At 40.3% G+C, this 114,916-nt stretch overlaps 4 protein-coding genes across 6 annotated transcripts; 1 reads left to right on the top strand and 3 right to left on the bottom strand.

Moving 5' to 3' along the window:
- Nucleotides 1-6,789: 6,789 nt before the first annotated feature.
- On the top strand, nt 6,790-96,169 carry KIF3A (kinesin family member 3A). Of its 3 annotated transcripts, XM_068535854.1 has the most exons (19): nt 6,790-6,921; nt 9,698-9,971; nt 27,749-27,893; nt 28,024-28,108; nt 46,254-46,359; nt 50,570-50,709; nt 51,354-51,551; nt 51,861-52,035; nt 56,997-57,095; nt 58,797-58,868; nt 60,983-60,991; nt 70,594-70,750; nt 70,996-71,176; nt 71,948-72,058; nt 72,689-72,814; nt 76,390-76,443; nt 76,807-76,875; nt 77,470-77,594; nt 79,552-80,654. In XM_068535854.1, the coding sequence occupies exons 1-19, from the start codon at nt 6,916-6,918 to the stop codon at nt 79,598-79,600; spliced, it is 2,181 nt and encodes a 726-aa protein (XP_068391955.1). In that variant the 5' UTR covers nt 6,790-6,915; the 3' UTR covers nt 79,601-80,654. The 3 variants fall into 3 exon arrangements, 2 of the variants coding, with proteins under 2 accessions (XP_068391955.1, XP_068391954.1); XR_011073107.1 differs by lacking the exons at nt 58,797-58,868; nt 60,983-60,991; nt 79,552-80,654 and adding exons at nt 94,181-94,293; nt 96,047-96,169; XM_068535853.1 differs by lacking the exons at nt 58,797-58,868; nt 60,983-60,991.
- LOC137758051 (14-3-3 protein beta/alpha-like) lies at nt 23,751-24,514 on the bottom strand. Its single transcript, XM_068534416.1, has one exon. The coding sequence runs from the start codon at nt 24,495-24,497 to the stop codon at nt 23,757-23,759; it is 741 nt and encodes a 246-aa protein (XP_068390517.1). The 5' UTR covers nt 24,498-24,514; the 3' UTR covers nt 23,751-23,756.
- On the bottom strand, nt 87,978-96,527 carry IL4 (interleukin 4). The gene is made up of 4 exons (XM_068535856.1): nt 96,393-96,527; nt 96,065-96,112; nt 90,784-90,909; nt 87,978-88,070 (listed from the first exon to the last, which is right to left on the bottom strand). The coding sequence occupies exons 1-4, from the start codon at nt 96,525-96,527 to the stop codon at nt 87,978-87,980; spliced, it is 402 nt and encodes a 133-aa protein (XP_068391957.1).
- An 11,700-nt stretch (nt 96,528-108,227) lies between these two features.
- On the bottom strand, nt 108,228-110,280 carry IL13 (interleukin 13). Its single transcript, XM_068534415.1, has 4 exons — nt 110,149-110,280; nt 109,022-109,075; nt 108,682-108,786; nt 108,228-108,335 (listed from the first exon to the last, which is right to left on the bottom strand). The coding sequence occupies exons 1-4, from the start codon at nt 110,278-110,280 to the stop codon at nt 108,228-108,230; spliced, it is 399 nt and encodes a 132-aa protein (XP_068390516.1).
- Nucleotides 110,281-114,916: the final 4,636 nt, after the last annotated feature.

The raw sequence follows: 114,916 nt of genomic DNA, 5'->3' as shown, positions 1-114,916 counted from the left end.
GGTTTTGTCAACACCATAGCTGCAAACACATTCCTTTCAGCCCTTATTGAAGGCAGTTCAGTTCTGGAAAAATTATGACTTTTCCCCAGAGAAACTAATAAGGCTTGTCTATGAGTAAACATGCAAGTACCAAGTGCACTGAAGACTTGGTCCTACTTTTTTAGATAAACAAAGTATTACTATATAAGTATGTAACTGTATAGTAGTATTACTACTATAACCTCTAGAAATATTTCTTTTAAGGGTTATTTACTTGATTTTTAGTTGGACAAAAGCATCTTTGGGGGCACAAATTATATTCTCATAAACAGAGTTAAAATAAATTTTATTGAAGGTTTGGAACTGGACACACAAGTGACTTTTTCTGCCCCCATGGACCCTGAGATCAGCCAAGGGAGACCCTGTAGAAATGGCAGTGGTTCCACTATTCCCAAAGGGGGAGAGGTTGAAGGGAGGGAGGAAGGAAGGGAGGTCCGGGAAGGATATTGGGAGAGGATCTTCTGAACAGAAGCCACAGTGAAACTGAGAAGTTCAAGCAAGCCTGAAGCACTTATGGGGGGCTTCTCTTCCACCCACTGCACATGGCCCTCCTGCCCCTCTTGGAGAAGGGTCCCAGAGTCCCTGAACACCAGTTTCTTTGACACAGCCAAGTCCTTAAGTCTCAAGCAGCTTTCTTAGATGTAGTTTCTGGGGGTGGTCATTAGGCCATATGGTTTGGGAGGCCTTTTTCTTCTGCTTAATGGGAGGTGGCATGTGGCATCAACCAATGAGGCAAGATATATCTGCTAGGAAGTCAGACCTCTGGGTTTGCTGGGCCAGGACAATTCTGCTGTTCTAAGTACCCATTTGTGGGGTCCCAAAGTCTGACAAGCCTAAGGAAGGGACAGCAGAAATCCTGGAAGGTATGACTTTTCCAAAATGCCCATTCCCAAGGCCACAGACCTTTCAGGAAACTTGAGTGTTTCCAGTGTTACACACCCCTATACCTCAAAAGCAGCCCTGAATGAGCTTCCAGGGATGCATACCTCCTCTTCTTCATTAACTTTTGCAGCAAGTCTCAAGGAAGTAATTGTAACACAATGGAGTGAACACTTTTTTATCTGCAGTATGGAAGAAACACATATGAGCAGAATATGAATGCCAGAAACTAACTGTAAAGCGTCTGTGGGTTTTTTTTTTTTTAAGAAATTAAGTTTTGCCTTTTTAACTTTTTTTAAAAGACGGATTGTATTTATCCACAAGGAAGTTACCCCCAATTTTAGATGTGACCCGTAAAAACCTCCTGGTTTCAGAACCACAGATGACTAGTCAATAGTCCTTTGTTAGAGGACTGACTGGAGGTGGGAAATATGGCACCATCTCAGGGAACACACAGTCCCATCCTGACCTCAGGCTGCATTGTACTGGTCCAGACAAGCACACCCCACCTCATCACAAAGGGAGTCCTTTCCCAGCTAGGTCCTCTCATGCTCCCCAAGTCGACCCCTGACGGCCACACAACACAGAGCCAGACAGGCACGATGGTAAGATGTTCCAATTCCAGTTCTACCACTTAGAGCCACTTACTGAATTGATGAGGCTCAGTTTGAGCACCTGGGATGGCTCACCTCTTAGGCAGCAATGGGAAATAGAGGTCAGTTTGCGCCCCCAACATCTGTCACCATCCCTCATAGACTTCCCTACCTTTACTGAAACTATGAGGCGTCTGAAGATAGTGAGAGCCAGGTTAAAAGTGGTCTGGGAGAAGTCAAAGATGTTCTCAACTCTCAGGAGCCCCAACACGACTTCCTGGAAAGCTTCGCAAATCTCCACCTGCTGGAAGGAGGAGGTGGGGCAGAGGAGGGAAGGTCGCTGGTGGCCAGTCTCGGTCCATCAGTGGCTGGACGGTCTGCTTAAGGTGACCAGAGGGGCTGTAAGAAGCCTCTTCACCTTAAATCGCTGTCGGATAAAGGGCCTCTCTTACTCAGCGCCTCCCCCATTCAGACCCTCTCCTTCCTGTGCCCGTTTTTCGGTCTTCAGCAGAGTTCCCCAACTCAAACAAGCCCTCCTCCAAAACACCTACTAGAGAAGCACCGTCTCAGTGAGAAGCTGGCGAATCTCGACTCTTGCCTCGTGCGGGGGACGCACCTGGGGAAGGTGCGTGCTCCAGGGTGCGGCTCACCTGATCGCGGGTGCAGGTGGAACCCGGCCGCGTCCCGTGCGCGCGTGAGGAAGAGGATGAACGTGCTCTCGGGAGGGGCCCCCGCGGGAACCGGTACCTGGAGTCGGCCCCCCAGCCACAGGCGCGCCTCGCGGCCCTGGGCCTGGGTCAGGTGGGCATCCAGCTGCAGCTCGTCCAGGACGCCTCCCCACTCGCTCGGCACCAGCCCGGGCCGGCTGGGAACTGGGGGCGGCGGGGGCGGTGGCCCCAGAGCGGCGCCGGGGGCGGGGTGCGCAGCTGGCCGAGGCCGCATTGCCCCCCGCATGGGTCTGGTCCACGACGGCTCCGGGAGACTGACCGCTCCGCGCAGGCAAGCCTCCGGGAAACTTCTCCGGATCGCCGCGGGGAGAGAGACGTTCCACGGAGGCGGCGGGAGAAGACAGCGAAGGACTGTTTCGCCCAGACTTTCGTCCGGACTCTCACCTGGACGCCGGATGGATCTTATCTCCGAGGCGGACGTCTCCGGCGCGGGCCGCCCGCCGGAAGCCATGGCAACGCCAGATCCCGGGTCTGGGTCCCGGCTTAGCCCGGCTTTTTCTAACCCAGCGCCCGGGACTTGCAGCTGGGGCTGCCACGGGACCGGGCGGGGCGGGGCGGGCTCTTACTCCACCCCCACGTCCCTCCACTGGGTGCCTCTTTCCCCACCCAAGGCCCGCGCCCCAGGCGCAGAGTCCCGAGCGGAGTCCCTAGCCCGGGATGAAGCAGCTGGTGACCACGCCACCCTGGAGAAGGGAATTTATTGAAGCCCTGCAATGCGTTAGGCGCTGGGACATAACAGTGAATAGAATAGACGTGGAACTTATATTCTAGTCAGGAAACAGACAATAAACACGAGTAGAATATATGGAAATCCCAGCAAATCCACTCCTAAGTAAATGTCCAACAGAAATGCATGTGTGTGCGCCAAAAGGCATGATGTTCACAGCAGCACTATTTGTAATAGCCCCAAACTGGATACAACCCAAATGTCCATCAACAGTTGAATGGGATAAACAAATTGTGGTATATTCACACAATGGGATACTACACCACACTGAAAAAGAATGAACTGCTATACCCGATAAGGAAGAATCTCACAAACAATATTGAGTGTAGGGAGACAGATACAAAGGATTCATACTGTATGATTCTATTTATACAAAGTATAAAGAAGGGAACTATAATGTTAGAGTCAAGGTAGTGGTTACCCTTGGGGGCATACTTCTATGTTGAAAACTACAGAACATCACGGAAAGAAATTAAAGAAGACTTAAATATAATACATGGAGAGACATTCCGTGTTTATGAATTGGAAGATTTAAATTGTTAAAATGGCAATACTTCCTGAATTGATCTATAAATTGAACATAATCCCTGTTAAGTTTCCAGCTGTCTTTTTTGCAGAAATTGGCAAGGTGTTTCTAAAATTTCTATGAACATGCAAAGAATTCAAAATGGCCAAAACTATCCTGAAAAAGCAGAATAAGATGGAGGCTTCACAGTATCTGATTTTAAAACTTACTACAAGCCTATAGTAATCAAGACAGTATAGAGACTTCCCTGGTGGTCCAGTGGCTAAATCTCCGGGCTCCCAATGCAGGGAGCCTGGGTTTGATCCCTGGTCAGGGAACTAGATCCCACATACCGCAACTAAGAGTTCACATGCTGCAACTAGGAGTTTGCATGTCACAACTAAAAGATCCGGCATGCTGCAACTAAGATCCGGTGCAGCCAAATAAATAAATAGATAAAATAAAATTAAAAATAAAAAAATAAAATGCCCAATCCTTAAAAAAAAAAAAAAGGACTGTATAGTATTGGATAGACATATAGACCAATGGAATTAAATTGAGAGTCTGGAAAACAGCCCTCATATTTATGACCAATTGATATTTGACAAGGTTGCCACAATAATTCAGTGGGGGGAAAAACAGTCTTTTCAGCAAATGGTGATGGGACAGATGAATATTCACATGTGGAAAAATGAAGCTGGATCCCTATACCATATCATATACAAAAATAACTCAAAATAGATCATAGATCTAAATGTAAGAGCACACAGAACAGCATCCAGAAATTAAAAAGACAACACACATAATAGAAAGCATGTGTATATCATATATCTGAAAAGAGACTTGTATTTAGAATATATAAAGAATTCTTAACAACTTAATAATGAAAAGACAGATGAAAAGGGCAAAGGGGGACTAGACATTTCTCTGAAGAAGATATTCAAATGGTCAATAGCACATGAAGTGATGTCCAACACCATTAGTCATCAAGGAAGTACAAATAGAAACCACAATGAGATGCTATTTTATACCAGTAGCATGGCTGTAATAAGAAAGGTAAGACAATAGCAAGTGTTGGTGAGGATGTGGAGAAATTATAAACCTCATACATTGCTGGTGGTACAGCCACTGTGGAAAACAACTTGGCAATTCCTCAAAATGTTATTTAGAGTTACCAAATGATCCATCAGTTCCACTTGTAGTATATACTCAAGGGAAATGAAACGTTCACACAAAAACTTGTAGCAGCATTATCCATAGTACCAAAAAGTGGAAACAACCCAAATGTCCATCAACTGACAAATAGATAAATATGTGGTATATCCATACAATGGAACATTATTTAGCCATAAAATGTAAAGGATTACTGATATGTGTTACAAAAGGGATGAAGCTTGAAAACATTATTCTAAGTGATAGACGTCATTTCACAGAAGGTCACATATTATATAATTCCATTTATATGAAATGTCCAAAATAGGCAAATCTATAGATACAGAAAGTAGATTGGTGGTTGCCTAGGGCTGGGATGTTGCCGGGGGGTGGGGGGTGGGGAAGGAGGAATGATGGCTATGAGTGTAGTGTTTCTTTTTGGGGGGATGAAAATGTTTAAAATTGATTGTGGTTTTGGTTGCACAACTCTGTATATAGTAAAAATCATTGAATTGTACAATTTAAATTGGTGAATTGTATGATGTATGATTATATCTCAATAAAGCTGATATCATATTTACAGTATATCAGAGAGTGATAAGTACTATGAAGAAATATAAAGTAGGGAGGGGAGATAAGAAGACTGGGGCTGAAGGTTGGAATTTTAAATAGAAAGATCATTGGTAGGGTTCACTGAGAAGGTGATGTGTGAACAAAGATATTCTGAAGGAGGTGAGGGAGTCAAGCAGATATCTACAGGGGGAGCTTTCCAGGGCCTGGATTTGGATCTGGGCTTTGTCATTGCCTGTAGGTATGACCTTGGACAAGTTACTTAATGGCTCTATGCTTCAGTTTTTTAGATCTGTGAAATAGTTACTCCTGTTTTCTATTAAAATGACTAATAGTACCTATTTCAAAAGGTTATAATGTAAATTAAATTAATAATTTAAAAAGGAATTAAAGCACTTAAAACAGTATGCTGACACTAAGTATTTTTATTAGCTCCTGCTGCAAGCATAAAAGCCTTTGTATTCTAACAGGAAACCATGCCTGCAATGTCAGATGAATCAAGGAGGCCAGGTGGAGCTGGTGCAAGGGGGATAGCTTGCAATAATGAGTAAGAGAGAAGATTGCAGGAAACCCGGAGAGGGCCTGTGACTTTTATTCTGTGAGATGAGAAATCATTGGCAGGTTTTGAACGGAGAAAAGACAGTATCGGATTCATGTTTTAACACCAGCCCTCTGGCTCCTGTGTTGAAAGTAGACTAGGATGGCAAGGATGAAGTGCAAGGAAACCAGTTCTGAGCTGTTTAGTAACACAGGTGAGAGATGGTGGTGGTAGAAGTGGTCGGATTCTGGTTCTATTCTGAAGATGGAGACAACTAATTCTATAGGAAGATTGGGTATTGAGTATGAGAGAAAAAGACTGTGGTTTTGACCTCATAAATTGTCAGAATTCAGCTTACATTTATTGCGATTAGCCTTTTAAATTACTTATTTATTTATTTTATGTTTGACAGGGGTGATGTGGGTACTGCCAGGGATGGGAAGCGGGAATCAACGTTTCAATTCTGGACACGGTAAACTTGAAATGTCTATTACACATCCAAGCAGAGTGGTGTTCAGAGACAGGTTCGGACAAGAAAGAGGATAGATCATTCTTTCTTTCACGAATATTTATTGAAAACTTACTCTGTGCCAGGTCGTATTCTAGGCTCTGGAGGTAATTGTGAGAATACCAACAAAGTCCCTCACGACCTCACCTAATGGTGAGACAGGTCATAAACAAGTTGGCAATCAAGCGCAATAATGTATGTAAAGTTTTTGGCTCTTCAGAGGGGACACAATGTAAAATTGCTATCGTTGTTTTTAATGTTCGGAGTATTGCAAGTGCTAGAAGATGAGCGTTGCCGGTCTAGGATTGCCTCCTCCTCCCCCTCCCCCCCGACCCCCGGTGGTAGGCAGGTCTCCCAGCCCCAAATCAGGCCAAATTTCCAACACAGTGGAATGGGGGCATTGCGCAGGCGCAGCCTCGTCTGGCGTCCTAGGAGACGGACTCGGAAAGTCTCGGCGCAGGCGCAATGCAAGAGACCGAAGACGCCTCGGGCAAGGGGATGGGGCGGGGCGAGCTCGGGGTGCGCCTGCGCACAGCGCGCTCTCGCCAGAGGAGCCGCAGTCTCGGGAGCGCCCAGGCAGTGTTTCGATAATCTCTGACTCGCCTCTCCTGCGAACCCGGCGTCATTGGACTGCACCCCGGGCGGGGACGTCCGCCGAGCACGGGAGGAAGCAACGATGCCGGTGAGTGGGGTCACTCAGCCGCTGGGGTTCCTCCTCATCCCTGCGGCCTGGCCGGGTGGCGCGGCCGTTACCATGGAGGCGCAGAGCAGGCGGGCGGCCGGGGTGGGGCGGGGCAGGGCAGGGCAGGGCAGGGCAGGGCAGTGCCGGGCGGGCCAAGCGGTTGGGGAGCCAGGCGGGTGGGCCCTGGACTGGGGGGGGGGGGGTCCAGCCGACCCGACCCTGGGAGGGGCCCGCGGCAGGCCTTGCGGTCTTCGTTGCTGCTGCATCCCGCAAGGCCTGGGCTGCTTGACATAAAGGCACTGTGCCAGAGGATGCGCTCTCGCTCCCAGCCCTGTCCGCTGGGTAGGGCCTCTAGGAGCAACCGCGGAGGGTCGGGTTTGGATGCCTCTCACCCTGTGGGGTCTCTACGCCGAGGAGCCAAGCTCTGGAAGGCAGTAAAGCACGGGCTGTCTGCCTCTACCCCAGGCTGCTGACTCGAGCTGTCATTCCTCTTCGTGGTGCTCTAGCTTACAGTGCAGAATGTAACCCGTAGGTGTCTTTGTGTGTGAGGGGAGTGAGTGGTGGGTGGCGGTATGTTTGTCTTGTAGGATTTCACAGACTGTTAACTTGCACTTAATAAGGGGCCGTCGTAAGTCCAGTATAGGGTCATGGAGAACACTTGAGCTGTGGCCGGCTATTTACGTGAGGGGGGTGAGTGGTTTGGTGGTGGTATGTTTGTCTTGTAGGATTTCACAGATTGTTATCGTGCACCTAATAAGGAGGCGTCCTAAGTCCATTATAGGGTAATGGAGAACACTTGAGCAGTGGCTGGCTATTTACTGGTTGCGAGGCCTTGGATAATTATTTAATCTTTCTGGGCCCTTCGTTCCTACGTAATTAAACTTTTCTTTCTGGGGTTATCAGGATGAGATAAGAATGCGCAGGAGACTTGAAGGACAGTGCTTGACTTTTAGCATTAAATGCTTAATATTTGTTACTTGTTGCTTGCTATTTATTTATCAATTCATTCAACAGTTATTGGGCACCAACCCCATGCTAGGACTGGAGATACAATATTGAGGAAAACCAGGCAGGTTCTTGAACTTGAGAAGAGAGACGCTTGCCTTCTAGGGCGGAGGTGAAAACCATACATACATACAGGGACAAAGACACTTAACATTAATGAGTGAAGTGGATGGGTGGCATACGATAGATAGAAATAGATTCTGGTGAATTAAGTGTTGCCGTGTAGGAATGCTGACCTACAGATGTCAGATCATCTATTTTTTTCCAGGAGAATCTAGAAATTGTTATTTTTGTGAAATTTCTCAATTTTTAATTTTTAGCAACTAATTCAAAAGATTTTAAAATAATATAAGCCAAGCAAAAGACATTTGTGGGCTGAATTCAGCCCCTTGACTGACTACCAGTTTGGAACTTCTGGGTTAAATAGAGACACAGACATTAATCAAATAAGGAGCCAAAAAAAAAAAAGTAAAATTGTAACCGATGGAGAAGGAGAGAGAAAGGTGCTATCAGGGCCTATACAAGGATTTGACCTAATCAGGGAAGTCTTCCCAGATGAAGGGGCTGTTGAGCTGAGGTCTGCAGGGTAAGTGAAGAGGAGGGTGGGGGATGTTCTAGGCATAAGGAACAGCACTTGGGAAGGAGTGTGGTGAGAGGGATCATGGTGACAAGAAAAGGCCTGAAAGAAAGCCAGTGTGGCTGTGGCTAAGAAAGCCAAGCTTGTGAAATAAAACTGGAGAAGTAGACATGGGCCAGAATCAGATCTTACACACCACCTGAAGGATTTCGATCTTCATCCCAGGATCTGTGGGAAACCATTGAAGAGTTTTAAGTAGGAGAGTGACATAATTAGATTTGTGTTGAAACTGACTGCCAAGTAGAGAACAGACTATAGGGGAACCTAATTAGATGCAGTAGTACAGGTAGGAGTCTCTTATAATTCGGGGCGAGATAATGGTGACCTAGAATAAGGTGGTGAAAGTAGAGATGGAAAGAAGTGTGTTGAATTGATATAATCTGTTCCTTGTCAATGACAGTGGCTCACGTTTGTTTCTCTAATGCTTAGAAGAGTATCTGAAACAGTAGGAATTTAATATCTGTTCAACCAAACTGTTGAACTTCTTCACTTTAATAATTGTATTTTAATATAGATTCTTAATCATAAAATTTCAAAATTTGAAACTTTACATATACAAATGTTCATAAGGTTAGAGTCAAGCTAAAACATTTTTCTGCCATCAGGCTTTCTTTTCTGTCTTTCACTTGTCTTCTATAGAAAAAGTAGACTATATGAGGATATATTATTTGATAAAAAATTTTTTTACTAATGCATTGTAGAAAATATCAATAAAACTAAAAGTCTCAGGGGGAGCAGAGGACCTATTACTAGATTCTTGATTAAAGTTATTAACCATATTCGCACGTGTTTTCCTACAGGCAGGAAACTCAGAGCAAGTCAGGGAGTTTGTGCAGAAAGACAAGTCTCTAATATACTCTCTCATTTTCTGCCTGAATAACATTAACTGTAAATGTAAATTAGATTTCCTCTCCCCTCATTTGTATTGTAAAAGAAACTATTTTCATATCTTTTTTAATAAGCTTTTTCTATATATCTGTAAGATCTTTAATTGCATTTAACAACTATTTATGGAGCGCTTAATGTGTGCAAGGCACTAGGATGCCAAAGTAGCCTTTTTCAAATTTTAAATTTAATCTGTTGAAGGTAAAAGTAAATGTTCTTTTCGTTGTTTGTAAATATTTTCTCCACCAGATCAGTAAATCAGAGAAGCCGGAAAGCTGTGATACTGTGAAGGTGGTGGTTAGGTGCCGGCCCCTCAATGACAGAGAGAAATCAATGTGCTACAGACAGGCTGTCGGTGTGGATGAGATGAGGGGAACTATCACTGTACATAAGACTGATTCTTCCAATGAACCTCCAAAGACGTTTACTTTTGATACTGTTTTTGGACCAGAGAGTAAACAACTAGATGTTTATAACTTAACTGCCAGACCTATTATTGATTCTGTTCTTGAAGGCTACAATGGTGAGTACTTTATATAGTTTACTCCTTTTTTAAATAGATCTTTATTGGAGTATAATTGCTTCACAGTACCGTGTTAGCTTCTGTTGCACAAGAAAGGGAATCTGCCATATGCATACACATGTCCCCGTATACCCTCCCTCTTGAGCCTCCCTCCCATCCTCCCTGCCTCACCCCTCTAGGTCATTGCCAAGCACAGAGCTGATCTCCCTGTGCTATGCTGCTACTTCCCACCAGCCAACTGTTTTACATTCGGTGGTGTATATACGTTGATGCCACTCTCACTTCGCCCCAGCTTCACCCTCCCACCCCACGTCATCAAGTCCATTCTCTACGTCTACCTCTTTATTCCTGCCTTTCAACTAGGTTCATCACTAACATTTTATTTATTTTTTTTAGATTCCATGTATATGCGTTAGTATACTGTATTTGTTTTTCTCTTTCTGACTTACTTCACTCTGTATGACAGACTCTAGGTCCATCCACCTCACTACAAATAACTAAGTTTCATTTCTTTTTATAGCTGAGCAATATTCCATTGTATATATGTGCCACATCATCTTTTTCCATTCATTGGTCGATGGACATTTAGGTTGATTCCATGTCCTGGATATTGTAAATAGTGCTGCACTGAACATTGTGGTCCATGTCTCTTTTTGAATTATGGTTCTCTCAGGGTATATGCCCAGTAGTGGGATTGCTGGGTCATATGGTAGTTCTATTTTTAGTTTTTTAAGGAACCTCCATACTGTTGTCCATAGTGGTTGTATCCATTTACATTCCCACCAACAGTGTAGGAGGGTTCCCTTTTCACCACACCCTTTCCAGCATTTATTGTTTCTAGCTTTTTTGATAATGGCCATTCTGACCAGCGTGAGGTGATACCTCATTGTAGTTTTGATTTGCATTTCTCTAATAATTAGTGATGTTGAGCATCTTTTAATGTGCCTCTTGGCCATCTGTATGTCTTCCTTGGTGAAATGTCTATTTGGTCTTCTGCCCATTTTTTAACTGGATTGTTTGTTTTCTTGATATTGAGCTCCATGAGTTGTTTGTATATTTTGGAGATTAATTTGTCGTTTCTTTTGTCGTTTGTCGTTTCATTTGCAAATATTTTCTCCCATTCTGAGGGTTGTCTTTTTGTCTTGTTTATGGTTTCCTTTGCTGTGCAAAAGCTTTTAAGTTTAATTAAGTTCCATTTGTTTATTTTTGTTTTTATTTGTTACTCTAGGAAGTGGGTCAAAAAAGATCTTGCTGTGGTTTATGTCAAAGAGTGGTTTTCCTATGTTTTCCTCTAAAAGTTTTATAGTGTCTGTTCTTACATTTAAGTCTTTAATCCATTTGGAGTTTATTTTTGTGTATGGTGTTACGTAGTGTTCTAATTTCATCCTGTTACACGTAGCTGTCCAGTTTTCCCAGCACCACTTATTGAAGCGGCTGTCTTTTCTCCGTTGTATGTTCTTGCCACCTTTGTCGTAAATTAGGTGACCATATGTGTGTGGGTTTAACTCTGGGCATTCTATCCTGTACCACTGATCTATATTTCTGTTTTTGTGCCAGTACCATACTGTCTTGATTACTGTAACTTTATGGTATAGTTTGAAGTCGGGGAGCCTGATTCCTCCAACTCCATTTTTCTTTCTCAAGATTGCTTTGGCTATTTGGGGTCTTTTGTGTTTCCATACAAATTGTAAGATTTTTTTGTTCTAATTCTGTGAAGAATGCCGTTGGTAGTTTGATAGGGATTGCACTGAATCTGTAGATTGCTTTGGGTAGTATAGTCATTTTGACAATATTGATTCTTCCAATCCAAGAACATGGTATATCTCTCCATCAGTTTGTGTCATCTTTGATTTCTTTCATCAGTATCTATAGTTTTCTGAGTACAGGTCTTTTGGCTCCTTAGGTAGGTTTATTCCTAGGTATTTTATTCTTTTTGATGTGATGGTAAATGGGATTGTTTCCTTAATTTCTCTTTCTGATCTTTCATTGTTAGTGTATAGAAATGCAACAGATTTCCGCGTATTAGTTTTGTATCCTGCAACTTTACCGAATTCATTGATGAGCTCTAGTAGTTTTCTGGTAGCATCTTTAGGATTTTGTATGTATAGTATCATGTCATCTGCAAACGGTGACAGTTTTACTTCTTCTTTTCCAATTTGTATTCCTTTTATTTCTTTTTCTTCTCTGATTGCTGTGGCTAGGACTTCCAAAACTGTGTTGGGTAAGAGTGGTGAGAGTGGACATCCTTGTCTTCTTCCTGATCCTAGTGGAAATGCTTTCAGTTTTTCACCATTGAGTATGATGCTTACTGTGGGTTTGTCATATATGGCCTTTATTATGTTGAGGTAGTTTCCCTCTATGCCCATTTTCTGGAGAGTTTTTATCATAAATGGGTGTTGAATTTTGTCAAAAGCTTTTTCTGCATCTATTGAGATGACCATATGGTTTTTATTCCTTAATGTGTTAACGTGGTGTATCACATTGATTGATTTGCATATATTGAAGAATCTTTACATCCCTGGGATAAATCCCACTTGATCATGGTGTATGATCCTTTTAATGTGCTGTTGGATTATATTTGCTAGTATTTTGTTCAGGATTTTTGCATCTATGTTCATCAGTGATACTGGTCTATAATTTTCTTTTTTTGTGATATCTTTTTCTGGTTTTGGTATCAGGGTGATGGTGGCTTTGTAGAATGAATTTGGGAGTGTTTCTCCCTCTGCAATTTTTTGGAAGAGTTTGAGAAGGATTGGTGTTAGCTCGTCTCTAAATGTTTGATAGAATTCGCCTGTGAAACCATCTGGTCCTGGACTTTTGTTTGTTGGAAGCTTTTTAATTACAGTTTCAGTTTCATAACTTGTGATACATCTGTTTATATTTTCTAATTCTTCCTGGTTCAGTCTTGGAAAATTGTACCTTTCCAAGAATTTGTTCATTTCTTCGTGGTTGTCCATTTTATTGGCATATAGTTGTTTGTAGTAGTCTCTTATAATCCTTTAGTATTTCTGCAGTGTCAGTTGTGATTTCTCCTTTTTCATTTCTAATTTTATTGACTTGCGTCCTCTCCCTTTTTTTCTTGACGAGTCTGGCTAAGGGTTTATCAATTTTGTTTATCTTCTCAAAGAACCAGCTTTTAGTTTTATTGATCTTTGCTATTGTTTTCTTCATTTCTGTTTCATTTATTTCTGCTCTGATCTTTATTTCTTTCTTTCTTTCTACTGACTTTGGGTTTTCTTTGTTCTTCTTTCTCTAGTTGATTTACATGTAGGGTTAGATTGTTTATTTGAGGTTTTTCTTGTTTCTTGAGGTGAGATTGAATTGCTATAAACTTCCCTCTTAGAGCTGCTTTTGCTGCGTCCCGTAGGTTTTGGGTTGTCATGTTTTCGTTGTTATTTGTTTCTATGTATTTTTTAATTTCTTCTTTGATTTCTTCAGTGATCTCTTGGTTATTTAGTAGTGCACTGTTTAGCCTGCATATATTTGTTTTTTTTACAGTTTTTTTCTTGTAATTGATTTCCAGTCTCATAGCATTGTGGTCAGAAAAGATGCTTGATACGATTTCAATTTTCTTAAATTTTCCAAGGCTTGATTTGTGACCCAAGATGTGATCTGTCCTGGAGAATATTCCATGTGCACTTGAGAAGAAAGTGTATTCAGCCACTTTTGGGTGGAATGTTCTATAAATATCAATTAAATCTATCTGGTCTACTGTGTCATTTAAAGCTTGTGTTTCCATATTTATTTTCTGTTTGGATGATCCGTCCATTGGTGTAAGTGAGGTGTTAAAGGCCCCTACAATATTGTGTTACTGTCGATTTCTCCTTTCATGGTTGTTAGCATTTGCCTTATGTATTGAGGTGCTCCTATGTTGGATGCATAAACATTTATAATTGTTATATCTTCTTCTTGAATTGATCCTTTGATCATTATGTAGCGTCCCTCCTTATCTCTTGTAACAGTCTTTATTTTAAAGTCTATTTTATCTGATATGAGTATTGCTACTCTAGCTTTCTTTTGATTTCCATTTGCATGGAATATCTTTTTCCATCCCTTCACTTTCAGTCTGTACGTGTCCCTAGGTCTGAAGTGGGTCTCTTGTAGACAGCGTATATATGGGTCTTGTTTTTGTATCCATTCAGCCAGTCTGTGTCTTTTGGTTGGGGCATTTAATCCATTTACATTCAAGATTATTATTGATATGTATGTTCCTATTACCATTTTCTTAACTGTTTTGGGTTTGTTTTTGTTGGTCTTTTTCTTCTCTTGTGTTTCCCACGTAGAGAATTTTTTTTAGCATTTGTTGTAAAGTTGGTTTGGTGGTGCTGAATTCTCTTAGCTTTTGTTTGTCTGAAAAGCTTTTGACTTCTGCATCAAATCTGAATGAGATCCTTGCTGGGTAGAGTAATCTTGGTTGTAGGTTTTTCTCTTTCATCACTTTAAGTATATCCTGCCACTCCCTTCTGGCCTGCAGAGTTTCTGCTGAAAAATCAGCTGATAACCTTTTGGGGATTCCTTTGTATGTTATTTTTTGTTTTTCCCTTGCTGCTTTTAATACTTTTTCTTTGAATTTAATTTTTATTAGTTTGATTAGTATGTGTCTTGGTGTGTTTCTCCTAGGGTTTATCCTGTGTGGGACTTTCTGTGCTTCCTGGACTTGGGTGACTATTTCCTTTCCCATGTTAGGGAAGTTTTCCACTATAATATCTTCAAATATTTTCTCAGACCGTTTCTTTTTCTCTTCTTCTTCTGGGACCCCTATAATTCGAATGTTGGTGTGTTTAGTGTTGTCCCAGAGGTCTCTGAGATTGTCTTCAATTCTTTTCATTCTTTTTTCTTTATTCTGCTCCTTGGCAGTTATTTCTTCCAGCTCCCTTATTCGTTCTTCTGCCTCCGTTATTCTGTTATTGATTCCTTCTAGTGTATTTTTCATTTCAGTTATTGTGTTGTTCATCTCTGTTTGTTTGTTCTTTAGTTCTTCTAGATCTTTGTTGAACATTTCTTGTATTTTCTCAATCTGTGCCTCCATTCTATTTCTGAGATCTGGATCATCTTTACTATCATTACTCTGAATTCTTTTTCAGGTAGATTGCCTATTTCCTTTTCATTTATTTGGTCTTGTAGGTTTTTACCTTGCTCCTTAATCTGTGACATATTTTTTGCCATCTCATTTTTTTTTTTTTTTTTAAAGAGTGGGATTGTGTTCCTGTTTTACCGGTTGTTTGGCCTGAGGCTTCCAACACTGTAGTTTGTAGGCTATTGGGTAGAGCTGGGTCTTGGTGCTGAGACGAGGAACTCTGTGAGACCTCACTCTGATGAATATTCCCTGGGGTCTGAGGTTCTCTGTTAGTCCATTGGTTCTGACTTGGAGCTCCTACCGCAGGAGCTTCCCCCTGACCCCAGGCTCGCAAATCAAGATCCTGCAAGCCACGTGGGTGGCAAAAAAAAATTTTTTTTAAAGAGAAAAATAACAAAGTAAAAAATAAAATTAGACTAGGAAATTAACAGGTATGTTAGACAGAATATAAAAATAAAAATATAGATGAATCAACAACCAGAAGGTAACTCAGTACCACAATAGTGAAAAAGGAGGAAGGAAAGAAAAAAAAAGGAGGAGGGGGAAGGCCTTGGCTGTGGAGAGTGGGGCCTATCAAGGGTGAGGTTTGGGTGGTGGGCAGGGCCAGTGCTCAGGACCTATGGGGCTGGAAAAGGCCCTGGGGGCTGTGTGGGGGTGGGGCTTAGGCTCAAGGAACAGAAGGGGCCCAGGCGTGCCCCCGACCCTGGTCTTAGAGGGCAGGGGACCTCACCTGGGAGCCTAGCAGGCTTCCTGGGCTCAAGTCGGCGGGGCAAACACCCTCCTCTCCTCTCCTGCTTCTCAGTGTGGGGTCTGGGAGGGCCCCACCCGCCTGCCTCTCCTGATCTCCCTGGCCTCCCTCCTATGCCACCAGGACCCACGCAGCCTGGAGGGGGCTTTGGATTGGAGGGGACTGGCCTGGGAGCTCAGCAGGCTCCCCATGCCCAATTGGGTGGGGCAGTTGACTTCTGCTCCTCTTCCGTTCCTCCCGGAGGGCGCCTCCCACTTGCCTCTCCTGATCTCCCTGGCCTCAGGGGTGCTGATGTTGTCTGGCCTCCACTTCTCCTCCCCCTTTGGTCCCCGTATGTCCTACCTGTTCACTTTGGGGTTCCTCCTGTCTCCTTGGGGGTCAGAGCCCTCCACCAGCGGCCCGCAGGCGCATTAGTTGTGGGGAGATGCTAACTCTATGTCTTCCCACACCGCCATCTTGACTCCTCCCCCCTGTAGTTTACTTTTAAACAACTTTTATCAAGCTATTAATAACACCCAGTGAATTCAACCATTGTAATTGTGCAATCGAATTGTACAGTTTAAGTTTTAGTAAATACATACAGTTGTGAAACCATCAGTTTTATCACCTCCATAAGTTCTTTCATGTCCATGTGCAGTCCCACCCCCAGGCAACCATGGACCTGCTTTCTGTCTACAGTTTTGCCTTTCCTCAAAATTTCGTATAAATCAAATCAGACACTATTTTGTCTTTATCTGTTTTCTTTGACTTAGTGTAATATTTTTGAGGGCCATCCATGTTGTTGCATTTATCAGTAGTTCCTTTTTATTGTTAAGTTGTATTCTGTGGTATGAATATACCACTTTTTATGGTCTTTGATGAGAATTTGAATGATTGCAGTTTTTTGACTATTAAGAATAATGCTGTTAGGAACATTCTTTTCTTTAAAATATTTATTTATTTTTTGGCTGTGTCGGGTCTTAGTTGCAGCACACGGGCTCTTTGTGGTGCATGGGCTTCTCTCTAGTTGTGGCGTGTGGGCTCCAGAGCGCATGGGCTCATTAGTTGTGGTGCACAGGCTCTCTGATTGTGGCACGTGGGCTCAGTAGTTGTGGCGCATTGGGCTTAGTTGCCCCGCAGCTTGAGGGATCTTACTTCTCTGACCAGGGATCGAACCAGCATCCCCTGCATTGCAAGACCAATTCTTAACCACTGGACCACCAGGGAAGTCCCAGGAACATTCTTTTGTAAGTCATTGTGCAGATACGTTTCAAAGTTTCTCTTGGGTAGATACCTAGGAGTGAAATTGCTGGGTCTTATGGTTAACGTATGTTTATCTTTTGAAGAAACTGCAAAACCGTTTTCCACAGTGGTGATTGTACTACTTTTTTCCCAGCAGTATGGTATGAGAGTTCCAGTTTCTTCACATCTTCACCAACATTTAGACTCTCGTTCTTTTTAATTATAGCTATTATAGAGGATCTATAGTGGTAGCTCATTGTTTTAACTTGTATTTCCCTAATGATTAACAACATTGAACATCTGTTTGTGTACTTATTGGACATTTGTATGTCTTCTTGGTAAAATATCTCTTAAAATATCTTACCCATTTTAAAAATTGGTTGCCTGTGTTCTTATTATTGAGTCATGCTCTTTATATATTCTGGATTCATATCTGTGATCAGATATGTGATTTGAAAATATTTTTCCCAGTCTGTGGCTTGTCTTTTCATTTTCTTAGTGATGTTTTTTTGAAGAGAAAAGTTTTGTATTTTACTTAAGTTCAGCTATTAAGTTTTCTTTTATCACATGCTTTTGGTGACATAGCTCAGAAATTTTTTCCAAACCCAAGACCACAAAGATTTTCTCTTATGTTTTTATCTAGAAGTTGTAAACATTTTAGGTCTTACATTTAAGTCTCTGGTCCATTTTGAGTTAATTTTTATATATGGTGTGAGGTGAGGGTCTGAGTTTTTTTCTTTCTTTCTCCCCCCTGCCCCCTTTTTTTCCCTTGTTGCCTATGGATATCCAGTTGTTACAGCACCATTTGTTGAGAAGACTATTCTTTCCCTATTGAATTAACTTGGTGCTTTTGTCAAAATTCAACTGACCACAAATGTGTGGGCTTATTTCTGGATTGTTTGTTCTATTCCATATTTGTTTGTTTGTTTATTTATTTGGCTGTGCTGTGCGGCACATGGGATATTAGTTCCCTGACCAGGGATCAAATCCGTGCCCCCTGCATTGGGAGCATGGGATCTTAACCACTGGACCACCAGGGAAGTCCCATAGAATTCTGTAATATAGAATGCAGTTTACTGTGCATTATTCAAATGTAGCTTAGCTGTAACTGTTTGGACTCTCAATAACAAGTACGTAATCCTTCTACCATTTAAAAAAGTTTTATATAATTAATAAACTATTTTTGGCGCAATTTTATGTTCACAGTAAAATTGAGCAAAGTACAGAGTTCCCGTATATCCCTAGTCCCCCAGAATGCACACCTCCTCCACTGTCAACATCCTGCACCGTAATGGTTACATTTGTTAAAATTGATGACCCTGTATTGACACATCATTATCATCCAGAGCCCATAGTTTACATTAGGGTTCACTCTAGGTTTTGTACATTCTGTGGGTTTGGACAAATATATAATGACGTGTATCCACCATTGTAGTATCATACAAAATTGTTTCACTCTATATAGTATGTTGCCTTTTCAGATTGGTAACTTTCACTTAGTAACATGCACTTAGGTTTCCTCCATGCCTTTTCGTGGCTTGTTAACTCATCTCTTTTTATCAGTGAATAATATTCCATTGTCCTTATGTACTGTTTATCTGTTAACCTGCCTACTGAAGGACATCTTGGTTGCTTCCAAGTTTTGGCAGTTATGAATAAAGCTGCTATAAATATGTAGGTTTTTTGGTGGACCTTCTGCCATTTTAAATATATAGTTTGGAAACGAGGAGACTGGGTAAAATCTCAGGTAATTTTTAGTTTTTAAAAACTAACATTTTAAGAAAAGTTCATATTGAACAAAATGATAGCATTAGATTTGTTAAGTTTGGCATTTAAAAATTAGAAATTTGGACTCTCATCTCTGAAAATAAGATGAGATTCTTTAATTTTAGGGGATTCCTGGTCCTCCTTTCTCAGCTCTAATATTGTAAATTAGTAACCTTTTTATTTAAAAAAATTTTTAATTTAATTTTTTTATTTTATTTGATTTATTTATTTATGGCTGTGTTGGGTCTTCGTTTCTGTGCGAGGGCTTTCTCTAGTTGCGGCAAGTGGGGGCCACTCTTCATCGCGGTGCGCAGGCCTCTCACTATCGTGGCCTCTCCCGTTGCGGAGCACAGGCTCCAGACGCGCAGGCTCAGCAATTGTGGCTCACGGGCTTAGTCGCTCCGCGGCATGTGGGATCCTCCCAGACCAGGGCTCGAACCCGTGTCCCCTGCATTGGCAGGCAGATTCTCAACCACTGTGCCACCAGGGAAGCCCTAATTTAATTTTTATTTTATATTGGAGTATAGTTGATTTACAATGTTGTGTTAGTTTCAGGTGTACAGCAAAGTGATTCAGTTATACGTATACATATATCCATTCTTTTTCAGATTCTTTTCCCATATAGATTATTACGGAATATTGCGTAGAGCTCCCTGTGCTATACAGTATGTCCTTGTTGATTATCTATTTTATATATATAGTATATGTATATGTTAATCCCAAACTCCTAATTTATCCCTCCTCACCACGTTTCCCCTCTGGTAACCATAAGTTTGTTTCTGAAGTCTGTGACTCTGTTCCTGTTTTGTAAATAAGTTCATTTGTATAATTTTTTTTTTTAGATTCCACATATAAGTGATATCATATGATATTTGTCTTTCTCTGGCTGACTTCACTTAGTATGATAATCTCTAGGTCCATCTATGTTGCTGCAAATGGCATTGTTTCATTCTTTTTTATGGCTGAGTAATATTCCATTGTGTATATGTACCCCATTTTTTTATCCATTCCTCTGTTGATGGACATTTAGGTTGCTTCCATGTCTTGACTATTGTAAATAGCGCTGCAGTTAACATTGGGGTGCATATATCTTTTCGAATGATGGTTTTCTCTGGATATATGCCCAGGAATGGGATCACTGGATTGTATGGTAGTTCTATTTTTAGGTTTTTTTTTTTTTTTTTTTTTGATGTGGACCCTTTTTAAAGTCTTTATTGAATTTGTTACAATATTGCTTCTGTTTTGGTTTTTTGGCCATGAGGCATGTGGGATCCCAGCTCCCTGACCAGGGATCGAACCCGCACCCCCTGCATTGGAAGGTGAAGTCCTAGCCACTGGACTGCCAGGAAAGTTCCTATTTTTAGTTTTTTAAGGAATCTCCATACTGTTTTCCATAGTGCCTGTACCAATTTACATTCCCACCAACAGTGAAGGAGGGTTCCTTTTTCTGCACACCCTCTCCAGCATCTACTGTTTGTAGACTTTCTGATGATAGCCATTCTGACCGGTGTGGGGTGATACTTCATTGTAGTTTTGATATCCAATTCTCTAATAATTAGCGATATTGAGTACCTTTTCATGTGCTTTTTGGCCATCTGTATGTCTTCTTTGGAGAACTGTCTATTTAGGTCTTCTGCCCATTTTTTGGTTGGGTTGTTTGTTTTTTTGATACAGAACTGCATGAACTGTTTGTATATTTTGGAGAGTAATCCCTTGTCAGTCACTTCATTTGCAAATATTTTCTCCCATTCTGTAAGTTGTCTTTTCATTTTGTTTATGGTTTCCTTTGCTGTGCAAAAGTTTTTAAGTTTCATTAGGTCCCACTTGTTTATTTTTGTTTTTATTTTCATTGGGAGGTGGATCCAAACAAATCTTGCTGCAATTTATGTCAAAGAGTGTTCTGCCTATGTTTTCCTCTAAGAGTTTTATAATATTCAGCTTTGTATTTAGGTCTTTAATCCATTTTGAGTTTATTTTTGTGTATGGTGTTGAAGAATGTTCTAATTTCATTCTTTTACATGTAGCTGTCCAGTTTTTCCCAGCACCACTTTTTGAAGAGACTGTCTTGTCTCCATTGTATAGTCTTGCCTCCTTTGTCATAGATTAATTGACCACAGGTGCATGGATTTATCTCTGGCCTTTGTATCCTGTTCCATTGATCTGTATTTCTGTTTTTGTGCCAGTACCATACTGTTTTGATGACTGTAGGTTTGTAGTATAGTCTGAAGTCAAGGAGCCCGATTCCTCCAGCTCATTTATTTTTCTCAGGATTGCTTTGTCTATTCGGGGTCTTTTGTGTTTCCATACAAATTAAAAAATATTTTGTTCTAGTTCTGTGAAAAATGCCATTGGTAATTTGATAGGGATTGCAATGAATCTGTAGATTGCTTTGGGTAGTATAGTCATTTTGACAATATTGATTCTTCCAATCCAAGAACATGGTATATCTCTCCATCAGTTTGTGTCATCTTTGATTTCTTTCATCAGTATCTATAGTTTTCTGAGTACAGGTCTTTTGGCTCCTTAGGTAGGTTTATTCCTAGGTATTTTATTCTTTTTGATGTGATGGTAAATGGGATTGTTTCCTTAATTTCTCTTTCTGATCTTTCATTGTTAGTGTATAGAAATGCAACAGATTTCCGCGTATTAGTTTTGTATCCTGCAACTTTACCGAATTCATTGATGAGCTCTAGTAGTTTTCTGGTAGCATCTTTAGGATTTTGTATGTATAGTATCATGTCATCTGCAAACAGTGACAGTTTTACTTCTTCTTTTCCAATTTGTATTCCTTTTATTTCTTTTTCTTCTCTGATTGCCGTGGCTAAGAATTCCAAAACTATGTTGAAAAAAGTGGTCACAGTGGACATCCTTGTCTTGTTCCTGATTTTAGAGGAAATTCTTTTAGCTTTTCACTGTTGAGAATGATGTTAGCTGTGGGTTTGTTATACATGGCCTTTATTATGTTGAGGTAAGTTCTCTCTGTGCCGACTTCTGGAGAGTTTTTATCATAAATGGGTGTTGAATTTTGTCAAAAGCTTTTTCTGCATCTATTGAGATGATCATATGTTTTTTTTTAACTGATAAAATTTTTTATTTCACTTTTGAGTTTTTACACTTTTCCTGATTATTCCATGTAAGGTGGAAACTAGAACTGTTTAAAAGACATACACAGATCGAGTACATCAATAACCAGGGTTTTTTCTTTTTTGCTATACTATTTTCACAACCACAGGTGTGCTTGCTAGGCAATATAACCATCACAGAAGCAAACGTGAGGCAGAATACTGGTGAGGAAAAACAAAGCGAGAGAGAGCTACCAGGTATACAGACAGGCTCGTTCTACATTCACTACTGCGTTTTCAAGTGTCAAGTATAACTGCACATTTTTGTTCAGCTAGAAAGAAGAGGGATTTTTTCTTTTTCTTTTTTTTCCCTTTTGGTTTGTTTGAAATCAGTGCATGAATGTTTCTCATTTCAGCAGATGGACAAACAGATGGACACTACGGCTACGGGGAATGTTCAGGGGAGGGAGGGGGAGACTGTGAGACTGCTAGGCCTGGCTATTCCCAACTCTCCCCATCACAGTGTTCATGCAACTTCCCTGCATTATAGGGTCTTGTTGAAATGTGTCTGTGAACTTGATGGGATGGGTACACTTGGGAGAGCTGGTGACAGGTGCTAACAAGCATTATCAGGGCTGGCTGCAATATAAGGAGAAACCATGGATATTTAAAAATACGTTTTTGAGTCAGATCTTGGTGTGACTGAAGAGCAATCACCGTTCTGAGAACTGGAAGAAGACAGAGCTGAGATGCAGGAAGCTCTTTTCAACTCTCTGAAACAAGGCTGGCTCACCGAAGTGCTCACCAACATCCCTCACCCCCTCCAGACCCCCTGTCCCTGCTCATCTAGTACTAAACCGTGAACAAAAGGCAAAGAGAATGCACAAAGAAGAAAATGTAAGGAAGAAGAAGGACAAATTTAGAGAGAGAAGAGAAAACCAAAATCAATTGTCAAAAAAGGACAGTGGGAAAGAATGTTTAGATTTCAAAATTTCAAAGCCCCAAGCTAGGAAGAACCCAAAGACTGAGTACTTGCTCCTCAAGTGAAAGTCAATCTCTGCAGAACATTATTCTTAGAGGTGTTACCCAGGAAACAGATAAGGCCATTCATTCATAAGATACATGGCTCTTTTTTTCCTTCTTGAGCTCGTGGTTACAGGGAAAACAGATTCCACTATGGAAGCGCAAGCTGCCAGTCAGTAACATGCTGCTGTAGGAAAGGGGTTGGAGTCACATGTGGTCTGTGAGCACTGGACCTTTGCATGGTGTCATAACCCAGTTATCTGCCACCAAGAATGTTAATTTCTTGCTTCGACTTTCCTCAGAGGAAGACACTGTGGCCATCCGCAGTCATGAACTTTTGAGTGGCAACAGCCCCAACAGGTCAAGTGTCTACAAGCCCTGAACAGAACAGGCAGAATCACTGTGAATTACCATGAAACTCGAATGCCAAACTAGAGGTGTCTCACTCCAAGTCCCAGTGTCACAATATAATCTCTATAACTTTCTGTACAACTTTACAATGGAACTGTATTTCAGTGACTGTTTTGTATTGAATTAAACTTTCCGAAAAGTTACACATAATTCAGGTCTATTTTGTTTTCTACCAGTAAGAGTTCTGCTAAATTACAAAACCCCATAATCACAGTGTTGTTTTTTAAAAAAATTAAACACACAGTACTCCTGTCAATGTTAATCAAAATCAAAACTTCAGAATGCTGTGGCATTTATGTGACCAATCTGAGTTTCAGATACAAATACCAGCTGCTTATCCCATGGACCATTTTTGCTAGACTGAGGCTGTGAAAAACTGAAAGTTGACGTACGATTCTTTTTTTTTTTAATTGCACAAAGGGATATACATGGAGGGTACAGAGTGACACTGAAGAGATCACAGGGCATGACAGACATTAGTTCTCTCCCTCCCCAGCATCTCCTTTGTCTCCCTGGTTTTCCAACGTCCACAGAGTGAGATTGTCCCTAAGCAACTGCATGATCAGGATGCTGTTTTTGTAAGACTCTTCATTCAGTGTGTCCAATTCAGCAATCGCTTCATCAAATGCCGTTTTTGCCAGGCTGCAAGCCTTTTCAGGAGAGTTTAGAATCTCATAGTAAAAGACGGAGAAATTAAATGCCAAGCCCAGTTGAATTGGGTGTGTAGGCTGCATTTCTTTCTTACTAATTCCAAATGCTTCCGGGTAAGACTGCTGGGAGTTTGACACAGTGGTTTGTTTATTATCTCTAGATGCCACCTCAGGAAGATATCTAAAATAATCGCCTTTCATTTTCAAGTAGAACACCTTACTTTCTGGTTGTGTAGCATTGGGAATAAGGTATTTGTCCAACAGGTCCAGAACATCGTTGCAGATGTCCTGCAGCTCTGCCTTGATCTTCTCACGGTACTCTTTGCCCATCTGCTGCTGCGTCTCGTTCCTCTCTGTTTTCTGTTTGATGCTGGCGATGACACGCCAGGAAGAACGGCGGGCACTGACCATGTTCTTGTAGACAACAGACAGCAGTTTTCTCTCCTCATTGGAGAGCTCGTGCCCCTGCTCCATGACTGCCTTCACGGCCGCAGCCATGTCATCGTAGCGCTCCACCTGCTCGGCGAGTTTGGCTTTCTGTACCAGCTCACTTTTATCCATGGTCATTCCCGTGGGAGGACTGCAGGGGGCAAAGACACTTACTAGCGGAGCTCCGGGCGTGGTGTCCGCTTCCTTCCCAAGCCCACTCCTCCAGCGGCGGCTGCAGTGGCGACCTTGGCTCCAGAATTGGCGGCTGATCATATGGTTTTTATTCTTCAGTTTGTTAATGTGTGTATCACGCTGATTTGTGGATGTTGAAAAATCCTTGCATCCCGGGGATAAATCCCACTTGATCGTGGCGTATGATCTTTTTAATGTATTGTTGGATTCAGTTTGCTAGTATTTTGTTGAGGATTTTTGCATCTATGTTCATCAGTGATATTGGCCTATTTCTTTTTTGTGTGGTATCTTTGCTTGGTTTTTGGTGTCAGGGTGATGGTGGCCTCATAGAATGAGTTTGGGAGTGTTCCTTCCTCTGCGATTTTTGGGAAGAGTTTCAGAAGGATAGGTGTTAACTTTTCTCTAAATGTTTGGTAGAATTCGCCTGTGAAGCCATCTGGTCCTGGACTTCTGTTTGTTGGCAGTTTTAAAATCAGTTTTGATTTCAGTACTTCTGATTGGTCTGTTCATATTTTCTGTTTCTTCCTGTTTCAGTCTTGGAAGGTTATATGTTTATCCATTTCTTCTAGATTGACCATTTATTGACATATAGTTGCTTATAGTAGTCTCTTATAATCCTTTATATTTTTGTGGTGTCCGTTGTAACTTCTTTTTTTTCATTTCTAATTTTATTGATTTGAGCCCTCTCCCTTTTTTTCTGTTGAGTCTGGCTACAGGTTTATCAATTTTGTTTATCTTTTCAGAGGAACCAGCTTTTAGTTTGATTGATCTTTTCTCTTGTTTTGTTCCTCTCTGTTTCATTTATATCTGCTTTGATCTTTATCATTTTTTCCTTCTACCAACTTTGGGTTTTGTTTGTTCTTCTTTCTCTAGTTACTTAATATCCTTTTTAAATTAGTAATCTTCATATATTTAATGCATTCATAGAAATTGCATTAGGTATTAATTTTGAGCCTAAATTTTTTTTTGGTCATTACATACTGGTAAAAAACATGGGCTGTGGAGCCAACTGGAGTGTGTTCAGATCTTGTTTCTACCACTTACTATGTCATTGAGCAAGTAACTCAACCTCTCTAAGCCTTTGTTTCCTCAACTAAACTGTGGGAATATAAACATTGCCTAGCCCTTAGGATTGGGGTGAAAATTAAATAGGAATGCATGTAAAGTACATGACATAGCACATAGCAAATGATCAGTAAATGGTAGCTGTGGTGTCTTTTCTAAAATGCAGTATATGAGTTCATGATATTTTCAGCTCCTTGGAATGCAGTAAGTTATATTCTTAACGCAAGAGTTTGAAATATTTAGTGAGTTAGAAAAAATTAAGACTTTTAAATTATTCCCATGTATAAAAATGGTTTCTGTTGTGATTAATTTATTTTCATAGAAAGTCCAAAAATGACAACAAGTTGCTGTTAACTGAATAGAGTGGTAGTAGTTGAGAAACCTTTTTCATTTATGCTGACACTTTCTAGGCTATCTTCTCATACTATACTGTCTCCTGAGGAAATCTCATCCACCTCCATGGCTTCAGTGGCAAATGAATCTCATCCATCCTCCTGCTTGCTTGACACATCCATTTTGGTGTATCGTAGACTTAAAGCTCAGTACCCACAAACTAAATTCATGATCTTCCCTTTCAAACTGTTATTTCTTCTAGTGTTGTTCACCATCTCAGTACATGGCATAGCCATACATCCCTTTGGTCAAGCCAGAAATTGAAAGTCACCCTCAATTCTTCCTTTTCCCTGGTCCCCTTACGACTAGTTATTTTCCAGGTCCTCTTGATTCTAACTGTTAAATATCTCTGACATCCGACTGTTAAATATCTCTGAAATCCTTCTACCTTTCTAGTCCCCTTCTATTTATTGTCAGCACCATCTCTCACCTGGCTAACTACTTCAGCCCTCTAACTTATTTCTTCACGTCTCCCCTTGTTTTCTTCCAATTCTTTGTATACAGTATAGCCAAAGTGACTATGATGTCACTCCTCTGATTGAAAAATCATTCTATGACTTCACTTTGTTTTTAGCATAAGCTCTAAAAGCCTTAAGATGTTCATCATCCTGTGTGATTAGGTCCCTGTCAATTTCTTTAGCTGTATCTGCATCCACTGTCCTTTTCCATCTCTGTTTCTTCCATTCTGGTCTCATTACATTTCTTCAAAATCTCCATTCTCTTTTTTGCCTCTTGCTGTCCACTGTGTTCCTATCTAACTCTTGCTCATATATCAGATTGTATCTTAAACCTTACCTCTTCTGGAAAGCCTTCCTTGACCTCTTCCCCTTTCCTCCTGCATCAGTTCTCCTGCCCAGATTATGTCCCTTACTCTCATCTAGAACTCCGTGTTTCTCATTTCCCAACACTCATCCTGCTTATGATTATTTGGCTAGTATGTCCTCCCCAAGATGACATATCATAAGATTAAAGATTGTGTTTGTCTTGTTTGTCATTGTGTCCCCGGTGCCTAGCACAATGCCAGACACAGGTGTGTAGTAAGTATTTGTTGAATGAATGAATTTGGGTATTTAGAAAATTTTAAGTTGTATCTGTAATTACTTGTAATAATTGTATTGTCACCTTTTTTTGTTAATTCCCCCTATTCCTTACAACTGTTACTTAAAACATTTTATTTCGAAATAATGTACTTATTTTAGGAATAAGAAGAAAAAAACTACCATTTGCCAGGCGTAATGTTGGTCACTTGAAGTAAATTGTTTCATTGGGTTCTTACTATCAATGTAGAGTATTCATTCTTATCCCCATTTTGCCATTGAGGAGATAATCTCTGGGTATATACTTTCTAAGGTCAAGTCTCTGAAAAATGGCAGATGTGTGGATTCACGTTGAGGTCTTTCTATTCTAGAACCTGTGTTCTCTTGCTGTAATTATACTACCTTCTCCAATTTAATGTCCACATTAAGTAATTAATATACACATTTTAAGAAATTTCTTATGATTAGCTAAAGTGTCAGATTTTGTATTTATTTCATTGACTCTAGTTCTTTAACAGTGCTGTGCTCATGTGGCATACAGTACATCTTGTGATTGCTGATAATAAAGGTGAAATTTGTACTAGAATGAACTTTAAATCCAGGCTAGAAATTGCATCACAGTGTCAAAGGAATTAATTTTAAGAGCTATTGGTCTGTAGCATTAGACTCTGCAAAGTGATTGATTCTCTTCATCATTTTCAGGGACTATTTTTGCATATGGACAAACTGGAACAGGTAAAACTTTTACCATGGAAGGTGTTCGAGCTGTTCCTGAACTTAGAGGAATCATTCCAAATTCATTTGCTCACATATTTGGTCATATTGCAAAAGCAGAGGGTGATACAAGGTAAAAGAGAATTAATATTTTCTAATATTGAGAAGTACAAGCATAAGAAAGATGTATAAATTTTATAAACACATTTAAAAAACTGTTCTAATATTTCACTGTTTTTTTTTAAATGCTGTTTTATTTACAGATTTTTGGTTCGAGTGTCTTATTTGGAAATATATAATGAAGAAGTTCGTGACCTTTTGGGCAAGGATCAGACGCAGAGGTTAGAGGTATGGATGATTGAAATTGGAGCATTTTCCAAAGCAATAGAATGTGTACTAAATTAAGCTCTTTTTTGAACAAAAGGTACTTTCAATATTTTACTTATTTTTTGACCAGGTAATATGATAACATAGTTCAAAAATAAAAGTATTTTAAACATTTATACATTGAAAAGTCTTGTTCCTACCTCATTTCTCCCCACCCTAAGATAACCACTTTCAGTATCCTTTCAGTGTTCTTTATGTAAATACAAACAAATACAATTTTATTTTTACTCCAAAAGTAGGACACTGTATACATTGATCTGCACCTTTTTTTAATTAAAATTTTTATTGAGACAAGTGTAAATTCATATGCAGTTGTAAGAAATAATACAGAGAGATTACCCTTCACACAGTTTTCCCCAGTGGTAACATTTTACAAAGCTATAATGCAATATCACAACCATGATATTGACCTTGATGCAATCCATAGATCTTATTCAAATGCCCCTAGTTTTTCCTGTAGTCATTTGTGTTGTATACTGTTTTATCATGTGTAGATTGGTATATCCACTACCACAGCAAGGTACTAAACATCTCAGATATGCCTTATGTTGCCCTTTTATAACCACGTCTACCTCTCCTGTGACCACTCCCCTCTGTCCCCATCCCTAACCCCTGACAACCCCTGATCTGCTTTCCATTTCTACAGTTTTGTCATTTCAAAATGTTATGTAAATATAAACATACAATATGTAACCTTTTGGAATTGTCTTTTTTCACTTGGCATAACTCCCTAGAGATTCATCCAAGTTGTTGCATGTATCGATCGTTCATTTTTTTTTAAAATTTATTTATTTATTTTTTTAGCTGTGTTGGGTCTTTGTTTCTGTGCAAGGGCTTTCTCTAGTTGCGGCGAGTGGGGGCCACTCTTCATCGCGGTGCGCAGGCCTATCACTGTCGCGGCCTCTCTCGTTGCGGAGCACAGGCTCCAGACGCGCAGGCTCAGTAGTTGTGGCTCACGGGCCTAGTTGCTCTGTGGCATGTGGGATCTTCCCAGACCAGGGCTCGAACCCGTGTCCCCTGCATTGGCAGGCAGATTCTCAACCACTGCGCCACCAGGGAAGCCCGTTCATTCATTTTTATTACTGAGTAATACTGCATGGCGTATTTAACCATTCACCTGTTGAAGGACATCTGGGCTGTGTACAGTTTTGGGCTATTATGAGTAAAGCCACTATGAACATCACACACAGATTTTTTTGCAAACGTAAGTTTTCATTCTCTGGTATGAATGCCCAAGGGTACTACGGAATTTATTTTAAGTCAGAAGTTTTAAAGTGTCAAAAATATAGTTATTAAGACTAATCATGAATGTAGTCATGAATACTTGTGTTTTCAGTCTTTCTTTTACCTGAAGGAAAAACCAAACTTTCTGATTGAGAAACTCTAGTTTGTATACTTTTGGGTAATAGATTGACACTAAAGACTACTTTCATCCAGCCTCTTAGAAAAGGCAACTGTGAGATTATATGCATAAATGTCAGATAATCACAAAATTTGTGAATTGGTACATTATGGTTTTAACTGACAAGTATAGCTGATTCACATTCATTATTTTTTAATTGAGATATAATTTACATAGCATAATATTCATCCTTTTAAAGTGTACAATTTAGTGATTCTTAGTATATTCAGAAAGTTATGCAACCATCACCACTATCTAATTCTAGAACATTTTCATTACTCCAGAAAGAAACTCCATGGCCATTAGGAGCCACTCACCATTCCCCCTCTCCCTCCTGGTAACCCATAGTTTACTTTTTGTCTCTATGGACTTGCCTATTCTGGACATTTCATTTAAATGGAATCATACAATTGTGGTCTTTTATGTCTGGCTTCTTTCACTTAGTATAATGTTTTCAAGATTCACCCATGTTGTAGTATGAATCAGTATTTCATGTTTTTGTTTTAACAGTCTGTACACGTTTTTATATGAATACACACATACCTCGTTTTATGGTGCTTCACTTTATTATGCTTTGCAGATACTGTGTTTTTTACAAAATGAAGGTTTGTGGCAACCTGCATCAAACAAGTCTGTTCAGCTCCATTTTCCAGCAGCATTTACTTACTTCATGTCTCTGTGCCACATTTTGGTAATTCTTGCAATATTTTAAACTCTCCACCAGCAAAAAAAATTATGACTCACTGAAGTCTCAGGTGATGTTAGCATTTTTTAGCAATAAAATATTTTGAAATTAAGGTACATACATTTTTAAAAACATAATGCTGTTGCACACTTAATAGACTACAGTATAGTGTAAACATAACTTTTATATGTAATGAGTAACCAAAAAATTCATGGTACTAAGTTTATTACGGTGGTCTGGAACTGAACCTGCAATATCTTTGAACTGTATATTTTTTCAGTTCTCTTGGTTATATATCAGTGAATGTAATTGTTAGATAATGTGGTAACTGTATTTTTAGGAACTGCCAGACTGTTTCCCACAGTGGCTGTACCATTTTACATTCCTATCAGCAATGTACGAGGAGTCCAGTTTCTCTACATCCTCATCAACACTCGTTATTATCTGTCTTTTTTATAGCCATTTTAGTGGGTGTAAAGTGGTATCTCATTTGCGGGCTTGATTTCCATTTCCCTGATGGCTAATGATGATGAATATCTTTTCACGCCATTTGTGTATCTTCGTTGGATAAATTTCAGTTCGAATCCATTGCTCGTTTTTAATTGGGTCTTTGTCTTTTTGTTATTGAGTTGTAATAATTCTTTATATATTCTAGATACAAGTTTGTTAACAGATATATGGATTTACAAAAATATTCTCCCATCTGTGGGATTGTCTTTTCACTATCTTGATGGTGTCCTTTGGAGCATAAAAATTTTTAATTTTCATCATGTCTGGTTTATCTATATTTAGTTTTGTTGCTTGTGCTTTTTGGTGTAGTATCTAAGAAATCATTGCTTCATCCAGGGTCATGAAGATTTATGCCTTTGTTTTCTTCTAAGAATTTTTTAGTTTTAGATCTTATATTTATGTCTTTGATTCATTTTGAGTTAATTTTTTATGTACCATGTGAGATAGAGGACCAACTTCACTTTTGCCTATGGATATCCAGTTGTCTCAGCACCATTTATTGAAAAGACTATTTTCCCCTCATTGCACTTTGCTTTTTTCACTGAACAATGGATTGTGGCAATTTTTCCACATCAGTACAGAGAAAGCTTCCTCATTCCTTTTTTTTTTTTTTTTTAAAGCTTCATAATATCCTTTGTATGCACATAATTTTAATTTATTTAGCCAGCCCTCTGTTGATGAACACTTGGTTTGTTTAAGATCTTTTGCTGTTACACACAATTCTGTGCTAAATAGCCTTGTACATACAACATTTCATACGTGTGCAGGCATATCTGAGGATAAATTCCTGAAGCAGTGTTGCTGAGTCACGTGGTAAATGATTAGTAACTATTGCCATATATATTAATATAGTGTATGAGACACTGGATTTAGTGTATGAGACAAAAGATTAGCCTTAAATATTAATATTGCAATTTTGATAGAAATTGCATTGTCAGTAAAATAATTAGAGAATAATGGTAACAGTAGTCACCCTTGAAGAATGGTGTAGAATACACTTGGAATAACAGCAGCTCCTATTACTAAGCTTTTATAATGTGGCAGTAGGCATTCAGTACAGTAAATTGTGGTAGTAGCACATACTTTATTTCATTTAATCTTTCAGCAGTTCAGTTTTGTTATTGTAAAAAAATGAAACCTAGAAGGGTTTCCTGACTTGCTCGTGTCGCAGGTAAGTGGATTAAGGATTAAAGGGTGATTTCTGAGGTTTTACCATCTTAGCTTGAACTCTGGCTCTGAGTTCTTAAGCAAGTTACTTACCCTGTATGAGCCTTAGCTTTGCCACATGAAAATGGAAATCATAAAAGTATCTACTTTATAGGATTATTGCCAACATTAACAAATTAATACGAAGTTTTAAAATCATTGATTGACACGTAATAAAGTATTCAATAAATTTTAGCTTTTTTTTCTTTTTAAGTTTACTATATAAGCTGAGCTTTTGGAGCAGTATATTACAGGCTTAGGTACTATTTGTGTTTGTTGGACCTTCATGAAGACTTAATCTATAATGATAATGTGTGGACAGCAAATATAGAGATAAGTTTCATTTTTGCTAGTTGTCATCTTTGGTTTTGATGGATACTTTAATTCTGTGCTTTTTACCTTTTAAAAGTTTGTTTTATTGCATAGATTATTAGAATAAAAATCATTTGGACAGATTTTCCATTTTTGTAACAGTAATTATAGATCAGATTTATTCTCAGGAACAGTCTTGTCAATGGTTCTCAACCACATTAGACCCAATGCCCCTTTTTTATAACATATATCTTGTAATGCCCCTTTGACTCTCCTGAAATAAATTTCATAGATTATGAAATCTATTTACACACATAATTTAAATATTATCAATATACTGCCCTATTATAATATAAAAGAGAATAAAATTAATTTAAAAATAAAGTGGTTGTATTTCAATATGTAAATGCTTAGATGTGATCATACTCAGTGACATAATGAAGGAGTCAGAAGCATATATAATCATTATGATTGTAGCAGCTACAAATGCAGACTATTATAAGTATGTTGTATTGGTGATTTAAACACCTTGATTGGTGTTACTGTCAATGACATGGTCTTTTAAAATAGTAACTAGCTCTTGGTAGAGTTCTGAGGAAAATAAAGTAGTTCTTTCCTCAGTTTTCCTGCATTCCTATATTATTATTATTACCATGGGAAAGCACTTTGTCTTCATATGTACAATAGAGTTAGGGTTTAGATTCAGGTAATTATAAATTGTTTTTTCACCCATGTTAATATCTGGTAGGACATTCAGAGTTGCATGGGACAATTCATTGACTGTGACCATCCCACCCATTTCAAGGTGTTTAGTATCCCAGGCCCCTGCCTATGAATACTAATAGCGTCCTCAAGTGAACCAGAAACTCCCCCACAAACTTCTAAAACATTCTGGGCAGGGGAGTAACTGCTGCCATGGAGATTCATTGTTTTGGCGTTATAAACTGTTTGTTATACAAATTAAATTTCTGTGTTTTTATGATAAAAATTCTTTGCTAGCATTACCATCCAATTTTTTAAAATTTTCATAAACAAATAACAGTAATAGACAGTAATACATACCACTCACTCACATTCACGTGCCTCATTTCTAGGTGAACTTGCTGGCGCTGACTCAGACTCATGACTGAATTTAAGCTATTAGTTTTTAGGAGTGTCTGGACCACATTTAAGTTACCAGGAGTCTCTAACAAAGGTAAACACCAGGGCCCTCTAATGGGAGTCAATGTCAGGGGTGTCTCTGAGAACGATTAATCCTTTGATTTCCTTTCTTTCCTCCTGGTGGGATCTCCTCCGAAACCAGGGCCAGAATCCCCTAATGAGGGTCAAAACCAGAGATAAAACAGGATTCAAACTCATGTACTAAGACACCCGAGATAAAAGTCAAACTAATTCCAGAAGGCTCACTTTGATACAATATCATAAAAGCCTATACTTAAGGAATTTTATCCCATGTTCTTTCCCTTTTAAAAAACAGTTCTAGTTGAATGTAGGTGTTATAGTCTAAAGACCACTGAGGGGCCATTGTTCATCAGAGCCTAAGGAATATTGGGGCCATGTGGTGTTACAGTAAAATATCATTCTCTTTCTTTTCATGGGAGCATAGCTGCAGTTCTTCCAGTTTTGCAAAATCCACCCTAGGGGACTACAAGATGGAACAGAGCTCTCTTTACCCATTATTCTTTCACACGGCTGCTGTTACCAGAAACAGACAGACTGGCAGATCAGTATCCAGAGTCTTCTCAGGGTCACAGTTTCCTAGCATGAGAATGGAAAGTTTCCTACCTACCATTCCAGACAGGGGTGCAGATGAGCCTTGGTCTAACAGGGAGTTTCTCAATTACTGCTCAGGCAGTGCTGGATGGCCAAGGGACTCCTTGACGCAGAAGGGAAAGTCCAATTAAAGTGGTACTCTGCTCAAAACAAGATGACCACATCATACACCTTCCCCCGCAAAAAAGTAAAATTCCAATCAAGGCAACCCAGTAGGAAAGAATGCCCTGGTGTTGTCATACACGAGGTTACACCACTTACCAGAGACGTCTTACACCAGGACCGGAGCCTTGTTTCCTTTACCAGGGAATCGAAAACACCATGGGCCAGTGCTGCCTGGTTAGTGGCAAGCACTTGGGGCTGTCCCTGAGACAAAAGCACTCAGGCACCTGCTGGACAAGAGCTGAGTGCCACTGTCAGCCCAGGGCTGATGTGCCATGAGTGAGATGCCACTCAAGGTGGCTGTCCCTTCATGGTCACCAAAACTGTTACTGAACCAAACTTGGGTCTGCTTGCCTGCCACACAGCAAGGCAAATTTACTGACACTGGGTTGTGTTGAAGGAAATACACTGTTTTATTGCAGGGCACAAGCAAGCTCATGCTCAGAAGGCTCAAACTCCCTAATGGCTTTTTTCAGGGATGGGTTTTTAAAGGCAACATTTGCGGTGAGGGTTGCAGGGTGCGTGACTTCTGATTGGTTGGTGGTGAGGTAACAGGGTGATATTTCGGGAATCTGAATCAGCAGCCTCCTGGTTTAGTCCAGTCTGAGGTCTGGTGCTTGTGGTCAGCATGTAGTCATCATCCTCAACCTGGATGGGGGTCTTGGTTTCTACAGAACAACTCCAAGATACACATCAGATTGTTTTACATACTCCTTGAGGAGGAACTAGGACTCTGTTTTATACCTGAACTATTGTTTCAGCTATAAAAAGCAGTTTTTTGACTGCTTTTCTTTTGTTTCTGCATTCCTTCACTTCCTTAGTAACTGCTTGCCTCTGCTTTTTGGAATTCAGGAAAAGCCTGGGAGACTAAATCCTTTTTCTACAAACAAGAAATGGGGGACATGGAGGGGCTTTTTTACCTGGGAGGGTCCCGCAAGGTCCTGCCTTTTTAAATTTTATTTTATTTTTATTGGAGTATAGTCGATTTACAATGTTGTATTAGTTTCAGGTGTACAGCAAAGTGATTCAGTTGTACATATATCTATTCTTTTTCAAATCCTTTTCCCATTTAGCTTATTACAGAATATTGAGTAGAGTTCCCTGTGCTATACAGTAGGTCCTGGTTGGTTATCTATTTTAAATATATTAGTGTGTATATGTCAATCCCAAACTCCCAATTTATCCTTCCCCCCAACCTTTACCCTTTGGTAACCATAAGTTTGATTTCTAAGTCTGTGAGACTGTTTCTATTTTGTAAATAAGTTAGTTTGTATCATATTTTATAGATTCTGCCTAGAAGCGATATATGATATTTGTCTTTCTCTGACTTACTTCACTTAGTATGATAATCTCTAGGTTCATCCGTGTTGCTGCTAGTGGCATTATTTCATTCTTTTTAATGGCTGAATCATATTCCATTGTATAAATGTACCACATCTTCTTTATCCATTCTTCTGTCGATGGACATTTTGGTTGCTTCCATGTCCTGGCTATTGTAAATAGTGCTCCAATGAACATTGGGGTGCGCATATCTTTTCAAATTATGGTTTTCTCTGGATATATACCCAGGAGTGGGATTGCTGGATCATATGGTAGTTATGTTTTAGTTTTTTAAGGAAGCTTCATACTGTTCTCCATAGTGGCTGTACCAATTTACATTCCCACCAACAGTGTAGGAGAGTTCCCTTTTCTCCACACCCTCTCCAGCATTAATTGGTTGTAGAATTTTTGATGATGGCCATTCTGACTGGTGTGAGGTGATACTGTGTAGCTCTGATTTGCATTTCTCTAATAATTAGTGTTTATCTAATAATTGGTGCTTTTTTTTTTTTTTAAACTTTTGGGTTTTACTTATTTATTTATTTATTTATGGCTGTGTTGGGTCTTCGTTTCTGTGCGAGGGCTTTCTCTAGTTGCAGCAAATGGGGGCCACTCTTCATCGCGGTGCGCAGGCCTCTCATTATTGCGGCCTCTCTTGTTGCGGAGCACAGGCTCCAGACGCGCAGGCTCAGTAATTGTGGCTCACGGGCCTAGTTGCTCCGCGGCATGTGGGATCTTCCCAGACCAGGGCTTGAACCCGTGTCCCCTGCATTGGCAGGCAGATTCTCAACCACTGCGCCACCAGGGAAGCCCATAATTTGTGCTTTTTAGCCATCTGTATGTCTTCTTTGGAGACATGTCTATTTAGATCTTCTACCCATTTTTTGATTGGGTTGTTTGTTTTTTGGTACAGAACTGCATGAGCTGTTTGTATATTTTGGAGATCCCTTGCCGGTCACTTCGTTTGCAAATATTTTCTCTCATTTTGTAAGTTGTCTTTTCATTTTGTTTATGGTTTCCTTTGCTGTGCAAAAGCTTTTAAGTTTAATTTGGTCCCATTTGTTTATTTTTCTTTTCATTACTCTAGGAGGTAGATTGAAAAAGATCTTGCTGCAATTTATGTCAAAGAGTGTTCTGCTTCTGTTTTCCTCTAAGAGTTTTATTGTATTCGGCCTTACATTTAGGCTTTTAATCCATTTGAGTTTATTTTTGTGTATGGTGTTAGGGAGTGTTCTAATTTCATTCATTTACATGTAGCTGTCCAGTTTTCCCAGCACCACTTATTGAAGAGACTGTCTTTTCTCCATTGTATATTCTTGCTTCCTTTGTCATAGATTAGGTGACCATAGGTGCGTGGGTTTGGTCTCTTTGTATTTTCTATTTCTTCCTGGTTCAGTCTTGGAAGGTTGTACCTTTCTAAGAATTTGTGCATTTCTTCCAGGTTGTCCAGTTTATTGTCATATAGTTGCTTGTAGTAGTCTTTTATGATCCTTTGTATTTCTTTGGTGTCCATTGTAACTTCTCCTTTTTCATTTCTAATTTTATTGATTTGAGCCCTCTCCTTTTTTTTCTTGATGAGTCTGGCTAAAGGTTTATCAATTTTGTTTATCTTTTCAAAGAACCAGCTTTTAATTTGATTGATCTTTTCTATTGTTTTCTTCATCTCTATTTCATTTATTTCTGCTCTGATCTTTATGATTTCTTTCCTTCTATTAACTTTGGTTTTGTTTGTTCTTCTTTCTCTAATTGCTTTAGGTGTAAGGTTAAGTTTATTTGAGATTTTTCTTGTTTCCTGAGGTAAGATTGTATTGCTATAACCTTCCCTCTGAGAACTGCTTTCGCTGTATCCCATAGGTTTTGGATAGTTGTGCTTTCATTTTCATTTGTCTCTAGGTCTTTTTTATTTCCTCTTTGATTTCTTCAGTTATCCATTGGTTGTGTAGTAGCATATTGTTTAGCCTCCACGTGTTTGTGTTTTTTACAGTTTTTTTCCTTATAATTGATTTGTAATCTCAGAGCATTGTGGTTGGAAAAGATGCTTGATATGACTTTTTAAAATAAATTTATTTATTTATTTTTGGCTGTGTTGGGTCTTTGTTGCTGTGTGTGGCCTTTCTCTAGTTGCGGTGAGCGGGGGCTACTCTTCGTTGTGGTGAGCGGGCTTCTCACTGCGGTGGCTTCTCTTGTTGCGGAGCACAGGTTCTAGGCACATGGGCTTCAGTAGTTGCGGCACGTGGGCACAGTAGTTGTGGCTCTTGGGCTCTAGAGTGCAGGATCAGTTGTGGTGCATGGGCTTAGTTGCTCTGTGGCATGTGGGATCTTTGTGGACCAGGGCTCGAACCCGTGTTCCCTGTATTGGCAGGCAGATTCTTAACCACCGCACCACCAGGGAAGTCCTGATATGATTTTAATTTTCTTAAATTTACCAAGTCTTGCTTTGTGGCCCAGCATGTGGTTAATCCTGGAGGACGTTCCATGTGCAATTGGGAAGAATGGGTATTCTGCTGCTTTTGGATGGAATGTTCTATAAATATCAATTAAGTCCATCTGTTCTAATGTGTCATTTAAGGCCTGTTTTTCCTTATTGATTTTCTGTCTGGATGATCTGTCCATTGTTGAAAGTGGGGTGTTCAAGTCCCTCACAATTACTGTGTTACTGTCACTTTCTCCTTTTATGGGTCTTAACATTTGCCTTATATATTGAGGTGCTCCTATGTTGGGTGCATATATTTAGAATTGTTATCTTCTTCTTGGATTGGTCCCTTGATCACTATGTAGTGTCCTTCTTTGTCTCTTGTAACAGTCTTTATTTTAAAATCTATTTTGTCTGAAATGAGTATTGCTACTCCAGCTTTCTTTTGATTTCCATTTGCATGGAAGACGTTTTTCCATCCCCTCACTTTCAGTCTGTATGTGTCCCTAGATCTCAAGCGGGTCCCTTGTAGACAGCATATATACAGGTCTTGTTTTTGTATCCATTCAGCAGTCTCTGTCTTTTGGTTGGAGCATTTAATCCATTTACATTTAAGGTAAATATTGATATGTATGTTCTTATTGCCATTTTGTTAATTGTTTTGGATATTGTTTTTGTAGGTCTTATTTCTCCCCTTCCTCTTTTGTTCTCTTCCTTTGTGATTTGATGACTAACTTTAGAGTTGTGTTTGAATTCCTTTTTCTTTTTTGTGTGTGTATCTATTGCAGATTTTTGTTTTGCCATTACCATGAAGTTTTGATATAGTATTCTATATATAAACAAGATTGATTTAAGTTGCTGGTCTTTTAATTTCAAATGCATTTCCAATAGCCTGCATTTGTACTCTCCTCATGATTGCTGGTTTTGATATCGTATTTGTGTGTGGATGAATTCCTACCTTTAACATATGTTTGCCTTTACTGGTGAGCTTTTCCATTCATAATTTTATTGTGTGTATTTACGTCCTTTTTTTTCTGCCTAGAGAAGTTCCTTTAGCATTTGTTGCAAAGCTGGTTTGGTGGTGCTGAATTCTCTTAGGTTTTGCTTGTCTGGCAAGCTTTAGATTTCTCTGTCAAATCTAAATGAGAGCCTTGCTGGATAGAGTATTCTTGGTTGTAGGTTCTTCCCTTTCATCACTTTATTTTTGTTTGTTTGTTTGTTTTTTTAACATCTTTATTGGAGTATAATTGCTTTACAATGGTGTGTTAGTTTCTGCTTTATATCAAAGTGAATCAGCTATACATATACATATATCCCCATATCCCCTCCCTCTTGCGTCTCCCTTCCACCCTCTCTATCCCACCCCTCTAGGTGGTCACAAAGCACTGATTTCACTTTAAATATATCATGCCACTCCCTTCTGGCCTGCAGAGTCTCTGCTGAAAAATCAGCTGATAACCTTATGCGGATTCCCTTTTAAGTTATTTGTTGCTTTTCCTTTGTTACTTTTAATATTTTTCTCTTTGTCTTTAATTTTTGTCAATTTGATTACTACATGTTTCGGTATGGTCCTCCTTGGGTTTACCTGGCCTGGGACTCTCTGCACTTCCTGGACTTGGGTGACTGTTTCCTTTACCATGTTGGGGAAGTTTTCAGCTATTATCTCTTCAAATATTTTCTCAGGTCGTTTCTCTCGCTCTTCTCCTTCTGGGATCTCTATAATGTGAATGTCAGTGTGTTTAACATTGTCCCAGAGGTGTCTGAGACTGTTCTCATTTCTTTTCATTCTTTTTTTTTTTTACTGTGTTCCACAGCAGTGATTTCCAGCGTTCTGTCTTCCAGCTTACTTATCCATTTTTCTGCCTCATTTACTCTGCTGTTGATTCCTTCTAGCGTATTTTTCATTTCAGTTATTGTGTTGTTCATCTCTGTTTGTTTGTTCTTTAGATCTTCTAGCTCTTTGTTAAACATTTCCTGTATCTTCTCAGTCTGTGCCTCCTTTCTTTTTCTGAGATCTTGGATCATCTTTACTATCATTACTCTGAATTCTTTTTCATGTAGATTGCCTATCTCCATTTCACTTAGTTGTTCTTCTGGGGTTTTATCTTGTTCCTTCGTCTGGGACATAGTCATCTGCCATCTCATTTTGTCTACCTTTCTGTGATCGTGGTTTCCATTCCTCCAGCTGCAAGGTTGTAGTTCTTGTTGCTTCTGCTGTCTGCCCCCTGGTGGATGAGACTGGTCTAAGAGGCTTGTGCAGGCTTCCTGGTGGGGGGAACTGGTTCCTGCCCACTGGTGAGTCGAGCTGCGTATTGTCCCTCTGGTGGGCAGAGCCGTGTCAAGGGGGCTGTTTAGCAGGCAGCTGTGGGCTCAGGAAGACTTTGAGCAGCCTGTCTTCTGATGGGTGGGGCTGTGTTACTTCCCTGTTGGTTGTTTGGCCTGAGGAGTGCCAGCACTGGAGCCTGCAGGCTGTTGGGTGGCGCCAGGTCTTGGTGAGAAAATGGCAGCCTCCAGGAGGACTCATGCCAGTGAGTACTCCCTAGAACTACTGCCACCAGTGTCTTTGTCCCTGCAGTGATTCATAGCCCCTGCCTCCCCAGGAGACTCTTCAAGACCAGCAGGTAGGTCTGGCCCAGGCTCCCATGAGGTCACTGCTTTTTCCCCTGGGCACTGGTGTGCACGAGACCTTGTGTGTGCCCTCCAAGAGTAGAGTTCCTCTTTCCCCCAGTCCTGTGGAATTCCTGCAATCAAACCCCACTGGCCTTCAAAGCCAGATGCTCTGGGGGCTTCTCCTCTCGATGCCAGACCCCAGGATAGGGAGCCTGATGTGGGGCTCAGAACTTTCACCCCTGTGGGAGAACATCTGCGATATAATTATTTTCCAGTTTGTGGGTCACCTACCCAGCAGATACGGGATTTGATTTCATCGCGATTGTGCACCTTCTAATGTCTTGTTGTGGCTTCTCCTTTGTCTTTGGATGTAGGATATCATTTTTGGTAGGTTGTAGTGTGTTTTTTTTCGATGGTTGTTCAACAGTTAGTTGTGATTTTGGTGTTTTCTTGGTACAGGGTGAGCTCATGTCTTTCTATCTGCCGTCTTGTCTCAGGGTCCTGCTTTATTTCAGAATCATATTCAGTTTCTTCATCTTTCATGTCTAATTAGTTTATCTACAATTAATAATTGAATATAGAATTAATATCTTGTGATTGGAAATGACCGTAGACTTTGCAGACTGATGCCAGTTTGAAGAGTGTTTGTTTTCAGTCTGCAATGAGATGAGAATAGTAAATGAAAGTACATGCTTAAAAACTTTCATAGCAATTTGACATTGTCATGGCATCCAAGTACATGATTTTTGTATTTTTCAGAGATATCACTTTCCACATTAGAAATATACGTATAATTCTTTACCATAGATTTTTCTGAGAAGCATTGATATAAATCAGTAATATTCAAACATTTAAAAAGATTTAAAGCCATTAAACAGTTGAATCAAACCAAACCTTATGTGGAAGCCCAATCTATAAAATACATGAAAGTAAAGCTCTCTTTAGAACTTGTGTCTGGGTCTGAGAACCCCCAAACTCACACAATGGCCCTCTCATTGCCACCATGGACCCTCTAGTGCTTGTCAGAGCACAGTTTGAAACCCACTGGTTTATAGAGACCAACACATTTCTTTACTACTAGTAAAATTAGGGCTTAATGTATATCTCATGACAGACAAAAGGTAATTTTTCCTAATGTATAAATATATCATAAAAGAGACTAAAAAAACTGAAAACCTCTAACTAGATTTAAAATCAACACCTAGAATTTAGAGTATTTGCCTTTGTGACTTTTGTTTCTGATATAAACTTTTGTTTGTCGTCTTTGTCTGTGTGGTCTTACTACCTTTGGAATGGCTCGCCCCACTGGCAGCCACAGGCCTCTGCCTCAGTTTCACTTTATTCTGTTGATTTGTGGATGTGACTTCTAGGGCCTTGAAAAGTGAATTTTGTATTTCTATTTGTATTTTACAGATAGTATTAAAATACTATCTGTATTTTAAATAAATATATCCCAAATACAGCCTTCAAGTTGGGTAAAAGTTCTCACAAAGTTACTCATGGAAAGGTAATATTTTTACATGGATACCATAGATCTGATAATTTCATTCAGCTGTGTGAAATACTCCAGTGGCTTCAAATTGCTGTTAAGATAAAGACCAATAAGTAGAGAAGTGCAAATCAAAATTACAATGAGGTACCACCTCACACTGGTCAGAATGGCCATCATCAAAAGGTCTACAAATAACAAATTCTGGAGAGGCTGTGGAGAAAAGGGAACCCTCCTACACTGTTGGTGGGCATGTAAATTGGTGCAGCCACTGTGGAAAACAGTATGGAGACTCCTCAGAAAACTTAAAATAGTTACTATGTGATCTAGCAATCCCATTCCTGGGTATATATCCAAACAAAACTATAATTTGAAAAGCTACATGCACCCCAGTGTTCATAGCAGCACTACTTACAATAGCAAAGACACAGAAGCAACCTAAATGTCCATCGACAGATGAATGGATAAAGAAGATGTGGTATATATATATATATATATATATATATATACATATATATATATATATATACACACACACACACACATATACACATACATACACACACACACAATGGAATACTATTCAGCCATAAAAAGGAATGAAATAATGCCATTTGCAGCAATGTGGATCAACCTAGAGATTATCATTCTAAATGAAGTAAGTCAGTAAGACAAATATCACACGATGTCACTTATGTGTGGAATCTAAACTATGACTCAAATGAACTTATTTATGAAACAGACTCACAGACATAGAGAACAGACTTGTGGTTGCCAAGGCAGAGGGGGGATAGGGGAGGGCTGGATTGGGGGTCTGGGATTAGCAGATGCAAACTATTATGTATAGAATGGATAAACAACAAGGTCCTACTGTATAGCACAGGGGACTATATTCAATATCCTATAATAAACCATAATGGAAAAGAATATATATGTATATGTGTGTGTGTGTGCGTATATATATGTATATACATATACATATATATAACTGAGTCACCTTGCTGTACACCAGAAACCAACATATTGTATATCAACTACAGTTCAATAATAAAAAAATAGACCAATTACTATTCTTTTTTTTTTTTTTTTTTAATTTCCTCTTTGATTTCTTCAGTGATCTCTTGGTTATTTAGTAACGTATTGTTTAGCCTCCATGTGTTTGTCTTTTTTACGTTTTTTTCCCTGTAATTCATTTCTAATCTCATAGCGTTGTGGTCAGAAAAGATGCTTGATATGATTTCAATTTTCTTAAATTTACCAAGGCTTGATTTGTGACCCAAGATGTGATCTATCCTGGAGAATGTTCCGTGCGCACTTGAGAAGAACGTGTAATCTGCTGTTTTTGGATGGAATGTCCTATATATATCAGTTAAATCTATCTGGTCTATTGTGTCATTTAAAGCTTCTGTTTCCTTATTTATTTTCATTTTGGATGATCTGTCCATTGGTGTAAGTGAAGTGTTAAAGTCCCCCACTATTATTGTGTTACTGTCGATTTCCTCTTTTATAGCTGTTAGCAGTTGCCTTATGTATTGAGGTGCTCCTATGTTGGGTGCATATATATTTATAATTGTTATATCTTCTTCTTGGATTGATCCCTGGATCATTATGTAGTGTCCTTCCTTGTCTCTTGTAACATTCTTTATTTTAAAGTCTATTTTATCTGATATGAGTATAGCTACTCCAGCTTTCTTTTGATTTCCATTTGCATGGAATATCTTTTTCCATCCCCTCACTTTCAGTCTGTATGTGTCCCTAGGTCTAAAGTGGGTCTCTTGTAGACAGCATATATATGGGTCTTGTTTTTGTATCCATTCAGCCAGTCTATGTCTTTTGGTTGGAGCATTTAATCCATTCACGTTTAAGGTAATTATCGATATGTATGTTCCTATGACCATTTTCTTAATTGTTTTGGGTTTGTTTTTGTAGGTCCTTTTCTTCTCTTGTGTTTCCCACTTAGAGAAGTTCCTTTAGCATTTGTTGTAGAGCTGGTTTGGTGGTGCTGAATTCTCTTAGCTTTTGCTTGTCTGTAAAGCTTTTGATTTCTCCATCAAATCTAAATGAGATCCTTGCCGGGTAGAGTAATCTTGGTTGTAGGTTCTTCCCTTTCATCACTTTAAGTATATCATGCCACTCGCTTCTGGCTTGCAGAGTTTCTGCTGAGAAATCAGCTGTTAACCTTATGGGAGTTCCCTTGTATGTTATTTGTCGTTTTTCCCTTGCTGCTTTCAATAATTTTTCTTTGTCTTTAATTTTTGCCACTTTGATTACTATGTGTCTCGGCATGTTTCTCCTTGGGTTTATTCTGTATGGGACTCTCTGCGCTTCCTGGACTTGGGTGGCTATTTCCTTTCCCATGTTAGGGAAGTTTTCGACTATAATCTCTTCAAATATTTTCTCTGGTCCTTTCTCTCTCTCTTCTTCTGGGACCCCTATAATGCGAATGTTGTTGCGTTTAATGTTGTCCCAGAGGTCTCTTAGGCTGTCTTCATTTCTTTTCATTCTTTTTTCTTTAGTCTGTTCCGCAGCAGTGAATTCCACCATTCTGTCTTCCAGGTCACTTATCCGTTCTTCTGCCTCAGTTATTCTGCTATTGATTCCTTCTAGTGTAGTTTTCATTTCAGTTATTGTATTGGTCATCTCTGTTTGTTTGTTCTTTAATTCTTCTAGGTCTTTGTTAATCATTTCTTGCATCTTCTCAATCTTTGCCTCCATTCTTATTCCGAGGTCCTGGATCATCTTCACTATCATTATTCTGAATTCTTTTTCTGGAAGGTTGCCTATCTCCACTTCATTTAGTTGTTTTTCTGGGGTTTTTTCTTGTTCCTTCATCTGGTACATAGCCCTCTGCCTTTTCATCTTGTCTATCTTTCTGTAACTGTGGTTTTTGGTCCACAGGCTGCAGGATTGTAGTTTTTCTTGCTTCTGCTGTCTGCCCTCTGGTGGTTGAGGCTATCTAAGAGGCTTGATGGGAGGCTCTCGACCAATTACTATTCTTAATCTTATCTCTGCCTCTTAATCTTATCTGGCTACCTCTGTAGCCAGATATCCCACCTATTTCCCCCCCTGCCACCTAGTCTTTCCCTGGCTTTTGTTTGTTTCGTTGGTTTTTATTTTTTAAAATACCTAGTTTTTAGGTCGAGAGCTGTTGTTGGGACCAGAGCTCACATCTCCTGGAACGCAGCCCCTGCACTACTTGCCTCCCCAGGTCATGTTCATAGAGCTCCCAAGCCAGGCTGGCCTTACTTCCAAGTGATTGATTAAGAGGAGGCAACCTCTGTCTTCGTTTAGACAACTTCCTGGTTTTCACTTCCTAAGTCATCCTGTTATGTCATGCCTCTGAGCTTCACATTGGTTTTGAGTTTGAAGATTCCCAGTTCACAAACTGTTCTTTTGTGCACAATAAACTCTTACTGAATACTAAAAAAAAAAAAAAAAACCTAGTTTTTTTCTCATTTCAGGATTCTTGCACATACTGTTTTCCTCTTGTTCTAACACAGATTGTCTACCTCCTATTTCTTTAAGTCTTAGCTTAAACATCATCTTGGGGAACTTATCCTGTCCCTGCTTCACTAGCTTAAGTCTGTCTATAATGTATTCTTTTTTTTATTCATAAATCTATTTATTTTTGACTGCGTTGGGTCTTCATTGCTGCTCACAGGCTTTCTCTAGTTGCAGCGAGCGGGGGCTACTCTTTGTTGCAGTGCGTGGGCTTCTCATTGCAGTGGCTTCTCTTGTTGTGGAGCATGAGCTCTAGGTGCTCCAGTAGTTGTGGCACACGGGCTCAGTAGTTGTGGCTCGCGGGCTCTAGAGCGCAGGCTCAGTAGTTGTGGCACACAGGCTTAGTTGCTCCGTGGCATGTGGGATCTTCCTGAACCAGGGCACGAACCCGTGTCCCCTGCATTGGCAGGTGGATTCTTAACCACTTCGCCACCAGGGAAGTCCCTATATTGTATTCTTATACTTCCCTGTATTTTTTTTTCTTCATGGCATTATCACAATTGAAATAAAATAAAATAAAATAAAATAATTTGTGTGTGTAATTATTCATTTGTATGTTCTCCCTGTAGATTGTTACCTCCACTAGTGTAGAAACTGTCTACCTTGTTCATCACTGTATCCTCACTCTCTAGCGCAGTGTCCAACATGTAGTAGATATTCAGTAAATAACTGTGGAAGAATTACGGATATATGTGTAAAGTCTGTATGATTTTTTTTTTTTAGGTTAAAGAAAGACCTGATGTGGGAGTTTATATCAAGGATTTATCAGCTTATGTGGTAAATAATGCTGATGATATGGATAGAATTATGACACTGGGCCACAAAAATCGTAAGTATAGCGCTTAATTGTGATTAAACATTTATGTGTGGAGTAGGCTGTTTTAGAAGCAAAGCTGGTATGGCATTTTGTGCCGTAAAGATTGGATTTTTAGGTTTCTTGAAAACCCTTCCTCTTTGACTGTTTACTATGTGGAAAGCATATATGAATGAAAGATATCACAGATTGCTTTCCATGCTGACCAAAATTTTGTTACTTAGCAATAGTGCTATATCTTTGAGACTCTCATATCGCTGTCTCTTGTTAGTAATAATAATATTGGTAACATTTATTGAGTACTTACTGTGTGGCAAGTGCTTGTGCAAATGCCTTATAAGAATGTTCTCTTTTAATCCTCAAAATGGACTATGAAGGTATTAAATTCCTATGTTATGAATGAATGAGGAAACTGAGACTTAAAGTAAATTGTCCAAGGTCATATACTACTTAATAAGTAGCAGAGTGAGTATTTGAATCTACACCATTAGTCAGCATTAACCAGGCACTATAATGCCTCCTTTTGTTGACAAGAAAAGCAAACAAAATTAAATAAAGTGACATTCTTTTAAGTAATCGTTTCAAGTTTTTTCTAAAGAATAAAAAGTTTCAGCAATATTGCTGATGCCCCAGGCCCAGTACTAATGATGTTGCTAACAGCAATTAGAGATTAGAGGTAAAAGAAAAGAACATAGGAAATAACCTTTTTTTTTTTTTAGATTTTTGTGACTAGACTAAAAATCTAGCAAACTCAAGGAAGCAAAGCAAAAATTTAAAAAATTCAATTGTATTCTTATAAACCAAATAATAGAAAAATACCAAAATTTTAACAGGAAAATGAGCAAAAGATGTTTATGACTATGTTGTTCGCAGAAGAACTATACACAGCAGTAAGTATATGAAAGGATGTTTGACTTCACAAGTAATCAGGAAAATGCATATTAAAACAACAATGAGAGATGTTTTACCCATCAGTTTGGATGAAAGGATATCCAGGTTGGTGAGGCTCTAAGGAAATGGGCAATGGTGATGGGAATATACAGCCTTTTTGAAGGGCAGTATAACTGTATCTGTTGAAATTTTTAAGAATGCATTCCTTTGACCCACTGTTCCTATTTGTAGATATATATTCTAGAAAAATATTTTTTGGTGTAAACAAAAATATACCTTATTACAGCATTACTTGTAATAGCAAAAAGTTTGACACAACCTAAATAACTGTCAGTAAAACATTGGTTATATAAATTATGGTGCAAAAATATTATGGACTATAATGAAGCTGTAAAAAAAAAAAACAGTGAGTTAAATCTACATGTAGAGACCCAAAAGACTTTCCAGATATATATTAAGGGAAAAAGAAAGCTAACTAGCACAGTATGTAATGAATCATCCCATGTGTAAAAAAAGCCAAATTATCAAACTACATATTTGGGTATTTTGTGTGTGTGTGTGTATGTGTGTGTGTGTTCACATGTATGTGTGTGAAATACAAAATGAAAGGACATTTAATAGTGGTTTCCTTTAGTGAAGGGGAAATAAGATTGGGGGAAAGGGATATAGGGAGCTTTCACTTTATGTTTTTGTATGTTTGTATTTTTGAATTTTTTATACCAGGAATATGTTCATGTATTGCTTATTTAACTTAAGAAATTTTTAACATAAGATTCCATTCACAATAGTGACCAAAACCTTCCATTAACTACCTGAGAATTAATTTAACTTGGTATGTGAGATTTGTCTAAGGAAAAATGAAAAAATTCTAATGAGAGAAATAAAATGAAAGGAAGGTAAAGAGATTTGAACACCTAAGATAGCAGAGAGGAAAATAGTCTTCCTTAATAAATAGATTGAGTTCAAGAATTAAAGGTTTAGCTGCAGGGGGGGCCCCTCCTGCACTGCTGGTGGGAATGTAAATTGGTGCAGCCACTATGGAGCACAGTATGGAGGTTCCTCAGAAAACTAAAAATAAGAGTTGCCAGATGATCCAGCAATCCCACTCCTGGACATATATCCAGACAAAACTATAATTTGAAAAGATACATGCACCCCTATGTTCATAGCAGCACTATTCACAATAGCCAAGACATAGAAACAACCTAAATGTCCATTGACAGATGAATGGATAAAGAAGATGTGGTGTGTGTTTGTGTGTGTGTGTGTGTGTATACACACACACACACACACACACAATGGAATATTACTCAGACATAAAAAAGAATGAAATAATACCATTTGCGGCAACAAGGATGGACCTAGAGGTTATCATATTAAGAAAGAAAAAGACAAATACTATATAATATCACTTATATGTGGAATCTAAAATATAACACAAGTGGACATATTTATGAAATGGAAACAGATTCATAGGTACAGAGAACAGACTTGTGGTTGCCAAGGAGGAGGGGGGTGAGGAAGAGAAGGATTGGGATAAGTTTTTCTGTACCTCCTTGAAAAACATAAAATTTTAATTTTTTATTCCAAAATAAATATTTTGACAAAAATTACAGCTGTGGAAATGTTTTATTTCCATTATGCAGTGTGTTAGGTTGGATCATTTAGTCTACTTGATTGCTGCAAGCTGTTCTCTCCTAGGGATTGTAAAGTTCAGTATAGGTCACTTTTGACATAACGTCTGTTGCATTGCTTTGTTTTCATAACCGGAAATACAGAAAAATCACAATCATAAATAGCATGCTTTACTTATATTGCAAAAACAATGGGTATTAAAATATTTAATATGACTTTTTCAAATTACACTTGCTCTCCCACTCCAAACTGAAAAACACTGCTATAGCTTGTTTTGATAATCACATAGCTATAAAACTATTCCTATCGTTTCATAAGGTAGTTCCAGTTTGGAAAATACATCCCATGGATATAATTCTAAAGAGAAAGAAAGGTATCTGCTCAAAGATGCTCTATTAGTGTCCCTTATGAAGAACTAAAATAGGAAGCAACCCCAAATATCTCCCAGTAAGATAATAACAAAATCAATTTTACTAAAAATTTCAAGTTGGTTTTTACATGGAAATATATATAGGAGATAATGTTAAGTGGAAAAAAAACAAGATAAAATAAGACCTACTACTCTGTGGAAATATGTATAGTGTGTTACTTCTGATTAGATGATTTGAAGTGGTGTCAGATTTATTAGTTTTTTATATTTTTGGAGAAAAATCATAAATTTGATTTTAAAAATTCATAACTTGATTTAAAAGAAAACAGAAAAGTATAGTATGGAATCACAGATCCTTGCATTTTCCCTCACTGATTTTCCATTTACCTTCTTTCATTGGGCTTTACTTTTCTTTATCAGTGCAATTTACTTTCTAGTTATCTGACTTATAATATAACCATTTGCTAATAAAGAGTACCCTTTTAATGTTTAAATTGTAAAATCACAGCTCACATGGAGAAGCTCTACATGAATATATAGTAGGAAAATAATTTTGGCATTGGGTGAAATTAACACATTGCTTTTAAAATACTTCGGAATTTAAGGAAAAAAACCCCAATACATGCCTATTGTGAAAAACAAAACATCTTTTTCTTTGTTTGCACAATATATTCATGTAAAATATTTATACACACTCAAATTTTTAGCGTATTTTGAATGGATGCTTTTGTTATACAGAAATGTGATTATACTCTATATTCCTCTCTTTTTTTCATATGTTATGGGTATCTTTCCATGTCATTCAGATCTACCTTATTTTTTTAAAGAAAGACTGCTTAGTAATTCATAGTGTGACTATTCTATAATTGATTAACCACGTCATATTGGTTGTTTCTGATCTCTCGCTGTTGCAGACAGTTCTTCCCTGAATATCTTTGTATCATCTAATGTATATATGCAAGTATTTCTGTGGTTGCTTCCCAGAACATATCAATAATACTTTTTAGAGACAGCTGAAACAGCAGTTAATTTTTTGAATTATTTAACATGTATTTTTATGTAAATTAGTTAATTTTTTAAGCCAGCAATACTTGAAATTAAGTATTTTGTCCTCAAATCCCCTCTTTCATGTGAAAAAAATACAGTTTTTTGTTATCAACATAAATTGTCAGAAATTTCTAATAATGGCTAAGTATACCTAAGTTTTTATGTTTTAGCCATGCTCTCTGGCTTTTGGCTCTGGTGAAATTCAGTATTATGGATATTTAATTATTTTTAAAGGCATTCCATGTTGTTATAGTTTTAAATAATTTCCTCCCTTTATTCAAGGTTCTGTTGGTGCAACTAATATGAATGAACATAGTTCCCGTTCCCATGCCATCTTTACAATTACTATAGAATGCAGTGAAAAAGGCGTTGATGGTAACATGCATGTCAGGATGGGGAAGCTCCATCTTGTAGATCTTGCTGTAAGTAACAGGATGCTACTTAAGAATAACTCTTGTGATTTCTTTTTATTTTATAAATAAATAATAATTCAAGTGAAAGGGAGTGATTATATAATTTTTAAGTTTTACTTGTGTATGTGTTTAACTTATTATTCTTTTTTTAATATTCATTTACTTGGCTGCGCCAGGTCTTAATTGCGGCACGTGGGATCTTCGATCTTTGTTGTGGCATGCGGATCTTTCGTTGCGGCACACGAACTCTTAGTTGCGGCACGCGAACTCTTAGTTGCGGCATGTGGGATCTAGTTCCCCGACCAGGGATTGAACCCGGGCTCCCTGCATTGGGAGTGCGGAGTCTTAAGCCACTGGGCCACTAGGGAAGTCCCCTTAACTTACTATTAATTATGGACTATTTCAAACCTGTACAACGTAGATAGGATAGTATAATGATTTCCCATGTACCCATCGCCCAACTTCAGCAATTACCAGTTCATGGCCAGTCCTATTTCATCTCTACCCTCAGCCACTTCTTCCCTTCCAGTATTATTTTGAAGTGAATTCCAGATATCATATTAGATTTTTTACTTTTAAAATACTTTTTTTAACTTTGGGAAGAATTCTGTATTTTTAATTTTAGCTTTACTTCTGTCTCTGTTTATTGTAAGGGTTCAGAAAGACAAGGAAAAACTGGAGCTACTGGGCAGCGCCTGAAAGAAGCTACAAAAATCAATCTTTCACTTTCTACCCTTGGTAATGTTATTTCTGCCTTGGTTGATGGAAAAAGCACTCATGTGCCTTATCGTAACTCTAAATTGACTCGTCTTCTTCAGGATTCCTTAGGAGGAAATTCAAAAACCATGATGGTAAGACTTAATTGATGGTATAGTTATCATCAGGAAAATTTAAGATTCCTGTTTATGCCAGTAGTTAATATTCATAACATTTTTAGAACTATTGATTATTTTACTTCTTAAAATTTTTGGTTATTTTTTCTAGCACACCATGTGTGCGAGTCTATAATTGTATTGTTTGGAAACCTATGTGGTGGTGCCCTCTTTTTCAGGAAGACTGGAATGGAAATATGTTCCAAAATTCTTTTTGATATGTTCATAATGGTAGTATTAATTTTAACTGTGTCAAGTGTAAAACGTTTTGTATTCCTAATTCAACAGTGTGCAAATATTGGACCAGCAGATTACAATTACGATGAAACCATCAGTACATTGCGGTATGCTAATCGTGCTAAGAATATTAAAAATAAAGCTAGAATTAATGAAGATCCAAAGGATGCTTTGCTTCGTCAGTTTCAGAAAGAAATAGAAGAACTGAAAAAAAAGCTTGAAGAAGGTAACATTTTGTCAAAATATTAATCTTAATGTTGGCTAAAAACGTGTTGTTTAACCAGTAAGTGTTCTAATAAAAAGCCACATATTAAAAATTCTCTGAACGTCTAACATTGATATTTAAGGGGATATTTCTGCAAGGTAAATTGATACTTATATACTTTAACATTTCCATATTAAGCTCAAGTAAAATTATATAATATTTGTGTATTGATTTTTTTTTAAAAATTCATTTAATTTAAACCTCCATCTCAGTCCCCATGATCTTTTGTAAAGATTTCATATGTCCACTTATTAAATAATGAATTTTCATTTGTCTCTATATAAGAGCAAGTTCTACCATACATGTATTTAGCGAAAATGACCACAGAGTTCTTTGTGATAGGTATCAGTCACTATTCTTTGAAGTAAACAAAGCAATCAGAGAGTCATGGGTAAACCTAGTTTACTGTAAGTAAAAATTCATTGCATGGCCTTGAAAATATGCTTTCATGTTTAAATTTGAACATGAGATTCTATTTTGGAAATTCTTTTCTAACAAGATATAATGTCAGAAGGTTAGAAAATTTGAAGACCTCATTCATTAGGGGGAGAAATTTACCAACCATCATCAGGCAGTCAGTGACTCCCTGAATCTTCGTGCTAAGAACTAACTGGCATAGGGCTCCTTTGCATACCAGGTGAATAAAGGGGTTTGAAATTGCCTCTTTTCAGTCTGTGGGGAAACTGGTTAGATCAGATATGAAATCCAGAGATGCCAACATCATAAACATTTGGAGAAGGTGTTGATTCAATAAATTTGAGTAAGATTATTGAGGAAAAGCAGTAATTGAGCTGCCTCTTAGATAATGGAATTTGGTATTTTAAATGTGACCACTAGGTGGTATTTATAGTCAATATGTTTTAAAGATGTAAAATTTCTTAGATTTCTTAATATTGAGTTCATATCTTTATTTTGCTGACCCTTTTTTTTACATTTTTTTTATTGTGGTAAAATATACATAACATAAAAATTACCGTTTTAACTATTTTTGTGTACAGTTCTGTGGCATTAAGTACATTCACGTTATTCTGCAACCATCACCACCATCCATCTCCAGGACTTTTTAATCATCCCACAATGAACCTCTGTACCCATTAAACACTAGCTCCCCATCCCTCTCTCCCTGGTAACCCACTGTTCTACTTTCTATTTCTATGAATTTGACTATTCTAGGTACCCCATGTAAGTAGAATCATATAATATGTCTCCTTTTGTGTCTGGCTTATTTTACTTAACATAATGTCCTCAGTGTTCATTCATATTGTTGCATGTGTCAGAATTTCCTTCCTTTTTAAGACTGAATAATATTCCATTGTGTGTATATACCATGTTTTGCTTATACCTTCATCTGTTGATGGACACTTGGGTTGCTTCTACCTTTTGACTATTGTGAATAATGCTACTATGAATGTGGGTGTACAAATTCCTGTTTGAGTCCTCACTTTCAATTCTTTTGTTCTTTTGGGTATATACCCAGAGGTAGAATTGCTGGATAATATGGTAATGCTGACTTTATTTTTAATAAATTTCATTTTATTTATGCTCTTAGGACATATTGTTTTTATAATCCAGTTAATAGAGTTAATCATAAAAACAATTAAAAAATAGGCAGAAACATTAAAAGAATAATTTTTTAACTTTTTATTTTGAAATAGTTTTAGGCTTATAGAAAACTCACAAGTATAGCAAGGAGAGTTCTTATATACCTATTAGCCAGCTTCCCCTAATTTTAGCATCTTACATAACCATGGTACAATTATTGACACCAGGAAATTCACAGTGATACAAACTTATTAACTAATCCACAGACCTTACTAGACTTTTGACAGTTTTCTCTCTAATGCCCTTTTCCTCTAGTCCAAGATCCAGTTGTGGATCACATATTGCATTTAGTTGTCATGTCTGTTTAGTTTCCACCAGTCTCCAATTCCTCAGTCTTTATTTGTTGTTCATGATCTTGATGCTTTTGAAGAGTACTGGTCATGTATTTGTAGAATGTTCCTCAATTTGTATTTATTTATAGTTTTCTCATAATTATTCTGCAAATTTTCTCCACTATAAATCTACTATTTTATTATTTCCCTTGTAATTAATGTGTGTCTTGTGGAGAGATATTGGGTTGGCCAAAAAGTGCCTTCGGTTTTTAAGTAAATATAAAAGACAGATTTTTCGTCTTCACCAAGAACTTTATTGAACAACGTATTCACCCTTTTGTTCCACTACCTTCTGCCGTTGTTCAGGCAACTTCATAATTCCATCTTACCAAAACTTTTTATCTTTTTGAGCAAAGAACTGTTCCAGGTGTCTTTTATAGTCTTCCAGGGAATTGAAATTTTTTCCATTAAGAGAATTTTGTAAAGACCAAAATAAATGGAAACCCAAAGGTACAATGTTAGGTGAATATGGCAGATGAATCAGAACTTCCCAGACAAGATATAACAGTTTTTGCCTGGTCATCAAAGAAACACGCGGTCTTGCGTTATCCTGATGGAAGATTATGCATTTTCTGTTGACTAATTCTGGATGCTTTTCATCAAGTGCTGCTTTCAGTTGGTCTAACTGGGAGCAGTACATGTTGGAATTAATCGTTTGGTTTTCCGGAAGGAGCTCATAATAGAGGACTCCCTTCCAGTCCCACCATATACACAACATCACCTTCTTTGGATGAAGACAGGCCTTTGGTGTGGTTGGTGGTGGTTCATTTAGCTTGCCCCACGATCTCTTCCATTCCACGTATTGTACAGTATCCGCTTTTCATCGCCCATCACGATTTGTTTTAAAAATGGAATGTTTTCATTACGTTTATGTAGAGAATCGCATTAGGATATAGTGTCAAGAAGTTGTTTTTTTTCCGCTTAACTTATGTGGAACCCAAACATCAAAGCAATTAACATAACCAAGCTGAGGCAAATGATTTTCAACGCTTGATTTGCATATTTTGAGTATGTCGGCTATCTCCTGCGTGGTATAACGTTGATCGTTCTCAGTTACTGTCTCGATTTGATTGCTGTCAACTTCAACTGGTCTACCAGACTGTGGAGCATCATCCAGTTAGAAATCTCCAGCACGACCCTTCGCAAACCACTTTTGACACATTTGATCAGTCACAGCACCTCCTCCATACGCTGCACAAATCTTTTTTTGCATTTCGATTGTGTTTTTACCTTTCTCGAGATGATAAAGCATAATATGCCAAAAATGTTCCTTTTTTCTTCCATCTTCCATATTAAAATGGGTACACAAAAATTCACCAGCTTTGATGAGTCTTTTTTTAAATACACGTTGATGTGACAGCTGTCACATACAATCTAACAAAATTGTTTAGAATGAAGTTAAATACAGCTAAGTGCTACTAGAGCCATCTTATGGAAAAAAACGGAATGAACCTTTTTTAAAATTTTTTTTTTTTTTTTTTTACTTTTTACATTTTATTTTTTTATACAGAAGTTTCTTATTAGTTATCTATTTTATACATATTAGTGTATATATGTCTATCCCAGTCTCCCAGTTCATCCCACCACCACCCCACCCCCCGCTTGGTGTCCATACGTTTGCTCTCTACATCTGTGTCTATTTCTGCCTTGCAAACCCGCCGAACGAACCTTTTTTCCAACCCAATACTTTGAGACTATACAAAGGTCCTGTTTCTCATCATACTTTCTTCCACCAATGTTAGCATCCAGCAGTAGTTTGTGCATTTGCTCAATGGTGGCATTCTCTTCCCATTGTTCCTTCTAATGTTTAGTGTTTAGAGTGTTTGGAATTCTACTGTAAGGAAAAGCAGTCTCTTCTCCCCCACTTGTTTATTTATTTGAGTATATTTCATGTCAGTATGGACTCATGGATAATTATTTTAGTCTGTGGGTTTATAATACAATAATATTATTTATTTTATTGTTCAGATTGTTCCAGCTTTGGCCATTAAGAGTTCCTTCAGAGTAGTTCATATATTCCTGTCAGCATGCTCCCACCAGTTTGTTTGTTTACTTGTTTTTTGAGCACTTCCTCACTTTCTGGCACCACAGATGCTTAGAGCTCATTTTTTTTTTTTTTTTTTTTAGAGCTCATTTTTTAATTTTCCCTACCCTGGCCTTAAAATCATCTATTTCTCCCTGGCTCCTTTCATTGGAGAATGGTATTTAGAAACGAAGATTTAGGCATTAGGTGTGCTCATTGCTACCAGGGTGTCATTGTTTCTAGGCCTAAAGAACAAAATATGTTTAATGAATTTCTTCTCCCAAGACTCTGTGATTTCTTTCCATCTTTTATTTGCAGGTTCAAATATTATATTATGATTAGTGTATATTTTACTCCTCCCCCAGTTACCTTTATTTTCTTAGACATTTCATATATGGACAGTAGTAATTTTAAATAACTACTTTGAAGGTATTATAGCACTGATTTGCATTAATATTAGCTTAATCCCTTTTTTTGATTTTTTAAGTTAACATATTTGTGTACAAATAAGCCCTTTTTCTTTTGAATTACTTCATGTGATATAGTCCTAAAAGTGGGATCATTGTGTTCGATAACAGTTTTATGGCCCTTAAAAAAAATAAACAGGTTGAATGAATTTAAAATCTTAAACAGAAAACTAAGAAAATGCTCCCCAAGAGTGATCATATTTTTTAAAGACTGAAATAATAACTCTAACATGTAACATTTAGAACTGTACTAAAGCTAATCATTTGAAATTTTAAATGGATCAGAATCTAACTTCTCTTTAGGAACTTTAAAAATAAAACCTCTGTGTACATCGTATCTGTTTCTGAGGTTAGCATATCTGATATACTGTCTAGAAATATTAAAATAAGGTTTGTTTAGGGCACAAAAACTTAATGAAGAAAGTTTATATAGGCATTTCCTAAATAGCCAGTGACCTGGCACAGAATAAACATCATTGTATTAAATTTCTGTTTAAGGGGAAGAAATATCAGGCTCTGATATCAGTGGGTCAGAGGAGGATGATGATGAAGAGGGTGAGGTTGGAGAAGATGGAGAGAAAAGGAAAAGAAGAAGGGGTAAGTTCATCTTAATGTTGTGGAAATTAAATGAGATTGCTGCCTAATGATGGTTTAACATTCCTAAGGCTGTCGAGTGCATGCCTTTTATTTTGCCATTTTTAATTATGGTAACAATTAGAACAGAGGAAGTATGCCATATACCTGGTTAACTTTGCATTATTTTTTCGTCCTATACTGATCTCCTATTTCTAGATGAATCAACATATAATATGTTCTGGTTTTGGTTTTTTTACAATTTAGAATTATAAAAATCTGTGATAGTGGATATACCATTTTAAAATTTCACATGGGGTTTTAATTTAATGTGAGGACTTTTGTCTATGTTAGGAATCTAAATTTTTAGGAAATTAGGATAATGTGGAATTTTTTTTTCAAACATGATTACGCTTTAATCATTGAATTTTTAAGTAATAAATTTGTAGAAGGATTGTATTTTTAATAGAATGTAAAATGTATTCTCTTTATAAAATGTACCCTCATTCTCACCTGTTACACTGGGCACTTGTTGCCAAGTATGAATTAAGACTGTGTTCATTGTGATAAAGATATAGATGACATGCAAAAGAGAGAGACATATTATAATGGCCTACATTTCAGATCCTTTAACCCTGAATATTTATTTCAGAACTCTCTTCCATTAATGTGGATCATTGTTTTCAAGCTGGTGCATATTTTGCTTGTCTTATTAAAATGTTCTTGCTGAAAATAAACCCATCACTGTTTGATCAGGAGTCCCAAATTTAAAAGCCATAAAGAGTCCTTCAAAAGACAGGAAAAACATAATTTAGAGCAAGAGTTGGCAAGTAGTGTGCTGGCCAAATTCAGCCCACCACCTGTGTTTGTAAATAAAAGTTTATGAAACAGCCATGCTCATTTGTTTACATATGGTCTACAGCTGCCTTCACATGCGTCAGTATGGCCTACAAAGCCTAAAGCACTTATCATCTGTCCCTTTACAGAAAATGTTTGCTGACCCCTGATTTAGAGAAGTGGTTTTGTGTTCACACCTATTTTTTCAGAGTAAAGTATTCAAAGCTAAAGCAGATGATAGATTTGTTAAAAATAAAGTTTTAAATAGAAAAAAATGCCACTGCTTAATATGTTAAAATATTTAAGAGTAACATATCTTCCTTCCAGGCTTAGAAATTTAAAAAATTTCAGTAAGCCTTTCAAAGTTTTGCTGTGAAACCTTAAACATATATAATCACATCTGATAGTTTGATGTTTTGGAGGTGAAAGAGTGAAATTGAAGACAAACCAAACTGTCTGTATTAAAGGGTAATTTATCATTCCTGTAATTTTAATTGTTCGTGACTTTAAAATTTAAAACTCAATTCCTTTAGCTTATCAACCTAAATGGTTTAAATAGACTTAAATGTCACCAAATGATTTGTTTATTTTTATTCTTTTCATTCCAACCCTCTGAATTACTATATTTTAAGTGAATAGTGGGGTTTGCCCACTGTGGATACTTAAAGGAATAGAGTTTCTAATTCCCCTGTATGGCTTTGTAATGAGAGAATACTGCATAGACTACCAAGACTGGTTTTAAGGGAAAGTAAGTTTTGGTTCTTTATTACAAAGCTTGATTGTCCTTTAAAATTCTTTCTCTGGAATTGAATTTTTCTCTGTGTCTGTGTTCATTTTCTTGTTTCCTCTTTCTCTGGTTCCCGTTGGGCTCATTTCTTTGTCTTCCAGGCAGTAGCAGCAGCAGTAGTTCAGACTCCACATGTTCTGTCATAGAGAAACCTCTGGATAAGTTCTTGCCTAGTGAGTGGTAGCTCTTAAATTCTCTAACAGAGCTTTGGCTTTTCCATAACCCATGGGCTTCATTTGAGAAATGCTGCACCGCTCCCTGTCATTACTTAAAGAATACCTGTTGGACTTCTCAGTAAAATAAAGCATGTGATGACTTTAGCTCCCCTCTTCATTGCTTCCAGTTAACCATAATTGTTAAAACATACGCTTACGCTTATGTTTGAGACAATGGAAGAGAGAGTCATGCTTTTGCAGTTGAGATAATGTAAAGAGAGCTAGTAAGCTGTATAAGAGAATAACTCTTGGTTCCTTTTTATGTTTCATGATACATCCTAGTCAGTGTAAGGGACCTGTAATAACAAAATCCTGAATTTCTTAAGGTACACCTTATATTTGGAAGTACACCAGTGCCCTTTATAACATGTCTCATAGTTACAAAGATTTTACGCCTTGGTGTCCTGTTCTTAGGGGTAGCTTAAGATTGAAAACTCCCAAATAAAGAAAAATGTAAAGTTTGAAGCAAGTAAAGATAAATTGAATGGTATTTTATTTCAAATGGCCATTTATCCTTATTTCTGAATTACCTGATTGATTTTAGGAAACTTTCTAAGGTATGATTAGAGAATTCAGATCCACATGAAATTGTTATGCAGGATCTATCTAGACTTATTTCAAACCTAAAGGCTTTTTCTTAAACTGTAATTTAATAAATTAAGTTGAAAAGTATTATTAATTTTATTTATATTTTAGTTTTCAGAAGAAAAGAGAATTGATGCTTTCTTGTACTAGTTTGCAGCTTACTGCTTTTTAAAGCATTATCTGTATACCTACCTTTCCAAAATTAATAACAAAAACATTTGGTTATTGTTCTTAATGCTTTTAGCTTGCTAGAGGAAGACTTCCAAGAATATTAGGAATTATTTTCTCTATTGCAATTCTTACATTTTACCAAGACAATTAATTTCGTAGGCTAACCTATAAAATACATGAAATTGCTTTAGAAACCATGTAGAAGTCTCATTTTGTATTATAAACTGCAAAGTATAGAAAATATCTGAGTGGGAGGCATTATAATTTAATTTTCTGTTTTAAAATTTTACTTTAATCCTTAGAAAGTAGTTACATCAAAGTATATTTTGAAATGAGTTGTACCTTGTTCAGTTCAAGCAGTTTTAGTTACTCTTTATATACCTGGCATATAACATTGAATTCTTTTGTTGCACTGTGGATGTGTTGGTGAAGTGGAGACATGGTTGCCCCAGCATGTGGTTGCTGTGCGTACCTTTCCCTTTTAAAAATATGAATGGCCTTTTTTTTTAAGGTGTTCTTTGTTTGAATCATCAGTTGATCATTTACTTCTATAGAATCATTATTATAATTACCCTTAACAGTCTACTAATAGGTTGAATGCAAGTTTGTTATTATACAGGTGTACTTCACTTTATGCAATAAATGTTTTTTTCTGAAAAAATTGCTTATAAATCAAGTTGGGAAATCAATTGTATTGGGAGAACTTGCTGTCTTTAAAAATTCTTTATTAAATGCTTTTGTTAATCACATAATCACTACAGATTACTCTAAACTCTGTTTAGTTGGTTGAAGTTTTTGTGTTGGATTTTCTTAAAGGGGGGCACACCTGTAATGTATCCTTCTATTAGAAGGTCATTGAATTGGGACATTTTGAAAATGAACAATGTGACTTTTGCTACTTTTAACTTATTAATATTTAAAATTCGCTTAATTTTCTGTTTGCCCTTTTAGATTACTTCCCAGGTCTTAGCAAGTTCCCAATTCCATGTCCACCATTTGTTGCTGAACTGCTAGATTTGCAGGAGTTTGGGAGTCAGTGTGAGCTCTTAAGATTGATTTGAATTGTAATCTTACACTAAATCTTATTATCTTGCTTAAATTATTATCTCTGATTATGTTGAATATACTTTTCTTTTTGCATACAACTGCTCTATTTCAGTTTTTATAATGATTTATTCCTATACTTATACTATAAATAAACGCTGTTATACATTTTTCTTTGTTTTACAAAAGAAATAATGTTTTTTCTTTTTTTCCTCCTCATCTCTGTGCATATGCTTCCTGTCTACGGTTTGCTTACTACTTCTTATTGAAAGATCAAGCAGGTTGGTGTGATTGATTTGCACTCCATGTGGTACAATTATTTAAACTATAAAGAACTTTGTTGTTTAACCACATTACATTTTTTTTTATTTAATGATTTTTTTCCTACAAGGTAAGTATCTGTCTTTGTATTTTAAAATATCTTTCAACTTTAGCTTTTTAAAAAAAAAAAAAACTTCCTTTTTTACTAAATTCTATTTTTAAAAATTTATTTCAGTTTTTATTGAGGAAGGTATTACGAACATTTTTTTTTCAATTTTATTTTATTTATTTTTTTATACAGCAGGTTCTTATTAGTTATCCATTTTATACATATTAGTGTATACATGTCAATCCCAATCTCCCAATTCATCCCACCTCCCTGCCCCACCACCCCCCTGCCACTTTCCCCGCTTGGTGTCCATACGTTTGTTCTCTACATCTGTGTCTCAATTTCTGCCCTGCAAACCAGTTCATCTGTACCATTTTTCTAGGTTCCACATATATGCGTTAATATACAATATTTGTTTTTCTCTTTCTGACTTACTTCACTCTGTATGACAGTCTCTAGATTCATCCACGTCTCAACAAATGACCCAATTTCGTTCCTTTTTATAGCTGAGTAATATTCCATTGTATATATGTACCACAACTTCTTTATCCATTCGTCTGTCGATGGGCATTTAGGTTGCTTCCATGACCTGGCTATTGTAAATAGTGCTGCAGTGAACATTGGGGTGCATGTGTCTTTTTGAATTACGGTTTTCTCGGGGTATATGCCCAGTAATGGGATTGCTGGGTCATATGGTAATTCTATTTTTAGTTTTTTAAGGAACCTCCATATTGTTCTCCATAGTGGCTGTATCAATTTACATTCCCACCAACAGTGCAAGAGGGTTCCCTTTTCTCGCCACCCTCTCCAGCATTTGTTGTTTGTAGATTTTCTGATGATGCCCATTCTGACTGGTGTGAGGTGATACCTCATTGTAGTTTTGACTTGCATTTTTCTAATAATTAGTGATGTTGAGCAGCATTTCATGTGCTTCTTGCCCATCTGTATGTCTTCTTTGGAGAAATGTCTATTTAGGTCTTCTGCCCATTTTTAGATTGGGTGGTTTGTTTTTTTAATATTGAGCTGCATGAGCTGTTTATATATTTTGGAGATTAAGCCTTTGTTGATTCGTTTGCAAATATTTTCTCCCATTCTGAGGGTTGTCTTTTAGTCTTGTTTGTAGTTTCCTTTGCTGTGCAAAAGCTTTTAAGTTTCATTAGGTCCCATTTGTTTATTTTTGTTTTTATTTCCATTACTCTAGGAGGTGGATCAAAAAAGATCTTGCTGTGATTTACGTCAAAGAGTGTTCTTCCTATGTTTTCCTCTAAGAGTATTATAGTGTCCAGTCTTACATTTAGGTCTCGAATCCATTTTGAGTTTATTTTTGTGTATGGTGTTAGGGAGTGTTCTAATTTCATTCTTTTACATGTAGCTGTCCCGTTTTCCCAGCACCACTTATTGAAGAGACTGTCTTTTCTCCATTGTATATCCTTACCTCCTTTGTCATAGATTAGTTGACCATAGGTGTGTGGGTTTATCTCTGGGCTTTCTGTCCTGTTCCATTGATCTGTATCTCTGTTTTTGTGCCAGTACCATATTGTCTTGATTACTGTAGCTTTGTAGTATAGTCTGAAGTCAGGGAGTATGATTCCTGCAGCTCCGTTTTTTTCCCTCAAAACTGCTTTGGCTATTCGGGGTCTTTTGTGTCTCCATACAAATTTTAAGATGTTTTGTTCTAGTTCCGTAAAAAATGCCATTGGTAATTTGATAGAGATTGCATTGAATCTGTAGATTGCTTTGGGTAGTAGAGTCATTTTCACAATATTGATTCTTCCAATCCAAGAACATGGTATATCTCTCCATCTGTTGGTATCATCTTTAATTTCTTTCATCAGTGTCTTATAGTTTTCTGCCTACAGGTCTTTTGTCTCCCTAGGTAGGTTTATTCCTAGGTATTTTATTCTTTTTGTTGCAGTGGTAAATGGGAGTGTTTCCTTAATTTCTCTTTCAGATTTTTCGTCATTAGTGTATAGGAATGCAAGAGATTTCTGTGCGTTAATTTTGTATCCTGCAACTTTACCAAATTCATTGATTAGCTCTAGTAGCTTTCTAGTGGCATCTTTAGGATTCTCTATGTATAGTATCATGTCATCTGCAAACAGTGACAGCTTTACTTCTTCTTTTCCAATTTGCATTCCTTTTATTTCTTTGATTGCCGTGACTAGGACTTCCAAAACTATGTTGAATAACAGTGGTGAGAGTGGACATCCTTGTCTTGTTCCTGATCTTAGAGAAAATGCTTTCAGGTTTTCACCATTGAGAATGATGTTTGCTGTGGGTGTGTCATATATGGCCTTTATTATGTTGAGGTATCTATTTCTGCATCTATTGAGATGATCATATGGTTTTTATTCTTCAATTTGTTAATATGTTGTATCACATTGATTGATTTGCGTATATTGAAGAATCCTCGCATCCCTGGTATAAATCCCACTTGACCATGGTGTATGATCCTTTTAAGGTGTTGTTGGAGTCTGTTTGCTAGTATTTTGTTGAGGATTTTTGCATCTATATTCATCAGTGATATTGGTCTGTAACTTTCTTTTTTTGTAGTATCTTTGGTTTTGGTATCAGAGTGATGGTGGCCTCATAGAATGCGTTTGGGAGTGTTCCTTCCTCTGCAGTTTTTTGGAAGAGTTTGAGAAGGGTGGGTGTTAGCTGATCTCTAAATGTTTGATAGAATTCACCTGTGAAGCCATCTGGTCCTGGACTTTTGTTTGTTGGAAGATTTTTAATCACAGTTTCAATTTCATTACTTGTGATTGGTCTGTTCATATTTTCTATTTCTTCCTGGTTCAGCCTTGGAAGTTTATACCTTTCTAAGAATTTGTCCGTTTCTTCCAGGTTGTCCATTTTTTTTTTTTTTTTTTTTTTTATTTATTATTTTTATTTTTGGCTGTGTTGGGTCTTCGTTTCTGTGTGAGGGCTTTCTCCAGTTGCGGCGAGTGGGGGCCACTCTTCATCGCGGTGTGCGGGCCTCTCACTATCGCGGCCTCTCTTGTTGCGCAGCACAGGCTCCAGACGTGCAGGCTCAGTAATTGTGGCTCACGGGCCCAGTTGCTCCGCGGCATGTGGGATCTTCCCAGACCAGGGCTCGAACCCGTGTCCCCTGCATTGGCAGGCGGATTCTCAACCACTGCGCCACCAGGGAAGCCCCCAGGTTGTCCATTTTATTGGCACAGAGTTGCTTGTAGTAGTCTCTTAGGGATGCTTTGTCTTTCTGCGGTGTCCATTGTAACTTCTCCTTTTTCATTTCTAATTTTGTTGATTTGAGTCCTCTCCCTCTTTTTCTTGATGGGTCTGGCTAATGGTTTATCAATTTTGTTTATCTTCTCAAAGAACTAGCTTTTAGTTTTATTGATCTTTGCTATTTCTTTCTTTGTTTCCATTTCATTTATTTCTGCTCTGATCTTTATGATTTCTTTCCTTCTACTAACTTTGGGTTTTGTTTGTTCTTCTTTCTCTAGTTCCTTTAGGTGTAAGGTTAGATTGTTTATTTGAGATTTTTCTTGTTTCTTGAGGTAGGCTTGTATTGCTATAAACTTCCCTCTTAGAACTGCTTTTGCTACATCCCATAGGTTTTGGATCGTCGTGTTTTCATTGTCATTTGTCTCTAGGTATTTTTGGATTTCCTCTTTGATTTCTTCAGTGATCTCTTGGTTATTTAGTAATGTATTGTTTAGCCTCCATGTGTTTGTGTTTTTTACGTTTTTTTCCCTGTAATTGATTTCTAATGTCATAGCATTGTGGTTAGAAAAGATGCTTGATATGATTTCAATTTTCTTAAATTTACTGAGGCTTGATTTGTGACCCAAGATGTGATCTGTCCTGGAGAATGTTCCACGCGCACTTGAGAAGAAAGTGTAATCTGCTGTTTTTGGATGGAAAGTCCTATAAATATCAATTAAATCTATCTGGTCTATTGTGTCATTTAAAGCTTCTGTTTCCTTAGTAATTTTCTGTTTGGATGATCTGTCCATTGGTGTAAGTGAGGTGCTAAAGTACCCCACTGTTATTGTGTTACTGTCGATTTCCTCTTTTATAGCTGTTAGCAGTTGCCTTATGTATTGAGGTGCTCCTATGTTGGGTGCATATATATTTATAATTGTTATATCTTCTTCTTGGATTGATCCCTTGATCACTATGTAGTGTCCTTCCTTGTCTCTTGTAACATTCTTTACTTTAAAGTCTATTTTATCTGATATGAGTATTGCTACTCCAGCTTTCTTTTGATTTCCATTTGCATGGGATATCTTTTTTCCATCCCCTCACTTTCGGTCTGTATGTGTCCCTAGGTCTGAAGTGGGTCTCTTGTAGACAGCATATACATGGGTCTTGTTTTTGTATCCATTCAGCAAGCCTGCGTCTTTTGGTTGGAGCATTTAATCCATTCACATTTAAGGTAATTATCAATATGTATGTTCCTATGACCATTCTCTTAATTGTTTTGGGTTTGTTTTTGTAGGTCCCTTTCTTCTCTTGTGTTTCCCACTTAGAGAAGTTCCTTTAGCATTTGTTGTAGAGCTGGTTTGGTGGTGCTGGATTCTCTTAGCTTTTGCTTGTCTGTAAAGCTTTTGATTTCTCTGTTGAATCTGAATGAGATTCTTGTTGGGTAGAGTAATCTTGGTTGTAGATTCTTCCCTTTCATCATCATTTTAAGTATATCATGCCAGTCCCTTCTTTCTTGTACAGTTTCTGCTGAGAAATCAGCTGTTAACCTTATGCGAGTTCCCTTGTTTGTTATTTGTCGTTTTTCCCTTGTTGCTTTCAATAATTTTTCTTTGTCTTTAATTTTTGCCAATTTGATTACTATGTGTCTCGGCGTGTTTCTCCTGTATGGGACTCTCTGTGCTTCCTGGACTTGGGTGGCTATCTCCTTTCCCATGTTAGGGAAGTTTTCGACTATAATCTCTTCAAATATTTTCTCTGGTCCTTTCTCTCTCTCTTCTCCTTCTGGGACCCCTATAATGCGAATGTTGCTGTGTTTAATGTTGTCCCAGAGGTCTCTTAGGCTGTCTTCATTTCTTTTCATTCTTTTTTCTTTATTCTGTCCTGCAGCAGTGAATTCCACCATTCTGTCTTCCAGGTCACTTATCCGTTCTTCTGCCTCAGTTATTCTGCTATTTATTCCTTCTAGTGTATTTTTCATTTCAGTTATTGTATTGTTCATCTCTGTTTGTTCTTTAATTCTTCTAGGTCTTTGTTAAACATTTTTTGCATCTTTTCGATCTTTGCCTCCATTCTTTTTCCGAGGTCCTGGATCATCTTCACTATCATTATTCTGAGTTCTTTTTCTGGAAGGTTGCCTATCTCCACTTCATTTAGTTGTTTTTCTGGGGTTTTATCTTGTTCCTTCATCTGGTGCATAGTCCTCTGCCTTTTCATCTTGTCTGTCTTTCTGTGAATGTGGGTTTTTTCCCACAGGCTGCAGGATTGTAGTTCTTCTTGCTTCTGCTGTCTGCCCTCTAGGAACATTTTTGTTTCCAAATAATCTTCTTAAGGGAACAGTTCAGAAATAATTAGATTGGTAGTGACAAACACATTGGATATTCTAGACCTAATTAACAAAATAGACAACAAAACCACATGGCATAATCATTTTTCTAAATTCTTAAAGACCCATTAAGCCAAATTTTAGAAATACAAATATAAGTGATTTCATATTCGAGCATTTTTCTCCTTTTTTAAAAAAAAAATACATTTATTTTTTTTTAAAAAAGAGTGTTGCTCTGAGTGGGAATGAGTGTCCCTTCATTCATACATAGAAAGTAAAATGTGTATGAATATAGAGGTGTGACATGACACACCTGACATCACTGTGTCAAAGCAGTCCCTCCTGCCCTAACTCAGAGCAGCTCCCTTTCCAACTCTCCAATCAGCATTCATGGCATCACTGCTCTTTCCTTCACCAGAGCTCACAACACTTGCTCTGAATCTTCCCTTTTCTTGCCAGTCTCTTCCCATTTACTATCAATTTTTCATACAAGGTGCCTCCCAGGAATGTTGCTTCTTCTTCATAAGCCCAGCCACTTCTCAAGGGTAATACCTCAACCCCTGTACAAGTGTCCATTCTGGTCTTCCTGCTTCCACTCAAATCTCCTGGGCTCAGAAGTGCTGGCGTGCTCTTCTTCATCTTTAATTTTTATCACACAGTTCTCCTGCTTGAGAAGTAGCACTCCAAGGCCCTCATTTTCTGACTTACCCTCTGCAAACTCATAGCTCATTACTTTAAAATAGATATTCTGTTACAGGTCCCTTTAAGGCTGTGTTGTTTACCATACCTAATGCTAAGTTTTGATGGAAATCCATCGACATGGTATTATACTCATCCCTGCCTTCTTACCAGAAAATAATGACCATAATTTCACCATTAACCTTTCACTTAACCTTTTACTTTTTTTTAAAGCGAGGAATCAAACGTCTGGTTATGTATGCTCATGGGTGCTCGTGTAATGAAAATGAAATTAATTCAGTTAACACTTCCTGAAATTCTTCTCTTTAACTTTACCTTGCCAAAGTTCACCTTCACAGTTTTGGTTAGAGCACGTGGTAGAGGAGAAGTTAAAATATTACAACTCTGGTTTGGCTCAGTTAAATACTCTATGACATTAAAATTCTTGTTAGATTTTTTTACCTGAAATTTTGTGCTGAATTTTTACACTTTTAGAAAAAGAAAGATTTTTTTTTTTTGGTTGGTTTGTTGGTTTGGTTCATTAATATTTTTTTTAAATCTTAAAAAAAAACCAGTGTAAAAGTAACATCTCATGATACCATGTTTTTAAGTGCCTGGTTAGGAGAGTTGGTACCTATTCACATTTAGCTTAAAATATTATTTGGGGAGAAATATGATTTATCATACTGATTCTGGCTAAAATAATATGTTACTTGAATATCAGAGTTTTGAAACTGAACCTAGCTATTATATATGCATGGTCATCTTTATGAAAATGGTATAAGAGCACAATGAGATTTTTGCTGCTAAAACATCAGTTTGAAAATATTACCTGAATGATTTTGAATAACTAATGCAATTCAGGCATAGTGGTAGTTCATCAGTATGCATGTGCTTTTGTATTTCTACCTATAAATTTTTTTTTTATTTTACTGCTTCTTAATGGGTTTGGAAACTGTATGTTTTTAACTAACAAAACAGTTGCAACCCTAGGAACCTAAAAAATTAATGTACACGTGTCAATCAGACCATTTACTCTATACCCTATGGTTTTCACACATACATTTTTTAATCTTAACATATTTGCCATTTTTTCTTTAAATATTTATAATTTTGAAGTGGAAAGGAAGTTATAATTTTTTAGTGCATACACTTACTTTATACCTGAACTTATACTTTCCCCCCTCAAATTTCTAAGAAATAGTATTACTGATGGGAAATCCTTTCTAGGAATTCGTTGAGAATAGGAGTTAGATTACTTTTTAAAATTATTTCTTAACAGTGTAATTCAGAATGTTCAGTATAGGTGATTGTGCCAAAGAAGCCAACAGAGTCAGGTCTACGGCCTGACTTTGGGATTGCAGTGAATCACACCACACCAAAGCGTGAATTTGGATCAGTGCTTTTGTTTACTCTTTTATTTAACTTATTTGTTTTGTGGCTTTAGTTTGCTTTGGACTTTCTTGTATTTCTATAGAAGTGAAGGGGAACGTATTTTAAACCTTTGGGAGTTTTATATGATTTTAACCCAAAGAATTAAAGCCTGTGAATGATTCATCGTCTCATGGTTCCTGAAAGAGTTTATTCAGATATATATCTCCATCATCTTTATTTTTCAGTTCTCTTTCCTTGTTAGCATGAGGGCTTAGCTTTTGGTGGAGACATTAACAGTTTATAAAAAAACTCTTCTTCTTTACACTCTTCTGTGGTCCTCTGGGAAGGAAGTTAAGAATGACAGAAAGCTTTCAGGAGAGCCTCAGACCAATTCTACGAAAAACTTGATTGTTTTTCTGAAGGAAAGTATGTTTCAAAGAAATTGTATTACCAGAAATGAATTATCTTTGATTCAGTTTCATAACCAGTTTAATAAGCTAGTTTTTCTTTTCTCTTTTTTGGTTTTTCATTTTAATTTCATGATTTTGAAATTCATTCAGTAAACTTTTATTGAACGTCTATTATATGTACATAAAACACTCTACTAGACATTATAATCAAAATAATCATTTTGAAGCTGTATTTCTAGCTGCATTATTTGGTAGTATTTCTACTTATATTTGACACTTGGAATGTTTAATCTGACTTAGGGAGATTTAAGATCCTGAGTTTGACATCATAACAAGCTATTTTAGTTCATTTAAGATATGATGATATATTGTGACAGCAACTGTAAAATGCCTGGTTAATTCATATGTAACTGTTATATAATTAGTATAGAGTTACTTCCTTTAAAAGTATACTATGAAATAAAATACTTTCAAGTAATTTTATCAAACACAATTTTAGAAAACCTCTGAAAATATATGTTAAAAACTACTTATAAATTCTGCCTGATATTTTTATCTGTACATTTTATACCTATATGGGGCTTTTATTTTTTTAATAAATTTATTTATTTATTTATTTATTTATTTATTTATTTATTTTTGGCTGCATTGTGTCTTCGTTCCTGTGCGCAGGCTTTCTCTAGTTGCGGCGAGCAGGGGCTATTCTTCTTTGTGGTGTGAGGGCTTTTTTTTTTTTAAGAATCAATTCTGTTTATTTATTTTTGGTTGTGTTGGGTCTTCGTTGCTGCACGTGGGCTTTCTCTAGTTGCGGAGAGTAGGGGCTACTCTTCATTGCGGTGCGAGGGCTTCTCATTGTGGTGGCTTCTCTTGTCACGGAGCACCGGCTCTAGGCGCGCGGGCTTCAGTAGCCGTGGCATGCGGTCTCAGTAGTTGTGGCTCGCGGGCTCTAGAGCGCAGGCTCAGTAGTTGTGGCACGCGGGCTTAGTTGCTCCGCGGCATGTGGGATCTTCCCAGCCCAGGGCACAAACCCATGTCCCCTGCATTGGCAGGCGTATTCTTAACCACTGCACCACCAGGGAAGTCCCTTTGTGGCTTTTATTTATTCATTTATTTTAATAAATTTTGTGGGGAGGTGTTTTGAGAAGCCACTTGATTTTGTACCTGGTTATCAGAAAAAAGTAACTAAATAATCATATTGCTTTTTTGACAATATGTGTTATTTGGGGACAAACAAAGATCTTTGCTTTTTTAATTTATTTAGTTTTCCTGTTTATCTTTCTCTTTTTTTTCCCTGCTAATCTCTTATGCTTCTTTTTCACTTACTTCTGTTCTTAGTTATCATTGCACAGTTGGACAACAGTTTGAATTTAGCAGTTAGTTAAAAAGATCTTCTAGGGGCATAATAAATAGAAATAAAATATATTATTCAGTTGATTTCCTTAAAATGTTGACATTTGATTTTCTCTTCATGAGGAATGTATCTTTTATATTGAAGATAATTTATGTGTCTGAAGTATTGACTCTGAAGTGACTGTTGGAATTAAATGACTCAAATAGGTAAAAAGAAAGTTTCCCCAGATAAAATGGTTGAAATGCAAGCAAAAATTGATGAGGAGAGAAAAGCACTTGAAACAAAGCTTGACATGGAAGAAGAAGAAAGAAACAAGGCTAGAGCTGAGTTAGAGAAACGGGAAAAAGACCTTCTTAAGGCTCAGTGAGTATTACTGAATTGAGATGGATTTGTGATTTAAATTTCCTGGTTTTTCTCATAGGATGTATAAGCAAGAAAATTGAATAGTAATTAAAAGCAATACTACACAGTTGTGTAGTTTGATAGAGGTGTTACATAATTATATTTCTATTTTGAAACTTTACATCCAAATCCTTGTTAAATTTGGGGAAATTTAGTAGAATAGTAGATAATTGATGGATACAGAGTGTTCTTATTTTAATTAACAGACAAGAGCATCAGTCTTTGCTAGAGAAACTATCTGCACTGGAGAAGAAGGTAATTGTTGGTGGTGTTGATTTGTTGGCAAAAGCTGAGGAACAAGAGAAACTTCTTGAAGAATCCAACATGGAACTGGAAGAAAGGAGGAAAAGAGCAGAGCAACTTCGCAGAGAACTTGAGGAAAAAGAGGTAATGTAAATTTTTGTTTTTGGTTGTTGCTTCACCTAAGGTATTTAACTTTTCTAGTGAAAAGCTTAATATCTATAATCTTAATAAAAATTTTTAAAAATAAATTTATTTATTTATTTTTAGCTGCGTTGGGTCTTCGTTGCTGCGCGTGGGCTTTCTCTAGTTGCGGAGAGCGGGGGATACTCTTTGTTGCAGTGCACAGGCTTCTCATTGCAGTGGCTTCTCTTGTTGCAGAGCACGGGCTCTAGGCACACAGGCTCAGTAGTTGTGGCATGCGGGCTTAGTTGCTCTGTGGCAGGTGGGATCTTCCCGGATCAGGGCTCGAACCCATGTCCCCTGCATTGGCAGGTGGATTCTTAACCACTGCGCCACCAGGGAAGTCCCAGGTGTGCAGGCTTAACATTGCGGTGGCCTCTCTTGTTGTGGAGCATGGGTTCTAGGCATGTGGGCTTCAGTAGTTGTGGCACGTGGGCTCAGTAGTTGTGGCTTGTGGGCTCTAGAACGCAGGCTCAGTAGTTGTGGTGCACGGGCTTAGTTCGTCTGCAGCATGTGGGATCTTCCCGGACCAGGGGTAGAACCCATGTCCCCTGCATTGGCAGGTGGATTCTTAACCACTGTGCCACGAGGGAAGTCCCTTAATAAAATTTTAAAGCATATCTGTGGATTGCTTTGAATGATAATAGTTGCTAAACATTTATGTCATTTGTTAAATAATTAAACTTGTGATTTAATGAAGAAAATTATTCTGAAGTTTATCACTTTATGTCATAGCAAGAACGCTTGGATATTGAAGAAAAGTATACCAGTTTGCAAGAAGAAGCGCAAGGAAAGACCAAGAAATTAAAGAAAGTTTGGACTATGCTGATGGCTGCGAAGTCAGAGGTTGGTCTTTTAGAAGTTACCTATTATTGTAGTTTGAATTTTTTAGAAAAGAATTTCTTTGATTAAGTATGATTAAGAATCCTAAAGGAATCATAACGTGTGCTTACAGTTTTAAAGAAATAAAATTTTTGCCTTTATTTGCAATTTTTTTTTTTTAATTTATTTTTGGTTGTGTTGGGTCTTCGTTTTTGTGCAAGGGCTTTCTCTAGTTGCGGCGAGCGGGGGCCTCTCACTATCGCTGCCTCTCTTATTGTGGAGCACAGGCTCCAGACGCGCAGGCTCAGTAGTTGTGGCTCACGGGCCCAGTTGCTCCGTGGCATGTGGGATCTTCCCAGGCAAGGGCTCGAACCCGTGTCCCCTGCATTGCCAGGCGGGTTCTCAACCACTGCACCACCAGGGAAGCCCTATTTGCAATTTTTAATTTCAGCTGTTAAGCTCAATTGTTTATTTCCAACCTTAACTAATAACATGGAGTAGACAATGATAGATAGTGTTATTCTGTCCATTGTTTTTGTGAAAGAACTGGATAAGCTCTTACAAGGTTTCCTAGACCCCTGCCCTATGTCAGATGGAATTGTTTTGTATTTAAAATCTTGTTTGTCCTTAGTATTTTCATTGATTTTCTGTTAGATGGCCGATCTCCAACAGGAACATCAGAGGGAAATTGAAGGCCTTTTGGAGAACATTCGACAACTTAGCCGGGAGCTTCGACTTCAGATGCTTATTATTGATAACTTTATACCTCAGGATTATCAGGTAAGTGGGAAGTTTTCTGTCCTAGGTATTAGGTCACTTGGCTGGGGTTAAGGACTAAAGAAATATAATTTCTAATTTAATTAATGGTAAATATTTACATTTCAGTCGCTGATGATAAAATTTTCTTGAACTAATGGCCATCACATTTCACTTCAGCTGTTAACTGTTCTTAATACATAATTCTCTGTTTGAGTAACTAAGTATCTGAATAAGAATTTCTTAGTCCTGGGAGGAAGGCCAAATTCATGTAATTCATGTAAAGGTATAGGTCCTGTTTATTCTTTCAACATTCTTTATCCTATAATTAGAATAAACAAAACTCCTGTGCTAACCTTTTCTCCTTGTTTATGGATGCTAATTCTGTGTGTGTGTGGGTGGGGGAATGGTAAAACATACATAAAATTTACCATTTTAACTATTTTTTTTTTTTACATCTTTACTGGAGTATAATTGCTTTACAATGGTGTGTTAGTTTCTGCTGTACAACAAAGTGAATCAGCTATAAGTATACATATATCCCCATATCCCCTCCCTCTTGCATCTTCCTCCCACCCTCCCTATCCCACCCCTCTAGGTGGTCACAAAGCACCCAGCTCATCTCCTTGTGCTATGCGGCTGCTTCCCACTAGCTATCTGTTTTACATTTGGTAGTGTATATATGTCCATGCCACTCTCTCACTTCGTCCCAGCTTCCCCTTCCCCCACTGTGTCCTCAAGTCTGTTCTTTACGTCTGCATCTTTATTCCTGCCCTGCCACTAGGTTCATCAGTACCGTGTTTTTAGATTCCATATATGTGCGTTAGCATACGGTATTTGTTTTTCTCTTTCTGACTTACTTCACTCTGTATGACAGAGTCTGGGTCCATCCACCTCACTACAAATTACTCAATTTCGTTCCTTTTTATGGCTGAGTAATATTCCACTGTATATATGTGCCACATCTTCTTTAACCATTCATCTCTTGATGGACATTTAGGTTGCTTCCATGTCCTGGCTATTGTAAATAGTGCTGCAGTGAACTATTTTTAAGTGTACAGTTCATTGACATTAAGTACATTCACAGTGTTGTGCAGTGATCACTACCATCCATCTCTAGAAAAATGCTAACTCTAAATACTACTATAATTTAAAAATCTCAGCCTCTATTATTCTTTTCCCCAAATTTCTATCTTTCCAGTATATTTTAGTAAACTTTAACATTGATTTTTTTCTTAACATCTTTATTAGAGTATAATTGCTTTACAATGGTTTGTTAGTTTCTGCTTTATAACAAAGTGAATCATTTATACATATACATATGTCCCCATATCTCTTCCCTCTTGCATCTCCCTCCCTCCCACCCTCCCTATCCCACCCCTCTAGGTGGTCACAAAGCACCGAGCTGATCTCCCACTGCTATGCGGCTGCTTCCCACTAGCTATCTATTTTACGTTTGGTAGTGTATGTATGTCCATGCCACTCTCTCACTTTGTCCCAGCTTACCCTTCCCCCTCCCCATATCCTCAAGTCCATTCTCTAGTAGGTCTGCATCTTTATTCCCGTCTTGCCCCTAGGTTTTTCTGACCATTTGTTTTTCGATTCCGTATATATGTGTTAGCATACGGTATTTGTTTTTCTCTTTCTGACTTACTTCACTCTGTATGACAGCCTCTAGGTCCATCCACCTCACTACAGATAACTCAGTTTCGTTCCTTTTTATGGCTGAGTAATATTCCATTGTATATATGTGCCACATCTTCTTTATCCATTCATCTGTTGATGGACACTTAGGTTGCTTCCATGTCCTGGCTATTGTAAATAGAGCTGCACTGAACATTTTGGTACATGACTCTTTTTGAATTATGGTTCTCTCAGGGTATATGCCCAGTAGTGGGATTGCTGGGTCGTATGGTAGTTCTATTTTTAGTTTTTTAAGGAACCTCCATACTGTTCTCCATAGTGGCTGTATCAATTTACATTCCCACCAACAGTGCAAGAGAGTTCCCTTTTCTCCACACCCTCTCCAGCATTTATTGTTTCTAGATTTTTTGATGATGGCCATTCTGACCGGTTTGAGATGATACCTCATTGTAGTTTTGATTTGCATTTCTCTAATGATTAATGATGTTGAGCATTCTTTCATGTGTTTGTTTGCAATCTGTATATCTTCTTTGGAGAAATGTCTATTTAGGTCTTCTGCCCATTTTTGGATTGGGTTGTTTGTTTTTCTGATATTGAGCTGCATGAGTTGCTTGTATGTTTTGGAGATTAATCCTTTGTCAGTTGCTTCATTTACAAATATTTTCCCCCATTCTGAGGGTTGTCTTTTCGTCTTGTTTATGGTTTCCTTTGCTGTGCAAAAGCTTTGAAGTTTCATTAGGTCCCATTTGTTTATTTTTTTTTACTTGTTTTTATTTCCATTTCTCTAGGAGGTGGGTCAAAAATGATCTTGCTGTGATTTATGTCATAGAGTGTTCTGCCTATGTTTTCCTCTAAGAGTTTGATGGTGTCTGGCCTTACATTTAGGTCTTTAATCCATTTTGAGTTTATTTTTGTGTATGGTGTTAGGGAGTGTTCTAATTTCGTTCTTTTACATGTAGCTGTCCAGTTTTCCCATCACCACTTATTGAAGAGGCTGTCTTTTCTCCACTGTCTATTCTTGCCTCTTTTATCAAAGATAAGGTGACCATATGTGCGTGGGTTTATCTCTGGGCTTTCTATCCTGTTCCACTGATCTATATTTCTGTTTTTGTGCCAGTAGCATACTGTCTTGATTACTGTAGCTTTGTAGTATGATCTGAAGTCAGGGAGCCTGATTCCTCCAGCTCCATTTTTCTTTCTCAAGATTGCTTTGGCTATTCGGGGTCTTTTGTGTTTCCACACAAATTGTGAAATTTTTTGTTCTAGTTCTGTGAAACATGCCAGTGGTAGTTTGATAGGGATTGCCTTGAATCTGTAGATTGCTTTGGGTAGTAGAGTCATTTTCACAATGTTGATTCTTCCAATGCAAGAACATGGTATATCTCTCCATCTATTTGTATCATCTTTAATTTCTAACATTGATTTTTTAAAATTTATTTTGAATCTATATACAGCTTTAAGAATTTTGTCTGAATATAAGCCTTAGTATTTTTTTTCCTTTGGACCTCAGCTGCACAGAATTAATATTTGGTTCACAATATACTGTCCTTGATGGTCCTTGGATGGCCTACTTTTGTTTAGTTAGTTAGTTATTTTGTAGTGAACTTGTCACCCAAAACAAAAGCTAGGACCATGGTAGTGACCTGTTTCTAACCAAATGGTTTCCCTCTCGCCTCTTCTATCCCTTTACCTCTTCAAACTCAAGGTAACCACCATCCTGAATGCCATGTTCTTTATTTCTTTGCTTTTTATTTTTATATAGTTTAATTGTATCTACATGTATTCCTTGAAAGTATATATTTTAAAATATATAAAAGGGGCATCATGCAGTATATAATGTTTTGAGACTTAAATTTTTTCACTTACTATATTAAGATTTTAGTTCCATGAATATTTTTCAGTATTTTAAATGTTATTAAATATTAAAAGTAGATCATCTCTGACTCTTTTAAAAGGAAATGATTGAAAACTATGTCCATTGGAATGAAGACATAGGGGAATGGCAACTAGTGAGTATTAACCTTCATCCTTTCATGAAATACTTACGGAATACTTCCTGTAGACTGGAGTTTTACTGGCTACAATGTGGAGAAAGGTGGTCCAGAGGATGAATCAAATGAGAAGCCATTGGGGTGGATAAGATGTTTTAATAATTATGTTATAACACACAGAATATTCTGTGTGTTATACATAGTAGAGATGGTGTAGTTTGGTGTATAGGACTGAATGACCTCTGGGGTCCCTTTCTATTCCAGCATTCAAGTCATGTTTTATGAGTGTACCATCAGTATATCTCATAGTAATTTGCCTCATTCATAGTATTAATTGCTAATTAAGATAATTCTCCTCCCCTTCTTTTTTCCTTTTTGGAGAAATGTGTTGCCTACACAGGAAATAACATGAGAAAGCAGACTCCAGTTCCTGATAAAAAGGAGAAAGACGTAAGAGTGCTTTTTTAAAAAAAAAACAAAAAAAACTACAGTTGGTTCTTTATAGGAATGTGGGTCACTAAATTGTGTTATCATCATGATATCTATTAATCAGCTCAGCTGAAAACTAGGCTACTATTTTGAGAATAGAGGCTCTAGGATGGGGTGATTATTAGGGCAGTTCTGTTCACCTTCAGTCGTGATGGCAGGCTTATCATTTCTATGACAGGAGTGGCATGTAGTTCTCTTTGGAGACTTTTCACCATCTCTCTGGGCATTGGGGATTTGGTTAGAGACTAGAATAAGTCTGTCCTTTTCAAAGCTGGTCCTAGTCTTAGGTCAACAAGAGGAAGTAGCAGCTTTAGGGAAAACAGCAACAGTTTTTCTTTACTACTAAGGAATTTATAGTGTGTCAGGGCTTCTTCACCAACACTTGGTGAATACATTTGAGATAAATGGCATTAGAAAAAGATATCTTTAGATATTTATTTGGTTTTGTCTTTGGCTTTTTTTTCCTAAGAGTTTATTTAGTATTTTAAATCTTCCCCCAAATCTGGTTTGAATTCTTCTGTAAGAATGTCTTGTGTTTATTTCCTTTACATATAGCCCTTTGAAGTGGACCTTTCCCATGTATATCTTGCCTATACCGAGGAGAGCCTACGGCAGTCCTTGATGAAATTAGAGAGGCCACGTACTTCAAAGGGGAAAGCAAGGCCAAAGACAGGGAGAAGGTAAGAACTGTCTTTGAGTCCCATGAGCCAAAGGCAATGAGATTTTCAAATTAAGTACATTTAAAGGAAATTTAGTTAACATGATAAGTATTTTGTCTGATATATTTAACTAAATATTGAAGTCCTATGTAGTTACGATTTGAGTAAATAAAATCTGGCTAAAGAATTAAGGTCTTCCAACTCTTTAGCCCTCCTGAGTAGTAGAATTTATTGTTAATTTACTTTGTTCTTTCCAAATGTATAATAAGTCATTACTATTTTAATTCCTTAATCCTTACACTAATTATTCTAGTGAGATGCTAATTAATTTGCCTCATTAGACTCCCAAGGTATTGTATTCAGCTGATTCATTTTTCTGTCATGAATACTGCCCCAAGAACCTTGATTTCCTCAGTCACCAGTTAAATAAAACTTCTCTGTCTTTCCCTCTCCTTTGACTATTGAGTAGTCTATATGTATTGTAACATAGCCCAGAGAAATGAGGATGTGAAAGCCCTGGGCTGGAGCTTATTTCTTCTCTCCCTTCCCTACATTAAGTACTGTTCAGCTTATTTAAACTGACTAACAGACTTTGGGGCTCCTGAAATGATAGGAAATAATAAGCTTATATTTTTCCCTACTTTGAGTACCTAGACTTTTGAGTTACATGTAGGGTGAAGTCTAAGTTTTAATATTTTTGTGTTACATAATCTCATAGACATAACCTAAGTTTTATAAATTTGGGGAGGAGGAATCAGTAGCATATTAAAAGTGTACAAATTTTTACATTCTTCAGCATTTAGATGTCAGACATTAAAAGCATTTCATATGCCCGCAGAAGCCATGCATGTAATATTAATGAATGAAGCAAATCAATTCAAAGAAACACCAATTCCTCTCTGTCTTTGACTTTTCCACTTTTAATGGAGGTATTTTCCTCTTAACTCTGCAGTTAGTAAGAAAAGTAACAGTGCAAGTATGATGATAAATGGTAAGACAGTTGCCCTCAGTGTGGGAGAAAAATAGGCTGTGGTGTGAGCTGGGGCAAAACGGAGTGTGTTCTGTCTGGAGTGAGTGGCCTCTTAACCCTGCTTCTAGTTAGTTTGGGGAAAGAGGGCCCATGGTTTCTGGATCTTCTTGTTTCAAAGGAGAAGCCAGAAATCAGGATTATTTACATGAGATCTCCGTCTTTAGTCACTTTTTAAAAGCTATGTGGACCTAAAACAAACAAGCAAATAATTTGATAAGGTATTTGGATACAGTTTTCAGAATGCTTATTTTAAAATATATACTTTTTCGGTTTAATCTAAAAAAAAAAAAAGAAAATGTGAGCTAACATTCGACGAGCCAAACCCAGCATCTCTGTGTACCAGAATTAGCCTGCTGTATTATGAAAACAGTAAATGGCCATAATTATAGACAAATATACACGATAAATGGTTTATTGATACTACATTACATTGCTTGACAATGTTCAATGTGATATTCCTCATTAAAAGCACATATTTCAGTGTGCTAATAAGTAAAACTGCAATAAACATGATGGATTAGTGGAACATTTCCATCATTTCCTACACAGTCATCTGTGAGTTGTTGCTTCAGATGATTTGTGACTCTGATTTTCACTGAATAAGCCGGCATCTTTAGCATACCCCAGAAGAGATAATCAGGGGGTTCAAATCTGGCAAGCATGCAGACCGCTTGGCCTGTCCACATTGTCTAGTCCAGTTTATCGTTCACTCACTCCTTCATCACTGTGGGTGGTGGAGTGGAGGGCCATGCTCTTGTGCTCACTCTAGGTGACCTTTCCCTAGCCTGAAAAGGCAGACATTAATTGATCTCATGGTCAAGCATGTCAAACCTTGGCCTGTTTCTAGACTCTATGGCTGCCTGGTATTGTCTACTACATTATGTAAAGTGTTTGCATTTCAGTCTTTTAGGAAAGCATTCATGTTTTCTTTTTCTCTTCTCCAAACAGAAAGCGTTCTGCAAAGCCTGAAACTGTAATTGACTCTTTACTTCAGTAAATGTTACAGACTTAAAGTCAGAATAAAAATTAGTGATATCCTCATGCCTGGACAAAACCTTTAATTAAAACACTGAAGACTTTTGTGTTATTTCAAATAATGGAAGCTGTAGATCATGCATTAAGACTGGAACTAATAATTTGCCTAATAACTTTTAGTCTATATATATTAAGTTAATATAACATTAAAATTGTACAACTGGTAATTGTTCAAATTGTCATATTAGTTTTCAACTTATACTGTGCAGGGAAGTTGAGAGAGCAGCTTATACTATAGAGAGTTGCAGTTTAAATGTATACATAAATCTGCTAGTGATTTACTCAACTACTGTATATTTAGATAACCAGATATTCAAAATAGAAAAAAAAATGTAAGTCCTGTTTTGCACATAGAAAGTTGCAGGTCTAATGGTCCTATGTTTTCCTGTTATATATGAATGTATGGGCTGCAAATCTAAGAAATGATTCTATCCTAACTCCCACCTGGCCTTTTAAATTATGTTCTAATTTTTATACTAACATTCATTGCATTTAAAATATGAGATGGGTGATCTTATTGATCTATAGAAAATTTTATAATTCGATAGTCAATCTTTAGAAGTATACATGTTTAAAAAACAAAAGTTGAAGATATGTTTCATCTGGACCTCTCTTGATTTTTTTTTGCCACTTTGACTTCAAGTCAAATTTTTTGTTTGTTTGTTTTGGTTTCATGTTTCTTGAAACATTGAATCTGTACCTACATATAAAGGAGTCACAGCTGCAGAAAATTAAGAAGCTAAATACTGGTCACTAATATTTGCCTCTATGGGTATTATTTTTTTAAATTCACTTTGAAACATGATTAACTGATGCTTTCCTGTGTCTGAGTTCTAAATTTTGATGAAAATTGCTCTGTTTCTCCCAACTGAGAAAGGTCTCCGTTTTCTAGAAAATACAGACAAAGCAAGAAAAATATCTTTTAATTCTTTGCCTTTAAAACACTTTGTTTTGTCTTTCTTCTTATTTTATAAAGAAAATATTCTTCCCTGAATTTCTTCCATTGACAAATCCAGTTAGACCGTACCTCTAAAATAAAAATTATTTTTATTTAATAGTAAAAAAAAAAAAGTCATAGAATTGTTTGTTCTTTTGTTGACTGCTTACAGAATTTTTATTTTTTTAAAGTTATGCTACTACAAAACCACTATATATATATATATATATATATATATATATATATATATATATTTTATGAGTTTTAAAATTATGTAATCAGCCCTGAAACACATTGGCTACAAGTTTTAAGACTTCATAAATGAGTATGTATTAAGTTAACATTATTTTAGTAAGTTTGGTTAAATTTTGGTTTATAATTACAAAGATGTATATAGAATGGGAGTGAGTGAATGTAGCGTTATTTGTGAGGTGGTGGTAAAAATGTGCCCATAAATTTAAAGTACATTCCAAAGGTGATGTACTAAATATCCTGTGTATGGTGAATATTTTCTAGGTAATAAGAATTGCAGTTAACTGGCAGCATTTTCTTTGTAACGTGTAAGATAGTTAGACATTTATAACTTTGTGGGGCATTGTTTAGGTACCATGAAGACTTGAGGTGAATTTATGTCTTGTAAAAGCTTTGTGTAAGCAGAATATCTTGGCAATTGTAGATGCATATTTAACTCTGTTAATAATAACTCTAGAGAAATCTTAATTTTACCAGTAGGAAAAAAATATGACTACTTCTTCTTTTTAAAAATGCACGTGTCTACCCTTTAACCATCCAGTCAATAGAAAAGGAATAACTTTAGAATTAAGCTTTAAAACATTATAGAAAATTTAAGCCAGTATGTTAGGGTTTTTTTCTTTTCCACACCACAGCAGTAACAAAACGAAATCTATAAAAAGTCAAAACATTGAGGGATTTTAAAAACAGGCTACTTTAGCAGTTTTTTTTTTTCTAAAGCATTTACATTAGAACTGATTATACCAGATGGGCATTAAATATTCATCTTATTTAATACGAAGATTAGATATTGGAGCCAGGCCTGAGTATCCATGTGAAAACATGGGAACCTGACTTCAGAGCTCTTCACTTAGCTCTAATCATAGTATTTCTATGGTTTCTTCACAGTTACTTTGTGTCGTTGTCCACAAATGAAATATTTTGTAACTTCGGTGTTCATTTCATGAAAGTCTATAGATGAACAAACTTGCTCATTATTTGATATAAGAAGCAGATTTAAAATGAGTGTCACATATAAGTAGGTTATTGAATGGCTATTTTTCTCTTTAATTTAAAAAAGTAATATTTATTAAAAGGAGCCTTGGTAGAATGTTGTTTGTGGTATGTTCTTTAGTAAACCTTGCAATTACATGTAGTAATAAGGATATTAAAATATAATAGTATTCCCCATTTTTGTCTAGATTCTTGTGAAGTATAAGAGTAATCAAGGTGGGGGTTCTACATCTATGTGTTCGTCCCACAAGTAGAATCCATTTGACATGCTGTGGCATCTACTTTCTGGGAAAAGGGGACTTTTTTTTGCTGCAAGAAATTTAAGGTTACTTTGGGGGAGAGGGTGGTGCTACTTCAACTGTAACATGTTTTTAAAATTATGATTATAGGTTTAGGTTGTTTTGTTTTGTTTCTTTCTAGTCTTTTAAAAATATTTTTTCCCTTAACTCTTATCTTAAGGAAAGTCCCTCCCTTTCCTACAGGGCTGTGAATTAAAGAACGGGTAGAGTTTACATTTAAGTATGCCAGTGTCTGCCCAGTTTCTTAATGTATGCATTTGTTTTCCTTTTTAGTTATTCTTTGATCTAAAATGCTAGAAGAAAACATAGATCTTCCTAGTGCCTTTGAACTTATACTGTAGTCTAATTTAAATGATTAATAACTTCAATAACATTACTACAATACTGTATACTGGCCAAAATTACAAATCATATGATGAGTTTGTCGTATTAATTTCAAAAGCCAACTTTCATTGTATTTTATGTATATATTGTATTTGTTCAAGTTGTATATATTGATATTGTATGTATACATACAGCATGGTTAAATAAGAAATAAAAATCTTTACCTAGTGCCTGTAATAGTGGTCTGCTTCTTTACTGAGCTATTTTTGTGTTTATGTCCATCCTGATCTTAATAGGCAGGTTCTTTGTGCTTGGCTCTCAGTTTCATGAGGTTAAGAGAGACCTGTGTAATTTCACACCAGAAACTCTTAACGTTGTGGATCTTTTTTTTTTTTTTATTTTTTTTATTTATTTATTTTTGGCTGTGTTGGGTCTTCGTTTCTGTGCGAGGGCTTTCTCCACTTGCGGCGAGCGGGGGCCACTCTTCATCGCGGTGCGCGGGCCTCTCACTATCGCAGCCTCTCTTGTTGCGGAGTACAGGCTCCAGACGCGCAGGCTCAGTAGTTGTGGCTCACGGGCCCAGTTGCTCCACGGCATGTGGGATCTTCCCAGACCAGGGCTCGAACCCGTGTCCCCTGCATTGGCAGGCAGATTCTTAACCACTGCACCACCAGGGAAGCCCCCAATGTTGTGGATCTTTAAACAGAAATCATCATGATACAGAAACCTGGGAGAGATGTTTTTTAAAATGCCCGTTCTCATTGATAAAATTTATTTTCACCAAAAATATTTTAATCCAAGTTTTGTTATCCTTGTCATTAGGTGTTTGAGAACAGAAACCTAAAGAAGTCTGTATGGAAAATGTATCTCACTGAAAGGTAAAAAGAGACGTTTCTTATTGGTAACGATATCATGATCTCTTTCAAAAACTTTTAATGAGCTTAAAATATCTCCAAAACAATAACATTGCTTGGATTATTGTTAATCATGTGTTCTTTGGACAAACATTTATTGATTACCAGGCACTGTGCTAGGCAGCCTCAAGAAGTTCACAGAGGACATTGAGAAGTTTTGATCTGTCAGCAAGTTTCAAAGGATTTCAGTGTGCTTTTTGTGTAGAGAGGAGACGCTTCTGGCCATTTCAGGTCTTGCTCTCTTCCTCTTCCCAACTGCTAGCTGGTGTAAAACTCCTACACATGTTTGTAGAATATGGAAATAAAATTAGAGGCCTGCCATAGTGTAAGCAAGATAAGCAATAGTGCACCTTCCCACCCGCTGCCCCTCCTCCCCAGTTGAGTTCTGGAGCTGTACTATCACCAAGCGACACCACTAAGGTGCACCCTCAGGGAACCTATTACTGCCTGTTTGTCAGGATGCTGCTGAGAGGTCGTTGTCCATCCCGCCTTCTTATGAAGACCCTCAAGAATCTCTTTTTAAAACCAAATACAAAAAACCACAAAATAAAAACCCCAAGTACCAGCCTAAGGTACCACGGTTAGTATGTGCCTGCAGGAACTGTTCACACGATTCTGAAGCTGCAGCCTAAACTTAAGGCAAGCTTGGAGGAGCCTTCTAAGCACATGTTATAACATTATCTGAATGTCTCATTCTTAAGCTTTTTCATTTGCAAAGCAAATGAAGTATTCAGTCCTCCTTCAGAAGTTGAACAAATGTGTGGGAAAATGATTATGAAGAGGCTACTTCAAAAAGAACCTGTTTCCTCTCAGCATTTATCTTGGGCTTCCTGTGACCCAGTCTTCAAGTTACTTTTATCAACGTTATCAGAACATCACTTTGTCTTACCCAAACACGTTTATGGCTCTGACTAAAGAATATGACAGATCAGACATTCTTCTACACCTGCTCCCCTCCCCTACCCCTTTTGAGAGGGCTGGGGAAATTTTAGTTTTTAATCAAAGACTTTATTTCTCCAGTTTTACAAAGGAATTTAACTGGGACTTTACAACTGAATAAAATATTTCTCAGAGTTGATACCAATCTTCACAAGAGGATATTGCCTAACCCAACCTACCAGAGTCATTACAGAAATATTATGTTTGCCTTGATTTCTACTCCATCATGAGTTATGCCACTCAGTCACCAGGTGTCTTCTGTACTTACTGTGGACCCATGCTGTGCTGAGTAGAAGGTCCTTGCAAAGCTCATGACCATGAAAGTGGAGAATGACAGTGCAGCATGTTGAGGGCTGTAGTGAAGGAGAGTGAATGGTGAGCTACCAGGCACAGCATTCCTCCCTAGCAGCTGACACGGTGTTAGAGACTGAACGTTGAACTAGGAAGAAGTTGACACAAAGGATGGATTAGAAGAGAAACACTAGAGAGCTGAGGAGAGAATGTCTGAGTGCTCGGGGCAAAGACAGCTAACTAGGAGGTTTTAGTACTCCACCTGGGAATGGAGCTCCAATTGAACTGATGACTTGAACCAGGAAATTGGCTCCGAGACTAGAGAAAAGTGCTTGCCTTGCCCTCAGTGGAAGGTGGTAGGAACTGCGAGGCTAACCTTGTATGCTGGGAGGCCAGGCCATGAGAAAGCTGTACCTTGCACTCTGCCCTGAAATTCCCCCTTCTCAGATGATTTGGGCACCCCGAGAAGCTGACCAAGATGACATGCAGACGAGGGTGGGAAACCTGGACAGGGCACTGGCTAATAGCAACAAGAGAGCCCCTGGGGCATTTTTATCAGAGGCCGGCATTTCTAACTTGCCCAAGAATGTTTCAATGAAAGACGTTCAGCCATAGATCTGAGCAAAATGTTTTTTTCTTTCATTCGTTTATTCAATAAGTATTTATTACCTACAAATACCAGTTAAGAGATAGAATATATTCATAGGTAAAAGGTGGAAGTAGCTGATAGCAGGGAGGGAGGGGATCAGCCTTTGCTCTCAGTGTCACACATTCCATGCACAGATAAGAGACACGTCCCATGAAGTAGGTATGGGCTGTAACTAAGTTTCCTAAGTGAATGTGCTTAAGCGACAAGCATCTCAACTTTCACTTAATCCTGAAGTTTCTTCACTCATTCTTCTTATGTATGTCCTCCTTGATTCATGTTCTCTCACTCCCTTGGTAAACTCCAGGGCTTACTGTTGGGTATTTCCGTCCGTGGCAGACCTGCCTGGAGCCTGCATATGTCCCTTCTATGGCCTGCTCTAAATCTTTCTTCCGACTGCCTTTCCTTTTACCATTCTGGCCTCATACACAAACTATAACCCACAAGTCATATCCTGTGGCAGACTACAGCTCACATTAGCCATTGAATGCAAATGAGTCTCAATCAAAGAAGAAAGGAAATTAAAATTTTCATTGTGGCCTTAGAAGGCTCCATGACTCTCTTAGTTACTTGTTGCCCTTGGCATGCTGGTATTTTATGTGGGCAGGGTGAAACTGGCTGTGGTCAGGGTGAGACTTTAAGCTTTTGATTTGTTCCCTTATTTTGAAAGGGTTAAAAAGATGTTGCATGTTTTGGTATAATTTTAGTACTAGTATTAATTTTTGTCATATGTGTGTGAGCAAGAATGAAAAGAGAATGCTCATTCACTGTTACTAGATCCATATTCTTGCAGAGAACATGTCTTTAAAAGGCAAATTTCAATGACTTGACACTTCTTTTTCTCCTTTAATTTTTTAAAATAACAGCTTTACTGAGATATGTCACATACTATAAAATTCATCCTTTTAAGTATATAATTCAGTGGTTTTTAGTATTTTCACAGAGTTGTACAACCATTATTGACTATCTCATATCATAACATTTTCCTTGCTCCCAAAAGAAACCCCATGTCTATTAGCAGTCATTCCCTCTTCCTTCATCCCCGCAGCCCCTAGCAACCAATATTCTACTTTTTGCCTCTATGGATTTGCCTCTTCTGGGCATTTCATATAAATAGAATCATACCGTATGTGACTTTTGTGTCTGGCTTCCTTGATTTAGCATAGTGTTCCCAAGGTTCATCCATACTGTAGCATGTGTCGGTACCTTTCTTTTTATTGCCAAATAATATTTCATTGTATGGCTATACCACGTTTTGTTTATCCATTTATCAGTTGATTGACATCTGGGTTGTCTCTACTTTTTTGCTATAAGTGAATAATGCTGCTATGAACATTTGTATAGAGGTTTTTGTGTGGACATATGTTTTCAGTTCTCTTGGTGTAGATACCTAGGATTAGAATTACTGGATCATATAGTAACTATGTTTAATCTTTTGAGGAACTACCCCACTGTTTTCCAAAATGGCTACCATTTTCCAATCGTACCAGCAATGTATGACAGTTCTAGTTTTTCCACATCTTCACCAACATTTGTTATTGTCTGTCTTTTTAATTTTAGTACTTTAACTTTTAAAAACATTTTATCACTTATGCACATGGTCACACACACAGACTTTAAATAGAAAGCCAAAAATCTCCTGCCCTGCTTTCACTGTTTCTTATCCCAAGTCCCATTCCCAACAGTCCACCCTCCCTTTTTTGTTTTTAGTTTTTCTGGTGGTTACCATTATAATTCCAAAGATTTCTTGATTTACTTACTATTGGTTTTACTTTATTGGTTTTTTCACTTTTTATTATAAAAACTTTCAAACACGTGTAAAAGCAGAGTAGTGTAATCAACCGTCATGTACCCATCCCCAACTACAACATTCATCAGTTACTGACCACCTTGCCAACTATTTTTTTAATCAACTTTAGATATTTTGTATTGATTTCCCCATTGAAAAGTGAGAGTTTACCTTATTTATACTGCCCCTTCCAAATTTTTTATAGTAAGTTATTTTTAGATCTTCTGTCACGTTTCCAAGTTTGAATAAATACTTAAGTCTCTTGTTCTTATTCCATCAACCTTAGACAGTGTTGGTGCCCCCCCTCTCTTTCTTTCCTTTTGCTTTTACCTCTCAATCATTTTGAGCTATTCCTTTTCTGTTGTCAGTTTGATAGAATTTAGTCTGTTCTGTAACCATAATTAAGTCTTCCATGCTTTGTCTATTGGTTGGTTCGAAGGCTTGAGAATCAAAAGAATTTACATTATTAGGACATTAAATATTGTTCACTGCAGTGCCAGATAGTGTGCTAGAATTATTTCCCCACCGTGGACTCAATATAGCAACCCTTGTGCCAATGGGAAAAGAATGTTCTAAGCATTCAGTTGACACTTTTTAAATTCAGAATTACTTGATAGTCAGTGGGACTTATGGACCCACTCTGCAAGCTCTTTTAATTATCATTTACATCTTGTGTGGCCTTGTATTCCTTAATCATTTCATGCATTATGTCCCCAATGAGAGAGGGAACTCCTTGAGAGGGAAGTGGTCTTTCCTTTTTAATTCCCACACCCATTTTAGTCTCTCAGTAAATTAAGTTGGTTTCCCCAAAAGTTGGCAAGTAAATATAGTCTATGCCATTAAAATGACATCATGCTGTCAGATTCTGCAAATACTTTATTTTATGATGAGTTATAAATATATAAATATTTTTAAAATAAGGCTATTAAAAATTCATAAATTAAAATATTCAGCTTCAACACTTTGAGTATTTCTCCTTCATAATCGTCTTTAGCCTTTCCAAGAAGTCTTTCAACGTACTCTTCTTGGCTTCATTCACAGAACAAGTCTACAAAAGAAACATTTCATTAGTTTGCATTGCTAAGTATTTGAGTCTTGCTCATGCCTGTCTACCTGGGTCAAGCCTATGCTGCCACTTGCCACCTGAACAATGATCCAACCAGGCCCTCCAGTCTGGCTTGACTCTGCCACTAGGCCAACAGGGTTTGCCTGTTTTCGGTGCATGCTACTTACACTCCTAGAAATGGCCACTGTACCATCACTAACTGTCTGCCTTCAGGGTGTGGCCATCCCTGGAGAGGTGTGTCACAGCTAGGTTCTGCTCAGGGGCGTAACATGAAGGTGGAGGCTCAGACCTGCCTGCTGCCATCTTGAGCCCGTGGCCATCTGGACTGCTGAGAGAGAGATTCAGTCCATTTGCCCCCCTGCCCATTAACCAGAAACATCATAGCTTGGCAGCCCTTCAGGTGGAAAGGATTCCTGGTACCTACCACCAGGCCACTGCTTCAGTTTGAATCTCAGCTCTACCAAATTATTAATTGCATTGCTTAAGACAAACTACTTCGTTTATAAAAACTTCAGTTTCCTCCTTTGTAAAAGGGGAACAATAGTGCCTACTTCCTAAGATAATTAAGAGGCTCAAAAGAGACAATGAGTGTAGTGTCATCTCCCTGTTCTATTACCTTGTAAATAAGGCAGCAGGGAGGGGATGAATGTCCCCAATTCCTCTACTTGGCATTAGATAACATCTACTCTTGGCTCTGCCTCTTTCCTACCATCAGTTCTCCCCTCTTACTGGATCATTCCCACTGGTATACTGACATGCTCCATATAGACCTCACCTTAAAAGAACTTCCTTCACGCCATACCTGCCCTTCAGCTATTGTACTATTTCTCTGTGACGTTATAGGAAAGCACCTCGAAGGAGTTTTTATACTCAGTGCCCCTTTCTTTTCACTCCTCCCCACCCCCATTCTCTATGGAATCCACTCTAGTCAGGCTTTCATTCCCGAATCTCCATTTATATCAGCATCACCGGTAACCTCCCTCATGACAAATCCAGTGGCCATTCTCAGTGTTCATCGTTCTTGACCTTTTAGTACATTTGACACAGTTGATCACTCCCTTCTTCTTAAAAGAATTTCTTCACTTGCCTTCTGGGGTGCCACGCATTCTTTGACTTCTCCTACTTCACTGGCTACTTCTCAGTCTCTTGCTGGACCCTCCTCTTCCTGACCTCTATATGTTAGAGTGCCTCTGGGCTCAGTCCTTGGATTTTGTTCTTTCTCTATGTGACTTTATTTTTTTTAAAAAAGCCTCCCTGCTTCTTTTTTTTTTTTTTAATTTATTTATATATTTTTGGCTGCATTGGGGCTGCGTTGGTTCTTCGTTGCTACATGTGGGCTTTCTCTGGTTGCGGTGAGCAGGGGCTACTCTTCCTCGCGGTGCGCGGGCTTCTCATTGCCGTGTCTTCTCTCGTTGCGGAGCACGGGCTCTAGGCGTGTGGACTTTAGTAGTTGTGGCTCGCGGGCTCTAGAGTGCAGGCTCAGTAGTCGTGGCACACAGGCCTAGTTGCTCAGTGGCATGTGGGATCTTCCCGGACCAGGGCTCGAACCCATGTCCCCTGCATTGGCAGGCGGATTCCCAACCACTGCGCCACCAGGGAAGTCCAGGCCTGTGGCTTTAAACAACATCTTTCTAAGAACTCTTCACTTAATATCGCAAGTTCTGACATCTCCCTTAAGCTTCAGACTTTTTCAACAAGCTTATCAACATCTTCACGTGACTATTCAGTAGGTACCTCAGACTTACTATGTATAAAATTCAACTCCTGACCTTAAGCTCAGCCTCCAGCCCTGATCACCCCCAGTCTTCCATATCTGTTAACAGCACCAACCATTTCCCAAGGGGCCCAGGCTAGGAACCAGGAGGCCACCTTTTACTGTTTCCCTCACCCCCACAATAGATGTGTCAGCAAGTTCTTCTGGCTCTATTTGTGGTTACATCCCAAATCTAACGATGTCTGCCACTTCCACCCTGTCACACCCACCATCATCTCCAGGCTGGAATACTGTGGTAGCCTCTCAGCAGGCCATCTTGCTTCTATGCTTACCCCTACTCAGTCTATTTACTGCACAGTAGCCAGAATGGTCATTTTAAAAATTACATAAATCAGATCGTGGTCTCTGCCTTGCTTAAAACCCTGTGGGAGTTTCCCACCATGCTTGGGGCAGAATCCATAGGCCCTGTGTGATCTCCTATTAAAATCCTCCTCCCTCACTCTGATCCAGGCCCTCCTGTTGATCTTTGAACACATGAAGCTCATTTCTACCTTAGGGCCTTTGCACAGCTGTTCCCTCTGCCTGGAATGTTCCTTCCAAATTAGTAACATGGCCGGCTCTGTCACTTAATTCAAATATCCGCTCAGATGATGTCACCAACTACTAAGTCAGCCCTCTCCCTCATGACCCCTGTATGTTCTTTATATGTTCTGTATTTTTCTTCATGGCACTTACCACTACTGGAATCATATGCTTGTTTGCTTTTCTCACTCACCCATTACAACATTCTGTAAGAGCAAGAACTGTATCCCCAGTGCCTAGAACAGCACCTGTAAGCAACACTCACAGAGCCTCAACAAATATTTGTCGAATGAATGAATGGGTTGATTAACCAAGTGTACTACTATTCATAAGGAGAAATATCTTAGAAGTAAGGCTGCCATCCATTGGAAGGCAAGCTGTTGGCATAATGCAGCTTACCATGTTTGCCATGCTACTGAGGTTCCTGTGAAGTCCATTCAGGGGTTTGTTCAAGCACTTGTGGTATCCGTAGATATGCCGAAGCACAGTCGCGGCCCTGCAGAAAGTTTCCTTCTCAGTTGTGTTCTAGAAAGAGAAATTCCACAGATAGCCACTACTAGCTCGATTTTGAACATTGGAGAGAGATGTTTCCTTCTGATTTCTTCTTTCCAGAAGGACAAGTGGAAAAGGTGAATGTGCTCAACTGTGAATCAGGTATTCAAGTATTCCTGCCATGTGAATGGAGGCTGCCCATCACAGTAAACAACCTCTTCCAGTTACTTGCAAATGCAGCAGCCTTTTCCTGAAACCTCCCAATTTCTTTTCCCTTGGAGGGTTTTGCTGAAGGGGTACCTGAATCAAGTCACTCAACTAAGTAAATGGGAGAGTGGGGATTTGCATGCGGGGCCATCTGTCTACAACCCATGTCTGTTTCTTTACCCCATGCAAGCTCTTCTTTCTGTGGATGCAGTTGTATGTACATCAGCTCGTAATCAGAGTCTGCTCTCTCTTATTCCTGTAATTTATAGTTTTTGAATCCAGGTTCCCTGGAAATTCCACATGTTTGTTGAATAAATGAATGCCCATCCTTTGGCCTGGACAGTGCCACTTTGGCCAGCACTCTCCATTTAACCCTCCCCCTGGGAAGTAGCAGTGTGAGGAGATAAGACATGTCCCCACACAGCTAGAGGTGAGTGCCAGGATCAGAGCTAGGTGCCCCAGGAGTCTGGCCTGGGGAGATGAGGGGCAGCTTCTCAGAAAGGGTGCTGGGCCTTGGACAGAGTTTATGTTAGGGGCTTCTAGGCTCGAATGTGCAGGGTCAGAACCTCCTTGGAATACTGGCAGCCCTGGTGTGAGTCTGGCCACATGGCTCTTCCTGGGGACCTTTGAGCCTCAGAAGAGGGCTGGTACAAGTGGGAAACCAGCTCTTTTTGAGGACCTGGGAGAGGGAATGTGTCTTGGCCTGGTCAGGCCTGGTGTGTCCTATCTTTCTCCACTGAAGAACAAAGGCCCGGAGCCTGGAGGGTGTCTTAGCTTGAGCCCAATCCAGCTCAGATAAACCTGTCTCCAGCCTCTGCCAGGACCTGCTCTTGTTCCTTGCCACTCAAAATGTGGCCCATGAAGCAGCAGCGTGGGCGTCACCTGGGAACTTGTTAGAAATGCAGAATCTCAGACCTCCCTCTGGACCCACTGAGTCACAATGTGCATTAACAGGATCTCCAGGGGATTTATATGAAAAGCACTGTCCAAGCAGCTTTTTAGGTTCTTCCATATTTTTTCTGATTACCAAACTTTTTACTATAAAAGTAATATACATTCAACAAAAGTGAATTCACTCATTATCCCATTAGCCAGAGAGAACTACTGTTAAGATTTTGGTAAATATCTCTCCAGATTTTTTTAATATATATATATATATATATATATATATTTTTTTTTTTGCAATAGGGACCAACTACTGATACTCTTTTATAACCTTTTTACACTTAGCATATAGTACTAGCAATTTCTTAAATCATTCAGTAATGTTTAAGAACGTGATTGAGAGCTGTGTACGAACCTAGGGCATATTTGTGCCATAGTTGATCAATCCCCTATCACTGCAGTTTTTTGCTTCTGTAAATTAAGTGGCAGCAATTCATCTGTATAAATCTTTGCGTTCATCTCTTATTTCTTTAGGCTAAATTCTAGGAGTGCAGTTCATATTTTAGGGTTTTTCCAGGAAGATCTTGACCCAGACCGAGGCGCCAGAATCCTAGACTACGAAAGCTTCTCCTTTCCGCTCTGGAGCTTGATGGCCCGTGGGCAGGGCCTTTGGAAGGACATGTATGTACTTAATGAAGTACATGTCCTTCCAAAGGGCATATACTCTGGCTGGAAATTTAAGAGCAGCACCAGTATCTCTGGGCTCTGGGAGTCAAGAAACTTCCCATAAATCACCATACCTCTGGGGGGCTTTGTGGGTGAGCAGAGGTGGCGAGGCCAAGGAGAAGGCAGACACTAGCTGAGTATGCAGATGGAGGCAGACGCCTGTGTTGCTGGAGAGAGAACAATGAGGTTCAAGAATGCCAAAAGGAGAAGAGATCCTTTGCTTATTTTTCCATCAAAATCTGATGAGCCTTTTCTAAAACGTTGGCTAGGAGCTTAGAAATTATACTGTCTCAGTTTTGAGTATGTAGCCATTTAAGGTAGGAAAACACCCTCTAAAGATATTTTTCAGGGACTTCCCTGGCGGTCCAGCGGTTAAGACTTCGCCTTCCAGTGCAGGGGGTTGCGGGTTCGATCCGTGGTCGGGGAGCTAAGATCCCACATGCCTTGCAGCCAAAGAACCAAAACATAAAACAGAAGCAATATTGTAACAAATTCAATAAAGACTTTAAAAATGGTCCACGTGAAAAAATCTTTAAAAATAACTAAAAAGATATTTTTCAAAAGACTTTCTAAAGGTGATTAGGATAAGTATAGAAAAGAGTTTGAATCAAATGGAAAACTTGTAAAAGAAGGAATTCTAAAGGCAGTTTTAGTTAAAGGCCTTAATGTTTTAGTTCCATTGGCATTGCGGCAACAGGATGACACTCTGACCGCCCACTTTTTTGACAGCTTGTCCAGCTTTCGCTGCCTGAATGTGCCTTGCTTAGCTCAGAGAGCACACTTTGAGGAGCCACACGGACTCTGCAGTTCAGAACTGCTCAGGAAAGAGGCTCAAAAGGGAGGCCTGGTCTCCTGCCAGATAGAAGCCCACCCCTCATGGGAATACAGCAGTGGTGGCACACCACTTGGGAGACTTCTTCTGTGCAGGGATTCTACTAGAGTTCTAACTTGGGTCTTGACTAGCTTCACTTAAGGACATACAGATCCATCCTGTATGTATTGTATTCATTATCTCCACTTATGCCCAAATTTAGTCAGCGAATGTGATATATGAAAAAATCCTCTACTTTCACTTTTAAAAAAAAGATTTGAGGGTTGGCATAGAGCTCTCTGAAAAATTATGGACTTTTGCTCCCTTTGGTAGTAGGAAATACTTCCAACTAATGGTCCACCCAAGAAGTCTTTCCTAGGCCAGCCAGCTTGCTTGCTTTCCACCTTGCTCTTCCTCAGACCACCTAACTTCAGAGACACTCGGGAGGCATTGCATGTGGAACCCAGGATTTAGATCAGCACATTCTTCCAGCATTTGCCAAGAGCAGGATGCCACCCAATTTGGGCATAATGGAACTCTTGATCCCCAAAAGCACTAAAATGAATATGCTGGATTTTGGAAAGATGTTCTTCTTGAGAACACAAAGAAGTAACTTTTCCTCCCACATAGCACCTTTGTGGGTGTTGAAAATAACAACCTTTCTTTGTTCTGAAGTATCTTAATAGATAAGTAAGCAGTGCTGAGTCTTTGAGGAAAAGAGAAGAATGGAAAAATGAGATTGTTAATCCAGGAGGAATAGAAGCAGTTCGGGAGAAGGCGTGAGATAGGTAAGAGTGAAGGAAGGCAGCGGGGACTGGCCTGCACCTTGGCGGGGGTGAGGGCTGGCTGGGTCTTCTAGAGCAGCCCAGGGTGGGGTTGCACTGGGCTCGCAGTCATGGAGGGTTTGATCATTTCCTACCGCTGGCCCCTTTCTTAGAATGATTGCTTCTCTACAACCAGTTTTTGCCTTTAATCAAGAGTTATATCATACAATAACATTTTCCACTAACTCGAGAGTTGGATTCCAACCAACTTTCAAAATTGCTTTCAAATCTTCAGATGTAGAAACTGAGGCACAAAGAGGTGTGGAGACTTGCCAAAGGCCACATAGTTAGTTAATGGCAGAACTGGGGCTAAAGCCACAGACTGTCTCACTTCCAAACCCTCGGCACTTCTGCTGGGGCCCTGCCCTTGGCTTTGGTAGCACCCTCCCAGCAGTGCAGCCAACCTCTGGAGAGCCCAGAGCACAGCTCAGTGGACTCTTGGCTATTTTATTTCTATATATATACAATATTAATATATGAGATATATAAAGTATTAATACATTATATATATATATAATATATAAATTTATATATATATATATAAAATCTCCAAGTCCTTCCAACCTGCTGATGGACAGATACAGTCTGATACGGGATGAGATTCTGAAGGATAAAATTATGTAATATGTATTATATAATATTATATATTATCTGTTTATATTATATACTATTATATAATTATATTACAGTATTATATATCATTGTATATCAGACTCCTGGAATAATCTTTAATGAAGTGAGATAGTCCAGATAAAGGCCTGAAGACCAGCTTTGCTCACGAGCAGGACAGGCCTGCCCTGTGGCCTGGGTGCTGGGGTGTGGCCCTGCCCAACCCATAGGGCTTCACTCCTGGCCACGTTACCCTGTAGTACATGTGGAAAGCAGGTGGTTAGGAGACCACTGGTAAATTGAAGCTTTGGGTTTTTCATTCTCAGTTGTGTGTTTCCATGAAAACAGGAACTGATGTGCAGAAAGCTATTGATATGGCTGTAGTCATGTGTTTGTCAGAGAAAAATGCACTATCAGCTGTCAAATCTATCTCCTCCCACTGCAGATCGGGGGGCGGGGGTGAGATGCAGCAGGAGGAGGAAAGGTGAGATGCTCTGGCAGGAGCAGCCGGAGGCAGGGATATGTTGGCCCCTGTCCAGCAGGACGGTTCTGGACAGGCCAGAGGGGAGTTGGCAGGACAGAGCAAGCTGAGGGTCTCTGGACAGCCATGCCCGGAGCCGGTGGGCTGTTAGGTGACCAGGCTGCGGAAGAGGAGGGGCTCTGGCGATACCTTTTCTGTTGCCATAGGAAGTCTCTTAGACAAAATGAAAGCTCTCTCAACCTGTAATCTCAATATCTGTTTTTGTGCGAGTATTTGGTTTTTCAGAAATGTATGGGCCAGAAAAATTCTCTCCTTCAACAGCATTTATTGAGTGCCTCCTATATTCCAGGTACTCGACCTGGGTTGGGTAAAATCCTAAAGAGCTTTTCCTGGACTGGGATCTGAGTTATGACTACAAAACCCAAGCTTTCTATTACACATCTTCTAAATCAAGTGAAACCAGAAACACCAAAATGTATTTGAGAGTAAAGATCAGAATTCTCAGTCTTTGAAAACGTTTCACCCATTATAGTTAATTTGGGCCTGTTCCCTTTATGTTAAAAAAAATTTCTTGTTCGAACACTTGTGGATGGCTCTCCTCACCAAGTCACCCATCTGCCAAAGCAGACCCGGGACAGCTCTTACCTTTGGGGCGGCAAAGACGTCTGCTACAGGCAGCTCCATGCACGAGTTCTTGGCCCAAGCAGGAACGAGAGAGCAAGAGACAAGAGTTACCTCCAACTGCACAGGGTAAGCCTTGCTGAGCAGCTCTGACTCCCTCAAACCGAGAAAACTTCCTGTGGTCCCTCGGGGAAAAAAAGTGCCAGGAGAAAAGTCTCCACACTGCTCCCCATCCTATCACCAACCACCAACTACCAACTCTCTAGAAGCTGTTATGTTCTTTTCACAGTCTAAGAAATATGCACAGCATCACCAGAACATCTGGAGAGATGGTGCCAGATAGCTTACTCACCTTTCTTGCTGTGAGGATGTTCAGCGTTTTGATGATCTCTTGTAAGGTAATATCGCACTTGTGTCCATGGACGAAGTTGCTGGTACATGCCAGTAAGCAGACTAGCATTGGGATCAGTTGGGAGGTGAGACCCATTAATAGATCTCTATTTGCACTGACAGCGAGAGACAATCAGTTTACCGGGAGAAGCTAACAATGCAATTCTGACAAAGATATCTCTATATATAGATTTAAAATTGCTGAAACTGAGGGAAAATAAGTTTACATTGGAAATTTTCATTACACCAGGTTGTCAGTCATGTGAGACCAATCAGCGCCTCTCTTCCAGGAGAAAAAATGCCTCACAAAAACAGGTAAAATGTTCCTGTGAAATCAGACCAGTAGGAAAATGAAACCTTTTTTTTAAAATTAACTACAAAGTATCAGCATAGGAAATTACACCATAATTTGCTCTTTAGGTTAGTCTTATCAGCTTGGGGTTGCTGCTGGCTTTTTGCTTTGCATAGAAGGAAGAGGCCACAGGTGTCCGAATTTGTTTTAGTGCAGCCCTCCTGGGGAAAGATAGAGTAATATTAAGAAAGTTTGACTTGATTAGTATTTCAACCTGGCTTCTTCCAAGTACGGGTGGCATCTGGGAAACTCTCCTTTTGTGGAAAAGCTGATCTGGGGTTCTTTCTCTGGGTAGAAGGAAAGTAATAGGCACAGATTCTCTCCTGTCCTAGCACTCAGGCATGCCGTTCTTCCAAATTTAGGATTTTGGCCAAGGACTTGTAATATGAGGTGGGGCTTAGTTAGGGTCACATCAGGTCCATAGGTCTTTACCAATAAGGAGGCTCTAGGCAAAGTATGCCTATCCGGAGTTTTCAGGAATGACCACTTTGAGGGACTTCCCCTGGTGGTCCAGTGGTTAAGACTCAGCACTTCCACTGCAGGGGGCGAGGGTTCGATCCCTGGTCAGGGAACTATGATCCCATGTGCCATGTGGCAAAAAAATAAAAATAAAAAATAAAAGATAAAAGAGTAATTAAAAAAAAAAAAGGAATGACCACTTTGAAAATGGAATTTAATTTAAATACAACCTCAGCTAATTAGGGAAAAAGAGCCATAATTTCTCAGATTTACCAATCAGTTGTCCTGACCAAGGTGCCACCACTTGCCCCGGTGCTTCAGTCTAATTTCTATGGACCTGGTGAGGCGCTGCACGCCCCCATTGTTCACTCAGATGCCTGCGCCCCAGCACGCGACTGCTTATTCCTCCCTGAGCCTTTCCTTCTCTTTCCTCTCCACTTCCCTTCTCTTGGTTTCTGACCTTCCTCTCCCTACTGATTTCCTCTGGAAGGTCACACAGAAAAGGTGACTGCTTAGGTCGTTCCTACGTTTTGGCTCTTATTGCAGTGATTTGTACTCCGTGAAAGAAAGGATCTGGATAGTTGTATCAAAAAGGTCCTTGGACCATATTTAGGATCCTTCCACTGGGACTGTGCAGGGGATTTGCCGGACTCAGTGCAGTGACTTCTGACACCAACTGTGTGGAGTTGGGCCAAACCTCCCAGGTTAAGGGCACAGCCTCCACAAGACTGCCCTCACTTCATACACTGGCTGAAAATTTGGGAGTCCCCAGTCCACCTTCACTTCTGTCCAACTGGCTACCAGTTTGAGTTCCCACTATCCTCTCAGGTTCAATAATTTGCTAGAATGACTCACGGAACTCAGGGGAGCATTATACCTAAGGTTATAGTTTTATTACAGCAAAAGGATACAAACCAGACCCAGCCAAAAGAAGAGACACAGAGGGTGAGGTCTAGGAGGGCCCCAGACATGAAGCCTCCTCTGTCTTCTCTCCCTGGAGTCACAAGCGTGTCGCTTCCGCAGCACCTTGATGTGTGACTCCACACAGAGCATGCCAACCAGGGCAGCTCATCGGAGCTTCGGTGTCTAGTTTTACTGGGGTGTCATTCAGTAGGCATAACTGATGGAATCCTTGGCCACTTGACTGACCTCATCTTCCAGCCCCCTCCCTGGAGGTCGGGCTGATATCACAGCAGCTTAATGGTGTGACCAGTCTCCACCTTGAGTGGCCTCATTAGCATAAACTATTAGGTCCTGCCACAAATAGCAAAGATACTCCTATAACTTGGAAAATCCCAAAGATTTAGGGGCTACCTCCCAGGAACTGGTGACAAAGACCTGTCAAATTCTTTGTTCAAGGGGTTTGGAGGTTACCTCCCAAGAGCCAGGACAAAGATCAGAGACCTCTCTGGGTAAGTTAATTCTTTTTTTTTTTTAATAGCTATTTCTTTTTTCCCCCAGTTTTATTGAGATATAACTGACATACAGCACTGTATGTTTAAGGTGTACGGCATAATGATTTATCTTATATATCGTGAAATGATTACAATAAGTTCAGTTAACATCCATCATCTCATATAGGTACAATAAGAAAAAAAAAGAAAAAAATGTTTTTCCTTGTGATGAGAACTCTTAGGATTTACTCTCTCAACAACTTTAAAATACACCACACTGCAGTGTTAACTACAGTCACCATGCTGTATGTTACATCCCCAGTTCTTATTTACAACTGGAAGTTTGTACCTTTTGACTGCCTTCATCCAGTTGCCCCTCCTTCCACCCCCCCACCTTTGGTAACTGCAAATCTGATCCCTTTTTCTATGAGTTTTGTTTTTTTAGATTCATATGTGAGATTATACGGTATTCGTCTATCTGAGTTTTCACTTCAGGTTCTACGTTGTCACAAATAGCAGGATTCCCTTTTTTATGGCTGAATAATATTCCATTGTACACATATACCACAACTTTTTTATCCATTTATCCATGATGGACACTTAGGATGTTTCCATATCTTGGCTATTGTAAATAATGCTGCTATGAACATGGGAGTGCAGATATCTCTTTGAGTTAGTGGTTTTCTTTCCTTTGGGTATATTCCTGGAAGTGAAATTGCTGGTTTGTATGGTAGTTGTATCGTTTAATTTTTTGAGGAAGCTCCATAACTGTTTTCCACAGTGGCTGCACCAATTTCCATTCCCACAAACAGTGCACGAGGGTGCCCTTTTCTCCACATCCTTGCCAACATTCTTGTCTTTTTTTTTTTTTTTAAACTTTTTAATTTATTATTTATTTATTATTTTTATTTTTGGCTGTGTTGGGTCTTCGTTTCTGTGCGAGGGCTTTCTCCAGTTGCGGCGAGTGGGGGCCACTCTTCATCGCGGTGCGTGGGCCTCTCACTATCGCGGCCTCTCTTGTTGCGGAGCAGAGGCTCCAGACGCTCAGGCTCAGTAGTTGTGGCTCACGGGCCCAGTTGCTCCGCGGCATGTGGGATCTTCCCAGACCAGGGCTCGAACCCGCGTCCCCTGCATTGGCAGGCAGATTCTCAACCACTGCGCCACCAGGGAAGCCCCATTCTTGTCTTTTTGATGATAGTTATGCTAACAGGTGTGATGTGATATCTCATTGTGGTTTTGATTTCCATTTCCCTGATGATTAGTGATGTTGAGTACTTTTTCATGCATTTGTTGGCCATTTGTTTATCTTCTTTGGAAAAATGTCTATACAAGTTCTTTGCCCATTTTAAAATTGGAGTATTTGTGTTTTTTGCTAGGGTAAGTTTATTCTTCGCTACACAAATGGGGGGGAATTAATAAGAAAGGGCAGCCTTCCTTCCAGGATAACTAGAGACTTCAAATCCATGTTAAATATTATTTGGAGTAAAATGGTGCATAGTCCTTTTTTAAGGAAATGTTCAAGTTAAAACGGGAGTAGCCTTGCAAGTGCAGACACACGGGACAAGGGTCTGGGGTGCAGAGCACACCCCTCAAAGCCTTGAGGTTTGAGGTGGAGCTGGAGAGGAGGAGAGGTCAGCAGAATCCCAGCATGCGTGGGAGGCAATAGAAAAGCTATCTACGTGTTCAACAGTTGTCTTTTGAGCCTTTGCTGAGGGCCGAACGGTGGGATTGGGGTTCTGGGGGCAAAGATGTGAGTCAGAAAAGGAATATAATTTGGGATCCATAGCTCAGAAGCAGAATACAGCTTCTTTTTAATAAATTTTATTTATTTATTTATTATTATTATTATTAATTTTTGGCCGTGTTGGGTCTTCGTTTCTGCGCAAGGGCTTCCTCTAGTTGCGGCAAGCGGGGGCCGCTCTTCATCGCGGTGCGCGGGCCTCTCACTATCGTGGCCTCTCTTGTTGCGGAGCACAGGCTCCAGACGCGCAGGCTCAGTAGTCGTGGCTCACGGGCCCAGCCGCTCCGCGGCATGTGGGATCCTCCCAGACCAGGGCTTGAACCCGTGTCCCCTGCATTGGCAGGCAGATTCTCAACCACTGCGCCACCAGGGAAGCCCCAGCTTCTTTTTTGCTTTGTTTCAACGGTTGGATGAGGCCAGGGAAAAAAGGATAAACTCTCCAGACTGTCAGGAGTGACCAGAAGGTCCCCACCCTTCCTGCAGGCCGACATCATGGCAGCTGTGCATGTGGCTGGGTGTTCAGAGGCCAGGGAGGTGGGGGCCTGCGTGTCAGGGACGGCAGCCAGCACCCAGCCACACGAGGACAGAGGCGAAGGAGCCTGTCTCAGCCTGCAGGAGTCGCGGGCCAGGATGGCGAAGCAGGTGGGGCGGCACTAAAGCACAGAGGGAAGTTGAAGACTGCTGGGCCCCGGCTGGGTCAGTCAGAGACTCCCTGAGCCCTGCTCCTCTTGTGTCAGCTGTGCCAGACAACACCCAGCAGAGCCCTTTCCAACTCCTCATGGGCTTCTTCATGAAAACAGTAATACTCCTCCGAGGGAGTGATACTTAGCAGGGATTGGAATAGGTAGGGGATGGCGGGGGGGTCGGTGCTAGGGCAGGGGGTTGGTGCTAGGGCAGTGGGAGGCCTAAAGGGGGGAGCTCCCCGAGGAACCAAAGAAAGCCACTGGGCCTGGGAAGGGAACCAGGTAGAACACTGTGGCCGCCCTGTGAAGGAGGGAGCTGGTGTGGAGGGGAAGGCAGTGAGTGCTGTGGGTCTGGTGTTACTTAGCAGCAGTAGAGGGACCTGGAGTCAGTGGGAGCTGGCTGTTCTGAATCCCAGCTATGCCACTTACTCTCTGGGTGACTTGGAAAAGGGTGACCCTGTCCAGGCTTCTGCGTCAAATTAGGCTAATAATAGGGGAAGATGATCGGAGGTAATACATATAAAGTGTTCGGTGTGCCTGCCATGTAGGAAGTCCATAAATGCCAACTGTCATTATCACCATTATCATTGTTATCATCATCATCATCATTATTATTAATAGCACTTAGGATTGGCTGAATATAGGGGTGAGGAAGAGGACCTCAGTTTTCTGGCCTGGGGAACCACCATTCACAGAGATGGCCTTTGAGGAGGGAAGGAGGGTGGCGGAGGTGGGGCATGAACTGAGGCGCCTGCAGCTCTGAGCTGAGGAGGGTCTGCGTTGTAGACAGAGGACGAGGGGAAGCTAAGGGAACAGTGTTGCCCTGGATGGGAGGGCGAGGGAAGAGAGGGAACAGGAAATGACTGCGGCACTGGAAACACAGAAGGAGGGAGAGGAGGCAGGCAGCCAAGAGCCCGAGAGGGAACCCAGGCGTGAGCCTCCGAGGACAAGTGAGTGGTCAGCAGCATCACATGTTCCTCGGGGTCAGGCGAGATAGGGGCAGAAGGGCTTCTGCTGGATTTAGTGATGGGAGAAAATTGGCGACATCACTGAGGTGGCTTCTGGAGCGCAGTAGGCTCACGAAATGGAAGCAGTGGTGTAGATGCATTTCGGAAGGCCAGCTATGTTGGGGTGCTAGTTGCGAGGGGGGGGGATCACACATGATCAATAGTTATTTTTTAAATGGGACACACTTGAGCACAGGCTTCCTCAGCTCTGTAAATGGCAACTCCATCCTTCAGGGTGCTCACACCATGGTGCAAACCTCCCGTGCCCCACACCCAATCTGCTGCCAAAGCCTCTGCCTTCAAACTGCAGCCCTGCTCAGAAGCAGGGCAGATGGGGCAGAGATGAGTTGCTAACTGTTGAAGTTGGGCAGTGGATACCTGGGAGTTACCAAGACTTACATGGATAGAAAAATTAAATATATGTTTAATATTTATATTTACGTATTATATAATATACATATATTTACAATGATTATACATCATATATAATGTTGATGTAAATAATGTATACAAATAAGTGTATATTATATAGATGACCCAGGTATCTCCAGAATCTGACCACATCCCACCCTCCACTGCCACGTCCACCGTCATTTCCCACCTGGTTTCCACAGGAGCCTCCTGACTAGTCGTTCCGCCCCACCCTTGTCTCCACGGTCTGTTCTTCACACAGCAGCCCGTGTCGCTCCATCACACCTAGAGCTGGAGCAAAGCCCAGTCCTGCCCGTGCTCTGCTCAGCCACACGAGTGCTTGCTATTGCTAAGACTTTGACACTCGCTGTCCCCTCTTCCTAGACGTTTCCCTCTGTTGTGTGAACAGCTTTCTCCCCACTCCTCCCACTTCATCCAGATCTTGGTTCTATCCTGTCTCACCAGGGGGACTTCTCTGACCTCCTCTCACAACATGGCAGCAGCCTCTACCTGCCCCCACCTGCTCCGTTGCCCTCTGCAGCGCTCACCGCCCCCTGCATACCCTGCATTCTCTAGTTTGTGCATCCTGCCCCCCGACTAGAAGTAATCTTGTTTTTTTCACGATGTGTCCCCAACACCTAGAACAGTGTCTGGCACCTAATAAAAGCCTCAGGAGATCCTTGTTGCATGAATGCATGGAGCTCCATTTCACAGAGGGGCAGCTGAGACTCTGCCTAAGTCACAACAGGGGAAGTCAAGGGGACAGCTGGGACTTGAAGCCAGGGTGGTTTGGACCCTGAAGTCCTTGCCCCAAGCCCCCGTAGAAGGCAGGGGGAATGGGATTCTGGGCATAGACGCAGGGAGGACCGCCGACACAGGGACGAGGGGACAAGGGAAGGAGGGAGCTGAGACGGGCACGGCTGTGGACTCGGGCTTTGCCAAGCGGATGGTAAAGTAGCTTCTTCTCCTGAAAGAGAGGGAAGCTGGCTGAGGAGTCTGCAGGAGCTGTCCATCTACCCGCAGGGCATCCATGTCTCTTCAGCTTCAGAGCTGGGCTGGCGGCCCACCCTTTCCCATCTCCTCCCCCTCTGATCCCCCTGCCCCCACCTCCAGGCAGGCCAGGCGAGATAAAGACCCCCAAGCATGGAACATCTTCTTCTCTCTTCAGAAACACTGGATCTGATTGGCCCAAGGAGGTCCAACCCATGAGAGGAATAGTGCAGGACCTCCTGCGCCCCAGCCCCCTACAGAGGCCCACCTCCTCTCCTGAGGCAGCTGATCCCAGGGAACAGTTAGACCTGAGATGAGGGGTCCCGGGCTCATGCCTCCCAGGTGCGCTGCTGGCCCTTCCCAACCCCAGTTTTGATCAGCTCCCTCCTGCCTCATGGACCAGGCGTCAATTCCATGTTCTGTTGCTTTATTTTTTTCAATTAAATTTGTCTTTGTCCCCCAGTGGGAAATGAATGTATGCTCATTATTCATAGAAAATGTGGGAAGACAGAGATTAGAAGAAAGAAGACAATGAATGAGAAACTGCTTTTCTAGTGAGGTGACTCCTTCTGGCTTAGGCCCCTCTGGTCCGCCAGAGGCCATCAGCTCGGGTCTATAGGGGTTGCCACAGCCAGCTCGGGCCTTCCCACCTTCGTGGGTTTCAGGAAGAGCCCTCGGGCCCCACGCTTGTCCAAGTGATGCAGAGAGCGGCGCTGACGGGAGTTGCTATATTTAATTATGGCGTCTGCGTCACTGGCGACCACACAGCAGCATCTGCCCAGGCAGCACGCGGGCTGGGGGTGTTTCTGAACGACGCTTTGAGAGAATCACTTTCCACAAGAGAAGGCACTCAGGAGGGGAAGGGAGAGAGCGCAACAGAAAGTGAGGTTGTAAGTAGAAAATCGCTTCTGGGATTTCAAATGGCTTCGTCATGGGGCCCTCCCTTGCTGCTGAGAAATCAGTTGATCTGGGAAAGTTTGTTGCAAACCCTGTGCTCTGTTGCTTTTGGGTGGAGCCGAGAAATGAGTGAAGATAATGAGGCTTTGTGACTTTTATTTTTCAGAGTAGGAGTGGGCAGCATGTGTGGGAGGGGTGATAACAGCCACCAGTTCCGACACCGGCTTGGACCTCTGGAAAGGCTGGGTGCCCCTGGCCTGTGTGTCCCAGGCCAGGCTGCCCGTCTGGACACGGTCAGCCTAGACTCGTCTGGCTCTTCTAAGACTCCCTTAGAAGGGAGTCAGCTCAAGGGAGGAGCAGGATTTGAGTTTGTTCAAACTGACCAGCTAAATTAAGATCATAAGCAGAAGGCACCGCCCCGTTGATCATAACGAAAAAGCGATAAGCTGATGCATTCGATAAACCCCAGCCTTCAAGCTGCTCGGTCACAAGGAAACAAGATGCAGGCCCTTGTCCTCTTGGGTCCTGAGCAGTTCAGACGACCAGCCTCAGAGAAATCCCTGAGGTGACTCGGAGTGTTTTCTGACACCTCATCTGAGCGGCAAACAGAGGTGTTTGGCGCCAAGTTCACTGGAAACCTGAGTGTGTGTCTCACTTCTCACTTGAGCCCAAGCCCCTCCCTCTTCCAGTGAAACCTCCTAGGCCTGGGGTTCCCGGGGTGCCAAGGGGCTCCCCACCCTGGGCCCCATGACGAGTATCTCCCTCCCACTCACCAAGCCTTCTGTCTCTTCCTGACGCCCCTTCTCCCTGGGCCCTGTTTGGGGTTTGCCTTGCGCATGAAAGAAGTGAGACCACATGGCTAGAGAAAACTTCCAGCATATACCCGGAGGGTCAGTCCCCAGGTGGTGATGTTCCCAGCCACAAGAGCTGACACATACCTTTTTTTTTCCTCTCCCTTCCTTATCTCTCATTCCTGACTGGCCCCCTTTCCCATTGCCAGCAACAGCGGCTTGGTTCTGTGGCTCTGTGAGGTCTGTCATCCCTGGAAGGCCCCCCAGCCCCCTCCGGCTCACTGCACGCGCCCCCGTGACCACAGGCTCCTCTCTGGAGACAGTGTTGGGTGAGGCGGAGGCGCAGACAGGGAGCTGCCGGCGGCTGAGGATGTGGTGCACTGCAGACCCCTAGTGGCGGGGTCCAGGCGGCACTGTGCCCCCAGCAGCAGGGCCCTCCTGACTGTGGCTTGGGAAATCCTAAGGGGTCCTCCCCCAGGCCAACCTCGATTCCAGTCTTTGTTCTTGAGAAATTCACAGGGAATTTCACTGGAAGCCTTTCCATCTTCCTTTTGGACAGACAGGCCAATGCCCTGCTTGGGCAGAGAGCACATGGGTCAAAGGTGATGCTACCAGAGAATGGATAGCAAAGTTTTGTGTTAAAGAAGAAGAAAAATCAATCTTCCATAAATATTCTTCTGACCTTAAAATCCCCGAATCTCTGGCTGGAGGAGGATAGCGGAGATCTCACTCCTGCCCTCACCCCTGACATTCGAGCTTCCCACCCTCCCAGGGTAGAGCACCCTTCTCCAGACCCCCACTGTTTAAAGACTTCTTTCTGCTGCTAAACTTTGAGTGCATGTGGTGTCTTGGTCACCACTAGCCCAGGCAGCTGGTGCAGTGCAGGTCTCAGGCAGTCCTCAGCAAATGTAGTGGGACTTAACAGGTTCTGAGACCGTCACTTCCCACGCTGGACAGCCCATGGGACACTCAGCTCCCGTGCCCCCTCCCAGGACTTCCCTCCCTGGGCTGAGCATCCCCAGATCCCTGCACAGTTGACTGTGGCTTCTTCCCTCACCTCTGCCTGGGTGGAAATGAGGGGTTCACTCCATTTGAGAGTGGTCCCTGGAGCAGTCTGCCGCAGTCATCTGCACCCTGGACAGGTCCTGCCATGGCCTCTGTTGCCTGAATCACACACGGCCTGAGCTCTCACGGCTCCTGAGTGGCTGCCTCCACTGACTGGTGAGCATCGCTACAGATGTTCCCATAGGGCTCTGTGCTCCCCAGGGAGGGTGCCTGCCTCCCGCTCAGCATTTGAGGCTGGTCTCTGATGACACACCACCCATTGCAAGAGTCATCCTGTCCTTCCGAATATCCACAGTGTAAACCGTGGCTGATGGGCGTGCCCATTAGCTGTGGCTTGCTGAGGCTTGCTGCTTTCTGCCCTCCATGTGCTGGCCTTGACTGAAGGAGAAGCAAAAGCACCTGGTTGGAGGAGCAGTCTGATCAGGGCCCTGTGACCTTGGCTCTCCACCCCAGTCACTCCGCGGTCCAGGGGCCACAAGTCACTGGTGCGTCTTTGTTCACAGAGGTGGCGAGTGTGCACTCTCTAGTGATGAGAGGTGTCCAGACATTGAATGGGCTGTCCCTAGAGAGCCAAGTAGTGAGCTCCCCGTCAGGGGAGGTGCCCACACAGGCTGGTGACAGTATTACAAAGGTCGTGCTTTCAGGACAGATGGCATTTGGACAGAGGGAGGCAAGGTGGTTAAGTGTGTGAGCTTTGGAGTTGGAGTGAGTTTGGGGTTCAAATCCTGGCTTTGCTCCATACCAGCTGTGGGACCTTGGGCAAGCCACCTTCTCTTCCCTGAGCTTCATATGGGCGACACCAGCAGGTGTGTGGGTGGTGCCAGACACAGGCTGGCCACTCATCCAGGGCTGTGGTCCTGAGACCACTTCTGAGGTCTCTGCCTGCTCCAGACACCTTCCTTGAACCCCGACACCCTGGCCCATGCTTCTCCCACCTCCCTGCAGGTGGTGGTGGGGAACTCCTCCTGGCCAGGTCCCCTCTCCCCAGGCACTGGCTTGCTTCTTTTCAGCCTAGGTCTTGTACTTCACTCCCCCTCCACTCCATCCTAGGCCCCCCTCCAACTGCCCTGCCTCCCAAAGTGCTCCTCAGAGTCTTCAGAACCCGGGCCAGCGTCCCCAGAGGCCAACATAAAAGGCAAACACCATCAGGTCTCTTGTCACCATCTTTATTTCTGGCTTCCAGCTTGACAAAGTCAATGAAACAACTTGTCCAATGACCCCTCCCCACAATCCACACCATATGCGGTGTTCTAGGCTGCTCTTCTATATATTATTAACTCTTTGATAACATATTTTAATACTTAACTTTAAATACAAGGAAAAACAATAAATTACTCAGCTGAGGGCCGACTGCTGGCCGTCAGACAAGAGTGGCTACTCTGGCCCTGTGACCTGTCCCCTGCCTCGGCCCCAGGACCCCAGTGAGGTAGCAGAAGTTTGCATACAGTACTTATTGCCAGGGATTCCTAATGCTCGCTGCTTTAGTGCTGGAGCCCCAAGTCTCCGGGCCCTTGGCTCCAAGTTCTGGCAGTAACAGTCCCTCCCTATCCCCAGTACAGACAAAAACACTTGTTTAAATAACACACAATAATAAATAAGGCCAAGAAGAAATGTGCCTGGGCTGCTCTCTGCCTCAGGTACCCCCGTGTAAAGCAGGTGGCTCCTCCACTGGCTGGCTGGCGAGGGTGGCACCCATTGTAACGCTAGTTTGTTCTGAGGAGGGGGAGGTCAAGTGGGGCAATGTCCACCCTTGTCCAGCCAGCTCGGAGCCCCAGATGGAGGAGGCCCACCAGGCTGAGCCCCAGGCACCAAGGCACGGGGCAGGTGGGATTGGCTGGGCTCAAGGCAGGCAGCACAGGCTCAGGTCTAAGCTAAGGAAATCTTACCCCCCTCCCTAACCCTCCTCCAGTCTCCCCAATAAATTTCTGACATCTGAAAGAAAAAGAAATCTGCAACTTAGATGGTCAGGGTCTGCCTCTGCAAATAATAATGCTAGCTCTTCATGCTTCAGCTGAATTTTCCGTAGTGAAAAATGATCCTTGAATGTTTGAGCAGGTCTTTTAAGAAGTGGGCCACTTCAATTTTGGTGTCTCTGATGTGCTCGCTGGAAACCTGCTGCAGGGCAAAGAGGCCAGCATGTTAGTGGAACGCCAGAACCAGGACGATCAGCATCTACCAGGGGCTTTCTGGGGACCGGCTGGGTCAATCCCCACAAAAGCCCCCATGAGGTGAGTACTGTTATTACCCACATTTTACAGATGTGGAACTGAAGCTCAGGTAGGAGTCAGGAGCCCTCAGGCCGCGTCTTGGAAATCCCAAAGGCATGTCCCTGCTTCCACAGTGGGCCCACCGCTTTGTGGACACATGCCTCAGATGCTCAGCTAGCTTCCCCTGAAGCTCCCAGGGTGAGCCCAGGCCTGGCAGAAGTGGGTGCAGGGTCGGGGGGGCAGGGGGGCCTTACCCCAGCTGAGGGCTTGTGAAGACAGAGTGCGCTCAGCATCCTCTGGGTCCTTTGGATGGCACTGCAGTTGGAGATGTTGATCAGGGCTTCCAGGGCTGCACAGTACTGTGGGGACGAAAACGCCGGGGGGTCAGGCCGCACGTTCAGTGAGTTTGCAGGAGGGAGGGGGCTGGGAGGCCTGGTGGAGGTGGGTCTGGGTGGTGGGGAGCCCAGATGATGAGGGGTGGAGAGTGGCTCTTGAAGCCTGCTTGGAACCCCCAGCCGTGTGAGCAAGGCTCAGAAATGACGAGCAGAGGGCTGCAGCCTCAGCCACCTCCCCCCAGTGCCCAGGGGTCCTCACCATGTTGGCTGTCAGGTTGACACTCCACACCATGCTGCCATTGCACAGGGGTGCCTGAGGGAGCAGAAGACAGTGAGCTGAGTGCTGGCAGGGTCCCAGACCTGCCCAGCCAGCCCAGGCCAAGTCTCCATAGGGATCAGGCCCCACAGGCATCCCCATATAGCAGGGGCAGGCCTGGGACCTTCAGTGTTCCTGAGCTTCAGTTCCTGCTCTGCACAGCAGGGGAGACCCATTGTACAGGGTCTTGGAGCTGAGAGAGAAAAACTGAGTAACACAGCCAGTGAGGGACAAGTCTTGTGCGAAGCTTGCCACAGCCAGGGCAGGAGGACAGATGACACAGGCCAGTCAATCAGGGGCCTGCAGGGAAGGTCCAGGACAGCGTCGGGTGAGGGAGGGGGTGACCAGGCCAATCAGATGGGAGGCCGTGTGGGTCTAGTATGTAAACAGCCTGCCTTCTGAATTGGGTATACCGCAGTTTGGAGCATGGGCCCTCTGGTGTCGTCCAATACTGGTTTAATCTGACTTTCGTCAGTTAACCTCACTGACACTTAGTCAGTAAAATGGGGTATCGTACCTGTCTCTTAAGGTGGTTGGCAGCGATGAAATGAGATGTAAAGCCCCGGCAGTGGGCCTGGCACATTATTAGTGCTCAGAAAGTGTGGGCCGTCACCACTGGGGAGAGGAGCTGACTCTACTGATGGATTCTTCCATAAGAATGGGCTTAACTAAGATGCTGTGAATAACGGCCCCATTATCACATTCAAAGCCAATTGGCAAATGCCAAATAGTTCTAGGAGGGTGCCAGCCCTTCTCTGGTCTCCTCTGTTCAGAAACGGCTGAGTAGGAGCTGGCCATGGCAGGCAGGGCCAGGCCAGGGGAGCAGGTGATCTCTGGGGGCTCTGCCACATTCCTTCTCGGGTCTGCCCATATTGCTGCATCCCCCACCCCAACCTGGCTCCCTTCCCCCATGGCCAGGCTCATCGCCTAGTGCTTGGGGCTTCTTCCTGACCTACAGGCATCTTAGGACCAGGCCCAGCCTTCATGGCCCAGACCATGACCGGTACCCTTCCTGAGAGTCCCCCACCCCTGCACCCCCAGAGCTGGGACCGTGGCCAGCAGGCACTCACCTTCTGGTTCTGGGTGATATTGACCAGCTCTTCAATGAGCTCCTTGAGGGCTGTAGAGGGAGGCACAGGGCCCAGGGAGGCGAGGCCACCAAAGCAGGTGAGAGCAATGACCACAGTCAACCAGAGCGCCATGGAGCCTAGAGCCAGCACAGGAAGAGTGAGAAGCAGACGCATAGGCTGGCCTAATCTGAGTATCTTGTGGCCTTGGCCTCTCGTGGCAGCTTTTATAGGTCCAAGTGGTGATGCCTCACACCCTGGTCTCCGCTTTGTCGGGCACTATCTACAAACCACATCTTTACTCATCTTGATTTTACTTTGTGGAAAATCCAGCGTCACATAAAGGAAAGAATTTGATTTCTTGTAGACTTATTACTGAGAGGGGTCTGGGGCAGTTTCCAAGATCTGGATGAGCTTACTGGTGGGGTAGGTGGGAGGGCCCTGAGGGCAGCCTGGTGTCAACCGTGCCAGCTGGAAATCCAGCACTTTTGCCCAGTGTCCACCCTGGGTGCCCACCCAGCTCCTGTCCTCAGGTCCCTTTAGGTCACCAGAAATGCTGGGCAGACAGTGCTGTGATCACAGTCCATCAGATGTGGGAATCTGGGGGTTTTATTTTTTTCAGTGAACTGGTCTGTTACGTTACCAAAACAATACTTGCTCTGGGTACAAAATTCAAACAGGATAAAAGGAGAAGAGTGAAGTTCACTTCTTTTGGCCCACCTGATTCCCTGTTGGCCCGGCTGTGGGAAGGATTATGGAAGTGCAGATTCCCAGGTCTCCATTGAAAGATCCAGTCAGACTCAGGGATCCTCCTGGGATCTTTCCTTTGAAAAGTTGTTTTGCTGATAACTCTCAGCATGTGCAGACTGGACACTGGGTGTCCCACCCAGCCTTCAGTGTGGGTCCGTCCTGCTGGGAAACCCTCAGTGGGTGGGGCTGGCAAGAGGTGGACGCAGCCTTAGCCCTGGAGACCAACTGTTCCCACTGCCACTTGAGACCTGGGGCGACCACCTGTGCCCTCTGAGGCCTCAAGTTTCCCTTGCAGATTGAAGGCTGTGGAGTGTGACTCCTGGGCCTGCCCCCACTCCAGGGTCCCCTGTGGGCAGCCCACCCCCTGCAGGGACACTGGCATGTAGCCATTTCCCTGCTTTTCCCTCATTTCTCCAGAAGTCTTCCAGAAACCCGTGCAACCAAGGCCACAGCATTTGCCTCTTGGGTGCTGATGTCAAGTCTCTCCCTCACCCACTTCCTCCCCTAAGCCAGTGCCTCCCCCTCTCAGCCCCCTCTCTGTCTGCTCAGGCTGCCTCTCTGTCCAATGACAGTGGGGCTCAGCCTCCTCACAAGGGTCCTCCAAGGGACGCTGGGGCTGTCGCCCCTGCTTAGAAGCCTCCCGGCCTTGCCCACCCTCGCCTCTCACTGGTAACGTGATTCCCACCCTCTCTTCTCTCCCAGCCCCAAGCTTCCCAGCACAATTGCAGGCCCTAACGCTTGGAAGCCGGGGCCTGCCCCTCGTGGCTCCCCAGTGCCTGGAGTGCTGCTGCCTGCTTCTGTGACCTCAGTTTCCTTATCTGCAGAATAGGGTCAGTAGCATCTCCCGTGGGGGTCCCTGTGTTGGCGGAAGGAGTGGGGAACCACCGTGGACTGCGTCAAGATGAGTGGAACGCCCGCCTCTCCCTCTAGGACCAGCAAAACCAAGCGGGGAGCGGTGGGCAGGCGCGCCCCCGCGCGTGGGAGAAGGCCCCGCGGTTGTGGCGATGCCCTGGAGATAGGCGCCGCCTTATGTAATGGGAGATGGGGCTGATAAACGGGATCCGCTTAGGCCAGGCTCCCTCCATGGCCGAAGGCTTCGGCCGGTGAGGGAGGGAGGGGTAGGAGTGCAGACCCGCTTCTCGGAGAAGCGCCCACGCCCGCGCCCGGCCTGGGTCTGTGCGGGTCAGAGGCCGGGCGAGGGAGCTGCAAGGGCGGGAGCGAGTGGTCCGAGCGCCCGGCAGGGCCAGGGCGCCTGTGCGCACCAGCGAGGGGATGTCGCGTTCGTCCCCCGGGGTCGGGGATCCTGCGGGGACACGGCAGAGCTGCCCACCCCTCTTCCTGCGCTGTGCTCTGGAGACCCGCTCTGACTCAGCCCCGAACGAGCCCCCGCTGGCTAGTCAGCTGGACCATGATGCTTTTTTTTTTTTTTTTTTTCCCAGCGAGGCTTGGTTCACATCCCGGATCATTGCAATCAACACAACTACAAAAGGGCTGCTCCGGGCACTTGACACACGTGGCTTGCAGCTCTCCACCGGCCACGGCGTTGGGCCGCCCTATCCGGGTCTTGCAGATGCAGAACCGGGCGCTCGGGGCGTATAGGAGCCTGCCCCGATGCGAGGCCAGGGCCAGGGAAGGGCGGGCTCGCCGGCCTCACCGCCTGGCTCTCAGCACAGATTGGACAGCTGGGGTTGGGACCGCCCTTCATTGGGACCAGCCCGCCATGCACGAAGTTTTGGAAAACTTCCTTTTCCAGTTTTTTTCCGACTTTGGCTCTCCGTTGGAGAGAAGAGATACCCAGTCAGTAGAAGTGTCAGGCAAGTTGTTTTAATAATGTAAAATTCCTAAGTTAGTAAATTTTCATTTTTATGAAAGTTATACGTGCATGTAATTTTTTAAAAATCAAATAATTTGAGGAGGTTTATTAAGAAAAACATCACTTTTGATGTATTCCTCCATTGGTCTTCACGTCTCGTGAGTGAGGCACTGACTGCCCTACTTTGTTCCCTACAATCTTTTTCGACATGTTTGCATAGCAAGCAACCTTGGAAGAGACAGCATCTTCCTCTGAAGCAAAAAGGCAGGCAGACTTACTGTCCATTATTAGCAATTCAGGCTGTCTCAGCTCAGGCTTCTTCTCCTGTACTTCCGCTGTGTGTACAGGTACCATCTGGCTCTCTTGGCACCACTCTGTGAGAACTGGGGTTCAGGGAACCAAATAAAAGATAATACTCGTAATACTACTAGTGCTGTGTCTAACAATCTGTTCTTTGTCTCTGATGCAGGAGTCTTGTGTCTTCTGCCAGCCTCCATGAAACTGTGGCAAGCTGACTGGTTAGCATGCAAGTGGGATAAAATCTCAGAGCCTTCAGTTGTTGACAAGCAGCTCCCCACCCCTACCCCCTTGGCCTCTTCTCCAGAGGAACCACAACCGTAACTGCTTCTTTTGATATTTACCACCTCCATGTTTCTGGATTTCTCGATTTTCAAATGCAGGCAGTATCTGTGGTTTGCGATGAATATTTAATTCTTCTCCTCCTTGCTGTCCTTCTTCCACTGTATCTTTCCTTTTTTCTCATTCTACCAATATGCGTAGATCATAATTTGGGTTGGCCAAAAGCTTTGTTTACTGTTTACATAATTACGCTAATATATTCTCAGCTGAAACATATAGTTAACTAAGATTAGTTTTCCCTCAAAACTTTTTTTCCTAATAATTAATAATTGTCTTATTTTTCCATTTGCTTAGTTTTTCTATGTTCCTCTGTGATTTAATCCTAAATTCTCAGCCACTTACATAAATCTCCCTTTAACAGATTTGGGTAAATCAGTTATTTTCACAATTTCATCTTCCCAAGAAAATCTCCCCTGGAGCCTGTTGACCTGCTCGGACATGGACAGCTGCCATCTGACAACTTCTATACAGCTGTCGTGCTGAGGACTCCTGTCATCCTGCCATGGGAATTACCTTCTCCTCTTTCCTATGTGGCTCTCCTATTCCTTGCATCCCAGGTCTTCCTCTTTCTTGCAGGGAACACATCCAAATAAACACAGAATTTCAGGCAGGAAATAATTTTCCTTCAGAATTTTGAATACCTGTGCTATTGTCTCCTATCTTCCAGTATCTCCTATCTTCAGAAGTCCAAAAGCATTTTGTATCCAGATCTTAGTTCTAACTCTCTGGAAATCTGTAGGAAAATTTCTTGGTTCCCATGCCCCAAATTTTACAGTGATGTTTCTTGGTGTAGCTTTGTTTTCATCTGTGATGCCAGACACAGTGGGCTCTTTCAAACAAACATGTCACTAAGTTCTGGGAAATTTTCTTTCTTTAAAAAAATTTTTTATTGAAATATAGTTGATTTACCATATTGTGTTAGTTTCAGATGTACAGCAAAGTGATTTGGTTGTATATATAATACTTAAAAAATTCTTTTCCATTATAAGTTATTTAAAGATATTGAATATAGTTCCCTGTGCTATACAGTAAATCCTTGTTGTTTATCTAATTTATATATGGTAGTGTGTATCTGTTAATTCCATACTCCTAATTTATCCCTCTCCCTCCTTTCCCTTTGGTAACCATAAGTTTGTTTTCTATGTCTGTGAGTCTGTTCCTGTTTTGTAAATAAGTTAATTTGTACTGTTTTTTAGATTCCACATTTAAGTGATGTCATGATATTTGTCTTTCTCTGACTTACTTCACTTAGTATGATAATCTCTAGGTCCATCCATGTTCTGTAAATGGCATTATTTCATCCTTTTTTATGGCTGAATAGTATTCCATTGTATATATACACCACATCTTCTTTATCCATTCATCTGTCCTTGGACATTTCAGTTGCTTCCATGTCTTAGCTATTATAAATAGTGCTGCTATGAACATTGGGGTGCATGTATCTTTTCAAATTAGCTTTCGTCTTTTCTGGATATATGCCCAGGATTGGGATTGCTGGATCATATGGTAACTCTATTTTTAGTTTTCCATAGTGGCTGCACCAATTTACATTCCCATCAACAGTGTAGG

The sequence above is a fragment of the Eschrichtius robustus genome, chromosome 2 (genome assembly GCF_028021215.1).
Source record: "Eschrichtius robustus isolate mEscRob2 chromosome 2, mEscRob2.pri, whole genome shotgun sequence".
Taxonomy (NCBI): domain Eukaryota; kingdom Metazoa; phylum Chordata; class Mammalia; order Artiodactyla; family Eschrichtiidae; genus Eschrichtius; species Eschrichtius robustus.
The sequence above is the reverse complement of the archived record's forward strand: the minus strand, read 5'-3'. Positions and strand labels throughout refer to the sequence as shown.

Bases quoted from the DNA above. Each gene is read 5' to 3' on its own strand.
- KIF3A (XM_068535854.1), top strand. The intron at 46,360-50,569 runs GTAAGTATAGCG...CCTTTATTCAAG, and splicing joins GACACTGGGCCACAAAAATC to GTTCTGTTGGTGCAACTAAT. The intron at 76,876-77,469 runs GTAAGAGTGCTT...CTTTACATATAG, and splicing joins CTGATAAAAAGGAGAAAGAC to CCCTTTGAAGTGGACCTTTC.
- LOC137758051 (XM_068534416.1), bottom strand. From the start codon at position 24,497: ATGACCATGGATAAAAGTGAGCTGGTACAGAAAGCCAAACTCGCCGAG.
- IL4 (XM_068535856.1), bottom strand. From the start codon at position 96,527: ATGGGTCTCACCTCCCAACTGATCCCAATGCTAGTCTGCTTACTGGCA. The intron at 96,113-96,392 runs GTGAGTAAGCTA...GCTTGGGCCAAG, and splicing joins ACATCCTCACAGCAAGAAAG to AACTCGTGCATGGAGCTGCC. The intron at 88,071-90,783 runs GTAAGCTGCATT...TTTCTTTTGTAG, and splicing joins TCAGTAGCATGGCAAACATG to ACTTGTTCTGTGAATGAAGC.
- IL13 (XM_068534415.1), bottom strand. From the start codon at position 110,280: ATGGCGCTCTGGTTGACTGTGGTCATTGCTCTCACCTGCTTTGGTGGC. The intron at 109,076-110,148 runs GTGAGTGCCTGC...CTGCTCCCTCAG, and splicing joins ATATCACCCAGAACCAGAAG to GCACCCCTGTGCAATGGCAG. The intron at 108,787-109,021 runs GTGAGGACCCCT...TCGTCCCCACAG, and splicing joins TCAACCTGACAGCCAACATG to TACTGTGCAGCCCTGGAAGC.